Source organism: Cricetulus griseus, assembly GCF_003668045.3.
Source record: "Cricetulus griseus strain 17A/GY chromosome 1 unlocalized genomic scaffold, alternate assembly CriGri-PICRH-1.0 chr1_0, whole genome shotgun sequence".
NCBI classification, from domain to species: domain Eukaryota; kingdom Metazoa; phylum Chordata; class Mammalia; order Rodentia; family Cricetidae; genus Cricetulus; species Cricetulus griseus.
Window position 1 is genome coordinate 64,766,520 of NW_023276806.1, and position 142,281 is coordinate 64,908,800.

The 142,281-nt window shown below is 47.1% G+C and overlaps 4 protein-coding genes across 7 annotated transcripts in view; 1 reads left to right on the plus strand and 3 right to left on the minus strand.

The window, feature by feature from the left end:
- Positions 1–9,842: 9,842 nt before the first annotated feature.
- Positions 9,843–19,136, minus strand: Ube2q1 (ubiquitin conjugating enzyme E2 Q1). 3 transcript variants are annotated; one of them, XM_027393270.2, is made up of 14 exons: positions 18,679–18,816; positions 17,356–17,466; positions 16,506–16,610; positions 16,084–16,188; positions 15,396–15,446; positions 13,009–13,149; positions 12,740–12,824; positions 12,084–12,144; positions 11,812–11,902; positions 11,621–11,679; positions 11,472–11,520; positions 11,110–11,205; positions 10,765–10,831; positions 9,843–10,335 (listed from the first exon to the last, which is right to left on the minus strand). In XM_027393270.2, exons 4-14 carry the CDS (start codon positions 16,111–16,113, stop codon positions 10,304–10,306), a joined length of 762 nt encoding a protein of 253 aa, XP_027249071.1. In that variant the 5' UTR covers positions 16,114–16,188; positions 16,506–16,610; positions 17,356–17,466; positions 18,679–18,816; the 3' UTR covers positions 9,843–10,303. The 3 variants fall into 3 exon arrangements, with proteins under 3 accessions (XP_027249071.1, XP_027249070.1, XP_035307389.1); XM_027393269.2 differs by lacking the exon at positions 17,356–17,466 and having other exon boundaries at positions 18,679–19,132; XM_035451498.1 differs by lacking the exons at positions 9,843–10,335; positions 10,765–10,831; positions 11,110–11,205; positions 17,356–17,466 and adding an exon at positions 11,231–11,358 and having other exon boundaries at positions 18,679–19,136.
- A 104-nt stretch (positions 19,137–19,240) lies between these two features.
- Positions 19,241–38,358, plus strand: Chrnb2 (cholinergic receptor nicotinic beta 2 subunit). The gene is made up of 7 exons (XM_027393268.2): positions 19,241–20,036; positions 26,872–27,314; positions 28,305–28,450; positions 28,634–28,678; positions 29,207–29,316; positions 30,037–31,009; positions 34,533–38,358. Exons 2-7 carry the CDS (start codon positions 27,251–27,253, stop codon positions 34,701–34,703), a joined length of 1,509 nt encoding a protein of 502 aa, XP_027249069.1. The 5' UTR covers positions 19,241–20,036; positions 26,872–27,250; the 3' UTR covers positions 34,704–38,358.
- Adar (adenosine deaminase RNA specific) lies at positions 38,344–59,384 on the minus strand. Of its 2 annotated transcripts, none has more exons than XM_027393266.2 (15): positions 59,357–59,384; positions 55,473–56,895; positions 52,924–53,107; positions 51,547–51,692; positions 50,876–51,014; positions 50,572–50,756; positions 45,944–46,169; positions 45,523–45,694; positions 44,849–44,942; positions 44,203–44,325; positions 43,833–43,966; positions 41,991–42,173; positions 41,480–41,592; positions 41,064–41,191; positions 38,344–40,929 (listed from the first exon to the last, which is right to left on the minus strand). In XM_027393266.2, exons 1-15 carry the CDS (start codon positions 59,382–59,384, stop codon positions 40,683–40,685), a joined length of 3,525 nt encoding a protein of 1,174 aa, XP_027249067.1. In that variant the 3' UTR covers positions 38,344–40,682. The 2 variants fall into 2 exon arrangements, with proteins under 2 accessions (XP_027249067.1, XP_027249068.1); XM_027393267.2 differs by having other exon boundaries at positions 40,683–40,929; positions 46,022–46,169.
- Positions 59,385–124,839: 65,455 nt separating this feature from the next.
- Positions 124,840–142,281, minus strand: part of Kcnn3 (potassium calcium-activated channel subfamily N member 3) — a 22,171-nt gene continuing 4,729 nt past the window's right edge. The window contains exons 2-5 of the mRNA XM_035451706.1: positions 140,489–140,599; positions 131,500–131,627; positions 130,299–130,368; positions 124,840–125,136 (exon numbers count right to left, since the gene is read on the minus strand). Of these exons, the coding sequence (XP_035307597.1) occupies positions 124,840–125,136; positions 130,299–130,368; positions 131,500–131,627; positions 140,489–140,599 (606 nt within the window). The remainder of the gene's footprint in view (positions 125,137–130,298; positions 130,369–131,499; positions 131,628–140,488; positions 140,600–142,281) is intronic.

Consider the following 142,281-nt stretch of genomic DNA (forward strand, 5'->3'; position numbering starts at 1 on the left):
GTGTATATAGATAAAATTTTTAATGGTTTCCTTATTTTATTTTATGTGTATGAGTGTTTTCCCTGCATGTATGTGTGTACGCCACAGCATGCCTGATGCCTGTGGAGTAGAGAAGAGGGCATTGGAACCCCTGGAACTGGAGTTACAGACAGTGTGAGCCACAGTGAGGGTGCTGGGAACTGAACCCAGGTTGTCTGCAAGAACATCCAGTGCTGTGAACCACTGAGCCACCTTTGTGAATTGAAGATTTTCAGTCAGCCTGTTCTCTCTCTCCCTCTCTCCCTCTCTTTCTCCTTCTCTCTCTCGTATAACTCCTATTATTCTACTTTCTAGTTTCTACTCTTCTGTCTTCCCTCGTCCCATGGTTGAGTGTATCTGCTGAGATTTTTGTTACTGTATTTTTTTTCTATTTTAAAGTGTCTATCTAAAGATATTTGAAATCTGCAGCTCTCTATGCGTCTAGTGAGAGCTCCTTTTCTCATTTGCTTTAAGGATGCTTGCAGTTCACACTTAGGCATTCTCTCATGTCTGCTGAAAAATGTTTGTCAGGTAGTGTGACATCATGCTCTTGGCAGAGCTTGACTATCTTTTTTATTCTGTTTGAAATTTTCTGGGTTCTGGGTCTAATGAGTTTCACTGGAAACCTGGATATGTTGTTGTTGTTGTTCTTTTTTTTTTAATTATGTGACTGGATTTGAATTGAAATCTTTATTAGTTAGTTTGTTTATTTTATGCATGTGGGTGATTGGGCTGCATGTATGTCTGTACATCGCTTGTATTCTTAGCTCCTGCAGAGGCCAGAAGAGGGTGTCAGATCCCCTGGAACTGGAGTTAGGAACAGCTGTGAGCTGCCATGTGTGAGTGCCAGGAGCTGAACCCAGGTCCTCTGCAAGAACAGCCAGTGCCCTTGACACCTGAGCCATCCCTCCAGTCCTGTGACTGGCTCTGTGCTTCCTGCCTTCTTTGACACTGCTGTGGCAGGGGAAGAAGGTGAAAAAACAAATCCAGTTTCTTAAGGTGACAGCAGCTCCTGTGGGCGCTGGCTAATGCTTTCCACTTAGACAAGCACGGATGTTCTAAGGGTCTCCACTGCTGTCCAGGCTGGGCACGGAGTGAGCGACTGCTTTACTTCCTGGAGGATGAAGCAGGCCACCTGCTCTATCTTCTGAGATTCCTTCAGGGGAGGGTACTGAGGTGACTTACCTGGGAGCCTGAGCTATCTGCTCTGCTTTAGTTGGTGTGTGTGTGTGTGTGTGTGTGTGTGTGTGTGTAGAGGATTCACTTCAGTCAGAACAGAAGTTGTCCTTTGAAGGCTTTCTGTCTTGCTAGGCTGCATTCTGGTCCTTTGCCTGGAGGACATAGGTTTAGTGGGGGCGGGTTTGCCTATGTCTGCTGGAATTCCTAGGTTACCAGTCTCTCTGGCTCTGAGTCTGGAATATACACACCACAAAGAAATCCCAGAGAACCCTTCACCATGTACATTGGGCGTCAGCCTGCCGTCTTCTCACCACTTCTGAATCATCTTAGAAACACTTTATATGCAACAGCCAGGTTTCACTTCACTTAGCTCGTAGAATAGGAAGGACCATGCCAATCCCACCCCAGGATGGAGGTTCTTAAAATGGAGCATGCATTTTTAAATGGTTGTGAAAAGTCAAAAGAAAGGATTTCCCCGCACTTTGTCAAGCAGACATGGTGCATGCTTGCGATCCAGCACTTGGGGAAGTGAGACAGGAGGATCATGAGTTCCAAGACGCCACAGAGATGCGGGCAAAGCTTCAAAAGTGGATGCGTATCCAAAGATGTGGGATAGGGTGGTCTCAACGGAGGCAGAATAAAGCCTTTTTCAGAAGTGTACATCTAAAAGGAGTCTATGTCCCCTGACTCGTTCATAGAAAGGTAGAAATGACAGTGGTCCCGTAAGATGCATCTGTAAGCTAGAAAAGCAGGGGAGAGCAGGTGGTGGTGACCCACACCTTTAATCCCAAACTGGGGAGGCAGAGAGAGGCGGATCTCTATGAGTTGGAGGCCAGCCTGGTCTACAGAGTGAGTTCCAGGATAGCCAGAGCTACACAGAGAAACTCCCCGTCTTGAAAAAAAAATAAAAAAAATAAAAAATAAAAACAGGGAAGAGCCAGCTCAAACTCATCAAGTTCATCAAGGGAAGTCCCAGTGCCTCCATGTGAAGCCAGCCGTCCAGGACCAAGGGCAATATCTGAGGATCCAAGGTTGATGTTGGCAGGAAAAGAAGTGGAAAACCGAGCAAGATAAATGGATCAAAAGCCAGGTGTGGTGATGCACACCTGCAAGCCCAGCAGAGCAGAAGGGTCAGGAGTTCAGCGTCTTGAGACCCACATGGTGGAAGGAGAGAACTGAGTCCTGCAAGTTCTCCTGTGACCTACATATGCATGTTCCCACCACACACACAATAATTCAGTGTAAAACATTCAAAACTCATGATCTGTCTGAACACTGGTTCTTAGGGTCACTGTTTAGAACCACCTTAGGGAATTTTAAATAGAAAGGACTGTATGTGCTTGGCTAGAAGAGGCAACCTTTAGGACAGGCCCTGCTCTGGCATGGGGGAGCAGGCAAGGCAGAATGTGGTGTCAAATAGCTGTTTGGACACAGCAGTTCCTCTCACTGATGCTCTTGCTCATGGCTTCACTGTGGGACACATCTGATGGCCATGGTAAGTACTAGATAGATGCTCACAGCTAGTGGCACCCAAAGCCAATCAGTTAGGTGACTGGGGCCAGGATTCAAGCCCAGATGGACTCTAGACCCACATTGTGGACAGCCATGCTGCTTCTATTTGTTTATTTATTTATTTTTAGAGGTGGGGTTTCTCTGTGGCTTTGGAGGCTGTCCTGGAACTAGCTCTTGTAGACCAGGCTGGCCTCGAACTCACAGAGATCCGCCTGCCTCTGCCTCCCGAGTGCTGGGATTAAAGGCGTGCGCCACCACAGCCTGGCTGCTTCTATTTTTAAAGCGCCCATTGAACGCCATGGTCCACTGTGACAGCTCTACTAAACCCCCACATCACAGCAAGTACCATTCATGTTACAGAGGAAAAGTAAGGTTTGCAGAGTGCCATAACACATACCTGAAATCCCGTTACTCAGGAGGCAGATGCAAGAGGATCACCTTGAATTCAAGGCTAGCCTAACAACTTGTGAGATCCTGTCTCAAAATAAGTGAAAAGGGGAAGGGAGAAGAAAACTCAGGCTTAGAGACTTAAGCATAGGAGATGATTCTGTTGGTAAAAGACACCTGCCACCAAGGCTGATGTGGTAGTTTGATTTAATTAGCCCCACCCCATCTCATAGGGAGTGGTGCTATTGGGAGGTGTGGCTTTGTTGGAGGAAGTATGCCAGTGTGGGGGCAGGCTTTGAGGTCTCCTTTGAGGTCTCAGGATACCCACCAGTATTATAGGCAATGGTGCCGCACCTAAGAAGTTTGGTCCATGTAGTGGAAAGAGAGAACAAACTCCCACATGTTGCCCTCTGACCGCCACATACACCCACACGCATACCACACTGACCTGCAAATAAATGCAAAAATAAAATAAGAAACAAGCCAAATCTTAATATTCCGTGGAGCCCGCCAGCCCTTCGTTTTCTTTCCCCAAATGCACGTCACACCTTCTCCTTTAGAACCTTTCCCTCTCTCCTCTTCATCCTGGCTTCCTACCATTCACACTGCCCGCCCTGCTCAGCCAGACTCCCCTCTTCACCTCACCCCTTTAGGCTGCCCCCCTTTTCCCCATCTCTCTTGTGGGGACCTTTCCCACTGGGAAACAAACATGGCTTGGTTCTTATCTGTGTCTGGAAAGACCTGATTTGATCCCTCTTCAACCTCTACTACAGCCCTTCTCTGCTCCAGAGGAAAGTGTTCTCCTGTTCTCTCCACTGTTCTCCTGTTCCCTCCGAACAGGAGCAGCAGTGACCCTCACAGTCCCACAGCCAAGTCTCTGATCTGAATTTACTACCCAGGTCCCATCCATGCCCCCCATTTGCTTGTTTATTTGAGACAAATTCTCTCTCTATAGCTCTGAATGGCCTGGAGCTCCTACGTAGACCAGGTCGACCTCAAACCTCAGCCCACGGAGATCTACCTGCCACTTCTGCCTCCTGGGTGCTGGACTAAAGGCATGCACCCCCACACCTGCTCCACCCCTCTTTTTAGACACACCCCTGGCACATTTCCTCATCACCTGCTTTCCAAGCCTGTCCCCAGTCCCACAGTTTGGGGGCCAACAATGCACCTGGACTCCCAAAGCTGGATCTCTGCCTTAATCACACTCTGGAACTGTGGTTCTCAGCCTGTGGGTTGGGACCCCCTTGGAAGCCGAGTATCAGATACCCTGAATATATGGAAGTCAGAGGGCAGACAACTTGGGGGGAATCAGTTCTCTCCATGAGTTCCAGGTATCAAACTCAGGGTCGTCAGGTGTCTTAGGGTTTTCTTTCTGACCCTTAACTTCTAGCCACAAACTCACTCTATATAGCTCAGGCTAGCTTTGAATTCATTGCAATCTCCCTGCTTCAGCCTCCCATCAGTGCCGGCATGTGCTACCATGCCTAGCTAACAGTGAGTTACTTCAGGAACATTGATTACATTGACGTCCAGGCACAGTCTCAGTTGGAGATAGGGGGCCACTGGAGTGTGTGTGTATACACGAATACATGTGCGTATCTTTGGGTTTAACCAGGCCTGCAATTTCCCTGGTGAAAAAGTGGGGAGACCAGCTTAAGCTGGGTGTGTGTGCAGGGCCGCAGGCAGTGGCTAGCATCCAGGACTTTCTGTTCAAACTCAGAGTTATTCCTACTTCTACCTCTCACTGTCTTCTGAGAAGCACCAGCAGGGAGCGTCCAGGTCTGACATCCCTGGCTAAGCCCTGCTTTGTCTGTAGAGGGCTTGTGAGGACACACACCTGCAGCAGCCTCCCTGGCCCTCCTTTTCTCTTTCTGTGCATCACTTTGGGCTGTTCGGGACTGTGAGAGGAAGCAATTGCTGCTGCCTCTAAACCACAGGATGATCCAACATGTAAACCGGTAGCAGTAGTGCAGCCACTGCCACACCCGGATGACACCTCTTCTCTTTCTCCCCAGGCTTTGGAGATTGGCCAGACCAAGGTGAGAGAGCCTTAGCACGTCCACGTAGCTCCTCTACTTCTCTCAGCCCACGCAGGCCACGGCTTCCCCAGCAGCCTCCTTTTTAGCTTCATTTCCCTTTGAGAGCTTAGAAATGTCCCCTTTCCCTTTTCCTTCTGTTGGGGCCCTTTCCTAACCCACACGAGGATGTTGGGGCTGGGAAGTGCAAGGCTGCATCTTCTCAGCCGCCTGGAGGCAACCTTGCTGCAGGCTGAGGCCATTTGGGAAGGGCTGCACTCCTCTCGGGCAGTTCTGACCTCTTTCTACCCTGCACAAGGTTCCTTCCCAGGGGGTCCACTGCCTGCCTCGCCCCCAAATGAGAAAACAGGCAGCCTTTGAAATTCACATGGGATGAGAGAACACAGGAACACGGGTAGAAGGCTCACCAAGGCTAATGGTGATGGCAGGCTTCATTCTACCCAGAGTGTGGGGTAGAAATAACACCGGGCAGGATGAAGATAGAGCCTGGGGCAGACCCTTCTCTGGATTCCAGGTCACCATACATAGAACCTTGGTCTTGGCACAACCTCCTCTGCCTGTGGCAGCTGATCCCACAGCCACTTACCTCCTTTGCCCCATCACTCACCTCTCCAATTCTCCTGGCTAACTCGAATCCAGGGCCTCTGTGGAGTCTAAAGAAGCAAGGAAAGAAAGAAAGGGATGACTCTTTTACTAGCCTCTCCTGAGCCCACATTGCTCTCATATTTGTGTGTGTGTGGGGGGGATCACACCCATTCCAAGTAATACTATAGATGCCCAGATGGAGCTCTGCCAGGCAGAAGCCCCAAGCTGTAGGGCTAAGCCACCCAGGAAGGGTTTCAGGTCCTCCGAATAGAAGAGAAAATGCGTGTACCAGCAGAGCGTCTGCAGGTAAGGTGAATGCAATGGACCAGACCTGTGTCTGCAGATGCATTGCTCCAGTAGCCCTCTTAACCATCCCCAAGAGAACCTAAAGCTCCCTTGGGGGAAGACAAGATTCAAAGCGGGGAATCACATGGTGGTTCTGGGCCTCCACCACAGACTGGGCCCCATTACCACGTTCACCCCAGGAAGAAGGCACCAGAGCCAAGAGGGCCACCAACCCATGTGTACCTCAGTGATGCACATGGCTGAGGGTTGATATAGGGAATAGCAGTGCCATGTTTCTTAGAGTTCTGTCCCATGGCAGAGAGCTGTGTGCATAAGACCAGGTGGCATGACCTGCCTCTCTTTCCTTCCTGTAAGTCAAGTGCTGGGTTAGCTAAAGCAGGCTGCTGGGCGGTTGACCACCAACCCTGTGCAGTCCCTGCACAGTCTAGACAAAGACTGACTGACTTCTGGACCACCACACCTCTGTCTCAGCCTTTCATGTTGTCTCCCACCCTCTCCTGAGGGTCAGGGACAGGAAGTGCCTACATCTGGAACCTCTAGGGAACTGGCCATGTAGGTTTCCTTCAGCCTCTGGCTCTGCCCTCTCCTCTCCTTAGAAGCAGCCGTGCCAGTAGAGTGCCCTTTGAGTTAGGGCTTTCCACCGCTGTTTCTGGAGCCTCAGTATCCCTGAGGAGCAGCAGCAGCTGTTGAGTTCTTAGTTGGTAAGGGAGACTTTCTACCCCTGCTTTCACCACAGTCCCTAAGATGACAGCTATTTCAGGCTTCCGGTTTTGTTTGCAGTTTCTTTGGGGACAGATTCTGCTGTAGAAGAAAATGAAAGTTTGGAAACCAGTATAGAGTTTAAGCACTGGACGTGGTGGTGGTGGGGCATCTTCTGTTGTTTCTTTAGACCCAGGGGCTGAGACATCAGTTTCCATATTCTAGAAACACAGACGACCCTTCTTTCCTTGCCCGCCCTCAAGATTGAGGGAGAGGGTGAACTATTGCTTTAGAGAACTGGAAAAAGTCAAGGTAGACACACACAGCCCATTAAAGTGCCTCCTGAAGTGTCGGGCTCAGGCTACCGGGGAGGTCAGCGGCCTTGTGCCCAGTGGTCAGGGAGCTCCACCCAGAGGGCATCATGGGTCATTGCATGAAAAGGGGCCTGCTGCCATGTCTGGGGAGGAAGAGCAGTCTCTGGTTCTGGATATTGGAAGGTGGCCCAGAGGGGAGCCTAGGCCAAAGAACCTCTGCTGGGAGAGAGAGTGCCAGCCCAGGTGTGTACTACTTCAGTAGACTCTGAGAAAGCCACCCCAGGGGATGACTTTCTTCCTTCTGTGGGTAAGGAAAGGCGGCCTTCCTGTAAGTGAAAGGACCTTCCTGGTATTGCATAGCGCGAAATGACACCTGGGGGAGGTGCCCTAATCAGAACTGGTCTCACTCATACCAACAGCCCCGGAGTTTGGAGGCCGTGGTGGGAGGGAAGACAGAGCTGAATTCTGGAGAAACCTCTTCAAGAAAGGTGAATTTTTGGCTGGTACCATGCTCTCTTACCATGGTAAAAACATCCTTTTATTCCCACAGAATGTCCCACTAGAGAACATAACCCAGGACGCTGTAATTGTTTGAACAGCAATGACAGGGCTGCTTCTTTATACAAGCTGCTACCTTGCCCATCCCCCTGCTTCTGACTGCTTCAGCTTTCATGATCTTCATCCAGGAGCTGGGAGTTAGCAGACACTAGCCGAGACTTGTTGGGGAGCTGGTCTGCTGCCAGAGCCCACTCCCTGTGGCCTCCGCCTTCTGCTTCCCTCCTCTGCCACCACCTGCCCTAAGTTTTGTGGTGTTTTGTTTTGCAGAGATTTTGAATTCACACCAGGTGTCCATTAAATCCCCAGGGAAGAAAAATCACTGGTGCTTCTCAGAGGTGACTGTCCCTTTGCCAAAATTCTGTGGGTCTCCCTGAAATCTTAAACAAGCTGAACATAGGGAGGAAGGAGTTGGGGGACTAGATGGTGGACACCCTGCCATCTCGCCAACTTTCCTTCTAGCCACACATCCTGAAGTTTGAAGTTTAATGGAGCACGCTGGGAACATGCAGCTATTTCTGTCTGCATGCACTGCCCTGAGTGCCATCCATTCTTGGGGCCTCAACATTGAGTTGCTTTTCCATTTTACCTTTCCAAAGGGTGGAGTCTTGTCATGTGTCTTTAGTCTACTAAACTGGCATAAACATTTGAACAACAACAACAAAAAGCAGCCAATCACACTTTCCTCTCTTTGTAAGCCAGGGCAGACTCTTGGTGGTTGGAAGAGCCCCTGTCTAAGTTTCTTGGTGTTGCATGTAGTATCAGGTACAATAGTGAGCCATCACCCTAGCAAATAAAGGTTGTCGTGTCTTACATGTCTGGGGCGAGTGATACGTTCTAGTTACTGCTTGCTGCCCTGTCCTGCCCCTTAAACTGCTGCATGGAGACACGGCCTCATTTTTAAATTAAGCATAACTTTACGAGAAGCTTAAACTTAAGATTTTATCATAAAAGGTTTGAGAAGAAAAATGGAAGATTGTCAGGAGTTAGTGTCACAGTTCACAGAACCTGACATTTTCCTTCATGTCAAGTGGATATGAACCCGTTATGTTTTAATAAGTTTATTAGAGCCAAACTATTTAAATAACTTTATTTGATTCATCCTTTGGTAGATGAGAAAAATACATTACAAAATACATTATACAGAGGACAGCTCACAGTACACATTACTAAAAACACAATCTACATGTCAGCCAGGGCTGGCTTTAAGTTCAGAAGGAAGCCACACAGGCTATGAGATAGATTTCAGTTCCATGGAATGACATTTCCCCTTGTATCCTCTCGTGTCTCAGCCTCACTGTGTATTAGCACCCCTAATCTGGTGGGTGTAGGCAGAATTAGAGCAGCATCAAGTAGGACTGGTGAACTCTCCATCCACCTAAGCAGCAAGACATTCAAATCCCTAAAAGAAAGGAGGAGCAGGGAGGATGGCCAAATTAAAATGCCCATACCAGAGCTGGGTTTTCTAAACCCTGGGACCTTGCTTAGCTGTCCCTCGACTCTGTCACATCAGCTGGCAGGTGGTCTCACAACAAGCTCACTGACAGGGAGATGCAGGCGTTGTGTGCCATGTGGAGAGCAGTCTCACAACAGCAGGTCCATCCAACAGGGTGTGCAGTGCTGATTTCTGGCTCTGCAAACTTCTCTCCTTCGTGCAGTTCCTGGGGCTGAGCTGAGGACCCACCACACAACACAGCCACATTGCTGGTTACAGTAGGACAGCAACTTGGGAAATGGCTAGAAAGAATCCAAAGTTCATGTCTTTTCTTAGATCACCTAATGAAGCAGATGAAAGGTGAGCAGAGGATGGGAAGGCTGGGAACCAAGGTGTACAGCCACTCAGCGGGTTGCTGGGATTAGAGAAAACCTCATGCATCCTGGAGCCTGGGCCCCACCCCACTCAAAAGGAGTTTATGAAGCGGCTACTCAAGTCTCATCTTTTTCTTGGACATTTCAAAATGGAGATTAATACAAAGAAGCCGTTATCAATCAGGTTGTTTCTGGGCCTCTGCACTGTAGTTCAGCAGGCCAGACTGTTCCAAGGAATGTTCCAAGAGGCCTTCAGGAGCAACCTAGGGTCACATCAGGCAAGTGCTTCAGCTTGGCATTTCTCTTGTGCTAGCAGCAAAATGCAGCCTCTCTGTAGCTTCTCCTCGCTACCAAAGCATGGTGGGCCTGGCACCCCTCCCCACCACCCAGCAGTCAGGGGATGTGGGAATAAAAATAAAGATGAGTCAAGACCAGCATCTTCAAATTAACAAACTGTAATTGTTTTCCCAAAGATACATTTTTTTTTCATACACATCCATCATACACTGTAACCAAAAAAAGCAGTGTACATGAAATAAGAGAAAATAAATTAAAAACCCATAGCATAGGTAAGGAGGCTCTAGTCTGGAGCACAGCTGAGTTTCCAGCAATATAAGGAGGCTTGAGAGTTTCTTTATAAGAATGCCTGCTAGCAAGGGTTCCAGCAAGGTGGTTGGTCTGTAGTCAGTCTTGAGTACTTGAAACAGTTCAGTGTGTGTTGTTTGTTGTTGTTTTTCCTTAGCGTTTAGAATAGCCATCATTGTCCTGCAATAGGCAGAGCTATCACGTCCAGGAAAAATGAGGGAGGGAACCAGAGGCAGCGTGAGATCCAAATACAGCATTCAAAGGTAATTGGTCCAGTGGTGCCTGGGGGAGGAGGAAGGGGATGATACTCCAGGGTTAGCCATCCTCCTTTGGGGGTGTGTACCAGCCTGCACAAAAAACACAAACCAGCATGGTGAGGGGCAGGCCCAGGCCACCCCAATTGCCCACCCCAATCCCTGAGGACCCTCCACTGTTCCAGGAAAGCAGATCCTAGGAAGGATGTCTAATCCAGCATAGGGACACAGGCATAAGGAAGCTGAGGATACTCACCTGGAGGTTATTATAAAGGAGGGAGACTGGTGAGCCCACCCAGAAGTAACAGAAATTGGATGATAGTACCCAGTCTACCTTTGACCCCACCCCTGGCACTTCTTGGGGAGAAGAGTGAGGTTAACCACCTCCAGACTTCTAGAGAACTGGGCAGATGCTGATCAATGGACAGTAAGGCTCAGAAACCAAAGGTTCTTGCACTTGGCTGGCGTGGGGCCAGAGGCCTGTACAGGGCTGGCTCTTCTGGGGCCGGGCTCCAGCCTCACCGTTTTTTTCGTGGATCTGCACCAAAGACTTGTAGGACTGCTGTGCTCTTGTTAGGCTGTACTGAGACTGGGGAGAGAAAGTCGCCAGGTCAGGTCATGGCCAGCTGCAGCATACTGCCCCTCACTTGCAGGACGTTACCCAGGGATTCAAGAATCCCAGCTTCCAGCACCAAGCACCTCTGCCTGGGAAGGCCTTGAGGACATACCACACTGCACAGCTTCCCTTTCCAGACCTGTGCCCACCCCAACATCTGAGGATGCCTTCCCTCCACCTCAGAGGCCTTGTCCTCTGTCCCTCAAAGGCAGCTTTAGCTCTGCTTGGCTCCTAGTCCCCGGGGCCCTTACTTTGTTGGCTCCAAACTGCACCCGTGCCTTTCCCTTCACCAACGTGGCGCTGATCTGCATGATCACGGACTCTATGGAATAGGCACTGCTCCAGCCCTGGGGCACAGCAGGGACAAAGCAGGAGTCAGGACACAGCTTCCCGAGATACCTTCAGCACCTTTCCAGGCAAGAGGCTGCCTTCACAGAAAGGTCCCTTTACTCCCAGTACGGTCACCACCTGTCTACTTAGGATGCTGGTACAGGTTATGCCTAGTACAATGAAAGGGCCATATTATGGCTATGATCTTTTCCTCCACCCCAATGGTTAAAACTCAGCCAGCCCCACCCAGGCCAATGGCCAAGAGTGAAACAGGCTCACTCACTTGCTTGGTGAGAAGTTCCATGCAGATGGCACCTCCACCCAGAACATACCTACAGAAGAAGGGTTAGTCAGCTGTGCCTGGCCAGAGGTCCAGTCCCTTCCTCACCTGCTGTATCAGAAATAGCCTATTCCCTCTGCCCAGCCACTTACCCTCCAGAGAGGACTGGAGACACAACCCTGACGAACGGTGGGTCAAAGGGGAAGTTATCCTGAGAGAGAGAGAGAGAGAGAGAGAGAGAGAGGCAGACAGCAGTCAGGGAAGAAAGGCCTGCATTCTCGTAAGATTCAAGGCAGGCAGGGAAAGCTCAGTCAGGGAGGGGGCTGAGAACAGGCCATCTTACTTTAAAGGAGAAGTTAAGTAGGATGAAGTCTGCTCCTTCCTTCTCCTTCAGGATCTGGAGATCGTTGTGCAAAGCGCTGTCCTGGTCAACTCTACAAAGCAACGAGCCTGGGCTTAGACTGATGGGTCCTGACTGAGCAGCTTCCCCGGGCTCCACTGCCTACACCTGCTCCTGGGACCCTGTCACCAACACACTGCATGGGACATGACTCCCCCTGAGGACCACCAGTCACTCCACCCATTTGGCTTTCTCATCCCACCGTTGCCACTCACTTGAGGAGTTTGACATTCCAGTCATAGAGACTGTCATTCACGAGTTCGACTGCATAGTTTCCTGGAAGGAAAGGAGGCATCAGTAAGATGATTTGGATCAACAGGTGGACCCCTCACTCTTTGTAAGAAAAAGACCCAACTTGAGCCATGGTGGCACACACGCCTTTAAAGTCAGCACTCAGGAGGTAGAGGCAGATGTATTTCTCTGAGTTCAAGGCCAGTGTAGTGTACAGAGTGAGTTCCAGAACAGCCAGAGTTACATAGAGAAACCCTGTCTTGAAGGGAAAAAAAAAGCTCAAAGGGTCCAGGTTTGTCTGGATATGCACGAACTCGTCATGCCTTGAGGAGCTCCAATCCCTGTCTGAAAAGTTTATGGGCATCTGTGTGATCTAGAAAGTCTCAGGGCTCCTTCCCAGCACCATAGTGCATCCTTTAAAAAAACAAACAAACAAACAAACAACTACATTAATTTGCTTACTTCATGTGTGTGTGCATGTACCACCCATGCAAGTAGAGGCTCTCTCTGTCATGTGGGTATTGGAGACTGAACTCAGGTCCTGAAACTTGATGGCAAGTGGTTTTATCCACCAAACCATCTTGTGGCCCATACCATGTCTGTTTTGAGGAACTCCTGTGTAGCCCCTGGACAAACTCACCGCCTTTGAAACTCTGTGATCGGTATATATCCCTGAGCTCCTTCATCAGCCGGTCAGTGGCCTGCACCGAGCCAGACACTGCACCCTGGACAGGAGAGAACACACAATTACTCCTTGATCTGGTGGGCAAACCTTAAGGCAGTCTGGCCTAGGGGAAGGATCAGAGAGATCCAACGAAGGAGGCAGCTTTCCATACTGATGGGCAGTGGCCTGCCGCTCCCAGCCAGCACCCACCAACCCTTTGCCTTGCCTCTCTACAAGGCACGTACATTTAAGTAATCTTGCCTCTGGTTCTTTTTAATTTTCTCTAGGATGGCCAGGTTTTCTTTTCCGATGCCATCGTCTTCAGATTTCTTGCCCTCTGCTGGCTCTTCCTCTTTCATTTCATAGTGATCTAGGTCTTCTGTATCCTGAGGTGGGTATGGGAGTGCAGAGGAACAACACCACAAAGGGAGTGGATAGACTATTCTTTCTGTATAGTCCCACTTGTCCCAGAGCCTCAAGCCTCCGTGGCATTCTTGAAAACAGCTTAGCCTCATTTCCTCCATAGTCTCAAGGCCAAGGCACATAGGGTCTAGTTTTTTGAGACTGAGTTTCAAATAGTCCAGATTGTCCTCAAACTCATTATATATCGAGGATAACCCCTATGTTAAGGATACAGGTGTGCACAGGGCTTTTATTTTGAGATAGGGTCTTGCTATGCAACCTTCCCTGACCTGGAACTCACTATGTAGATCAGGCTAGCTTCAAATTTGCAGGGATCATCCTGCTTCAGCCTCCTGAGTACTGGATTACAGGTATGTGTCAATACATCTGGCCTCCCAAAGCAATTTTCTTCTCTTTCTCTATTCTCAAACCAGAGCAGCAGAGCTACAAAGAGGATTGAGAAAGGGACGGTCTTCTGTTCCCTAGGAAAAATCCTGCTTCAATGTCCCCAAAATTCCCTTGGCAACAGACACTTCTCAATTTCTATAGATGAATGACTTTGTCCTACAGTGATGAAAAAGCCTAGGCCTAACAGAGCAAACTAGGAGCCAGCTAGGTTGCTCAGTGGGTTCAGGTGCTTGCTATTAAGCCTGGCAACGCATGTTCAATCCCTGGAACCTCAGTAGATAGAACTCACTCCTTCAAGTTGTCCTGAGTTCCAACACACATACAACACATCTTAAAAACGTGAAGAGAGCTTGGTGTTGGTGGCATCCGCCTTTAATCCCAACACTCAGGAGGCAGAGGCAGGCGGATCTCTGTGAGTTCGAGACCAGCCTGGTCTACAGAGCAACTTCCAGGACAGCCTCCAATGCAATGTCTCAAAAAACCAAAACCAAAACCAAAAAACCCAAATAAATGTTAAGAGAAAATTAGATCGTTAAGTTTTTCCTCTCTCCCTACAAGAGCAGGATCTGACTTGGGTCCCCAGAAGTACTCATTGCCAAGATGGAAATGAGGTGGTCCAAAGTAGATGGTGAAACTCGACAACATATTTAGCTCCTTATTCACCCAGCTGAGTAAACAAGTGGCTCACCAAGCAGAGGCCACACAGAGGCAGCTTCAACTCCACAGTCAGATACTAGGGACGTGGTAAACAGGGTTGAACACTGCTAGGAAGGACAGTTTCGTGGCGGGTCAGCCAACTGTGGGTGGGTCTGAAGATCAGTACAAGGTCATAGAGTCTGGGTCCAATGCTAAAAAACATGATCAGAACTACTGTGCAACAACAGGACATCTTGTCAAGTTCTGTACTGGGATCAACACAAACTACCTTACTTTATTCCTTTATAACACTTTCTATCATTACCTTCCATTTTATAGAAAAGCTGAGGTCTAGTGAATTAATCCTTACACCCAGTCAAAGCAGATTTCACAGAAATAAGGTAAGTTCTATCTGGCTGTGAGGCTATTTATAAATACATTTCTATTTATATTCTATAGAAGCACCTACATCTAGACATGGTGGCACGTGTCTGTAGTTCTAGTACTTTGGAGGGTCAATTCAAGCCATCCTCGACTATACAAGTGAGTTTGAGGCCAGCCTAGCTTACACAAGACCCTGTCTCAAAAAATAAACAAGAGCTAGAAAGATGGCTCGGCAGTTAAGTGCACTGGCTGCTCTTCTAGAAAACTGTTGCCAGCCCACACATGGTGGCTTACAACCATCTGAAATTCCAGTCCCAGAAGATCTGATGCTTTTTTCTGGCCTCCACAGGCACTGCAGGTATATAGTCAGACATTCATGGAGGGCAAACACCCATGCACATAAAAATGAGAAAAATATAACATCTATATTTTAAAAGATTCTATCAGGTACATTATACGATACTGTTTATTATCTGAAACAACCACCTAATATGTATCATAATCCTATTTTTATGAGAATAAGTGAAAATCCCCAAATAAGACAATCGGTGTCAACTAGGGTCTGTTAAGACTCCTGAAGCCATTTGAGATTAAGTTTGTCCAGTATTGACTTGTTTTAACAGATTTGCACCTAAGTGCTTTCATAGATTGGATAACAGATGGCAATCTCCTTTACTTCATGCCAGTCTTTATTCTATTGATACGTTTCTTTCCCCAGTTCAAAGCTGGAGCTGTTTATATCAAATGACCCATACTAATGACAAACACTTCCCATCAATGCCATCTCAAGTGGTAAGCCTACCTCAGGCATCTCCTCATCTTCATCTTCTGAAGACACTTCTTCCTGCGTGCACTACAGTGGAGAATGGGGCAAAGACAAAGATCAGAGCCCAGTGGGTTGCTAGCATGCAGCCGCAGACCTACCCCCAAGCCCTGAATGTCTGGAAGAAGGGCACTGTGCCCATAAAGATGCCAGTTTCTCCACCAGCCACAACTAAGCGGAAGCATGAGCCCAAGGGATGGATGACTTTGCTACCAGCCAATTATTCTCTTCCTACCACATGCCAAAGAAGAAAAAAAAAAAACAGTCGTTCTTCTCATCTATTCTGCAGATCTCAGCTTCACTTTCCCGAGAACCCTCTTTCATTTGATCTCCTATAGAGTGACCATGTGTTTCTGGCTCTAAACAAAGGGCCTGGGTTTCCAAGAGCCATCAACTGCTATTGCTAAGATAAAGGTAAAAAGGCCTTCCTCATCTCAACCTGAGGGATGCTGGCCCTGGGATGAGTTCTGATAGGACAGAAGCAGTGAGTAGTGTCCCATTTAGCCAGATCCTCATCTGGAGAAGAGTCTGAGAATCACATGTGTGCTTGAGAGCAGTGGGGGTTGGAAGAAGCAACTGTAGTTCCATCTCAATTATCAAGTGTTTATCAAGTACTCTTTGGGAGGACTGAACAACAGGACCCAGAGCCCAACCCTCAACTGCATACCTGCTCTGCAGGCAAGGGCTGATCCAGCATTTCCACATCGGGATGCTGAGGGAGGTTGTAGAGTTTACACAGGTCAGAGATGATCCTCTTCAGATGCTGCAAGAGCTGGGGTGGGGACCACAGACACATCTCATACATCTTCCTTACTACAATCTGGACTGCCAGCTCACATCCCAAAATGGTGGCTAGTTCTCTAACTGGATGGCCCTCAGGGTTATAGGAATGATTTTCCCTAGTAGACCTACCCTGGACCTGCTACAGAGATCTGCCTTCTCTGGCTTCACTAAGCAACTCACCTAAGAAGTCTGCCCCAAGACGTTCCACCCAGGGTACCACCCAATCTCAGATCTAGCTGCCTCTCACAGGTATTTTGATGAAGCCTCGCCAGGAACAAATGCACTCTTCCCTCCTGACCCCCTCACCAAAGTATTCCCTTTCTTTATGTCCACCAGCCTCTCCAAGACAGCAGCCAAGTTAGGGTCATCAGACTCCACCGACCAGATGGGGGGCACAGCAGGGTATGATTCCTGAGGGGGAAAGCAGGGAGAATGATCACAAGGGGAATCAGAGAAACCAGTTTTTACTTAGCCTTCCCTCTTCCCTGAAGACTTCTGGTTCTTTTCCTTCCCACCACCATGCCCTACACTCATAAACAGCAGCTCAGCCTGGGAGGACCTGGACTAAGAAGCAAACTGCAAAGGTACTTTCTCCCAGAGTAAAAGCTAGGGAAGGCTAATGATAGCAAAGGAGGCTCTGGCTCTACTGTCCTGACTGTCACACTCCAAGTTCTCCCACACCCAGGCTAGAGTCCTTCAGTGTTTCCAAACTCCAGAATCATGGGGACGGAAGATCACCTCATAAGTCACACTGATGAGAAAAATGCAGGCTGTAGCCACCAGGGGAGGAGGAACTAAAATAAAACTGTCTCCAAAGCTAATAGTAAAAGGGTATGCGCAAGAAACCCCGCCCCCAAACAGAGCCCCTCAAAGACCCATTCTCCCTACTACTCCCTCAGGAACCTGCCCTCTCCTCAGTCCAGGCAGGCAACGGCTGGGAGAAAGAAGCCTACGCTACAGACATTCCCAGCATTCCTGAGCCACCATGCCAAAGGAGCCTAAACAGACTCCCCCACTCTGCCCAAGGCAAGGGGGCCAGTGTAGGCCAAGTTTCCTTTAGAGGGGCCGTGGGCACTGCAGCTGAGAACCCCCAAAGACAAAGACAGTAGTTGGCCTCTGGAAACTGAAAGGAAGCAGCTGGAGGAAGCAAACCTACCCGTAAGTGAATCCACTTAGCAAAATCCAATCTTTGATGTTTCAACACATGCCAAGGAAGCCTTACCCACTTCTACTGGGGATCTTAGCGATGCCATAGTTCTAACCAGTGCTGCAGGAAAAACAGTACCAAAGATGCTAAAATCTTTTCTTGACTGAGCCACTCCTGGTGGTCATAGCTTGGTGAGGTAAGCCTCAGCTTGGATAGATGATTCCCCATCAAAACTCAAGTGTCTTGTTACTACTCCACTCCCATACCTCACCAAACCATGACCTGGTTTGGTGGCAGAAAGGGATAGAAAACACCATGAAAAATGTACTTAAGTGTTCAAGTACCACAAAATTCACAAGTCTGTCTTTTCCCAGGCCACTCCCATTTCCAGTGTGGATAAAGGGACTGCCCACTAGCCCTCTAGCTAGTTCCAGGAGGGACAAGACCTTTACAGTCGGTGTTATCAACCAACGTGAACACTATACCACGGAGTACCAGGTGTTACAAAATTACACCCAGCAATTTCCTCAAGGGACACTAGGAGATACAATAAGGTAGGACACTTGTAAGGTGTTTCCTAATCTAGTATAGTTAGGATGGAATGATGCCCACTGGGGAGCAATGGCGCTGTTACTGCTCAAGACACACACATTGCTATCACCACCAGAGAAGGCAACAACCACCTAGGACAAGCAGACATAACCCCAGAAACGGGGAGGTGAGTGGCAAAGTTGCTACCAGCTGAGGCAAAAAGAGTTAAAGGTTAGTTACACCAGAGTAAGAGGAAATCCTAAGTAAACAGCTAACTATCACTTGGTGAAATTCAGGGAACCAAGATGGGTTGCATGAGGGATGCCTGGGCAGGGAACCCACAGGTGGTAACATCTGAGTGAAAAGAACTGCTAAGAAGGGTCACTACCGAACTGGGCCGAGTTCCAGGTTAGGTCCTTCCGGCAGAGACCAGGAATCTTATTAGAGTTGGGGATGGGAAGAAGAAATGGGCATTCCTAAGTGACATGGTAAAGTTGTGGAGGAGTACGCAAAAGGAACCAGAATCATAAAACCTGAGGTGTAGGTGGTTTCATAGGAGAGGGTGGTCGAGGGGCCACATGTCTGGGAGTCTCTCGCTCTCAGGGGTCAACAGTAGAGACTGTGGCTGCACCACAGAACCTCAAGCTGAACCACAGAAACAAGTGTAGTCTGGAGAGAAGGAGCCGAGCCCCAAGAGGGGACTCCGGCCTCCGGGTCCTTCGAGAGCAGGAGGGTTGTATGGTGTGATTTCGAGCACCAGACAAGGGACCCCCAGCGCGGTGCAAACGAGAAGGTCCTCACCGTGATGTTGCAGTGGATGCGGACGGGGTCCCCCGGCACCGACCCCCGTGAGGGGAGATGGGGTCCGGGCGCAGCCCCGGCCCCGGCCCCTCCGGCTCCGGCCAGCAGGAACTCGCAGCTCAGCTCGTCCAGGCAGGCGCTGGCAATGCGGAAGCGCTCGTGGCCGCGGTGGAAGATGGACTCGAGCAGCTTCAGTTCTCGCCTCAGGCAGGGCCCCGGCCCCGGGCCCCCTCCCGGGCCGCCCCCGGCCCCCGGCGCCGCCCCCTGGACCCCCAGCTGCTGCCCCGGCCCCGGCTGCTGCTGCCCCTGCGGCTGCGGCTGCTGCATCCTCCGCTCCGCTCCGCTCCGGGGCCGGCGGGCCGGGAGCCTCCGGCCTCCGCTCCGGGCTCCGCCGCCGCCGCGGTCCGCACTTCCTGATCCCCCTTCGCCAAGATGGCGCCGCCGCCACCTCCGGGACAGGCCCCCTCCGCTAGCCGGCCCACCCCCCCCACGGCCGCCGGAAGCCGCGCGCCCCTCCCCCTCCGCGGCGGCCCCGCCTCCGGCCTCACGTGACCTCTGAGCTCCGGCCCCCGGCACGTGATCCGCGCGTCTTTCCCGCCCCCCGGCCCGCGCCTGTCACCCTCCACATGTGACCCGCGGCCTTCAGCTCGCCGCTCGAAGCGCCTCCGTGCGTGGACGTGCGTCGTGCGTGACGGTGCTCCCCCGTCATGTGGCCGGCGTCTCCCGTCACGTGCTCGGCGTCGGCGTTCCCAAGGGCTCTCGGCGTCGGACTCTTGCTTCCTGCTCGCGCCTCGCGGCCCCGCCCGCGCGCCGGAGTCGCGAGCGCCCGGTGGGCGGCGGCGGCGGCGGCGGGCGCGGGCGGTGTGCGTGCGTCCCGCATCCCCGAGCGAGCCGTCGGGCCGCGTCTCCCGCCTCTGCGCCTGTGGCGGGCCCGGTGTGCGGTCGGGAAGGCGCCCTCCACCGCGGCCCGAGAAGCGGGTCCTCTACGGTGGTGTGACCTTGGGTTATCTGCGCTCCTGCCAAGCCTCGGTTTCTCCATCCGTACAGTGGCTCCGAACCAAATGATAGTGTGTCTCTGGCCTGTCCCAAGGACTGGAGTGCGAGTGTGGTCCCTGTTCAGTTACGTCTCAGGGGAAGGATGGTGCGGCTTCCTCCACAGACTCCCAGGACTGCGTCTCTTATCCAGCCCAAAGTATTAATCTAGCGGTTGGATAGAAGATACTCAAGCCGACCCTCATCCTCCCACCCTGTCGCACTGAGCGCGGCTGGAAACTCCCGGCAGTACCTCTACATTCCCACGAGGTGGCACTATCACAAAGGACAACGCTATCAGAGGTCCCAGAAACCTCTAAAGGCAGGTGGGCAGCCTCTTCCCGCTTGATGCTTTTGGGCCAGTTCAGCTTGTGAGCATTGGCCCTTCCGTCGCCACCTTTCCCTCTGTTGGAAGCTGACTGTACCTTCATTTTGGGCTACTCATTCACTCAGTGATGTTAGCAGAAGGCTTTCCTTGGCCGAGTTCAACTCTGGATGTTTAAAGAAAATCTGTGTTGATATTATTTTTCTGGGGGTGGGAGAGGGACTGGTTTTCTTGTGATGTGAGCAGCCTAAACATTTAGCTACATACCGTCTTTGTGTTCACAAGCCGGAAGCATAAAATGATGGAGTAAGCCAAACCTAGCAGTGGCCCCAACTTACTAGGAGGGTCGAAAGTCTAAGACCTACCTGGGTAACTTAATGAGCTCCTGTCTTGGCCACATAAGCAATAAATAAGAAAGGGGGGGGAGGTTGTGGTAGGCTGCTCGCCTAGTATGTAGAAGCCCTGAATTTGACACACTCATCACCACACACACACAAAAGTAATACTAAGAAGTCTAATTTATCAAGCATTCCCTGAGTCAGGAATATTTTGCAAATATTTCTAACCCTCTCAACAACATTGTAAGGTAAGTGTTTTAATCCTTATTTTGCAGATGGAGGTCAGGATTTATAGTTACTGAGAAGAACTTCTAGGTCTGTCTCCATGCCCTCTACCCTCTATCTGCTTGCCTGCTTGTTTGATTTCTTTTGTTTCTGTCAGGGTTTTGCTATGTAGCCCAGGCTGGCCTGAATCTCATTCTCCTTCCTCAGCTTCCCAATGATGAGCTTATTAGGTCAGATGTGTACCACCTTGCTCAGCTCCCCTATTCTGCCTTCCCACTTGCTTTCTTTAGAACTTTTCATAGGTCACATGATTGCAGCCCTTATCCAAGAAACTGGAACTTGAGACCTTCCTCTCTCAGCCTTCAAGTACTGGGATCACATGTGCTCACACCAGGCCTGACTTGAGCTTTCTATAGAAGTTTTAGGTGTATGCATATTTTGCACGCACATATGTACACGCACTACATATGTGCTGGGTACCCATGGAGCCTGAAAAGGGCATTGGATCCCCTGCACTTAAGTTACAGATGATTGTGAGCTGCTGTGTGGGTACTTGGAACTGAAACCTGGTCCTCAGCAAGAGCAAGGAGTGTTCTTATTTACTGAACCATCATCCCAGTCCCATATACAAGTTTTAAATATATACAATTATTTATTGTCCTGAAGATTGAACCCAGAGTCCCACTCACACTAGGCTTTTCATCGAACTACATCCTGTAAGTATTTATTTGGAAGAAGACATGACAGTGACGAGACAGTCCACAATATAACAGACTGGTAAGCACCCCCCCTCGGAGGAACCCAAAAGTCCTGGTCCCTGGAGCATGAAGTCTCTTCTGTTGCTACTTTGTTAACCATCTCAGCTCTTGGCTGGGAGAGTCTTTTATTGCTGGTAATCCTCATGTGAAGTCACACCTAAAATGATTGGTGTGAGTGTGGTATCCAGCTGAACTGGAAAAGAAATAGTTTTATGTTTGTTTAGTGAATTTTCGGCTGGAAAAACAGTGGTTAAAAACTCCCTGCCTTCCTGGAACTCATATTAAGGAAAAGAAATTATAAAACCATAATCTACAAATGTGGGAGGTGGACACATGCTTATAAGTACCTACTGTGTGTAAGGCACTGAAGAAACCATACAGAATGAAGCAGATCCAGTCGTTTCATCCTCAAATTTATGTTCAGTCTGGCAGATAAGAACTTTGGCCAGCCAGTGCCACACAAGCCTAGTACCTAGAGTCTAATCCTGGGTACCCACAAAGGTAGAAGAGCACAGACTCCACAAAGCTGTTCCCTGATCTTCACACACCATGCCATGGCCTTTGCCTCACCCCCAACAATAATGTAATGCACAGATAGACATGCAAGCACTGAATTGTAGTGAGTGCCTCAAAGGAGAAGACTGGAGATCTGGAAAGGTGTTCGGGAGAAGTGACAGTAACTTCTAGAGAGTGAGTAGTGGGGTGGGGGTGGGGGGCAAGGGCCAACAAGTGCCAAGGCATTACAGGGTTTGAGAACACTGGGAAAAGACCAGAGACTCAATTCAAACTATAATTAGCTAAATTTATTAAAACTGCTAGCAGGGCAACAGCCTTAAGAGCCAAATTGAAGGTGTGCTACCCAGAAGGGGCTTAGGGAAGGGTTTTTAAAGGTGAAGATCACAATTACCCTGTTTCTGTGGAGTTTGCAGCCATGTAAGAAACTACTTCACTCCCCTCAGCTATGTGAGGAGCTGTCTCTGCACCCTGTTCACGGCCATAAAGGAGGTACCTCAGTCCCCTGTATACAGTGGTTTACTGAAGCCAGAGCAAGCTGTTAATCATCTCTTAGTTACCTCATTCTGAGAGGGTGCTGGTTGCTTGTAGCTCATCTTTCAGAAATTTAGGGCAGAGGCTAATGGCTATGAAAGGAGATACTTGGTACAGAATGGAGTTTCCTTAGTCATCACAACGGCACACAAAGGTCTTGAGGAAGGATGTAGCAAGTTGAACAGAAGACTAATAGGTCTAGAATAGAGGAGAATGATGGAGGTAGGACAGGCAAAGGCTGGATCTTGGAGCTGTTTAGGAATTTGAGCTTATTTTGTAAGATCTGGGAACATCAAAAGGTCAACAAGAAACTATGGAAGCAAGTATCAGTAGCAGCAATAACAGAGCTGAACTTTGTGGGAAGCCAAGATTTAGTTCTGAAGGGGAAGGAGGCTGGGGAAAGAGGCCTACGTTCTAAGACAAAGGAGGGGATCCAGCACTCAGGATGCTGGAAGCAGGGGATCATGACTTGATGCCAGTCTGGGCTACACAGACCCTGTCTTAAAGTGAGTTCCAGGGGGTTGGAGAGGTGGCACAGAGGTTAAGAGCACTGGCTGCTCTTCCACGGGTCCTGAGTTCAATTCCCAGCAACCATATGGTGGCTCAGTCATCTATAATGAGATCTGGTGCCCTCTTCTGGCCTGCAGATATACATGGAGGCAGAATGTTGTATACATAAATAAAAAAGTGTTAAAAAAAAAGTAAAGCAAGTTCCAGAACAGGCTCCAACAGGGATTGGAGGGGTATCTCAATAGGACTTGCTTAGCATGTACAACCCCTAGTGTATACCACCAATAAATAATAGAAGCAAAGAATACTTAACCCTATGGAGAGAGGCTTGTGAAACTGAATGAAGAGGGATGACTACAAAGGTATAGCAAGCACACTTGGCTCCTTTGCAAAATAATCAAAATGTATGTCTTATGTATATATTTGTATACCCAAAATACAACATGAATGTCCACAGGTGTTATTTTAATAGCCTTAAATAGGAAACAAATGTCTATCAAAAGTGGAATGGGTAAATGATAGTGTAGTCACACAATGGAACACTGTGCGGTTATGAAGAGTGAAATACACCCAATAATTTATCCCATGATTATCACTAACATAATGTCAATAAAACAGATACAAAAAATTGATTCCACCTATGTGAAGTCTAACAGGCAAAACTGACCTGTGCTACTAGAAGTCAGAATGGTGGCTCTCCCCGCCCACTTTTAGTCATCTAAAAAATTGTGTGTGAGTGCGGTGGCGCATGCCTAGAATCCCAACACTTGGTAGTAGAGTCAGCAGGATCAGGAGTTCAAGGCCAACCTCAGTTCTCTTGTGAGTTTGAGATTAACCTGGGTTTCATGAAACTCAAATGAAAACAAATTATGATAAAATACATATACCACGAAGTTACCATTTGCATTCACACTATTGTATAATAATTCCCAATAACTAGTTCCAGATTTTATTTTATTTTGGTTTGGTTTTTCGAGACAGGGTTTCTCTGTGTAGCTTTGGAGCCTATCCTGGCACTAGCTCTGGAGACCAGGCTGGCCTTGAACTCACAGAGACCCACCTGCCTCTGGCTCCCGAGTACTGGGATTAAAGGCGTGCACCACCAACGCCCGGCCAGATTTTATTTTTTAATATTTATTTTCATTCTATGTGTATGAGTGCTTGTCTGTATGTGGAACCACAGGGGTGTGTGTGTGTGTGTGTGTATACCAATGGGTGCAATGTCTGTGGAGACCAGAAGGCGGCATTGCATCACCTCAGTCTGGAGTTAGAGGTGGTTGTAACCTCATAGAGAGGTCATATGTGTGCTAGGACTCCAACGGGAGACCTGTGGAAGAGCAGCCAGTGCTCCAGCCCCACTCCCAGAGGGTCTCTGACCTGAAAGAGAAGGAATAATGACTGGCAGAAGCACCTGGTTATGGTAATTGTTCCTTAAACAAAATCTGGGTGTTTCTATTGTGATGATGTATCCAGATACATTGACTGTACTTCTCTGTGTGGATATTATACCTAATTAATTGTAGATAAATAGTTTTGCTAAGTGGTTGTCTCTCACTTTAAAGGTATGTTTCTGAATCCTCTTTGTTTTGCTAATTTGTATTTTTTTAAAGCTGGTCTTTATGAACACAAGTATTACTCTGGCAACAAAATTTTAAAATGTAAATCACTTTAAATAAAAGAAGTATATTAACTTTAATCTTCAAAAGAAAATATTCCTTGTAGTCCAGGGCACTAGAACTCTGCTTACTCACCCTGTTGTATCAGGGTTGACATTTCTGTGTTTGCCCCAGCCCTATATGGTTCTGTGTCTTTCCTGTCACCTCTTTTCCTGGGGGGGGGGGTGTATAGAAGGCATGTGGGTACAGATGAAGAGGGAGGGTGTCCCACTCTCCTTGGCCACTGGTTGGTTATCTCAGTGGACTCATCCTTGCCAAACTGGAAGTAAACTTGTAGCAAAACTGAAGATTTGAGAAGATAACCTAAAGATGGAGGTATATAGGCTTCCTGGACTGGCAAGAACAGCCACAGGCTTTAGACAAGTGAGTGCCCCCCCCCCACACACACACATAGGGGCATGTAGAAGGCAGGTGATCCAGAAGTCTCATCTAGAAGGCAATGCATGGTTCCCCTAGTCGGCAATCTAAAAGGCGAATGGCCTTCAGTCTGTCATTAGGAAAAGAGTAAGCGCTCCAGGAAGTTTAGCAACAGAAGTCATTGCAAGCCTTCCTCCACCATGTTGCAGCCACTGGAGCTGCTGTCTCAGGATGTGCTATGATTCATCTCCACTTTCATTTACATCCTATTCAGTCCCTGCAGGCTGTTGCCTTTCCTGCTTCCCAGCTTCCACAGTCCTCCGTGTCTTTCCTAGAGCAGTCATTACAATGGCTAGTAGTAATCTGCTGCCAGTGTGGTCTCTTTAATAGCTGGAGCTTAAGTCATTTTGATATTGCCTCCTCAGCTCCAAACAATTCCAGGCTCACAGGACATACTCAATACATGACCTAAATAGTTGAAGACAAATCTACCCTTGAGCCTTTCCCCAAGTGGTGTGACTGCACACTCTGCTTCTCTAGGCTTCACTTCTTGGGGTTCCGATCTCTTCTTGAAGAAACTATTACACATGCATAGACCCTGCACATGCCCTGCACCCGTAGCATAGATCTAAACCCACTTCCCTGTCATCTTCCTTCTCCTGTGCTTTGTTGACTTTCCCTTCAAATTCTTCCCAATATCCTTTTCTTTCCATGCTGGGGATTGAATTCAAAGCTTTACACACTCTAGGTGACCACTCTGTCACCAAGCTGCATCACTACTCGCTGGACACCCCACGTCCAAGCACTTGTTAATTAATTTGCGTCTGCCTGCACTTACAGAACAGGAATTTACCATGCACACAAAACTGTCTGCCATGCATTACCATTTTTCTGTTAAGCCCTCATCTTAAGCCAGGCCTTATGCTTGTTCATACTCTAGTTGGAAAGGCAGTGACTTTCTGTAGAAGGATTTTATTCTAGAAGAGTGTAGCAAGGTACCTTACTCAATCCTTGGTCAGTCACAGCTTCCTTGAGGAACTGAAATTCCTGCAAACACTCAAGTTTAAGTAGAAGTTAGTTAGGGGCCATGGGGTGATAAAAGAGCTGAAGGGAACTATATGTTTAAAAGGCTGAGGGCCTGGAGGGGTTAAATATCCAAGGATCTTAACAACATTGCCAATAGCTGAATGTGGAGCTGAGGACACCGTGCCCAGATGAGGTTAGAGAAACAGGCACTGATGAAATGAAAGAAGCCTTGCTGTCTCTGAGTCTGCTTCAGACAGGAATCTTTGGTTGAAAGTGACCACTGATCCACTAAGAAAAAAGAGGTCCTTTATGGGTTCAGTAGCTAAAAGTTCAGGGCTTTCAAGATCAAAGATGTCATTGAGTTTTGACACCTCTCTCATCTTTGCTCTCCTTTGTGTTAGCTTCATTCTTTCTCTGTGAAATGGTCCCCTGATCTCCCCAGAACACAGAAGATGACTGGAGTGGAAGGGATCATTGATATTGGCTGCTTATCCATGTCAGAACCTTCAAGGCTACCTTCTTTTCAGGAGGTCTAGACCTTTCTAGCTAGATTCCGCTCCCCCACCCCCCCATCCCCCCGCCCAAGGATGGCAAGATCTTGGCCCTATTGTAGCTTATGAAAGCAGAGAAAGGGACAGGTGAAGAAGGGACTCTATTCCAAAACTCCAAAGTGATTTGCTTTTTAAAAACGAGCCAGCTTCGTGTTCCCTGCTTCTTTGTCCAAGGTCCCAACATGCATATTCTCTGCTGCATCCTTACCTCTCCCGAAAAGCAGAATCATTAGTTTGTGTAAGAACATAAGGGAGGACAGGAACCCCAGAAACGCCCCCCCCAACACACCCCACGTCCTAAGAGAGCCCTGACCTACTTCTCTCCCTCCCACTCTCGCTCCCTTCCAGCCCTGCTCAAACCTCTCCAAGTCCTGCCTCAATTTCGGGGGATTCGAACTCGTTCGCTGAGCAGTGGGTCGCTTTCCTTTCATGCACAACCCACCTAGGCAGGCCCAGCCGAAGAGCATCCTACCCAGGGACCACCTTTTTTCCCTGGGATCCCGCGCTTCCGCCTCCGGGGCGGAGACTCCTCCCATCGCAGTCCCAATTGTGTTCCCTGGAAGAGCAGCCGGGACTGGCAAGAAGCCCCTCCTGGCATTCCAGGAACGGTTCAACCCTGGAGGCCGGGAGCCCTAACCGGGAGAAAGCGGCTGCGAGGCTTCAGCACCACGGACAGCGCCCCACCCGCAGCCCTAGTGTCGGCGAGGCCGCGCGCTATGCTGGCGGCATGGCCCCGCGCTCCAGCTCTATGGCGCTGCTCCTCAGCTTCGGCCTTCTCTGGCTGTGTTCAGGTAAGAACTGGCCGACCAGGATCCCCTGCCTCAGCCAGTGGTTCAGGACGCCAAGTTCTGTCACCCCTGCCAGGACAAAGGCGAAACAAGGGATTCTCTAGAGGTGGAAGAGCGGGCTGGGGGATGGGGAGAGACTCCAGGGTCTGCAGGGAGCGCCTGGAAGACTAATCTGGAAAGAAGACCCGGGCGCAGGCGCAGGCGCAGGCGAGAGGCCAGGGAGAGGTGGAAACCTGACCGTTGCAGGGAAGAAGCAAATGAGCACAAAGAGGAAGGAAGAAAGAAGAGGATCCTAAGATGACAAGAGGCTTGACAGCATTTGACTTTTTGACCCGGGTTAACGCCTTCTTCCCTGCTCCCCTTCGTTTCCCACTTCCCTCATTTGGGTCCTGATTTGGGTCACCCTGCAGGGAGGCACAAGGCTGGAAGGGAGAGCAATGACTTCCCACTTCTCGGAGAATGGGTCAGGAGACTTGGAAGAGTAGACAATGCCAGACTGAGGGCGAGGGAGGCGCTCTGCGGGGTGTTCAGGAGGTGTGCTCTTGGAGAGTCACAGAAGGGGAGGCATGAGGAATGGGCCAGTACAAGGCAATGAGCATTCCACGCCTACATGACAACAAAGGGGGTGGGTGCTTGCACCCACAGGTCAGGGTGGGGACCATTCTGCTCCAACCCATGGAGGCAGAGATCTCAAGCTTCAAGGCTTGTCTCTTTGAGTCCTTTTGGGGGAAAACAAGTCCCCATTAATCTTTGCAGAGTGGTTGGTTAGTCTAAAGGCGTCTATGATGCTGTTTGGACTTGTGGTTTGGTCTCAGAGAGGGACTTACTTAGGAGCTTCTGTGGTCCTGTGGCATAACTGAACATTTTCCAAACTCCTTTAAGCACAGGGCTGTGAGAGGCTATGACTGAGCTAATTGATCAATCACCCCACTCCTTGAGTAGGGGCCTTTGTGAGCCCTTCTGTTCACTCATTTCCTGCCCTGCCTTGCCCAGGGGTTTTGGGTACTGACACAGAGGAGCGACTAGTAGAGCATCTCCTGGATCCCGCCCGCTACAACAAGCTGATCCGTCCAGCCACCAATGGCTCTGAGCTGGTCACTGTACAGCTCATGGTATCACTGGCTCAGCTTATCAGTGTGGTGAGTGTGGGTCTCAAACTCTTTGTCCAGCTACAGAAGTCAGCCCAGCCAGAAAGGGTTAATACCCGAGCTTATTCCTTAGGCGCTTCTAAAGTGGTGGTGGTGGTGGTGGGGATCTTAATAGGGTGGTGAGAGGTCTGAGGACTGGGGGGCCTTCTCAGCAGCTGCCCTGTTTCCCTGCAGCATGAGCGGGAGCAGATCATGACCACCAATGTCTGGCTGACCCAGGTCAGTGCTCTTTCCTACCCAAACCCCCCTCTTCCCCTCTCCCTCCCTTCTCTCTTTCCATCTCCTTCAGAAAGGAGTCCTCAATAGATGGATTTGCATCCTTGTTCGGGCCGCTCACCAGCACTGTAATTATTAATTTAGAGTCTGATCTTGCTGGATTGCCCTGGCTGACCTAGAACTCACTATGTGGATCAGGGTGGTATTAAACTCACAGAGATGTCTGCCTGTCTCTGCCTCACTAGTGCTGGGATTAAAGGTACCTGCTTGACTCTGTGATTTTAAACACATTAAACACTCCCAAAATAATTCATTTTCAAATCTATAAAGTCTAATACCCTGGCTCAGCTGTGTAAATTAAGTGTAAGAAGCATCATCATATGACCTATGTCTGGGCAGAGAAGTGTGGTGTGGAGAGAAAGCTGACTTTTCAAGTTTTCCACAAGCCATATGAGTTCTCTTTTGTCCCCTTGACTCTGGGCCCCCTTTGGGGCTAGAGGTTGGTACTGCCTTGTTCTCTCCTTTTCCCAGGAGTGGGAAGATTATCGCCTCACCTGGAAGCCCGAGGACTTCGACAATATGAAGAAAGTCAGGCTCCCTTCCAAACACATCTGGCTCCCAGATGTAGTCCTATACAACAAGTAGGTGACCCTGGAAGACCAGAGGTGTGCTTGGGAGGGGATGAAAAAATCATGGGGTGGGGATCCAAGAGGAACATGCTGTTGTGAGAAGGAGGGGGCTTTTCCCTGACAAGCTGTAGACAGGCATTTTCCATACAGACAGACCCAACTAGTGGAATGCAGTATGGGGCGCCATGGCGACACTTGGACTTTGATCAGCCCTTCCCAGCTACTTAGATTGCCAGTATTTGGAGCTGGGGTAGAGAGAGTGAAGATTGACAGTTCTCAATGTCTAGACTGATTCAAGAATGGGCATTTCTGGAAGCCTGGGTGGTAACAAAGAACTTATGGTTCCTGTTTCACCTAAGTTCCGTTCTGTTCCCTTCAATGAGTCTTCTTACCTTTCCAACACAAAACCTCCTTAATGGATGGAACCGTCCATACCCCTTCATTGCTTGGGGCTCCTTGCTCTGGCTTCTCTGGCTTCCCCACCTCTTTACCCTCATGAGGTCTAGTCAGCTTACACAATGTGGGAAAAGTAGCAGATTCACCCCCCACCCCCGCCTCCTTTATTCTCCTCTACCACTGAAGGGATATGAATACCTATGCTCAGCTCAATTCCTGCATGGTATCTGTATTAGATGGTCACTCCCAGCCTGGGTCCTCCTTGCTGGGTTGATAAGTGGGATGCAGGGTTGACAAAGCCCTCAAGCCAGGGCTGACTGCTCCATTCCTTGGCAGTGCTGATGGCATGTACGAGGTATCCTTCTATTCCAATGCGGTGGTCTCCTATGATGGCAGCATCTTTTGGCTACCGCCTGCCATCTACAAGAGTGCATGCAAGATTGAAGTGAAGCACTTCCCGTTTGACCAGCAGAATTGCACCATGAAGTTCCGCTCATGGACCTACGACCGCACGGAGATCGACCTGGTTCTCAAAAGTGATGTGGCCAGCCTGGACGACTTCACACCCAGTGGCGAGTGGGACATCATTGCGTTGCCAGGCCGGCGCAATGAGAACCCAGATGACTCCACCTACGTGGACATCACCTATGACTTCATCATTCGTCGCAAGCCACTCTTCTACACCATCAACCTCATCATCCCCTGTGTTCTCATCACCTCGTTGGCCATCCTGGTCTTCTACTTGCCCTCGGACTGTGGTGAGAAGATGACACTTTGCATCTCTGTGCTGCTGGCGCTCACGGTATTCCTGCTGCTCATCTCCAAGATTGTACCTCCCACCTCCCTTGACGTACCGCTGGTGGGAAAATACCTCATGTTCACCATGGTGTTAGTCACCTTCTCCATTGTCACTAGTGTGTGTGTGCTCAACGTGCATCACCGTTCGCCCACCACGCACACCATGGCTCCCTGGGTCAAGGTGGTCTTCTTGGAGAAGCTGCCCACCCTGCTCTTCCTGCAGCAGCCACGCCACCGCTGTGCACGTCAGCGCCTGCGCTTGCGGAGGCGCCAGCAGGAGCGCGAAGGGGCAGGCACGCTCTTCTTCCGTGAGGGCCCTGCAGCTGACCCATGCACCTGCTTTGTCAACCCTGCATCAGTGAAGGGCTTGGCTGGGGCTTTCAGGGCTGAGCCCGCACCCGCAACTGGCCCAGGGCGTTCAGTGGGGCCTTGCAGCTGTGGCCTCCGGGAAGCAGTAGACGGTGTACGCTTTATTGCAGACCATATGCGAAGTGAGGATGACGACCAGAGCGTGAGTATGAAGTGTGAGATAGGCGTGTTAGGAGCAGGTACCCCTGTGTGCCGGGAGTAGGTGTTGCTTAGAGTCACAAAACAAGAGTACAGGGGAGAGGCAACATGAGTGAGGTGGGCTCTGCCGGGTGGGCTGGCAGACTGATTTGCCTGCACTCGAGTCTGTACCTGATGGATGCAGCTCCCTGAGGAATAGTACTCGGGTGAGATGCACCCACTGGGACACCCTCAGTGTTAGGGAGGTAAGCCAGGAACCTTAGGGCAGGGAGGAGTTCTTTTGGGTTTGCGGGTGTCGCTGAGTTTTTCCTTGTGGGTCACGTGACCACATCCAAGCGTTAATGCAAATGGAGATGAATCCTTGTGGACCACAGAGCAGGCAAAATTGAGGACAGCGGTGATGACATATAGGGAAAGGCAAGTTTAGAGGTTCCATGGGGTTGATTCCAGGGGAGAGAACAGAATTTAAAATCAATATCCCATTTCTACTGTCCTAAGCCTTAAAAAGAGTCTAATGAAATATTTATAGAGATGGGGTGGGTAGAGACCCAGGTTCCCTGGAGTCATCTCTCCCTCTTTCTGCACATCCAGCTCCTGGCGCTTTTTTTTTTTTCTTCAGTCTTCCCAGAAGGGGATTCCTTAAGACTAATCCAGGAGTTGGGGGAAGGTGCAATAGGTTGACAGTCTATCCCCCCCCCCCATTTTGGGTACCATCTGGCCTTCCCTGAGATCAGTGTCCAGGTACTTGGCTGGTTCTAGGCCAAGTCTGAGCTGTTGCTATAGTGACTGGCAAGGTTTCCTCTGGGACTCTGCCATTCCTGCTGGGGAAGGAGAAAGGGCTGGCACTGTGGGTTTTGTTGGGAGCCGAGTTCAGACATCTTTACCTCTGGACAGCATGAGACAGGGAGCATTTTGCAGTTCAGAGGAATGCAGATGCGTTGATATTGGAGATGAGGCCGCTGAGGCTAACTGGGAGATACTGGGGTGCAGGGCTCAGCTGCTGCCAGATCACTGGCCTCCACCCCCGCTGCAGTCCATCATCTAGCCTGCATTTCAAGCCAGGTGCTGAGGTGCAGTGACCTACTTGGAAGCCTCAGAGGGACCTAGAACTAACACATTCAAAAATCCAGTGCTTGATCTACACCCCCAACCTGACCCTAACTTGCCCCTAGTTTCTCTATCTTGTAGTAAGTGGCGTTACCATGGGCTAAGTGGTTCACACTGAAGACTGGTGGGGGATTCTTGACTCCCCACTCCTTACTTCCCATCACTGAAGTTATCAAAAGTCCTGTCCTCTGGGTATCACCTTCAAAATGATTCTCCCCTTTGTTATTTTTCTACCACCTTTACACTAACACCCTGGCCCTTCGGCTGCCGTCAACTTCAGCTCTTGTGTGGACAAGGGGAGACTGATTGCCTCCCTGGTTCAGCTTCCTATGCTGCAGTTAAATAACCCATGCCGTAGGCTCCTGACACTGCCCCTTTGCCTGGGTCACTGGCTTATCACTCAGTTGTCTCAAGCAAAGCTAGACTCTCTCCTGCCCTCGAGTCTTTGCATCTGGGTTCCTCCACCTGGAACGACCTGTGTATTAGTTACTTTTCTCATTGCTGTGATAAATTCCAGACAAAAGCAGCTTCCGGAAAGCAAGGTTTGTTTTGGTTTACAGTTTGAGGTTACAGCCCAAGGTGGGGAAGGGAGTAAGGAGCAGGAGCATGGGACATGCAGTCAGGAAGCAGGGAGAGGTGAACGCTCATGCTCAACTAACCTTTTTTTTTTTTTTTCTTCTGTCTGGGACCCTAGCCCATGGGACAGTGCTGCCTGCCTCAGTTAATCTAATCTAGAAAACTCCCCACAGACTTGCCAACCACAGTTCCTCCTCTCTCCTCTCCCTTCCCTCCCTCCTCCCCCTTCCCCCCAAGCCCACTCCTCAGACAAGGTAAGGCCTCCCATGGGGAGTCAGGAAAGTCAGTTGAGGCATGACAAAAACCCATTACTGTATTGACTTTTGCTCTGTTATTTAGGAGTAAACCTATTTATAACCCATTGCCCCAAACACTTCATTATGTTTCTCCTTAAGAACAGGGTACTTTCTTGCATGACCCAGCTTCAGGGCTGGGGATGAGGCTCAGTGGTGGAGGTCATGGTTAGCATGTGAGTTCCAACTGCAACCACCAACCAACCAAAACAGCAATGAAGGGCCAAGGTTCAAAGACTGGATTCTGGAACCAGCATCAATACTTTTACTACTATAAAGTCCACATTCAGGCTTTCCGGGTTGTCCTAGTGCTCTTCTCAAGACTACCATTCCTAGATCTAAGTCCCTGAGTTGCGTTTAGTTGCTAAGCCTCATTAGTGTCCTCCCTCAGATTTGCCTTTCATGGGATTAACAGTACAGAGGAGACTGGCCAGGTGAGTAGGGCTCTGTTGGCTTTGCCTGACCATGTCTTCATTGTGACCTTGACACAGGGCTTCCTTCACGCCCATCTTGCTCTAAGAGCCTGGAAGAGGCATTTCCAGGCCCCACTCTGCCCCATCTTCCTTCTGTTTCTTCTTTCTAGTCTTCCATTCCCACTCAGTGAATAATCTTTATTGTCTCTGTCTCCCTGAAGAGACTGAAAACCTCAGGGTTGTTTATTTCACTTGGTTGTGTCCCAGTACCTCTCAGGATGCTAGGTGTGTGACAGGCCCAAATGTGACTTCAGTGAATGACTGGCTGTCGACTGCATGGAGGTGCACAGTTAGTTGCCTTCTTCCCATCCTGTGATCTGGCTGGACCCAGAGGAACATGTGCAAAGATCAGACTCAGTCTGGAAGAGAGGCTGGCTCTTCCTGAGACCGTGTAGTTGGTTCTCAAACCCCATGGGCCATTATTAGCTTTCTGGATGATTTTCTTTTTCATACCTGGGCTCTGTCCGAACCCCCTGTGTCTCTGTGCAGGAGTGAGGCTGTTGGATGGGGTGTGCCCCAAGCTATCATGAAAGTACAGCTTCAGGGGAAGCAGCTCCAGGTTGCTGAGCACTGTCCCAGATGCCAGCAGGGTTTCTCTGATGTAGGAGTTTGCAGTTTGGTGGATGGCCAGACATACAGATGCAATATGGCATAGTCTAAAAACTATGATGGCAATATATAACCCAGTGCCAAGGGAACAAAAGGATCAGAGAAGCCTTCAAAAGGAGTATACTTGATAAGGACTTTGAAGTATGTGTAGGAGTTGGTCAGTTTTTTTTTTTTTTTTTTTTTTTTTTTGGAAGTAAGAGAAATAGGAAGATATGATGGCGTTTTTACTAAGTATGAAGTTTAGAGTGTGGGAGCCAATAAGAAATAGGCTTCTGTTTGTTATGGGTAGATTTGGATGGGCTCTGGGGGTAGTGGGGACACGAGAGTACTAGAGAGCAGGCAAGAACAGGGCTGTGAATGGTTGTTCTGGGTTTGCTGAGGAAGGGGTGGGGTGGGGTGTGTGCATGTGTGGTAGGGACTTTCCTATCATGAGACTGATATCTGGACTACTTACATTTCCTCCATCCAGGTGAGGGAGGACTGGAAATATGTTGCCATGGTGATCGACCGCCTGTTCCTCTGGATTTTTGTCTTTGTCTGTGTCTTTGGCACCATCGGCATGTTCCTGCAACCTCTCTTCCAGAACTACACCGCTACTACCTTCCTCCACCCTGACCACTCAGCTCCCAGCTCCAAGTGAGGCTTCAGACATCTGCAGCTCTTCACCCTGTGACCCCTGGGGTTCAGTAGTACTGGGTGGAAGACGGGTCTGTCCCCACTCCACGGAAGCCCTATTTCACACCACCATTCTCACATAGCCCTCCAGCCTGGAGGCTGGACCAGCTGCCTTGTGTTCAAGCCTTCTCCTTCCCCTCCTGAGCTAATTCAGGCAACAGTGTTAATGTTGGGAGCCAGGGCTGGTGAGTAGAGGCCAGAGGTCTTAGAGCCAGCCACCTTGAGAAGGGTGCTGGAGAAGGGGCCAAGAAAGGGACAGAGTTATCTGTGGCCTCCAAGTCATGTAGAAGAGGAGGTGGGAAGAGGGGCTCAGATTCTCCAGCCAGGCTGACAGTGGTGACTACTGAGATAGATGCAGAGCAGTGTGGCCAGGAATTGGTACCCACCCTCTTAAGTGGACAGCAGCTGGTCTGGGAGGACTTGCGGTTTTAGGGGGGTCTTCCTAGGAGCTTCAGCTGGTCCTACAGTCTCCCGGGGCACTTCAATTTAGTCTCACAGCCTGTGCTTTGGAGGCCTCCAGAGCCCAGTTCCAGGTTCCCTTCTGCCGGTGCAGAATTCTCTACACCCCTAGATTTCCCTCTCCTTTCTCACTTAGAAAGGTAAGGAGTTAGGGGAACCTCTGAAGGTCATGAGCGAGGTGAGAATTGTAGGCTCACAGTCTCAGAAGAACTCTTACAGTGCTGGATTCCAGCAGGAACCATGTTACAGATCCAGAACAGGCCTGGAAAGTGAGGAAGCCCCTCCCTCTTTGCTCCAAGGCCACAGACTGCTTGAAGGATCCAAGGGAACTGTGAATCTGAACTGTGCCTTAGTGCACTTCTCAGTTGTCAGATGGGGTCGTGGGCATCTCTGCTTGGTGTCAGGAGAGACCTCCTTCTACTAGAACAAGAAATAGCCTGTATTAGGCCTCCCATGCCCCAAGCTTCCAACCCCAGAGAAAGCACCCCAGCATCATGAACAGCAACTAGAAAGGCATTGCCCCTGTGGAGGGCAGCACCTGTGCAGGCCTTCCAGCCTCTGTGAGACCCTATCAGCTGTTGCTGTCACTACCTTTGACTTTACTACCTCTGTAACTGGTTGTTGTACAAATTGGTCACCAGCCTGGGCTGGAAAGGCCAGAGAGCAATTTGTTCCAACTCCTCTCCATGTCCTGTTGAACATGTCAGACAGACAGTGCCCATCTTAGAACCTGCTTTCAGCATTTGTACAGTGGGAACAGAGGTTGGCAGGGCTGTGATGGGTGCGAAGGACCCATTGGTGTAAAGGGTCCTGGTTCAGTGCTATTTCCCATTTTGGGTGCAGCCTTTTGTGGAAGAGTGCCATAGGTGAGGGTGGTGGAGGCTGTCAGGTGTCAGGACAGTGAACCCTGAAGTATACCGGGAGACTTTGGGGAAACTCAGTCCCTGCCACTTTGGGGCCTTCTGTTTCTACCTCTGGTGATGTTGGGAGGTTCCTTGCCCCCTACGTGGAGCTGTCTGTGGAGAGAATTAGGTACCTGGCTTGTTGAACCTGGATGGGAACCTGGGACAGGGTGGCATGGGAGTGGCAGTGAAGAAATGAGTTGGGATTCCCATCAGTGGCCAAGCTCCAGTCATCTGGCAATCACTTTTGCCTGGAAAGATGGCCCACAGGCTCCCTGCCTATGTGGAGACCTACAAGTCTGTAGCAGGTAGTGCCAAGAGTGCAGAAAGCTGAAAGCACGCAGAACACAGGGCCTCCAGACTTTTTTTTTTTTTTTGAGGCTGGGGTGACTAGAGGAAGGGAAGGACTTCCTTGTAAGGAACAAGGACAATGGGGGACTGGCCACTGTGCCTATCTATCCTCTGGGACTCCACCTCCGACAGTCCTGGGGGGAAGAAAGCTCCCCAGAGACCAGGACAAGCAGCAGAACATGTCTTTAGAGTGCCTGGTACCTGTCACTGCCTGTCATCAGGGCCTTTGGGCAGGTGGGAGACCTCCTAGGGAGGAAAGCAAAGGTCTTTAGAGCTTTCCTTGAATTATGCCCCAAGCAAGGTGACATAGTTCCTCTGCTTCCAGGCAGAAGTGGCTGTTGAGCCTCACTTACATTGGCCAGTTTCTCATTCACCAAACTCAACTGGACAGAACAATGCCACTTGTAGTAATTATTCCATCATGTCTGAGAAGTCTGTCAGTGTGCTGGTCACATGCTTCCCAAAGGACTAAAACTTTGGGAACTGGTAGGGCACCCCACCCACACACTTTCAGTACACTCATCTTTACGTGTCCTTGTCTCCACTCCTGGACTATTTGCCATGGTCCACATTTCACCCCCTAAACCTACCACCCCACCCCCACCCCTGTAGCTGAACTCTTAGCTCTTAAAAAATTGTTTCCAAATATGTCTTGTTACTTTGTTTGGTTTGGGGAAGGGGGCTTCCAGACAAGATTGGCACAATCACAAGGGGAGAATGCTAGAGAACCCCTACTCAAGTAAGGGAGGGTAAGGTATTGCACTAGTCAGAACAAAAGGTGAGTGGCAGCGTGTGCTGCCCGGTCAGCATCATCAGCTCCCCTTATCAGATGCAAAAGAAATGGCCAGGAGGCTGGGCCCAGAAGGGACCTTTGGGGAAGACTCTCTGTAAGGAACCAGCAGGGGCAGGGTGGGCTGGGGTGTCCTTCCCAGCCCATGTGGCTTCAGTCAGCTGGCAGGCTTGATCTGTGCCCAGATCCTGGGACCAGAGTGAAGCCGTGGGTGAGCCTCTGAGGCTTCACGTCAGGTTTTAAGAAAACTGTCTACTATCTTCAAATCTGGGAGCCATTTGTGCATACCAAGCGGTACTCTACCCTAGCAACACTTCTAGCCTGCAATGCTGGCTACATCAGAGACTGGAATACTCTGTTTTCGCGCACATGGGCCAGTGGCTGCCTGAGGACAGGGGCATCTGGGACTCCAGGACAGCAGGAGCTGTCACTTTGAGCTGCCTTTAAAACTGCTCAGTTCCCTGAGCACTGCACCTAAACAGGTGGTGAAAATTACCACATAAGGTCTTGGTCTTAAGTGCTGTGACCTGAAACATGTCACTGGGTCTTCTGACCTCAGTGTCCTGAGGTATGATATTCCTGTTGAAAGGCCAAAGTCCAGTCTTCCCGGGAATTCTGGAGGAAGTTACTATGTAGGAAAAGCTAAGTTCCCTTTAAGTTTAAGAAGGAGACTTAGGATACCAGTCACAAAGTTAAAAGATGTACCCAAATCCATCCCGATTCCCAGCTGCAACTCCCTTCCAAAGGCACATACAGGAGTGGTCAAGGCTGAATGCCGTGGGGAGGAAAACATGGGTGAAGCTGGCAGGAGCAGTGGTTTGTGACAGTCTCCAGTGCTGTTTCTTCATTTGGGGCGTTGGAATCCTACATAAACCCCTTCGAACAAGAAAGGAGAGGTGGGCTCAGATGGGGAGGGGTGGTGTGAAGCAGTGAAAAGAGCTGAGGTCATGACTGGAGTTCCCAATTCATTACCTACCTACTCAGGCTGTCGGAGCAGTGGGGACCTCGAAACAGCTGTGGCTGTGGTCAGAGATTTATATGTCACAGGTCTCTGTCTCCAATCTCACCTCCCCCAAGCACCAAGACATGAAACTTTCTAACAGTCCTGTTGCTTCAGTGTTTTTATTTCTGAGAAAGGTATACTGTCATTTAAGGGACACAAGAAGGGACTGCATCCATCACAGCACCAAGGCTATGCCTGGGCTCTTCCCTACTCTTCTCTTGGAGTCATGGTCAGAACCCCAAGGCCAACAAAGACCCCTTCAACTTGAGTACAGGAAATAGTTTCAAGCATTGACAATTCTTACACGTGATTAGTCAAAGAATGCAAGACAGCCACAGTTCAGACAAATCAACCACAGAAATTATTAAACGGTGTGGAGGGAAGGCCTTGCTTCTCAAAAGATCCCACAAACAAGTGAAGAAAACACGGTGGAAGCTCTGCCTCTCTGCTTAGTGGCTCACTTCAGCGGGCCCAGAGAACAGAGGGCTACCTTGCTCTCCTCCATCTGCAGACACCCAGAACCACAAGTTTGTTAGGCAGGATCTCGAGGGTAAAGATGGGGTTCTGGCTGGAGAGCCCGGTGTGCCTGGTTGAGGAAGAGGCTACTGAATCAGCTCTGCCAAATGAATACCCAGGAAGGACCAGAGGGGCCAAAGGAATCAATGGAGAAGAGTCCCTGACCTGCATGGCTCTGCCTCAGAAGCAGGTGCCAGAACGTAACATGCCTCCAGCTGACACCACAAACATGGTGCTACAGCAGACACGAGCAGTTCCCATACGATAATTTGGTGTTGTGCAAAGACATCCCCAGTGTATTAAGACATAGGTTCTCGTGTTGGTCAGGTTTGATCATAGGTTGAGGAGACAGTAGCCATTAGAATCAAAGTGCAAATGATATAGTTGCTGTTGGCAGAGGGCCAGAGAGGGTGGGAGAGTCAGGCAGCACTGAGGGGTGGGTGAGCAAGGGAGTGCAGGAAACCACTGACTTGGCTGTTCCCAGATGGAGCCACACCATTCAGAGGAAAGGCATGGGCTTGGTCCTATGGTGCAGAATGGAGCAGGGTCTAGCTGTCTGATTGACCTGATGCTAGAGCCAGACTCTATACAGAGGCTAAGGCTCCTACATACCCATAATTCAGTGTTAGGGGGAGGAGGAGTCAATGGAGCCCACCCCAGAGTGGGAGGCTAGCCTGTTCTGTCTCCTATAACACTGCTGTACATTATATATATATATATATATATATAGATTCCTGAAGAGGCGGGGCAGGTCAGGAGCTCAAAGTCCCTTTGTGCCTCGCCCATGAACCAGCTTCTGAAGCCATCTGTTAAAATGAAAGTACATTCACTAATGCAAAAATATATTTGTATCTCAAGTCTGTAATGCAGTCCAGAATCAATACCTCTGGCCTTTTAGAAACATTAATTTTACACAAGGCTTTGTCAACTTCTGCTGGTAACAGCGCCATGAGAAGAATCCCACGTGGACCAGTACCTCACCAACATGATGGTTTGCATTTCCCTTTGTTCAGTCTGGACAAAGATGATCTACCCTCCATGACTTGTCCTCAGCTTTTCACAAACAGCTGGTCTGTGCCCCATGCTACACGTGGATAGAGCCAGATTCCAGGAGTGCTTTACAGAAGGGCAGACAGGAATGTGGCTACATCCCAGGGGATGTTGCTGCACCCAGTTAGTGCTCTGTGGGTCCCCACTGGGGACCTTGCTCGGCTTGAGCACTTCCCCAGTTCCACATCTGGTTCTCACCTTCTCTGCTGCCCAGGAAGGGAAGTTCCCTGGCGGGCCAGCACGGCCTGTTTGTTACTGGGCAGGGCTTGCCTGTCCCAACCACATTCTACCACATTCCCACTGCCCTACAACCCCTGACCACAGTTTTCAACTCCTGCCCTTGTAAACATTTCACCAATCCTTTATGTTCACCTCTTCGTCCTCTGGAGTGGGGAAGGAGAAACATCACCACAGAAGGAATCCTAGGAGGGGAGATTAGGGACCCGCAGATCTACAGAGGTGAAATCATAGTCCCTGACATGATTTACAGAGAACTGATGGGAATGCAATCAAATCCACAAGAGGTCAGTGTAGCAAAGGAAAGGAGATGGAAAAACTCCACGAAACTAAACTGGAAGGGACCAGGCTGCAGGGGCTCGGGGACTGGCTATGCTACATGTGGAATGACAGTGCCCCCTCTTCTTTAATCTCTGCCTCTTCATTTGGGAAAGGGGGCGGGGGCTTGGCCAAACCCCCACCTCATAATCCCAAAGCAAGCAGGATAAATAGGAACCCAAGGTCCTGGTACCGTCTACTATGGTTCCTCCATTAAAAAAGGGGGGGAGGGGTCTAAAAAAAGCCCCTGAACTCTGGCCCAATGTGATGAGGAATGCCATGAACTCCCTCTGACCCCATGGGAAACACGCCCCACTGTCAGTCATTGGGTACTGGACAGAGATAAAAGTTCTTTTCCTCCTGGGGTTTGCTGATCCAATTCCCATAGCCCATGTCCCGCAGGCTTTTCTTGAAGTAGTTCTTGGCTAACTCGTAGTCACGGGCAGCTTTCTTGGCCTCACCGTAGGAGAGCTGCAGTAAATCTCTGCGGGCACGGAAGGAGCAGAGCTTCTTAAACTGAAGGAAAATATTCTTCTTGGATACCCGAGACAACTCCTTCCCTGGTCTAGGGAAACAGCATTGGTTATTCATCTGGAAGCAGGTGAGGGGGGCTAAGGTGAATCTTACAGAAGGTGGGTGGCCATTAACTCTGGAGACTAGCAGGCACAGGCCTGCCCTTGTGACTTCCCACCTCCTTACCCATCCACGGTGCCTCTGGTGCCATCCAGGATCTCTAGGTCGTAGCCATCGGCCAAACACCAGTTGACGCTTGTTTCCTTGGTCTTTCCGGATTGCCTTTTGGAATCATACACACTAACTCGGCCGACCTAGGAGCCCATGGAGTGATGGAAGAAAGGGAACACTTTCAGTGCAAAGGTTTGGGAATAGGGATGCAAGACTTCTGTGTTGGGAGTACGATGCCCTGATCTTCCCCTTGAGAGCTGCACTAACTTCACCATGGCTCAGATTTACTTCAGACAGAGCTTAAGCCTAGACACCCAAAAGGTAGAAAAGCTGGCTCTTGGGAGCCCAGCAAAGTCTTCCCTTCCCACAGTACACAGCTTTGTATAAGAAGGAGGTATGTTCCAAAAGCAAACAGAATGGGGTTATTGCACCTTGGGGTGGTTGACGATAAAGGGATAGCGTAGTCCGTCCTCAAATGCATTCCCATCTCTGGTCACGCGGCAGCAAATAGCACGAGTCAGATGCCCTTGGCTGAAAAGGTAACCTGGGTGAAAACAAAAGCAAGTTTGCATCTGGGTCTGCAGCAAGTGCTACCAAGAGGAGAGGCACACAAGGAGATGGAGGATGAGAAAGTCATCAGGACAGAAAAACAGCTCCTTTGATTCGAAGCATCTGTGACCACACAAGACACATGACAGGGAGCAGGTGGGAAGAAAGACAATAAGGCTCTAAGGGTCTTCACTGCACCCCCAGACCCAGCCTGGCGTATCTTTCTTCGATTTACTGACCATGCCCACCTTCCCTGCCACAGCAGACTGGGCAATTAGACCCCATTCCTAAGGTAAAAATCCAGCTCTCTTGCATACAGGACAGCATGGTCTACAGCTTGCTAGGATCTGAGCCAAAGTCAGGTGGGTTCCAGCTCCCAAATTAGTCCCTTACCTAGTGTTACAGATTTCAGGTACACAGGCTGTAGGAAGTGAGTCAGCAGTGCCCCTTGCAGGCCCAGCACATTCCAGCGTAGGATTTTGTCACTACAGGACATGGTACGGAGTCTTTCCCCAAGGCGGATACCATCCCACGTGGGTACAATGTCACTGGACTCCACAGGAATTGTGCCTTCCCCTGCATGAGAGATGAGCTATGGGCCATTGGCTGCTCGAATTTTATAGCACCTACTACATGTCCTACTATGTGCTTGATACTGAGAAACAATGATGAGCAGAACAAGACTTTGCTTCTTGCTATGTTTGTGGGATGAAAGGAAAGAAAGGGAGAGGAAAGACCAGCAAACTGACACACATGCTCATAGTACTCACAAGACTCAAAGGGTGCTCTGATGGGGACAGTGTGGAAATGGTGAGGGCAGAGGAGCCAGGGGAACTAAAGCAAGGGGAAAAGAGCCGCATGAGTGTCACAGACACAGAGAACAGCACAAGCAAAGGTCCCGAGACAGCAAGGGGTCTGGGTCTCAGGGAAGGAAGAGCAGGTGCAGCAGCAGCAGCAGGCTGAGAGGAAGAGTGCAGGTGAGGCTGGAGGCTTCTGCCTTTGCAGAGTCCAGTGGGGAACCACGTTCCCTCAGCTATTAGTCTGTTCTGGCTGGTTCTGTGTGTCAACCTGACACAAGCGAGCATTAACAGAGAGGAAGGAGCCTCAGTTGAGGAAATGCTTTCATGAGATCCAGCTGTAAGGCATTTTCTCAATTAGTGATCAATGGGGGAGGGTCCAGCCCATGGTGGGTGGTGCCATCCCTGGGCTGGTGGTCCTGGGTTCTATAAGAAAGCAGGTTTCGCAAAGCATGAGGAGCAAGTCAGTAAGCAGCTCCCCTCCATGGTCTCTGCATCGGCTCCTGCCTCCAGGTTCCTGCCCTGACTTCCTTCAGTGATGAATAGCAATGCTGAAGTATGAGCCTAACAAACCCTTTCCTACCCAACTTTTTTTTGGCCATGGTGTTTCATCACAGCAATAGAAACCCTAAGACATAGCCCTAGTTTTGTATTACCATTTAGTGCGAAGGTGTAGTAGGGGTGCGTGTTTGTACTCGTTAGTATAATTATTTTTGTGTGCATGCAAGGACATGCGCAGGTGTGTGTAGGCCAGAAGCTGATTTTGGTCGTCTTTCTTTCTCTCATCTCTGAACCTGAAGCTCATTCATTTGGTTAGGTAAGGGTACCTGTGTTCGTTCCACTCTAGCCATTGTGACTTATGTTACCATGAGCATGCCTGTTCGTGTGTTTCTGTGGACACACACCTTCACTCCTTAGGTAATGCTCTAGGAGTAGAGCATGGCTTGTATGGTGACTGTGTTCATACTTTAGGGTATGTAGTAGGGAGAGGAAAGGGCCTGATTAATGTCTGAGGACCATCTGGATGGCACTGAAGGATGAAGGGACAGGAATGAGGTGAGGAGACACTGGAGGACACAAGAGAGGGTTCTGGAGGGCAGGGTACCGCCTCAGCAGGAGCTCAGGATGCTGGCTGTTCAGCAGGATCTGTCAGTTCAGTGGACCCCACCTCCCATCCGTTCTCTTCATTTCTGCACACCCCATTTTCATGACCATGACACAGAGGGTGGCTCTCCTTTTATTTTTAGCTAGACTCTTCTTTGAGCTCCATGGACACCTCTGCCTCCTAAGCAGCCTAGAGATGCCCTGTTCTCCTGGGCTACAGACTTCCCCTTGGAACCTGACCTCCCCCTCATGTCCATGCTGCAGCCTCGATGCCCACTGGCAGTCTTGCAGAACAGAACCTTTGTAAGTAGAAGGGAGGTCACCTGTCACTCACCATTTTCCACCTTGGTGCGAAGCTTGCCTTGCTTGGGATTTTCAAAGACAGGGTAATGGCGGGACTCTGTGCTTTCCACAGCACGGTCACTGCAGGATTTGTCAAAAAGGGCTCCATCTCCACACGGTGCCGTGCTGCCAAGCAATGGCATTAGTTAAGATGACTCCCCCTGCAGACCTCCCTCCAACTCATGGGTCTTGAAACCCATTGTCATCAAAGCCAGGGATGTTTTCTTAAGCCTGTATGGGTACTGGGTGGCAGGAACGCCTTTGCCATCTGGGTATGCACCTCAAACACAGAGCAGACACAGCTGACAGGTCAGGGTTTGGAGCCAGAGGAACATGTGGACATCCAAGCCAGGGGTACAGACCTGATGTAGAGGTGAAAAGAAACCGTCTTTTTTATCTGGAGCTTCTCTCCTCCCCTGGCAAGCTCAAATATGCTGTTCTTGGCAGTGTGTTGGTTATACTTCATTAGTTCACTGTAGAGAAACCTACCAAAAGAAAGCTGGCTGGGAGGCAGCTCCAGTCTGGGCAGAGCAGAACACACCTCCACACTCTGCCCTTGGTTTGAGCCCAGGTAAGGAAGACCTCCATGGTACACAGCTTTCAGCTTCTCAGGTGGAAGAGGGACCGGGAAGATCTCTGCATGTCATAAGAGGTAGCCTTTGGAGAGGCCACACAGGATTCCAGGCAGAGTGCACTGATTCAAGACCTTCCATGGCTAGCTGCTGCTTCTCCCTGACTTGCTCTTCACAAGTTAAATGTGACCCCAAAAAGAAAGCTGGCAGGGACAGAGATTGAGTACAGGTCTCAGCTGGAGGGAGAGGCTGCTTCATTCCTAAGGCCTGAGAACGAAGAGGTCACTTTGGAAAACATGCAGCCAGGTCACAAAAGGAACAGGCTGCAAAAGACAGGACCAACTGACCGCTGCCAATTTGCCTGGGTTTCAATATGAGTGGACTGGTAGCTGGGAGGGCCCCACAACAGCTAAATGCTCTCAGCCATCTTGCTCACCTGATAAAGCCCCTGCGGGAGATGATTTCTGCATGGCAGTCATTGACTGTTTCTCCCTTCAGGCTGAGAGAGTCGCCTTTCACACAGCGATTCCCTGGGAAAACAAAAAACAAAACTGAAACAATCAGGGTGCTGGTGAAGCAGGTGGAGCCTGAGGGGCAGAGATGGCCTTGAGCTGACAGACTTTAGACTCTCTGCCTTTCACCTGGAGAAGAGCCCACCCCTGGCAGCACAGTAATCTTGCTATAACCTCAGCATCTGAAAGGCTGAGGCAGGAGGATGGTGTGTCTGAGGCTAGCCTGGGCCACCCTGCCTCAAAACAAACAAAATCCCCAAGCCAAAACAAATCCCAGTCAAACCCCAAACTCAGTCCAAATCTGCACTGACTATAGGTGAAATGAACAGAAACCGAGTGCTCCTTAACTCAAACGCTGAGGGCCAGAGAGACTGCAAGGACTCTGGGCTATTTATGTAGTGTTTACAGCTAAGCAGTTAACAAAAAAACTTAACAGCTCCAATTCCAAAATGTTTTGAGCATCATGTCACAACTTTGAAGACATTCAGTCCATGTGGAGTCTTTTGGTCCTCACCTTTGGATTTCCTCACAGTGATTCCACAGAGGCTGGGAAAGACCTGCTCCTCACCAAGAGGCCAATGTCTCAGGGTGTACTCACCTGTCCCCAAACTGACAACAACACCCATGTCCTCAGGGTCTCTCTTCATAATAATGGCAGCCAGGATCTTGCGGCCGAGCAGGGAGGGCTGGAAACTGTTGGTGAGAGCATTGAAGCACCGGTGGCTCAGCATAGCTATCTGGTCATGGAAGGTGCTGCCACTGAGAGGAAGCTGTGGGGACAGGAGCAGTGTCGGGACCAGAGACCTCTGCCTGCCTGCCTGCCTCCTGTACATCTGTTGGCAGGGAAGTCATCTTCCCCCATCCCACATCTAGCACCCCAGACATGCACTCTACTGAGACCAAGACTGAAGCCTAGAGATAAATAAGGCAAAGTGAAGAGCCAACGTCTTCTGGGAGGAGCAAGCAGAACCCCACCCTCATCCCCCCAAAAAGAGAGCACCAAAAGCAGATGTCTTAACTGTCTTTGGATGTGCATCTGGGGACCTGGAAAGGAGGAGCATAGTTCTTCTGAGACTGGCCCCTGTCACTGGGGTTACCTCTGCGAAACCCAACTGCTCTGCCTTCTCGCTCTCCCCGATCAAGACACGGAGGGCTGCATCGGCTGCATCTTGCTTGCCTTGTTTCTTGCTGTGTGCACAGACGGCTGGAAACCAGCGGCCCCCAACTTTTGCTTGGTAAACAAACCTTTGGGAAGAGAATGAGAATGAAGCCAAGCAGTGGCAGCCCCTGGTGGCTAGCTGCCTTTGCTTAGAACAAGGCCACTATTGCAAACCAGAGGACTGCTTGTCTCATTTGGAGGCACTCCTCGGATTTTGGTTATTCATGAATTATACGGTTTTTGTTTGTTTGTTTGCTATCCAGATGTCAGTTGCTCTATTTCTTAGTATTTTCCTTTAACCAGACCTATCAGAACTATAAACATATTTTAAAGGTAAATTTTATCTCATTATATAAATGGGAACAGTACTACTTCACATAAACTGGAAGTGACTATAAAATTCATATCATCTTTTAAATTCTGTCTAGACGCTGTAGCGTTACCTGCAAAGGCTCCGAGCTGCTCCTTGTTAAAAGGGAAGATGAGAGAGTACTGGAAAGGGTTTCTTTACGAGCTGGGAAGATGGCTCAGTTGGTAAAGTACTTGCCTTGCAAACACAAGAACCCAAGTTCTCCCCCCCCACCAGAAAAAATGCTTGGCATGGTGGTGCAGCATGCTTGTAACTCCAGCAACATAGGCAAAAAGACAGGTGGATCCTTTGGGCTTGCTGACTAGCTGGCCTAACCTGGTCTGCAAGCTCCAAGCCAAGTGAGGGGCCCTGTCTCCATATTTAAAAACAAAGAAACAAAAGTAGAAAAATAGTTGGTGACTGAGGAATGACATTACACCCCACCCCACAATCATGTACGCACACACAAAACAGGTTTCTTTTCAAGTAGAAATGAAGGATATCTGTCTCTCCACATACTCAGGTATTTAGCACTGTCTGACTCCCCCACTCTAAGAGGCCAACCAAGGGCTCTACCACTGAGCTGTGTTCCCAATACTGAGTTCTAAAGTATCCAATTTTGTTTCCTTGTATACCTCCTGACAACCCCAGAAAGGTGACTGCAACAAGGTCTGCCTTAGGCCAAGGAGCCAAACTTTCACAAGGAATTATTTGTCCATTTCCTGCAAGCTTGTAACTATGGTGGAGTGGGGGGAGGAAGGGAAAAAAAGGACCATGGGCTCTGAAGTAGGGAGGAGTCCCTACTGTAACTGGGGCAGGCTCCCACAAACTCAGAAGGAAGCCAGAGCACAGCAGTTTGGAAATCTACCAGCCTTCTGGAATCCTAGCTTTCAGTCAGATCCTAATGCAAACGTAGCTCTGGACAAGCCAATGGTGCACAAGAGAGAGGCACAGCCCAGTCTTCGCCATCCATACTGAGCTTCCCACTGTCCTTCAGATATGAAGCAGCTGAACGCCTCTGTTCCTTTCTTTGCTTGTGCTGACAGGTCTCTGCCAGCCAGTGGGCAAAATTCAGAATGAAGTGAGGGCAGCGAGAAAAGGTCTGGGTGAGCAGAGAAAACGCCAGGGCCTCTGCCTCTGGAGACCAGGAGGAGCTTGTGGCCATTGTCTTTGGAAAGGATAAGCCCTGTATACATACTTTTGTGTATGCATGACAGAATGTGATTAAGCTTATTAATTATGAAATCAGAATCCTTTAGAGCCATGCTTTCTAATATGGAAGCTACCAAATTTAAGTGAACTAAAGGATTAGGTGAATGATTAATTCAGCCCCTCAGTCATGCTGGCCACATCACAACTGCTTAGTAACTGCATTCAGACAGTGGTTGGGCTTTTTAGCCTAGTAAGTTGAGATTTTACTTTTATTTTCAATTGTGTAGGTGCAGCTATCTGTGCAGTGCCTGTGAAGGCCAGAAGAGGGTGCTGGATGCCCTGGGAGCTGGAGTCAGGTGGTTTTGAGCTGCCATGTGTGGGTGCTGGGAACTGAGCTGGGAACTAGGGTTCTCTGCAGGATCAGACTGCACTCTTAACTGCTGAGCTATCTCTCCAGCCCTCAGAGGGAGTGAAGAAAGTACACAGTGACTATAAACATTCCTTTTGAGGCGTCTGGTATCTAGAGTAGCACAGAAATGGGGTAGAGCCTGGAGAGAAGCAGGTCAAGACATGGTCTCTCAAAAACGGCTAAGAGTTTGCATACATACAGCTGAGGTCAATAGGCCAGGAGAAGAAGGGAGATCAGGAAACAATCAGTCCTTATGCACAGAAGGGGAGGGGACCTAGACTTGATGTAGAAGGAAGGATGCTTCCTTCAAACTTCCTGACAGGGGCAAGGTAGGCAGGTGGCCTGGTTTGGGAAATAAGCTATCAGTTTAGACTGCCAACAGTGATTTAGGTGGGAATCTGAGGCAAAGACCTGGAGGGGTACTCTCAAAGGAGAAAACAAAAATTAGCAGAAAAGTGCTAATAAAGGGACAAGAGACCACGGATGCTCTACTCAAACCTTCAATGACTTCCTACTGTTTTTATGGTAAAGTGACAACCTACAAGGCAGGCCCTGTGGGCAGGCCATGTGCCCTTCAGCAAACAGCTGGTAGAGGCTGGCCTTACCCTCACTCCCTGCTCATCCATCACATCTCTCGGTCCCTTGACTAGGTCTGTCCTCCCACCACAGGAACAGAGATGTACAGTTGTGTCCCTTGGTGTTCATGGGAGGTGCTTCTAGGATTCCCCAAGGACACTGGAATTGCAGAACACTTAAGTTCTTGATGTAAAATGGCATGGTATTTGCAAATAAGCCATGCACATTCTGCTGTGTGCCTACATCATGTCTAGCACACAACGGCGAAAGCACTATATCAGAAGTTGTTAGCCGGGCGGTGGTGGCACAGGCCTGTAATCCCAGAACTCTGTGATTTCGAGGCCAGTACTAGAAATCCTAGTGGCTTGAGGATGGGTAAGCAGTGGTGGTGTTTACTACGACAGGAAAGTCTTGTCTCAGAGCTCCGCTTAGGATATGTCTGATTAGAAGTTAAAGTACGTAACTGGATACAGGAATGTGGAGCTTTGAGAGGTCTGGGTTACAGAGACATGTTCAGCACTTTCCAGCATTTAGACATTAAAACCAACAAGTGAGTTAAGGTCACCAAGAAAGAGAGGGAAAAGTGGATGCAGCATAATACACACAAAGGAAGGACCACATGAGATGGAAATAAAATAGCTACTAAATTGGCATCTGCCTCCCAGGACAAGCCACACGGCAAGTCCAACACTGTTACAGTCCTAAGTCTGCTGCATCTCATGTCTTTAATTCCAGTTCCAAGGTTCTTATGTTCCAAGTGAATTACTGAATTCCCAGAATATTACAGAAGGTGTCACTAAAAGCTCCCACTATCATGTGACCTAGCTTAAAGAGAAGGAGGCTCGCCAGAGGGAGGGGCAGGAGCCCATGTCCTCTTTCCCCCTCTTTCCCAGCAGCTTCCACACTGGACAAAGGCACCCTGAAGTGGGGGTAGTCAGGAGCTCTTCTGGGCCCCGTTAGATTGGGGCATAATCATCACAGGACTAATGTTTTTATTGTTTTAAAAGCTCTAAAAGACTAAAGAGTAACACTCTAAAAGAAAATGGGTTATGTCAAATGAAGTAGTTCATGAGGAAATGCAAATACATGTGGACTTGGAAACATCAATGACTGCATTACTAAAAATAAAGCAATTTTAAAATAGCAAGACATTAGTTTTAATTAAAAGTGCCCCCCCTCCCGGGAAGCGTGTGAGTACTCGCGTGCGCGCACACACACACACACACACACACACACACACACACACACACACACACAGTGAACGTATGGTGCCCAGAGACAATCTGTGAAATCAGCCCTCTCTTTTTCTACTATGGGTCCTAGGGATAGAGTTTAGGTCATCAGAGTTGGTACCCTTATCCAATAAGCCATCTTGCTGATCCAAAAGATAATTTAAAAAATTAAAAATCACATACACACACACACACACACACACACTAAATATTTGCCCACGTGGATGAACGTGTACCATGTACATGTCTGGTGTCCATGGAGACCAGAGGTGGATGCCCTGGAACTGGAGTTACAGATAGCTGTGAGTCACCCTGTGAGTGCTGGGAACCAAACCTGGATTCTCTACAAGAGCCTCCTAGTGCTCCTCACCCTGACTCATCTCCCTAGTGTCCCTGCCCCATGTTGTTTTTATGAAGATTTTTCTCCTTACTTTTTAAAATTAAAAAATTCGATATGGGGGTGAGGGGAGAGATGGTTCCTCCAAAGGATCTCGGTTTGATTCCCAGCACCCATACGGTAGCTCCTAACATCTATAACTTCAGTTCCAAGGAATTTGGCCCTTTTCTAGCCTCCACGGGCACTGCAAACACACGGTACACCGACATACATGCAGGCAAAACATCCGCACACATAGAATAAAAATGTTTACAGAAGGGCAATTGGAAAGGGATGAAGCGGACAGAAGTTAATGTGCACCGTTTCTTACCCTGAGGTTACAGGCCACCCTCACCCGCTGACACGCAGTTGTTGCCAGGACTAAGACACTCACTTGGGTTCATGAGGAGGTCCGGACTGGTCAATCAGCTTGAACTCAGCAGCAAAGCCATGGGAGCGAGCATACTCTAACAGGCCGCCCACGGGGTTGGTGTTCAGGTACCTGACGAGCTCACCAATCCTCCTGATCTTGTTGGGTGCCACAGACTCATCAAGTGATTCCGTGTTCACACCTCCAGACTAAGGGAGAATTAGTCCAAGAGGAACCAGCAACATGTCAGAAAAGTCAGAGGGACACAAAGACTTCTCTGCCCACACTGTAACAAATGGCTTGTGATTTGAGCAGGACAATGCCCTACCTGGTCATCAGCTGAATTGGCTGCCTCCTCCTGCAGAGCCTTCATGGCTTCCTCTGCCGCCATCTGCTTTGCTACTTTCTTGCTGGGGGCACTCACAGTGGGGAAAGTCTGGGCTCCTACTGCTACACAGTATTGGAATCTTAGAGAAAATGATGGGCAAAGGATCACAATGGCTGGGCTGCAGTGATCTGCCTCGCCCCTGTCGGCGGCCACCCTCCATTACTTGTAGCTCTTATTCACATCACCTCTGTGTAGTTATTTTGGCCTTGGACAGCTAGTGCGAACCGCCCATCCACTGCCCCCAGTCTCGTGACCTGGCTAACCACTCAACATGCAAGTGTCACTCCTCACACCCTCTAGGAGTCTTCTTTTGAACAAGTATGTGCACAGAACCCTCAAGCAGGGAGCTGCTAAGGCATGCCCAGATTCTCAACCTTCCTGTCCCAACAGTGACCGTCAAGCTGTCCATGCTGTGACCCTACCTAGTCCTCGGTCCCTTCGAACTCCTAATCCCAGACTCTCTGCTTCATAGCAGCAGCAAGGCCCTGAAGGCCCCTTTCCAGACTGTAACGGGAGAGACCATAAAGAGGAACGACTTCTCATCTCTGAGGTAAGTGTCTTAGCTACTTTGGGGGAGACATCCACAGGAGACACCACACATAAAGACATACTTGGGGTCATGGGCAGGGCCTTCTTTAGACAGGAGGCGAAATTCACAGGAGTTCCCTAGTTTGTGCATACACTCGAGCAGTGTGGTAACTGGGCTCTTCCCAGAGAATAATGTTGCTGAGGAGCTGGAGGTCTGAGACTCTGCTGGCTGGAGAAAAGAAGAAAGCACAAGCCAAAACTCTTATTAGATCACCATAGCAGAGGGCAGTGGGGTGTAGACACTTTATGGTGTTGACACTTTATCTCATTGTTTTTGAAACGATGTCTCCTCCTACAACCCAGGCTGGCCTTGACCTTAAGGTAATCCTCCTGCCTCAGCCTGCCAAATGCTGCAAATACTAGTCACTATGCCCAACTAAGTCGTTCTTTCAAGCAACTAAATGTTAGGAGTGGCCTTCTAAAGGAGAAGAGAGGAGCGTGAATTCAAAGTCTGTGATGGTTGGTTTTTAACTGTCAACTTGACACAGCTAAAACCCAAAGGAAAGGTGTCTCAGTGAGGCGCTGTCTGGATCAGACTAGCCTGTGGGCATGTCTGAGGGATTGTCCTGCTAGCTTAGCTGATATGAGGAGACCACCCTAAATGCTAGTAGCCCAGATAAAAGGACATGGCCTGGAAGGCTTTGGTTGTTTTTTTGGTTTTGGTTTTTGGTTTCTTTCAAGACAGGGTTACTCTGTAGCTTTAGAGCCTGTCCTGGAACTCACTCTGTAGACCAGGCTGGCCTCAAACTGACAGGGATCCACCTCCTCTGCCTCCCTAGGGCTGGTATTAAAGGTGCCTGGCCTTCACTCTTACTGAGGAGTGCATCTGTACTGTTGCTGCTCCCTCCCTCCCTCCCTCTTTCCTTCCCTCCCTCCCTCCCTCCTCCCTCCCTCCCTCCCTCCCTCCCTCCCTCCCTCCCTCCCTCCCTCTCCCTCCCTCCCTGATATTAGAACTGGCTTTTCTGGACATTAGAGCAGCTCTCTGAGAACTGCTCAAGCCTTCAGTGCCAGGTTGGGACTGACAAGGCACTCAGCCTCAGGGGCTCAGTAGCTACCAGTTTGCAGCCTCCTAGCTGGGAGACGGCCCTCATTAGACCACTCTGACCATACCAAGTGTTCATCTAAGAAACCCTTTTAATTATTTGTTATATAAGTTCTGTTCCTCCAGAGAATCCTAACTATTATTGCTTCTTTTGACCCTGACACTCTGCAAATACAATCAGACCAGGAAGGCAGACCAGGAGCTGGCTAAGAGGAAGGGTAGGCAGGGGTGTGAGGAGGGGTAGGATAGGGGTGCTGCCTCAGGATTGTTGACTATTTGAGACAGGACAACTTCCAGAGTCTGTCAGATCCTGACACACAACAGCTGAGGGTTACTGATCCCAGGGAAGAACACCTACCTTCTCTGAGTCTTCGTCCATGGGACAGTTCGATAATTCTTCTGGGTTTCCACTGTCTTTAGCTTTGGCTTCCCGAAGCAGAATGGCCATGGCTTTCATTGCTGCATCCTGCTTGGCCACTTTCTTGCTGCCGGCTTCAGCTGGTGGAAACTCTCGACCATTGATGACAACCTGGAATTTAAATCTTGGTGGAAAGTGATTAGATGTGTGAACACCAGGTTGGGTCATCCCTCTGTTCATTCAAAAGAGATCTCTCTCTACCCCAGGATGCTCTGATATACCAAGTACCTACTAGGGTCTCTATCTCTACACAGCCCTGGCTGTCCTCAAATTCAGAGATCCTCCTGCCTCTGACTCCCAGTACTGGCATTAAACGTGTGTGCCACCACACCCAGTGGTGTCTGTTATTCATTGATTGTGTTAGTTTAGTGTGTGTGTGTGTGTGTGTGTGTGTGTGTGTGTGTGTGTGTGTGTATCACAGACAACATGTGGGAGTCAGTTTTCTCCTTTCGCTACATGAGTTCAGAGGACTGAGCTCAAGCTGTCAAGCTTGTGGCAAGTATTTTTACTTCCTGAGCCATCTTGCTGGCCCACCATGTTTTAGAGACAGGATTTTGCTGGCCTTGTACTACACATTCTCCTGCCTCTGCCTCCCCAGTGCTGGGATTGCAGGTATGCTGGCCCGCTATCATTTCTTTTTTGTTTTTTGTTTTTGTTTTTGTTTTTCGAGACAGGGTTTCTCTTTGTATTGTTTTGGAGCCTGTCCTGGAACTAGCTCTTGTAGACCAGGCTGGTCTGGAACTCACAGAGATCCGCCTGCCTCTGCTTCCCAAGGGCTGGGATTAAAGGCGTGCGCCAATGCCCAGCTTCCGCTATCATTTCTTAACAATAAAAAGTGCACAAAAGAGATAGGTGGACAGTCTTGCTAACAACCCCTGGCCAACTGTGTGGATTGGCCTCCTCCATGGAGGTCCTAAAGGCATTGTGCTCCTTTTCAAAGTCCTCAGACCACAGCAGACACCTGCCCTGTAGCAGGGACCTGCTAGATGGTAAAAAGGGAGGAAGGGGAGCTGGGTATGAGAGGGGAAACAGGAGGCTGGAGGGTGGTTGAGGAGCCACTCTGAAGGTCCTGTAGGTGGGTGATGTGTCTCAGGTCACTATAACAATCTGTCCTTCTTAGATTGCTGTGCAGTGCTATAGCTCTGCCTGTCCCAGGTCTGGGATGAAAATCAAAACACTTGGCCCTAGACTCTGGCCTTAGCCTCAGTCTCCTTGGCTCAACCTTTTAAATGTCTGAGCTTTTTACTCAAGCTGGATTCATTTCATTCATTCAGAGAAGGAGGTAAGGCCTCCTACTTTCTAGGTCTTCAAAACACTCAAGTATAATATAACATTTCTTTTCATTCCCCTCCCCCCCTTTGAGGCAGAGTCTTACTATGTATTAGCCCAGGCTAACCTGGTACTCCCAACACGGAGTCAGTCACTTGAGAGCTGGGATTATGGGTGTGTGCCACCACACCTGGCAGCATTCAAGTTCTTTATATAGTTGAAGTCCAAAGAATGACTAATGGCAAAGCCCCCAGCTTTCCCTTAATTCTTTGGAGGAGTGGTGAGAGAGAGAAAGAATGCTAGCCCCTAGCCCCAAAATGGGTCCTGGCTCTGTAGTTTGGGGATAAACATACCCCCTTTGTTTAGCAGTTCTCCTGAAGTGGTAACTTGGTATCATGAAGGAAGTTAAGGAAGAAACAAGTCACTGTGGGGAACCTACACCCCTGGAAACCAGGGGTCACACATCAAATATCCTGCACATCTGCACTACGATTCATAACAGTAGAAAATTTATAGTTATGAGATAGCAAGGAAATCACTTTATGGTTGGGGGTCACCACAACATGAGGGACTATATTAAGGGCAGAGAATTAGGAAGGTTGAGAACCACTGCCACAGTGCCAAAGTCTGGCCAGCTGCCTGAGCTCGGGAACTTGACTTCTTGGCTTAGCAGCAGCAGCAGCAGCAGCAGCAGCAGCAGCAGCAGCAGCAGCAGCAAGTGCAGTCCATCTACCTGTGCAAGGGAAGTGTGCGAAAGCAGAAGTACCACCTTTGATAAGACTGGCAGGCAGCTTTCTGTGTTTGACACATCCTTTCTTTCCCTTTAAGCGGAGGCTGGGGTGGGAAGTGCACCTGCTTCTGCCTAGCAAGTGCTGTTATTCTGCCTGCTCAGCCGGCCCCAGCCCACCTGCTCAGTTTGGCAGTGATGGCCTAAGAAGGTAGATACGGGCACACAAGAGGTAGTCATCTCTACGCAAGTTCACTTCGGCCAGGAGAGTCAATCTCCCCTTGCTCAGCCAGGATTCTGGCTACCCTGAGGTCTAGCCTCCACGATTAGCATTTAGAGAAGGGACGAATCAAGGATGATTTAGCCAAAAGGTGGAAAAGAGAGAAGGCAAAGACAGGAGCCACCAAGGCCACCACTGACAAATGAGCTGAGACAGTGCAGGAACCAGAGCACCTGACTCAAAGCTAGGCATGATACCTGGGTGGTCTCTTACCGAGGTTCATGGGACGGTCCACTCTGCTCTATCAGGTTGAAATCACAGGTCTGACTAGTGAACTGAGCATACTCTAACAGCCCGCTGACAGGGTTCTTCAGCTGGCACTCGGTCAGCTTCTTGTATGGTGAACACCGTGGCAAGGTAGGGCTGTAGAAGGAGGGCATCTCCATGATGGCTCGAAACTCACCTGGTGCTGTGTGGATACTATTCAAGTTATCTGGGATGTCATCTGTGGCCCACTGGCCATTTTCAGAGTCAGCATACCCTGCTCTAGAGGGGCCATTGTGATAAGCGTGTGCTCGCAGTCTCACTGGCCCTGGTCTGGCCTCATACCTACTTTCATACTTTATCACAGGCTCCTGCCCATTCTCTACTTTTTTGGGGGTTGCCAGGCTGCTTGAGGCACCTGATGGGGGTGAGTGGCAGATGGGGAATGAGGTGCTTCTGGTAGCCTCTGGGACAGCTGCAGGAACACCGTGTGTACTTCTCTTTATCTGCAGCCTCTCCCGCTTCTTATCCGTCAAGCACCAGATGGGAGGCGTGGCCCCTTGCCGGTAGACATCGCCTTGCCTTTCCAAGTCGATCAGCACTGCGTTCACATCTCGGGCCTTGGTGAGGCCAACGTTCTTAGCCAGGTTCAGGGCAGAGGAGTTTGACACATTGAACAGGTAGTCACAGATTTTCTCCTTGATCTCCGCCATGTCAAGAGGCTCAGGAAGTCCTTCTAAGTCAGAGGCGGGGTCTCTGTCTTCACTGTCCAAACCAGGCTCTTCCTGAGGGACTGTCTGGCCACAAGTATCTGGATTCACAGCTCTAGAGGGCTGAGTCCAAGCCTGATGTGGGGGTGCAAGGCTCCACAGAGGAGGAGATCCCCCTCTTCTATGCAGCTTCCCCTTCCTTTCCAGGGAGTACAATATACGATTGATCTCCTTCTTTGGAACCCTGAGCTCTCTGGCTAGTACCTGGGCGCTGGTGGCTTTCCCCTCACCAAGCTCCTCCAGGCGGCCTAGGATCTTTTGCTGCGGATTCTGACTGATGCTCAGCTCCCGGAAGTGTGAACAAAGCCTGTCAGCACCTCTCCATGGCAGACTCCTACTGCTGGGTGGGAGAGGAAGTGGGAGTCCTGTGTGGAACCCCTGAGTTCTGAGAGCCACACTTCTGGGGAAACCCCAGATTTCCAGTTGCTTGCCTTGGGCAGGTTGCCCTGGGAACCTGGGCCAGTGTCCTGGGAGGGATGGCGGCAGTGACTGGGACTGCTGTCCAATCAGGGGTGCTTCTGGGAGCCGCCCTTTGAGAAAGTCTATCTGCTGGAGCTGGAAACTCCCGGGGTAAGACTCAGGCCCATGTGGCTGTGGATGTCTCCACTTGCTATGCTCATAGTTGGGGTCCAAGTAGGAGCGTGCCTGGTGAGGGAACACCCCTGCAGAAGACAACATGGAGGACAGAGCTTGAGTTAGAGTCATATATGAGCCTGTTGCTGTCATCCCTCCAGTTTCTGCCTGGGGAAGCTGTTCCAGATTCTTAGTGGGCAGGGTAGCTGACTGAGCTGTGGCCTATGTCCTCACTAGGTGACTTTAGTCCACTACTGCCTACTGCTTGGGAGCTTATCCGGGACACAGAGAAAGAGGGTGCAAGACACACAGCCCCTTTAGTCTCTAGAGTTTTGTCATGTGGATGATCTTGACAAGTGGAATTTAAGAGTGGATGAAACTTTCTCCCAGCTGAAGGAAGAGTGTAACTAGCAAGAGCCATCTCCATGTGGTAAAGGGCTCTCAGAGATTTACCTGTTAGCCACTCTGGTCCCCGGAGGATCAGAATTTGGTTTTAGGGAAGCTAGGGAGTTGCTGTCTAAAAACAGCAAGTGGTCTTTCTTCCCTCTTCAGTTGGCATCAAGGCTCACCGGGACATGGGAACAGGCAGGGTCTATTCACCACTTCCATCCTATCTCCCCAGCTTCCCATGCACCCTGCTGGAGAGCAGTGGTGATTTGCTCATGGGATGGGAACAGCACTTTGCTTGCCTTCCCCATGCTGGCAAACTTGGAGCAAACATACAGTAATGTTTTTGAGGCATTCATAGCCTTCCCCTGACTCTCTTGAAGGCTACAGGGGAGCTGAGTCACAGACTTCTGTTCTCCACCCTTTCATGACTGGGTATCTTACCCATCCTAATCACGACTGTAGTAACCCACCATGGGGCTCCTTAGCTTCTACATCAGTGACTTACATCATCAACAGTCAGCTACATGTGCACTCTGATCACAGAAAATTTGGGTATATGTTAAAAGTGTAAATGGCAGAGCACATGTATGTTATACTCTCTTCTAGTAAGAAAAAGGGAAAACCCACAAGAGTGTATGTGTGTGTATGTGCCAGTATGAGCAAAAATGAAAAGAAACAGTAATGAATTTACTGAGTTATTTTGGGAAGGTAGAACTAGAGAAGGAATTATTCTGTCTTCTCACCCCTAAACATCCCCTAAAAACCAAGTCTCAGTTGAGAACAGCTGCTAACAGTCACTTACTGGGACTGACTATTCCTCAAAGTCACTATATATAAATAAATGCTTTTCCTTCAAGTCAGATGTCCTCAGTGGTTTTAGGAAAGGGCTTTTTAAAATACAACATTAAGGGCTGGGAAGATGACCCTGGGTAAAAGCACAACTCGAAGGACTTGAGGTTGAATTTCTAGAACCCACAAATAAGCCTGATGTATGGTATAAGCACAGTAATTGCAGGACTTCTGAAAGGTTGAGGGCCAACCCTGGATACAACAAGAGACCCTGTCTCAAACAAGGTAAGGACCAACCCTGGGGGGACTTGGACCTCCACAGAGAGGAATACATGTATGCCTGTACATCCATTAATTAAAAGTTGGCTTTTGGGGTATGTTTCTTGATACAATGCCTCACCATGTACACCAGGCTGGCTTTAACTCACAGAGATCCACCTGCCTCTGCCTCCTAGGTGAGGGGATTAAAGGCATGTGCCACCATGCCCCCCAAAATTAAGTTTTAAATGTACACACACACACACACACACACTTCTATAGCTCAGTGGTAGAACGCTTGCCTACCAAGTGTGAAGCCATGGTTCATCCCGAGTAGCTTTTTAAAACTGGAGGTATAACCCTGAGTGGGGCATGCCTGCAAGGGCACTAAGGAGGAATGAGTTGTGGATGGCTCAAGGGCTGCCAAGGCAACACATAAAAACAGTCTCAAAAAAGAAACCCACTACTATCACCACCACCCAATCAAGATAAAGAACATTTCTACTTCTACTCAAGTTTTCTTCTACCTCTCTGCCTTCAACCTTCTCCTCACTTCTGGCCCTCAGCGCCAAGCATCCGTTTTTCATCCCCACTGCTTTTCAGAATGGCACACAGCACGACACCTCGGAATCCGGATTCTTCAAAACACTGCACGGCAGCACAAGAACAGCACTTCTCACTTGAGCGCTAAGCAGAATTCCACTGCAGCTTACCCCATAAGCTGTGGAAAGACACTCTAACCCTAACCCTAACCCTGTAGGTTACTTGAAAGCAAATTGCAAATTTAAAATTAACAGGAAGTTCAAAGAGAGCAAAGGGGAAGGGCCCTAAGGTAGGAACAGTTGTTCAAGTGGGACTACAGCAGCTCAGCGAGGTGTCAGCGGCCCTAAGCAGAAAGGGGAGGGGAGTCTGCCTTGGCCTGGGTCCTCAGGGTCGGGCACAAGAGACCCAGGTCCACCTTCTCCCACGCCTCCTTCCTGCATTGTTCAACGCTACAACAACTAACTGCATACAAATCCCCAGGAGGCGGATCGGCTTGATGAGGTAGCGCACGACCCACACAACTCACACTCCGCAAACCGGGACGTGGGGACGCAGACCCCGCGGGCTTACCTGCGGGTCCCCTGAGCCCCTGAGCCATAGCGCCGGCCAAACCTGCAGTTGGGCCACAAGATGGCTCCCCAGAGTTCACTTTCGTTTCCTGGAAAAGCCGGCTTCCCCCGCCCGATGGCTGGGCCAGGAGGAGGAGTTTGCTCTCGGCCCCAGAGAAGCATCCCGCCCACCCCAAGGGCTGGACCGCGGCAGTCCCCACTCACGGCCTTCCTCGCCACTCCGCCTTCGCTAGCAATGCACTATTCATATGTTAGCTGAGAGCTGGGGTGCAATTTATGTCACCGACAAGCTTATTTTGGCTCACGGTATTTTGGAAAGCTTCACTTGGGCACTCAACAGCACCCCTCTGCCCAGTGAGGAAGTTCCTTTTCCGTGTTTAATCCCAGTTAAGAGATTTACAAGTCTGTCCCTTTCCAGCGTGACTATCAGGCAGATGCCCTGTCCCCACTAGCCCCGTCCACCCTGTTGGCTGCCTCAAACTTCATACCTTCTTGTGGATATTCATATCTTCTTGCATATTCTGTTACTTGGTCTAGAATGTTCCTCCTTTCCCTTGTTTTTGGTCTTTGAGACAGGGTCTCATTCTGTAACCCAGGCTAGTCTGGAACTCAGTATGTAGCTCAGGCTGGCCTTTACCTCACCATACTTCTCCTGCTTCTGCCTCCTGAGTGCAGGGGATTATAGACGTGCACCACTGGGCCTGGCTTTCCAGCAGGCACTTGCACTAGTACTTTCTGTGAAGCTGTTTTTCTTTTTCTTTTTCCCCCCTGTTTTAAAATATACTTACATTAGTAAATATACATTTCAATAAGATCTACAGTGAATGACAATGCATTCTGGGAAGCTTCACATCTAGGAAGAAGTTAAGAGAATGTACATCCAATCACAGTTTATAGTGTGTTTCTTATTGCCACTCTGCCAGTCACATTGAACATGTCATTACATCATTTGTGTGGGACATCAATTTGGTTGGGGAAAGGGAAGCAAACACTATCCTCAATGGTGTTCATTACAACTTCGGAGAAATTCCTCCGACAGCCTAGACAGTTTCAGTAAACATGTTAGGGGCAGCAGACACAGCCTTTGAGGCCCAGACACACTTTCTTGTATATTGTGTTGTGTTCGCCACCTACAGTGGGTAGTCAGGATGGTCTTCAGGACAGCATGGTCACAGGACTGGGCCAATCCCAAGAGGCTGACAGGTGGTTTGAGGATGGGGAAGGGGCTACCTTGAGTTGTTTCACTTCAGAGACACCTGTGACAAAGTCCCCAGACTTATCTGGCATAGTGTTTGATGTATTCATCCACCTTGTTAAGTGAAATCATCCTTGTCTGGCAAATGATGTTCTGCAGCTCTGTGAAGCTGTTTTTCAAAACCTGACCTGCTTCTCACATTGTGTCCCAGGCAGGTCTTCCCCTCCAGGTAGGGGGACAGCAGTGAGGAAATGGGAGTTTGCATTGCAGATTCTACTTGTCAGCAAGTGGGCACTTACAGCCAACAAGACATTTCACATTCCTGGGCACCCACTGTGTGCAAGTGTTCAGCACCCAGCACATGGTACACATCAGAGCCCAAGCATGCAGAAGTCTGGGCAAGATGGATGGCCCAAAAGTCAGTCCCAATCATGGCCTTCCTGCTGGTAGAGCTGCCTTCAGGGATCTCTGGGGCAGGCCTGTGGGCAGGGCTGTTTAGCTGTATCCCCTGCACAGTGAGTCCACAGAAGGTAGGTGGATGAATAACAGTACATTCAAATAAGCAAAACAATGTGCAAAACAGGAACTTTGCAGGAGGGAATAAAAAATAACAATGAACACATGAAAAGAGCTCAATTGGGTGCCATCCGGGAACCTCAGTAAAGGAGGTCATAGGAATTACAGTGTTACTGTCCACTCACCAGTTAGGCACCATTAACTAGCACAAAGGACCAGGTCTGAGCAGCCCTCAGTCACTGTAGGAAGTCACTACTTATGAAAACACACCCCATGATTTAACCATTCCATGCCTCTAGCAGGATAGCCTCCAAAACACTGGAAACAAAGAACGTATGAGTCTACCCAACAAAAACAAGCAAATGTGCCAACATTAGAATATTATACAGCAACTGAAGTAAAATTGGGAAACAATGCGAAATACTGAGAGAAGACATGCGAAGTCCCTGACCAGGCAACACTAAGCTGTATCATGCACTGCACAGTCAGGTCCATCTCCATGGGGAAGCTGCTCTGAATGGCAAGAATATTCTGGGTGCTAGTTATAGTCCAGTTTTTCACCTGGGTCATGGCTACATATGTTCACTCAACTGAATTGTTATGTACTGGTGATTTATTAATGCTTACATGTAGACGCATGCTATTGCTATATTCCACAACTTTAAAAAGGCAAAGGAACAGAGAGAACCATTTCTCTCTGCAGTAATCCGAGCCCACCTCCCCATGTGCTCCATTTACAGTCTTCACGGTGCCTTACCTCTGCTTTCTTGCCTTGCTGGTAAGTAATCAGGAAGAATCTGGAGGAGCTTTCATGATGTCTCCAGTGCAGGCAGCTGTCCTCCCAGCAATTCTGTCCTCTGTGAAGCAAACACAGGAAGGGAGAGCTCTCAATACAGAACTCTTTCCTACAGGTCATTTTATGCCTTGGAAGAACAACTGTTGTCACAATCTCAGCAACTGAGTACCACACGCAGTATCATTCATAAACCTTTGTCTCCTCTCCTCTGAGAGCTGTCTTTCCTGTCCCAGGCTGTAACAGAGATCTCTGTACTGTTCTGTTTATTATGTTTGTTATGAAAATGTTCAGAAAACACAAACAAGTATACACAATGAAAACCAACTTCCTGCTTCCACTGTCAGTTGGTGGGTGCACCCCTTCTGCAGCTTGAGGGTCCTGGGAACACACCAGGTGGTTGTCCCATCACAAACAGTTCACTTCCCTAGGAATTTAGTTGACTCCTGTCAGGTTCTCAGATAACCTCAGTTCAGCCTTCAGTGTATTTACCTCTAAGGGTTACTCATTATTCACCACCCAAATAATTCAGGGTTATGACTAAAACAAGGTATCACAAAAACACAAACCAACCCTTTAGCGCTGGGAGACGCCTGGCTTCACTGTGACAAGGCTCCAGTTCCACGTGCGCCTTCAGGAGCTGCCACTCCCCAGTCCCCACTAGCCTTGCTTTTAACTGCAGTTACTGTTCCCTGGGTGAGCTGTTGTACATTTTGCTTAACCTCACTCCCGTGGAGAGATGCATGTCTACAACAGTTCTTGACTCTGTAATTTCCCGTAACCAGATTTCAGTACACAGATGGCTGTCTACCTGCAGGTGGAGCATTTGCCTCAACAGTATAGCAGTGTCTGCTCACCTTCAGTGCGGCTCCCACTGGGGCACTGCCCGGGACCGCATGCTACATAAACAACTAGCAATGTGCTATCAGAGGGAGTAGTGAGCTGAGTAGCGCTGAGCTACTAAGTACTAATCGTATTAGTATTATTTTAACTACTCTAAGTTCTGTGTGCTTGTGCACGGGGAATGGGTACATGCACATGAATACAGGTGCCTTAGGAAGTCAAGAGGTCTCCGATCCTCTCGAAGCTGGAGTTTCAGGCAGTTGTGAACCACCTGAACTGCCTGATGTGGGTGCTAGAAATTGAGCCAGGTCCTCTGCAAGAACAGCATATACAATCTCCCCAGCCCCAAGCGCATTGTATTTTTTAAGAGAATATGTATATAAATACCCTCAAGTTCTTATCCTCACTTTTTTTCAATGTAGGAGACTGAACCCAGTGGCCTTGCCTATGCTAAGGTAAGTGCTCTACCACTGAGCCAAATCCCACACCCTATATCCTAGCTCTTAAGAAACATAGTCTGTGGAGATGGTAGGCATAAATTTATTAGTCTCTGTTCTCTCTGGGCTTTTTTTCCTTCATGTTCTCTCCCCTGTCCCGGGGTCTTACTATATATCCCTGGCTGTTCAGAAACTTGCTATGTAGCCCAGGCTAGCCTTGAACTCCTGCTTCAGCTTTCTGAGTGCTGGGATATAGGTTTGTACCATCATGCCCAGCCTCTTCGATATTTATCACTGGGCTTTTCTTTCCAGCAAGACAGCTGCTATCCCTGCAACATTCCTTTTCAGAGCTCATAAGGACCTTCCCCAACAATCTAACTTGCTCAGATAATCTGAGGGGCTTTCAGGAGACAGGAGAATGAGGCATCAGCTAGTTATATTGACCCTGAGAGATATCCTATGGATGCCAATAGCCAGAACCAGCTTTTGGTTTTGTTTTTTTGATTTAGGGTCTCATATAGTCCAGAGTCACCTTGAACTCTACACACAGCTGAGGCTAACTCTGAGCCTCATCATCCTGCCTATACCTTCCAATGGTTGGGAGTACAGACGTATGCCACCAAACCAAACTTCCTATTTTTGAAAATTACAAGAAAGCAAGAACTATTGTGGGTACTCACCCTGCCCCCCAAAAAACAGAGGTCTCCAGAAAAAGGGACATGATTTTATTACTGAGTCAGAGTTCTCCAGGAAATGAAAGGAAAAGCCATCTATGACAGGCATGTATTAATGACAATGCCAAAACAAGTGTAAAAACAATGGGACATATAGCTTCATGAGCAGCCCACAAAGAGACTACACACCTTATGGCTCTGTGTAGTAAATCCTGCCTGGCACTCAAGCTGCCTGTCCTATGCAAGGTCAGTACTGTGAGCAGCACTTGACCAGTTGCTGGGGTGGCTGAGGCCAGTAGAGACTCAGCTACCGCCTACATCTGGGTTCCACTGAGTTAGAATGCAGGTAGGAGATTCTCACCAACTATCCTTTGCCCCTGCCCCCGCCCCAAGTCCCAGCCTGTGAGCTCTGCTCAGTCAGAGCTCCTGCAGAGTAGCAGCCTCATCTCCAGTCTATAAGAAGTGGAGGGGGTAAGTGCTGGATCCTGGGTGGCAGCAGCAGACTGGGCTCAGTGTTACAGTGTTTCTTGGGAAGCAGGTGGATTTCACTAACAGCCAATTCACAGAAAGCCAATTTGCCAGATGGCCAATAAATGGAATAGCCAATTTATGAAACAACCAATATATGGAATCTACTTTTTTCTTAATCAAGCAGTTTTTATTCCATCTTCTTAATAGAAAGGCAATGTAAAATGCTGTCTCCTGCTGTCCTAGAGTAGACACTGAGGAGGAAGCTCCAAGGTCAAGGGGCCAGCTGAGTGCCACTGTGGAACTTCCCTGCAGAGGGAGTTGATAAGGCTCTGCCATTTCTAACTCCTCTTTTCTTTCTTTGAAATACTATTCCACCAATTAGTTCAAGATCCTCCTATTCCAGTATGCTAAGTGCCAGGATTACAGCTGTGTGCTACCATGACAGACTTCCTAACTTGTTATTAAATGTCATTCTTTCACTATTGACAAGTTCACAGAAATCCCTACCTATATGCAGAGAAGGTCCTGTGAAGTTAGAGGAGAGCAATTTGAGATGCTGGCATTAAAGAATACAATGATGCAGTCCCAAGCCAAGCAGTGGCCACCAGGGGCAAGCAAGGCCAGGTACATCCCCTACGGAGGCAACTCAACCCAGCTAACACTTGCTCTGGAGTGCAGTGACACCAGGCAGCCTCCAGAGCTCTGTGTGAGAGAAGCATTAGTATTGCTGAGTCACCTGTCTGCAGTATTAGTTATGCAGTTTGGGGGACCAAAGGCCTCTCTGGGAAAGCACACATACTCAGTTTTCCAATAAATACTGTAAGCAACTGCTAAGCTCTGTGTAAAGTGTCAACAACACCTGTAATGCCAGCCCTCAGGAGGCAGAGACAGGATGCCCCCTGTCTCATAGAGCCAACTGTTCAGTGCCAACCTAGGCTATAGAGTAAGCTCTGTCAACAAACAAAAAAGTCAAAAACAGCACACACACAAAACAAACACAAACGCTTAATGCTGGTTTGGAGACTCCGTGGATACCTTCACAATCTAATTTTGATTCTAGGAAACTACCCTGGCTTCCTCCAAAGTGTCCTCAAATCTGATTGGGTTACTGCTGCCTTTTGGAGGTTACCCATTAATCTTAGGATAAAGGGTTCAGGTCCAAAACAATGTCTGCCACATTATCTACTGTTGGCTTGGCCCACCCTCCATCTTGTTTGCCCAACAATCAAATCACACTCTTGCGGACTTGAAAAAGTCCAGCCCCAGTTTCCTGTTAGTTCTTTTCCATTGAGAGGATAGAGGGCAGATAAAGTTTATAGTAACCCTAGGGCCATCTTTTACTACTAGCTGTATTTACACATTGACATTAATGAAGTCTGCTTGCTTGTGCAATACAAGCTTTCACACTCATGACGACAAAGCACAGAGCCTTGCAGATAGAAAGTATTCAGCAAAATACTCATTCAGTGAATATTCTACTGTGATCAAGTAGAAAGAAGCAGCTAGCATGGTGGCACACGTCTCCAACTCCAACAAGTTGGAGGCTTTGCAAGGCTAACCTGAGCTAAACAGTGAGACCCTATTTCAAAAAACAAATTAAAATAGCTGGGTATGATGACTCAGGCCTTTAAAACCAGCACTCAAGAGGAAGAGGCAGGCAGATCTCTGAGTTTGAGGCCAGCCTGGTCTACAGAGTGAGTTCCAATCCAGCCAGGGCCACTCAGAAAAACCTTGTACAGGTGGGGAAGAGAGAAGAGGATGTAGCACAAATTCTAGTTGTTCTTAATAACAAAAACTCAGAATCAGATATTGGAGTTAATGCTGAAGATCAGAGAAGCAAAGCAGCCAGCCACTAGAGTTCTTACCGTTACCAATGCTCAGACCAAAGGGTGATCCTGTCCTCAGACTGCATCCTCAGACTGCCTAGACTGCATTCTTCTTCACTGCTTCTCCCCCACCCTACCCCACCCCCCCTCTCATTTCCTCCTGCCTTATATTTCTCTCTCTGCCCGATTATATCACTCCTGTCTCCACCTCTTCAGTGCTGGGATTAAAGGTGTATCATTCCAAGTGTATGAGCTCTGGAATTAAAGGTGTGTCATTCCAAGTGTATAAGCTCTGTTTTTCTTTTAGACAGATTCAATTTCCTGTACAGCCCAAATTGGCCTCTTTTGAACTCACAGAGATCCACCTGCCTGTCTCCTGAGTGCTGGGATTAAAGGTGTGTGCCACCACTGTCTGGTCTCTATGGCCAACTAGTGTGGTTAGCTCTGCACTCTGACTTTCAAGCAAACTTTATTTGTTAGATCATAAACAAAATATCACTACAGGAGGAGGGGCTGGAGCAATAGCTCAGGAGTTAAAAGTATTGTTGCTCTGAGTTCGGATCCCAGTCCTCTTATGGCCTCCATAGGTGCCAGGCACCCCAATATACACACAGACAAAACATCCATACACATAGAATAAAACTTTTTTTTTTTTTTAAAAAGAAAGGACAATCAAGGAACCATCTTCTAAAGTTAAACTGACAAACCCAACTGTTTTCCAAAGCAACTGGACATTGAGCCTTAGGTGTGTGTCTAATTTCATTTAATGGTGATTATAAGGTGACTATATTACTAAGAATTAACTAAACAATGATACAACTGATAATCAACCTGGAAAGCTGGTCACGCAGGCCTATATACTCTAGAATTATGTCCTTAAAAATGGCTTACAATGGTAAATTTTGTGTTGTTTTTTAAACCACAATAGAAAATGGAGGGGGGTTACAGAACTTATTCTTTTTTAGTGTGCACATGGATATGAGTGTCCTTGAGTGTGTGTGTGTGTGTGTGTGTGTGTGTGTGTGTGTGTGTGTGTGTGCAGCTGTGTGTGTGTGAAGGCCAGAAACAACCTTAGGAACACAGCCCATATTCTTTGAGACAGGGTCTTTCATTGGCCTGAAGCTTACCAATTAAGTGAGGCTGGCTGACCACCATGCCACAGGGATCTTCCTGCCTCCATCTCCCCAGCACAGGGATAACAAGTGCATGACACTGTGCAGGCATGGTTTGGTTTATTGTCTTAAACTTGGGTTTAAGGTCCTTTGCAAGCATTTTACCTACTGAACCACCCCTTCTCCCCAATGCCTACAACTTTATTTTGAAACAGGATCTCACTCTGTAGACCAGGTTGGCTTGGAACACATAGATCTACCTGCTTCTGCCTCCAAAGTGCTGAGATTAACACACCACGACACTTGGCCTTAGAACTTTAGTCTTTAGAACCCCAACTGGAACCTGCCAAATGCACTTTAAGTGCTGAACAAACACCTCAGTGCTATTCCAAGTAGCACTGAAGACCGCTCAGGTGCTACCGTGCCTGTTACACAAGTAAAGACCTCAATTTGGATCCCCAGCACTCACATAAAAAGCTGGACACAGCAGCTCGAGGGCGCCTGAAATCCCAGCACTTCGGAGGGTGGGATGGGGATCCTGAGCTCAGTGAAGCTTAGTTCAGAAAACAAGATGGAGAGAAATGGAGGAAGGAAGACACTAGGTGTTCAACTCTGGTCTCCGAATGCATGCGCACGTGTGCACAGACAGACAGACAGACAGACAGACAGACAGACAGACAGACACACACACACACACACACACACACACACACACACACACACGGATACATATACAGCACACACAATGTAAACTGGGTATGGTGGGAAGGGGGTCTATAATCCCACCACCTGTGAGGTAGAGACAGGAGAGTCAGGTGTTCAAGATCACCCTCAGCTACATAACAAATTTGAGGTCAGTCTGGGATATGTCAGACTGTCTTAAAAAAAAAAAAAACAAGCAAATAAACAAACACAAAAGTACATACTGTATAATTGCATTTACATGAAATTTTAGAATGAGTCTGTGGTGAAGGACCTGAGAACAGCACTTGTCTTCAGGAATAGTAGTGACTAGAAACAGGCCCCAACGGTTTTCTAGTAGAAATGTTTTATTTCTTGATTTAGCTACTAATTAAATGGGTGTATTTTCTGTTAAGATACATGATGAGTCACATAAAATCTGTATACACAGCACATAGATCAACTCGCTTAACACAGAAAGGCTCTGTGTTGTGTGCCTAGTTAAGCACCATAAAGAGAACTTCCTGCAGCATTTCTGACATTCTAAGAACACTAAAACATCACTGATGAAAAGGAACACAAGGAGAGAATTTAAGTGCTACACTGTGTGCTAACACCACAGCTTGGCAGAGTAGCTGTGTAAAGCAAGCCCTTGGTGTCCCTCGGACAGTGTGGCTGGGACTCCCAGAGTATGGAACTGCACATGGCTGGCCTAGGGAAAGGTCAAACTGTGAAGTATGTTCCTACTGTTGTGTATGCTCTTTGCATGCATAAAGGAGTTAAAAAGGCACAAGCCAGACCAGCATATAAAATTCTTTACAAGTTATTTATTCTATTCAGTGTGTGTGTGTGGGTGGGGGGGTAACATACAGCCAGACACACAAGTAGACGTGTACACACACACACACACACACACACACACACACACAGAGACACACACACACACACACACACACACACACACACACAGACACACACACACACACACAGACACACACACACACACACACAGACAGAGAGAGAGAGAGAGAGAGAGAGAGAGAGAGAGAACACCAGTGCTTGCAGAGGCCACATGAGGACATTGGATCCCCTGACGCTGGTGGTCATGAGCCGCCTAACATGTGTGCTGCTATATGAACTCAGGTCCTCTGGAAGAGCGGTAAATGCTCTCAATCACTGAGCCATTTCTCCAGACCTTAGCTAGTTAATTTTATTTATTTAAAATATTACACAAGGGACTAGAGAGATGGCTCAGCCTTTGAGAGCACTAGCTACTCTTCCAGAGGGCCCAGGTTCAATTCCCAGCACCTACATGGCAGCTCAAAGCCACCTGTAACTGTAGATCCAGAGGGGTCCAATGCCCTCTTCTGGTCTCCCTGGGCATGTGATGTACAGATATGTGCAGGCAAAGTAACCATACATTCATTTTTATTTACAAAAAAATTCATCAAATTTCTTTTAAGAGCTGAAATAAAACAGAAAATTGCTTTTTAAAATTATGTAAATCTAGAATACAAAACCAAGGAGGTGGGGGGACATGTTTAAGCTTACAGACAGAGGAAAGATCCAAAAGGATAGAATCTGCTTCAGAAGAATGAGAGGTGTGACCTTCTGGTGCTGGAACGGAAGCTGTACCTCGTACACACCAGGCCAGCGCTCCGCTGAGCTACACCCCCAATCCCACACAGAGTCTGTACGCTTAACTCCAAAGCCTAGAGCACACACACACAATACTCTGCAACAAAGTCCACAGTAAATTACTTTTTTTTTTCTTTTTTCTTTTTGGTTTTTCGAGACAGGGTTTCCCTGTGGCTTTGGAGGCTGTCCTGGAACTTGCTCTTGTAGACCAGGCTGGTCTTGAACTCACAGAGATCTGCCTGCCTCTGCCTCCTGAGTGCTGGGACTAAAGGTGTGTGCCAACACCGCCGGCGGTTTTTTCTTTTATAACAATTACATTCATGCTTTTAGAGCAATGGCTTCCAACCTTCCTAGTGTTTCAACCCTTTAATACAACTCCTCATGTACAGAACCACAGGTTGAGAAATGCTGCTTTACAGTGTCTGTGCAAATGACTTTTGCACACTCCAAATAAAAAATTAAATGCAAAATCACTTAATCTCAACAAGCAGACAAATATCTACTAAGGGTTTTGAATATGAAAAGGTGGTTAACAGGATATGAGAAAAGTTCCACACAGTGAGATGCCTTAGGAGACTAAACACAAAATGTCATTATGTTTTCACAGATGCCTTATATACAGCCTGAATGCAGAATCATACAGTAGTTTTTAGTTTTGTTCGTGAAGCAGTTTCATGGTGTAGAATTTGATGCCTGTGCACCTCATCAGAGCTTAAATGGCTTCCAGCTGCAGCATTTGTCCCTCAGATGTTGGGATGTTCAGCTCCCACTACCTTTGGCAGTGTTGAAACATGCCTCATGTGGATTTGTCCCTGCCCTACAGAATGAAGTGTTTAACACTAAAAATGGGAAAACATAAGAGCAATCTTTAAAATATCTGCTTTTAATTTATATTTTATTTACGATTAAGAGTTGATTTGTATGAGAAGCACCCTCTCTCTCTCTCTCTCTCTCTCTCTCTCTCTCTGTACTGAGAATGAGCCTAGGCCTCCTACATGCTAAGCTAGTGCAGTGCTTGTGCCACTGAGCTGTATCCCTAAGCCCACCTCACCCCAGTGTTCCTTGTTTTATTTAAAGATTAGGGTCTTGCCAGGTTACCCAGGCAGGCCTTGAACACAGTCTGAGTAGCTAGGGTTACAGCCCTGCACTACCAGGTCAGGCTCAGACTTACTTTTTGTTTCTATTATTAAAAGAAAAAGGCATTTTCTCCTGTTGGGCTGTTTTTGGGCGAGGTGGCTTGTGGTCAAGTGCACAAAGCTAGGAAGACGGACGCCATCTGGAGAGGCCTAAGGGTGTGGGAGTTAAATGGTGAGCAGGCCCCAGGGAAGCTCAGCTTGTCTGGCACATAGCTCTGACACACACACACCCCAGAAGGGCGGCTCTGCCCTGGAGAGAGCAGTGGTGCAACGAAGGCCCCCTTGAGGATGGCTGGAAAAAAGGTTAGATGCGATCCACCTGCACAGCTTAGTTACAGTTAGATGAAAAGCAAACCTTCAAGGACAACGTCTACACTAGCTGAGTAAAAACCCAAAGAAGAGGAAGGCAGGAGTGGTACACAGGCTACTACTAGAAGCTGTTTCTGTAGTATGACATGAACTAGATAAAGTCTCTTTTGTTTTATCATTTTCTAAATGTATCTGAGTATCTAGTCTGCACTGTGACCATGCAGTGCCTGCAGAGGCCAGAAGGGGGCGTCAGGTCTCCTGGAACTGGAATTACACAGGGTTGTGAGTAGATCTGTGGCTGCTGGGAACTGAACCCCAGTCCTCAGGAAGATTAGCAGCACACTGAACCATCTCCCCAGCCTCCAAATTTATGTTTTTCTGATGGAGAACTTTCTTTCCTCTTCTTTGAAAGTATTTTCCTGTGCATTTTGGTATTTAAAAAGATAAGACACTTTCAAGTTTACAACATTGATCACCAAAACCCAGTCTGAGGATTTGATCCAGTTTGAGAATGAATTGGTATGGATTATTATTATTATTATTTATTATTATTATTATTATTATTATTATTGGGCTATAACAGCACCTGACACATTTTAGACATTGGAGGAAATATTTAAAATAAATATCCCAAGAGGGAAAAACACCTCAAGATAAAAACAAAGCCTTAACACACCTTATCAAAGTATACAAGGAGCTAGGTGAGGTACTATAACCCATGGTTCCAGTTACTTGAAAGGCTGAGGCAGGAGAATTGAGTTCAAGGCCAGCCTGGGCAACATGGCAAGACAGATTCCTTCTCAACAAATAAATCAGTAAGTTCTGAAAGGCTCTCTCTCAGGGTGGAACTCCTAGCTGGCTTCTCTGTAGGCCTGACCTCTTCAGGAACAAAGCCACACAAGGGCAGACGTCCTGCCTTCCCCAGATATCTGGTAGAAAAGGAGTTTCAGACCTTAACACTGGCTCCTCATCAACACCATAGCAGCATTTTCTGACTTAATAGACATTTGCTGAGTACCTGCTATTTGCCAACTACTTCCCTAGCCCCAGAGAAAACAAGAAGCTCCTTTCCCTATGGCTCTCACTAAGCTGATATGTTAATAAGACTAGAGAAAAACAAGTAAAAATGCAACTCTGGTTGGTTTTCAGTCAGTCTACAAGAAGAACAATGGTTGCTACGGGAAGAAACATTAGGCACTCCCACCCTTCTTCCAGTGCAGAAGCAAGGTGAGCAGACAGCTCCCAAGCACAAGTGAGCACGGGGCATGGTGGTGCACCTGCAATCCCAGCACTCAGGAGACAGAGACAGGAGGATCTCTGTAAATTCCAGGACAGCCTGGTCTACCCTGAATTCCAGGTTAGCCCGTAGTACATCTTAAGACCCTGTCTCAAAACACAAAAACCAACCAACAAACCCCGAAATACAACCTACTGTGTTCTAGCTTCACTTCTGTTGTGATAAAAATAGTGTGACCTAAAGCCACTTAGGGGAGGTTTATTGGCTTAAAATTCCAGGTCTCAGTCCATTATTCTGGGGCAGGCAAGGCAGTAACTTCAAACAGTCATATCACACCCATAGTCAGGAGCACAGAGAAATTATACACACACCATCATTTGCTAGTGCAAAGCCTGATCTACTCAGTTCAAGAACCCCTGACTCAGGAATGTGCTGCCCACAGTAGGCTGGGTCTTCCCACATCAACAAGTTTAAGACAATCCCCCTCAGATACATCCACAGGCCAGCCCAGTGTAGACTCTCTTTAATAGCCCCTCATTAAGACTCTCTTCCAGTTGATTCTAGGTTGTGTTACGTCAACAATTAAAGCTAACTATTGCAGTTGTGTTTTTGTTTGTTTAGTCTTTTGGGGGGCCCTGCCACCCAGCTCCCAAATAAACCACATGGAATCTTATTATTTCTTACAAATGCCTGGCATTAGCTTGGCTTATTTATAGCCAGCTTTTCTTAAATTATCCCGTCTACTTTTTCCCTCTGGGCTTTAATCTGTCTCTGTTTCTGTATACCTTTCTTTACTTCTTACTCTATGGTGTGCTGTGTAGCTGGGTGGCTGGCCCCTAATGTACTCCTCCTTCTCTTGCCTCTCAATCTTCTCTTCCCAGATTTCTCCTATTTATATTCTCTCTGCCTGCCAGCCCCACCTATCCTTTCTCCTGCCTTGCTGTTAGCCATTCAGCTCTTTATTAGACCAATTAGGTGTTTTAGATAGGCAAAGTAACACAGTTTCACAAAGTTAAACAAATGCAACAGAAAAGAATGCAACACATCTTTGCATCATTAAACAAATCTTTAACTAGTATTCTACAACAAACCATCACACTTAAATACAAAGGATTAGTCAAAGGGAGCTGTTAGGAAGACCCCACCAACCAGCAGATGTGAAAGCATGGACTGTAAGAGAAACACATGACAGTTGCTGCCAGTGAAAAACATCATATTGAAAAACAAACAAATAAAAAAAAAAAAAACCCCAGGTATATTCCTTTCAAGTCAAAGGCTCCTGTAGTTAAGCAGAAGTAGTGTGCATTTCCATCCCAGGATGCAGACCTGTCCAACCACAGAATCACACACACACATGGAATTTCCCCCTCTTGTCAGCCATAAAGTCATGACTCAGGGCAGTCAGTGGTCTCAGCTTTTTCAGTGTGTAGGAAAACAAAACAAACAAACAAGAAACAAAAACAAAAAGCCAGTAAACTAAAAAGAGTAGAGAAAGACAGGGCCCAGAAGGTCTTTATGACATCATTTCAGCCCCAAGAGCTTGCCATATTGGAAGCTCACCTTTGGACTTGCAATTGAAACAACCAAAGAGGAAAATCCTTTTTCTTAAGTAGCATACATTGGGTTCCTGAAATTTGCAACTAGTTTAGTATGTCCTCTTTCAGAGAGAGAACTTCACTTTCTGTGCAAGGAAGGGTATAGACAGACAGGAGGACAGATGTCAGATCTCTCCCAGTGTCTAATAAAGTTTGTGAAACAGGCAGGTTTTAGGCATCTGAGAAAGTATAGAAAAGTCATTTCTGCTCCTTGGGCTCAGGAGCGAGGGATATGTGCTTGGGGCACAATGAATGAGCTATATGAACCTAACAGCCTACTATATAGACCTATAGTTTAAAGACAGAAGAGGCACACAATAGTTGCTTTAAAACATCAGAAAGCTGGGCCTGGTAGCATAGACCTGAGATCCCAGTTACTCAGGAGAACTAAAGCAAGAGGTTGTGAGTTCAAGGCCAGCAGGAGCAAATTAGAGACCCCTTCTCAGAATAAAAAGTAAAGAAGCAAGGGATACAGGTCAGTGACAGAGTGGGCACTTGCCTAGTATGTGTGAGCATCCAGGTTCAATCTCCAGTACCACAAATAATAAATTAGTATTAAAGACCAAGAATAGTTTAAAACTAGTTCCATTCCCACATTAATGATCATCTGTCTTAGTTAGGGTTACTAATGCTGTGATGAAACACTATCACCAAAGGCCACTTGGGGAGGAAAGGGTTTATTTTGCTTTCATTGCCACATCACAGTTCATTGGTGAAGGAAGTCAGGACAGTAACTCAGGCAGTAACCTAGAAGGCAGGAGCTGATTACTGGCTAGCTCCTTATGGCTCACTCAGCTTTCTTCCTCATAGAACCCAGGACCAACACCACCCATACTAGGCTGGGCCCTCCCCCATCAATCACCGATTAAGAAAATGCTCTACAGGTTTGCCTACAGCCTGATCTTATGGAGGCATTTTCTCAATTGAGGTTCTCTCCTCCCAGATGACTCCGGCTTGTGTGGGGTTGACAAAGCATCAGTCACAGATCTTTCCTAAACACTTAAATTTTAGAGAAACTTAATATTGAACTCTTTATTCTCGATGCCAAACGATCATCTGGTGCTTTCGAGAAAATGTAAAAGCTTTCAAACAGCTGTGCCCATTAAGGTCACGTCTACCAGATGTCATAGCAAAACAAATCTCTGGAGCTCAAGAGATCACTGCAAAAGCCCCAAAGCTCAGATTCTGCTGTTCGCATACTTCAGAACTCTAATCAGTTTGTCACAGATAATAATGCCAACCTTGGTCTAAACGAGAGCTTCAAGTATTTAAGTCTGTGAATCAGTAAAATGCTTGTGTGGCAGTGTGCTGGAGAATAAAAATAGCAGCTCAAGGATAAGCAGTAGGTCTCCTGCTGGCAAGAATAACGGTGCCTCCGTATTTTTTTTTCCTTCTTCTTTTTAAAAGCAATCACCAAATACCTACTGTTTGCCCAGTATTACGGGTCTGCATGCCCAAGCCCAGGAGTCTTCCCTTCCACCCCAGCCCCCACCAAAGCCAAATCTTAGTTCACATTTGGGCAATACTGGGTAGGATGTAAAATAAACGATGATGTATCACTGCAGCAATTAGATGCTATTCTCATAGGAAATGATGCTGCCCCCAGCTTATACCTCCCTTCTCTGACCAAGTCATCTTCGTATTGCCAGGCCCCTAGTCACTGAGAAAGATTAAGATCCAAACCACCTAACATGGTGGCTTGGCTTCAAGCTCTAGTCCTACAACAGTATTAGATCCTGGCTGAGACTTACCTTCTGCCATCTGTAAAATGGGAACAGTACTTACTACACTAGGTGTTGGCAGGATTAAATAAATTAGTGTACTTGAAGTCCCTGACACAGTATCAGGTGCAAATGCTCAAAAAAGAGAATGTATAATCTCTTATTCTCTTAATCTCTTTTCAGCTCTAGAATTTTACGCAGTCTTCAGTAGGGAAACAATGCAGGATAGCAAATACACAAAATAACACAAAGATCTCCAGCCTCTGAAACTACAGCACCGAAGAGAAATCAGCTGAGGCAGTACAAATGCCGGCATGCCAGCCCCTAATCATGAGGTAGCCACTTTAAATTCTGACAACTGGTCAAGGGAAGCATAGTTATCTTTTTGTAGATAAGGCCAAGAAGGAGACTGGAGAGGTTAAATACTCAATGTCACACCGCTGAGAAGCCGTGGACCTGATTCTACCGTTCATGCCCGCTTCAGTGTCTTTCTCCGTCTCCCATACAGCAAGCACTCAACTGTGAATAACATTCATGTTTTCCAGGATCTTTAAAACGATGGGAACAAGACCGCTTTCTTAGAGAAATAAGTTGGCATCGTCACTCAACTGCCCACAAATTGACGCTCCTGCATTCTCCGTCGCTAATGACCTCCTCTAGCAACCTGTCCTCCCTCTCCAGCAGCCAGCCTGGAGGCCTCGGTGCGCCGGTGTGCGGCGTCCTCCCGCAGCCGCGTAGACACAGCCCTCCTCGGCTGACTGCACGCTTGCGTTCTCCCCCAACGCGTTACGAAAGCCCACCGCAAGTTTCCCGGACTCTGGTACCGACGAGGAACACCTCGGGCCGGCTTACCCTCTGGCAGGGCCCAAGAACCGAGCCAAACAGACGAAGGAAAGGCAGGTGACGCAACAAGGCCTCCGGATTCAGGGCCAGCCCCAGGCTGAGCGCCACGACCGCGACCCCCGCGTGGGATCCCACGGTGGGCACCTCCGTGCCCCAGTGCCAGCCACGCCAGGGCGCCGGGTAGGCTCCCGGGGCCAGGCGCCCGTGCCCCGCATCCGCGGGCAAGGATTCTCTGCGCGGGAGGGCCTCGGGTACCCAGCGGCTCCCGCCCGCAAGAGCTCCCGAGCATCCGCGCAGCCCCGCCGCGCCCTCCGCCTCCACCGCCGCGCCTCTTTCCCTGGCGCCGCAGGTTGCAGAGGCGGCGGCCTGCGGGAGCCGAGGAGCCTCTTACCGGCGCGCGACTCCGCCGACGCTGCCCACTCGTGAGCCTGCCGTTGCGCTGGACCTTCCCGGCTGATCCCAACGCGTAGCCCTCCACCTTCAGTCAGGAATCAATGGCCAGGGCGCAGATTGGTGACATCACTGGCGCGCCGGCGTGGGAGGGAGGCCCATGTGATGCATCCCTCTTTTGTTTGAGCCCTTGGAAAATGATGTTTTCTGTGGCTCCGTCTTTCTTAATATTTCACCATCTGAGGAGGGCATTTTTGTGAGCATGGTGGGAACCAGGTGCCTGGTGTCGGGATACTGAGGTTTTGCTCAGGGCCTTGATTCTGCTCCCCAGTCCTCCCTCCATAATGTGGTCTGGTTGGCAGACCCGAGAATATAGATAGAATCTTCTTTTTCAAGGGACCTGAAGACCACAGAACTGGTTGTCACTGTGCTATAACCAGTAGACTTCGGATGCTTTGTTTAAGTTAAATCAGTGCAGGAAAGAGCAACGTAATGGGCTCAGGGGCTAAGAGCACCAGAGGCTCTTCCAGGAGACTCACTGTTAGATTCCCAGCACCTACAAGGTGGCTCACAACCATCTGTAACTCCAATTCCAGGCAATCTTATGCGCCCTCTTCTGGCCTCCACTGCCACTGCACACGTGTGGTACACAGACATACTGCATGTAAAACACTCATACACATCAAACAAACCAATATAATGAGCACACCTTCAACTTGACACCACCACAAAAACTAGAATATTTCCAATCAACATTCATCACTTTGCTATTGGTCCCAATCTTCTACTGTTGCCTTCCCCTAAGTAGTAACTCCCACCTTGAATTTGCATTTACACAGCTACTAACATTGCTTTAATGTCTTTTCACATGTTATTACTAAGCAACACATTTTTATTAGTTGTGTGTATATTTCCTGGGGCTTTTATCTTCACAAACTTGTTAAGCATCACCTCTCATATGTAAGTTGCATGTTGTACATTTTCACTGCTAGAGAACAATTTATTGTGTAGCACAATCCATGTATTCCTTCTCTAACTATTTAAACACAATTTTCAGTCTTCTATTTCCAAATGTGACTGTGATCGCTATCTTCTGTTGCCACTGTATAAAATTTCTTGGATATTTTTATTATAGACGAAAAACAGATGGGTCTTTGTTCTGTTGATGGTCCATTTTTTTTATAGAAAGTGGTTTCTTCCTCTTGTTAAGACTCAGGGACAAAAAACAAAAACAAAAACAAAAAGCTCAAGGACTAAGCCCAGTGTGGTAAGGTGCACCTTTAACCCCAGCGCTTGAGGCAGAGGCAGGCAGATCTCAGTTCAAGGCCAGCCTGGTCTACAAAGTGAGTTCCAGGATGGCCAGGGCTACACATAGAAACCTGGCTCAAAAATCCAAAAGCAAAAACAAAACAAAACTCTCCCCAAATCAGGGAATTTATAAAATGTGTAAGGCTCGGGAAGCTCCTGAAACTTACAAGATTCATAAGCCCTCCCCCCACCCCATTACATAAGCAGTAGCAGATTCCTGGGGAAAGGAGACACAACTGGCTGCTCTGCCTTCCTTATGTGTAGAGCTTCAAGGATATAGCTTTTGTGACTTGTCACCTATGCTGGGTGAGCTTTTGAGTGATTTGTGCTCCTATAAGTAACCACAGTAAACTTGTTGGTTTGTCAAGTTGGACTTTGGTAACCTGAGTCATTACTTTGGCCTGCCATTCATTCCCCTATCTCAAGTGAGTAGATGTTTGAATCTCCACAGGAAAAGTCACTGAATACATACCAACTAGTATTTATGTCTTTCCTAATATCTCAGATCTTAAGTTTTTTTTTTTTTTTTTTGTGTGTGTGTGTGTGTGAAATAGTAAGGTGGTTGGCAAAGAACATTTTCTGTTTCCAGCCAGGCTCTTGTCATACCCTCCTCCAAGAATGGAGTGGGGAGTGTACAAATAGGAGGTACTTTCTCTTGATTCAGGGTCAACTACCTTAAGTGTAATTAAACAACTTTAAACAAATTGCCACATGGGACTCTAGGACCCCTGGGGTGCTAGCAAAGAGGCATTATAGTCCTGAGAAGCTTTCAGCGAGCTTTGGGGTTCCAATCAACAGCAGTGCCTTGCAGAATATGTCTTCAGGTCACCAAGAGGAGTAACTGCAATAGAGGCATGTCTCCAGTATCTTCCAGGTCTTAGGGGCTGGCAGCAGTGGCAGAGGCAAACTCCCTTTTGCAGCTGAACTGTGGTGTCTTGGAGTTGGAGATAGAAATGGGTGAGACTGGCTTGAGCAAATACCCTGCCCAGAGCAGAAGCTCCAGGTGGTAGAAGCCTTAGACACAGGCACGTGGAGCCTTGGGCAAGTCCATAGGGGTGAGTCTTGAAGACAGACTTCCTTCTCTGAAGAGTGAGCCAGCTAAGAGCCAGACCCTGAAGTCTTTAGGCTTCTTCCTCTGACGAAGCACCTGGAGATCAGTGCACACACACACACACACACACACACACACACACACACACACACACACACACACACCTGCCTCTCCCAAGCCTAAGCTAAAAGCTGGACCCTGAACCTTTCCTTGCCTTCTTCCTCCAGCAATTCTATGATTCTGCCTGTGTGTATGAATGAACATATAGGGTGCCAGCTGGGCCCTGTGTGACTGATTGTGGGTATGCAAAGAAGATGAAAAAAAAAAAAAGATCAATTAGAAAAGAACTGTCAATCATGGTGGGGAAGAGGGAAGAATCATAAGCCTGCTGAAAGTTACCAAAAGTTAATGTGAAGGTAGGTAGGGCTCTGTCTCTACATGGTACAAAAACAGACTCTAGTAAGAAAGTTGTTCTTTCCCTGGTTGCTATAGTGATCTTGCAGGCTATTACCAGCTTCCCTCTTGCAGCCACTGGAGCTGCTGCGACAGCTATTAACATTCTGGATCCTGCCTGATATCATAAATTTCCACGTTGGGGTTAAGGGAGGGCACCTACTAACAATAGGTGTTAGGTGGAATCCAATCCTGGCCTTATTGGTCTACCTTTAAACATCTCTTCTACTTAGGATAGGTGGTCTGCAGTCCTCTGCTGTGAAATGGATTTCAGGGCTGAGCAAGGAGACAGATGTTGGTTCTAGGAGAGAGGACGCTCATCCCCAATTTTTTTGTTGTTTTGGTTTTTCAAAACAGGATTTCTCTGTGTAGCTTTGGAGTCTATCCTGAGACCAGCTCTGTAATCCAGGCTGGCCTTGAAACTCACAGAGATCCACCTGCCTCTTCTTCCCAAGTGCTAGGATTAAAGGTGTACACCACCAGCACCCAGCAAACCGTCCATGTGTTAAGGAAAGCAGGGAAACTTCCAGAGGAGAGAGTGGCTACCATCACAGTATCCAGCAGTCTACCAGCGAATGGTCTGGGTATAACGGGGCACTGAAACTGATTGTCTTTTGGGTAAGAGATTTATTAGAAGAGTTATTAATGTTGTGGACAGACAGACAGAGAGCAACAAGGGTGGGGCTCTGATGAGAGTTCAGGATCCCATGGCAGAGTGGTGAGATGCTTCTGATATGACTCCAACAAAGACAGAGGCATGTTTCATATAGTCAGGTTGTCTCTCACTCCTGTTCATTGGGGGAAGGGAGGAACTTCCTGGGTGATGTCACTCTGAGGGTGTGGGAAGGAGGGGCACATTTAGTTAAGGTGTACCCATTATACAGGTGGAAGATGTGTTGCCACCAGCTGCCCTCTGATGTCCCAGAAGTCTGAAGGATAAAGGCACCTGTCAGTCTCCAGACACCTGAGAATCTGTTTCTAAAAGACTCGGACAGGTTCTCTGTAGAGTGTAGGTCTCTCCCTGTATTGGAAAGGACCCCTGGAATCAACTATAAGGATGGAGAGGCCTGAAGATGAGCACAACTTGAGCAGTGTCTGGTCTGGGATTTAGCATTTCTTTCCTTGTGTTTTGCTGTTAGACCTGGGGGTGGGGGGACATTTTGATGACTGATTAAGGAAGCTTTATTTAGATTGGCCAGTCAGCTGCCTCATCCTAAATCTGGGATTTCAGAGAGCAGCCTCTCAATGGCTTTAAGGTCCCTTTCATGGGGAAGGATTAGGGTTGATAGAAAACAATGGCAATAATTGGCTGTTAGCACCTCAAGGCTGCCCGTTTGCGGGGGTGGGGGTGGGGGGGTGCGGGGTGTCAGTGGAGATAAGCACAAAAATGCATCATGTGGAAGGGGAGACATCACCGGGAGTTTAGCAAGGCAAAAGGGTATGTATACACCATGGGGTTACAAGTTCAGTGGAGGTTGAAGCACATGGTTTGCAAAATACATTAGGTTTGGGAAATAGAAACTTGTAAGGTATGGAAACTTAGTAACAATGTATAACAATGTGGCTCCTGTTTTGGTTTTCACACTATTACCAGGAAGGGGACAGGCTACAGATTTACAGAGAGTCTCTTCATGGGGGAAGGAGGTGGGAGGGAGTGGATGAGAGGGTGGGGGTGTTTGCCAGTAGCTGAGGAGTTAGGGAGACTGGGGATAGAAGGAAAGACTACCGTCGGTATCTGTGGTTTGATTAGCTTGCACCCTAGAATCTTATAGTAGGGAGTTTGTGATCGAGGAACTGCCCAGCTGCAGAACTTAACCTCACCTGTAACTAGCGGGTTTTGTCACAGGTTCATAGGCTCCAGGCAAACATGGCCAAGTAGCTAAAGATCTGCTTACTTTGGCAATGTTTAAAACACTTAGATGGGTCTAGAGGTGGGGCTCGGTGTTTCTGAAGCAAGGAGCTCCCTGGAACCTAGGAACTCAAAACCAGCCTGGGCAGCATAGCAAGAGCTCATCTATGGCAAAACAAAATCCTTCTTTTTGGGGGCAGGGGTTGAGACAGGGTTTCTCTGTGGCTTTGGAGGCTGCCCTGGAACTAGCTCTTATAGACCAGGCTGGTCTTAAACTCACAGAGATCTGCCTGCCTCTGCCTCCTGAGTGCTGGGACTAAAGGCGCCCGGCACAAAACCCTTCTTGAACATGCAAACATTTGGGCTTAGTGCTGTTGGCAAACTTTCGAGTTGATATATTTCAGTCTGTTGTGAAGAAATAAACAACCAAGGGGCCAATCAATCAGCCCATCCTAGTTACATTTATGCAGAGGTTATACCTTGTGTTTTGCCCACGGTTTTAGTGGGCATGTAATGTGTAATATGGACACATTCTTTGTCAATTTTATTGCACATTTTCTTCCATTTGTGTCTTTTTATTTTCTACTTTAAAAATAGATATTTAACTTAACTTTGAATTTTTTTGTCCCCCCCTATTTTGGGGGGGTTTCTCTGTGTAGCTTTGGATCCTGTCCTGGAACTCATTTTTTAGACCATGCTGGCCTCAAACTCACAGAAATCCACCTGCCTCTGCCTCCCGAGTGCTGGGATTAAAGGCCATTGCCACCGATGCCTGGCCCAGCCTTATCTTTGTAAATATTTTCCTTCCTACTATTTCTAAAATTCTCTTGATGGTGGCTTTCACAGAGCATACAATTTTAGTGATAGTAAATTTCATCTTATCAATTTTTTCTTCCTTTGGTTGTCACATCTAAAAATTCATCCCCAGACCCTCTCATATCTAAATTTTATCCTAAATTATCTTGAGTTTTATGATTTTGCATTTTACAGTTTTTGAAACAAGGTCTAGCCCAGGCTAGGTTTAAAATAGTAAACTTATAGTGTCAATGTCTTAGGGTTACTATTACTGTAATGAAACGCCATGACCAAAAGCAACTTGGGAAAGAAAGGGTTTATTTGGCTTACTCCTCCATATCACTGTTCATCATTGAAGGAAGTCAGGACAGTAATTCAAACAGGGCAGGAACTTGGAAGCAGGAATGTGATTGTGGATGATAGTTGCACACCTGTGTGTATACATAAAGTAATTATTGAATTGTGGATATTAAACTAGTGGACTTTTATCACATTTCCACAAAGCTTGGAGTTTTGTTTAAAGTTATCTGTTTTATTTTGTTATTTGGGTTGGATTTGTTTTGTTTTGTTTTCATGACAGGATTTCTCTGCATAACAGTCCTGGCTGTCCTGGAACTTGCTCTGTAGTCTAGTATGGCTTCAAAGTCAGAGATCTGCTTGCTGGGATTGAAGGCAATATCGATAGTATCATGAAGGAAAATTAAGACAAGGAAAGTTGGTGTATCAGCTTTCTCTTTAGAAAACCAGCTTTCTATGGGCATGATGGCACAAGCCTGTCATCCCAGCATCTGGGAGCTGGAGTTCAAGGTCATCTTCCCATGCATAGCAACTCTGGGGAAGCTTTAGGCTACATAAGATTCTGCTTAAAAAAAAAAAAAATCCGGCCCAGCAGTGGTGTTACACACCTTTGGATCATTTTTTAAAATCACAACAAACTCCAGACTCACCATCCCAACACACCAATGTTTCTCAGTCTTTTTAAAGAGGCAACTGTAGCTTCTTTTTAAAAACATGATTGTTTATATGAGTGTTTTGCCTGTATTTATGTCTGTGCACCATGTGTTTGCTTGGTGCTCAAGGAGATCAGAAGAGGATGCTGGGAGTTGACTCCTGGTACTGTGGAACAATCCTTTTGTATACTATGAATATGTATTACTCTCATTGGCTAATAAAAGCTGATTGGCCAATAGCTAGGCAAACTGATAGGCAGGGTGATCAAACTGAGGATACAGGGAGAAAGAAGAGCAGAGTCAGAGAGATGCCAGGAGCCACAGAAGGAGTGGGACATGTTGAAGACAGGTAAAGCCATGAGCTACATGGCAGAATGTAGATGAATAGAAATAGGTTAATTTAAGATGTAGGCGCTAGTTAGTAATAGGTCTGAGTTAATGACCAAGCATTTACAATTAATATAAGCTTCAGTGTAGTAATTGGAAGGGGCTCCCAGGATGGGAAAACTCAGCCTACACCCTGGTCCTCTGGAAGAGCAGCCCAGGAGTCTTAACCATTGAACTATGTCCCTAGTCCCTTCCTCCAGTCTTATGCCATGATTAATGTAGTTTCTACTTCTATAGATTTGCCTGTTCTAGATCTTTTATGTTACTGGAATCTTGTTTGTTTTTTAATCAGTCTTGCTAAGCTTTCAAGGCTAGTCTGAAACTAGCAATCCTCATGCCTCAGCATCCTCAGTGTTGGGGTTATTGTTTTGGACTGCCACACCTGGTATCAATGGCTTCTTTGCCTCAGCAGGGTGTCTTTGAGGGCTAGCTACGCTGTAGCATGTACACCAGTAGATACTTTCCTCAGGAGTCCTCCACAGTGTTCCAGTGCTGATGCAACACATTTGTTTATCTGTTTCAAAAATGTTTCATCCTCTCTACTCCTTGGAATTCTGGATAACACCACTATGAATGTTTGTGTGTTTTTGCTTGGAAATATTTTCATATCTTTGTGTAGATGTTTTCATATTTTCTTGGGAGAGGAAACTCGGAGGAGAATTTCCGAGTTAGATGATAATCCTATGTTTAACATTTTGAGGGACTGCCAAAGTACTTCCCGGGTGTTGGGAACACTTTACATCCCCATCTGCAGTGTGCACGGGAACTAGTTTCTCCACATCCCTCCCAACACTTGTTAATGTCTTTTTTAGGATAACCACCTGGTCCAGGCAAATCCACTGCAGATGGCTGAGAACTGATCCTAAGGTACTGTGACACCAGAGGCAGACTGATCCAGGACTATGCAAAATATGATTGATTAGAGACTTGGTCACAAGACCCTGTGATTTGGGTCAGAGAGGCGGGACTAATATCATGACCAGGACAAAGGCAATTTTCATCCATACTGGAATGTGTCTGGTTTATCTTGATCATATGGAAGGCATCAAGCAGGTTCCTGACTGTCACAATACCAGGGTCTGGTCTGAAAACTTGCCACTGTATGGTTTCAGTTTAGTCTGGATCCCTACACTGCGGGTGTGATGTGTTCCTTCAGTCTGCCTTTGGTTGGCATTTCCCTAAGGAGTGCTGCTTTGTAGCCATTTACTATGAATTGATGTAAGATAAGGAAGCTAATACACCTCACAAGGCTTGGATTGCTTAGAAAGTCACATGATTCACAAAACTCCCCCGCAAGGTTATGTAAGCAGCAAGTGATGGCTGGAGGAGACTCTCAGGTGGAGCTGCCTGTAAGTTGCATAGAGCTCAAGGATTCAGCTTTTGTGAGTCATCACCAGTGGTGATGTGGGCTTTTAGTCTCCCACACTCCCTAATAAACTCACTAGTTCATCAAGCAGGGCTTGGGGAGATTGTTGTTTTAGTCTGCTGTTGGTGCTGTCTAAGTGAACAGAAATTTGTTCATAGTTTCCCTGGAAAAGTCACACAACTACTGATAGGGTGCTTGTATATCTCCTTGAAGGATTTGTCTTCCAACCCTCTGTCCATAGTGTTAATGACTGGCTGTCTCCTTGTTAAAGTATGAGTTATTTAATATTACATGGATAGTTATCAGATATGGGATTTGCAAATATTCTCCTCCACCCGAATTTCTCCTCCTTCTTTTTCAGACAGGGTCTTACTCTGTAGCACAGGCTAGCCTCAGACACATGGGAATCCTCCTGCCTCAGCTCTTAGGGATGAATCAGCATGGGCTCTCCACTTTCTTAATGCTTAAGGTTCACTAGATGTCATGCATGCTGGGCAAGCACTCTACCACTGAGTTGGTCCTCCCAGCCACCAAATGTATTCTTTTATTTTTGGTGTGGGTGTGCTGTGTGCATACATGCAGAGGTCAGATCAGAGCAAGACATTTGGTGTCTTCCTCTGTTGCTGTCTGCCTTATTGACTTGAGACAGGATCTCAGTGAATCAGGAGCTTGTCTTCATGGCTGGGTTGGCTGGCCCGCAAGCTCTTGAGATCCATCTGTCTCTCCATCCCTTCTTCAGGGCTGGGCTTGAGGCATGTGGAACCATGGGAGTTTTCATGTGGGTTCTGGATCCTCATGCTTACAGAGCAGGGGATCTTATCCAGGGAGCTATTGCCCAGCTCTGTGTTTGTGTTTTTCGAGTCCAGGCTGACCTGGAAGTCACGATGTAGTTTATGCTGACTTTGAACTTGATGGATTCTTCCTGCCTCAGCCTCCAGAGTGCTGGGATCATACCTCCTACATCAACACACAAATCTAGCCAAGGACTTTTGGCTCCATAACTTATTCTAAGTTTTTTTTTATTAATAGAGTTAACTCTTACATTAGGTCTGTGATAGTTTCTGCATTGGGTGTGAAAAAGCAGATTCAGCTTAATTATTTTGAATGTTGTTATCCAGTTGGCTCAGCACTGTTTGTTGAAATGCTCTGAAGTGTTAATAAAATTAATCTTTTTAAAAATATATTTTAGAAAGACTTTTTATTTATTATGTATACAGTGTTCTGTCTGCATGTAGGCATACAGATCAGAAGAGGGAACCAGATCTCATTACAGATGGTTGTGAGCCACCATGTGGGAATTGAACTCAGAACCTCTGGAAGAAAAGCCAGTGCTCTAAACTGCTGAGTCATCTTTCCAGAACCAATCTAATTAATCTTAATAAATAAAAAACCAGGAGTCAGATATCCATAGACATAAGTTTCTGTCCCACCTGTTCCCACAGCTGTTATTCCCAAATAAACACACAGAGGCTTATATTAATTGTAAACGGTTTTGTCGGTGGCTCAGGCTTCCTATTGGTTAGCTCTCTCTTAATTATTAATCCATTTCTATTAATCTGTGTATCTTCACATGATCTTGGTTTACCAGTGATGCCCAGACATCTTGCTTCCTCAGCAGCTACATGGCATCTCCCTGACTCCACTAACTACCTTTTCTCTATCCCTGTTTGCATTTCCTGCCTGGCTAAATTCTGCCTGTCCATTGGTAGAAACAGCTTTATTCATCAACCAATATGAGAAACATATTCATAGCATACAGAAGGACACCCCCATCAGATATTGGGGTAAAAACCTGGAAGATGGAAGAACCAGGAGCAGCCATCGGTTGCTTCCTACCTGTCTCCTTTCTCCATCCAAAAGGGCTGAGACCTTGTGTCCCTCCACTCAGCCTTATCGCTTCCTGTTTCCCTATTTACAGTCCTCCAAACCCCTACGATTAACTAGTGGCTAGCTCCATCCTCTGATCTCCAGGCGAGCTTTATTTGCCAGGACACAAACAAAGTATCACACGGCAATGCTCCTTCTTTATTCACTTGTCTTGATAACCTTGTCAAAAGTACTTTGGGTTAGGAAAGCATTGGAATGCTTTAAGCTCTGCTTAATGGGGCATACCAGTAGAAGCATGGAAGACAATGGTGCTTATAATGATTTGAAACATCAGGAGCTGGCTCAAGAGGTTTCAGAGAATTTTAGTATGTTACCTAGAAATCATTCTTGTGATGTTTTGGTGAAGCAAGTGGCTACATTTTGCCATTGTCCAAAGATTCTTCGTGAGACTAAAGTGAAGCGTTTTAGATGAATTCTGTTGGCAGAAGAAATCTCAAAACATCTTAGCATAGACTCTGTCATGTGGATATTATTGGTTACTCTAATGATTTATAATGAAAGGAGCAAGCTGAGCAAGGAAAAATATTTGAGGAGAAAAAGGGCACCATAAGGTGGGATGGAGCTAAATCCTCTGTTCTAGGAGATAAATGGATTAAGAACTGGAATAAAGGGAGTGGTGATCTCAGGTGATGGTGGCACAGGCCTTAAATTCCAGCACTCAGGAGGCAGAGGCAGGCAGATCTCTGTGAGTTCAAGGCCAGCCTGGTCTACAGAGGAAGTTTCAGGACAGCCAGACTTAGACAGTGAAAGACAGAAAGCTGTTGAAGATGTAATTGAATGAGGGGACCATGTTGCAGCCCCAGCAAGCAACAGAACTAGGCAGCTTTGGCCACCTGGTTCTGGCTTTAGAGTTAAGGATAGAAGAAAGGAGTTAAGATCCCATGGTTCTGGTTGGCTGGGGCTGAAGAATCAGCTGTAATGAACTAGATACAAGAACTACTAAAGCAAAAGTTTGCTTTTCTGGGATACTTGCTGGTGGCTGGACTTAAGAAATTAGCGGTGATTAAGAAGACACCAGCATCTCTGAGGTGAAACCTTCTGGGAAGTGTTTCCTGAGAGCACAGAGGAGCTGTGTTCCAGAGATGGCCAAGTTTGTACCTCATGCTGGCAGTCAGACTTGGTAATGTGTAGGCATCACCCAGGTGGTACTGGTTTTGAAGGCATGAAGAGGTCATGGAGAGCAGCTGAGGCTTGGCACTGTGAGAGGCCAGGAAAGACCATTGCTGAAGGTGCAATTCAAAGTGACAGTTGAAGGTCCAGGACTGAAGGGGTTATGCAAAGAATCTGAGGCTTGGCACCATGAGGAGAGCCCATGAGAGGCCATTGATGAAAATGCATCCCAGTTGCAGCAGAAGACCTCAGTGTTTTTGAGATGCCAGTACCATGGGATGGCCACCAAGAATAGCAGTAACAGTAGAATGGAGCCAGCAGGAGCCTAGAAGACAAGTTGTGTGTGCTGCAGAAGGCAGAGCCGAAGAAGCGACCCAAGCCCTTTGGAGGCGTTCAGAAGATAGTGAGTGGTTCCTAGGTATTGGACACTTGGAATTTTGTAATTACCCAAGATGTTAGAGATGCCAGATTTGTGGGATACCTGCCAAGGCGAGCTGCTAACAGGGAGTGGAACCAGCCCCAGAAGAAAAAAAATGTGTGTTGAAGTCAACAAAGCAGAATGGAGTTGGAGATGTGGACAGCATTTTGACTTCAGACATGGAGATGTGGGTTTGAAGTTTGCCCAGTTGGTCTAGAATTTCCTCATTATGCTCCCTTCCCTGTGTTTTGGAATGGTAATGTATGTCCTGTGCCATTATATGTTGGAAGTATGTGATATGATTTTTATTTTTTATTTTTATTTTTTACAGGTGATTACAGCTAAGAGATTGCCATGCATCACGGGAGAGACTTTGAACTTTTAAACAATGTTGAAACTGTGATAGACTATGGGAACTTTAGAAGTTGAACTAAATGCGTTTTTCATTATGATATTGTTACAGGCTTATGGGGGCCAGTGAGTGGAATTTTGTAGTTTGAATGTAATTGGCTCCATAATCTCATAGGGAGTGGCACTATTAGAAGGTGTGGCTTTGTTGGAGTGGGTGTGGCCTTGTTGGAGGAAATGTGTCACCGTGGGGGTGGGCTTTGGGGTTTCATATATTCAGAACACCACCCAGTTGTGTCAGGTGATTTCCTGTTGCCTTCAAGATGTAGCAGTCTGGGCTCCAGCACTACCTCTGCCTGCATGCCGCCATGCTCCCTGCCATGACGAACTGAACCTCTGAATGGTCAGCCACCACAATTAAATGTTTCCTTTATAAGAGTTGCCATGGTCATGGTGTCTCTTCACAGCCGTAGAAACCCTAACTAAGACACTTAGATTACATAGCAAGTTCTAGACTGGTTTGAGCTTCAGAGGGAAACCTTGTTTCAAAATGCTAGTGCAAAAACAAAACTTAGGGGCTGGAGAGATCTCAGTGGTTAAGAACACTGACTGCTCTTTCAGAGGACCTGGGTTCAGTTCCCAGCACCCACATGGCAGCTCACAACTGTCTCTAACTAAAGTTCCAGGGCTTCTGACACACACACACACACACACACACACACACACACACACACACACACACACACACACACGCAGGCAAACACCAAAGCACATAAACTAAAAATAAATTGCATATTAAAGAAACAAAATTAAACCAATAAACATAAAGCTTAAGGTTATTTTATGTCTTGACTTTTAGTTGTTTTGGACAATGTAGCAGGTGGGAATTTTAGCAAAGGTGCTTTGAGGAGCCAACTTGACATCTAGGGCTTATTTCAGGAAATTTTATTTCATTCTTCAAAACTAAGTTCTTTTATGAGACAGGTTTTTCTTTCTAGTTTGTTCTTTCACCAACCCCTGGGCAGATGTCAATCCTAATTGAAGGCTTAACAGCCACTTCTATAGCTAATAAAGGCACTAAAGCAGACTGGAGGTTTAGCCTGACAGTGAAACTAAGAAAGTGAATGGGTTCAGCCTCTATGTCTGTACTTTCCCCCTTTTAAAACGTGTGTGTGTGTGTGTGTGTGTGTGTGTGTGTGTGTGTGTATTTGTGGTTATTTGTGTGTGTGTGAGGGTTGTGGGTGGGTGTGTGAGTGTGTGTATGTGCCACTGAGTGTGGAGGTTTGAGGACAGCTCTAGTGTCGGTCCTCACCTGTTACCTTGTTTGAGTCAGGGCCTCTGTTGTACACCAGGCTAGCTGACCTGAAAACTTACTAGGTTCTACTGTCTGCACTTCCCATCTCCCCAGAGGAGCACTGGGATTACAGATGCACACTGCAGTGCCCAGCTTCTACTTGGACTCTGGGGATTTGAACCCAGATCCTCACACTTGCTCAGCAAGTGTTTTACTCACTGAGCCATCTCCACACTCTGACGTTGTGTTTTTTGTTTTTTGTTTTTTGTTTTATCTTAGTCAGAGTTTCTATTGCTTCAAAGAGACACCATGACCACGGCAACTCTTATAAAGGAAAACATTTAATTATGGTGGTTTGCTTACAGTTCAGAGGTTTCGTCCATTATCACGGGGTGTCAGGGTGGCATGCAGGCAGACATGGTGCTGGAGAAGGAGCTGAGAGCTCTACATCTTGATCCACAGGCAACAGGAAGTGAACTGAGTGTCACACTGAGCTTAGTTGGAGAAAAGGAGAAAAGGCGACCTCAAAGCCCACCCCCACACTGATCCACTTCCTCCAACAAGGCCACACCTACTTCAACAAAGCCACACCTCCTAATAGTACCACTCCATATGCACTTATGGAGGCTAATTACGTTCAAACTACCATAGATTTATTTTGGCCTTGGAGAGATAGCCTTTCTTTCTTGGCAGATCAGCTACACATATCTAGGTATTTTAAATTTTTTACTCAGTATTTAAAGAAATTTCTTAGCATGAGTGTTTTTATTTTTGCTTTGTTATTCTTATTGATAACTTGTGTGGCATGTTGCCAGAATGAAGCCCCATTCATTGTTCAACCCAGGCCAGTTACAATCCTCTCTTGGCCCCGACACTTCCTGCTTGTTTCACTACAAGCAAAATGATCTCATCTTCTACAAAGAGAGGCCTGAGGACTTGAGACCAAAACATGTTTGATTCCTAGATGGCAAAAGAAGCAACATTTTAAAATGATCTCTACATATGTGGAATTTTCAATTAAAACATGTATTGTTTTTATACAGATGAAATGATCATCAATGTAAATTATCTTTCAAAAAGCTCTTTGTAGTAGAGATTTGATATATTCACAGTTCTGTGAACCTAGAAAAGGTCAGTCCCAACCCAAATGGCTGTTCCTGGCTTGGTAAGGAGAGCTGAGTCCTTGTTCACTGGTGATTAGAGATGCTGGGTCAGGAAACCTTCTGTCATGCCTATAAGACTGGGGAGATTGGCTGTTCTGAGAGCCTCTTTCATCATATATACCAAGGCTTTATAATAAATGGATAAAATATAAATGGATTATATTAACATAAATGGGACTGCTATATCTCAGTCTGTCTTTTGGCTTATTTCCTGTCCTCCCCTAGTCTGTCCTACCCTGCTAAATATATTCAGTCTTTTTCTGATATAGGGTCTCAATGTAGACCAGGCTGGCCTTGAACTACCTCTATATCCTCAGTGTTGGGGTTACAGGTATGCACCACAACACCCAGCTTTATATTTAGTTTTCAGGCTGATGAGAGACCTTGAAGAATTGAGAACAGACATCTAAAATGGCAAGCAAAACAAAGGGGGAAGCATGATGCTGCCAAGGTCCTGGTAGCTCCTGATTGGAAGCTCCCTGATCCTCCTTTGCCAAGTTCCTGAACCATCCAAGCATCAGCTTCTGCATTTTTAAAACCAGGCCAATAGTATTCTTCTTGCTTATTTCATATAACTGTGAAGACCAAATGAAACGGAGGCAGGAAAGGAAGACAGGAAAATTCTGGGGCATGGTGTTATCATCAGTTGGTGTCTGAACCGAATGAATGTCTCCAGATCTTAGCATCTTGTTCATGAATGAAATCACGGCTAAGGCTCACACAGATTCGAAGTAATGAGGCCACTTCACTCAAAGCAAAGTGATGGCACTGACCAGAAAGAAAATGTGCTGCCAAGACCAACAGTGGGCAGTGTGAGTGGGAGCCAGCCTGGAGCTTCTCTTATGTGGTCTAAAGGATGGAGGTGCTGGCTACTGTGGAAAGTTCTCTATGTTGATCAACAGGTTTAAGTTATATAGCCTTTTCTCTACTGCACATGTTCCTTCCCATAATGCACCTGATTGAAATCATATGCACTCATCAATTACATAATTATAAGATGACAAATAAGGGGCTCCTAAAAGTTCACATAAATGGCACTACCCTTGTACGTGACTATGATAAGTGTGATTGAGTAAAAGCTATCTGAGCTTGATAGCTGTTAGGAAGGGAGAAAAAGACTTCATTGTTTGGAGTATGGGAGGGCACAGCTCAATGCAGATGGAGTCCTATGTTACTTCCAGGTTGCTAGGTGTATTATTTGGACAGGGCTGTGTGTTCATAATATGTGTGCATAAGACTCTCAAGCTTCGGGTATATTATTAGAAGTGTTCACACAGCTCAGACTAGGTGGAGTCCCAAATTGATAAATTATTCCCAATGTTTTCCTGCCCCAGTGACAAAAGACAGAAGGCTGGAATCTGCTGGGATCAAGTATTTCTCATCCCTGGGTCTAAATAGTGCACTATCTGGCTTTACCTGGGTGGTGGTCACTAAAGGGGACTCCTTGGGATACTAGCGGCAGTACTGGGCTGTGTTGCCCCTCTACCACTGAGAAAATGGATAGAAAAGGCTGTTGTTGGAGATTTTAGGGTGAAAGCCCAGGTCCCGGCAGTCCTAACATGTGAGGCTCAGTTACCTGTCCCCAACCTACTAATTAAAGAGACAGGAGAGAGTGAACAGTGAAGGAGACACCTTCAATGGAGCTATATTGAGAAGGCAGGGCAAATAAAGTGGCCCGGTGACCCCCAAGCCCTTTGTTGGGGCACTGACATGAGGTTTAAGTTAAAATAGAGGGTCATTAATATGGATAATTAAGCAGTCTGGGTCATCTACCCATCATTATTTGCGCTCAGTTCTGTACAGTAAGGTGGTTTCTAAGTTATTGAGTGTCTTATCTGAAGAATGCAAGCACAAAGCCTTTCTGAAGGTTGCAGCTGATGCTGAGTTACATTGTAACAATCAGAGCTCAGCATCTGGCAGATTCTCCCAGGGTTTTTGGTTTCCTCAGTCCGCCTTGGAAGGTGTGACTAGGGCGCCCCCTGCAGACAGTCACAGCTTCCACAACTTTGGGGTTCTAGCTGCCCTGTCTTTGAAGAAAGGTGTTCCGACAGGCTTAGTTTGCTGTACACTCATACAGTCAACTGCTGGATGGTAATCTTTAAAAAAAGAAATCTCTGGAGCATTTGGCCCAGTGACAAAATGGCATTTTGCTGATAGTTTTTTTTTTTTTTTTTTTTTTTTTTTTTTTTTTTTTTTTTTTTTTTTTTTGCCCATCAGCTCTGGGAGGAAAACCAGCGTTAAGTTATCAAGGCTTTAACATGATGATAAATCATTATTAACTATACATAGGAATAAATAAACCTCAGCTCTCTGCAAAGAACATTAGGAAACTTTATTGAGTGACAAAAAGTAGAACTAAGAACAACAAAGGAAAGATGCTATGTGTTCACAAATGTGACACTCACTCCCGAGTCAGTTGCCATTCCAGCAAAAGTCCCATCTCCCTGTCTGTGGTAGTTATTCTTGACTGTCAACTCGACAGGATCTGCAATCAATTGCATGGCGTGCCTCTGGGTGGGAAGGTGTCTTCAGGGTCATTTCTAGCAATGATGAATCCAGGAGAGACCTTTGCCCACGGTGGGCAGTGCCATAAAAGGGAGGGAAAAGGTGTGCTGCTTGCCTGTCCAGCTCCACTTCTTGTGTGTAAGTGTATCTGTCACTGCTGCTGTGACTGCCACATCTGTCACTGACAGGCTCCAGCTTCTTCAACCTGAATGGACAACCAGAGACTTTCCAAGAATCTTCCAGGGCTTCAGAGCAAGCCTGGCATTGCTGAGGCTTTGTGGACTGAGTAATTACAGGTTCTCTGCCTCCTCAGAGGAGATGGCCATTGTTGGAGTACACAGACCCTATTGTGTAAACCACTCTAGTAAGCTCCCTTACACACACACACACACACACACACACACACACACACACACACACACACCACATGTATTTATATACTCCCCATCAGTTCTGTTCATCTAGACAATCCTGCTTAACATACTTTCTTTGACCCCTGTGGTGGTTTGAATGAGAATGGCCCCCATAGGCTCATATATTTGAATGCTTGGTCCCCAGTTGGTGGAACTGTTTGGGAAGGATTAGGAGGTGTGGCTTTGTTGGAGGAGGTGTATTGCTGGGGGTGGTGGGCTTTGAGTTCTCAAAAGCTTATACCATTCCCAGTTAGCTCTTTCTCTCTCTGCCTGGTTGTTGTGTCTCAAGATGTAAGCTCTGGGCTACTGCCCCAGTACCATGCCTGCCTGCCTGCCTGCCTGCCTGCCTGCCTGCCTGCCTGCCTGCTGCTGTGCTCCTCACCATGATGGCCATGGACTCATCCTTTGGAACCATGAGCCCCAATAAACTCTTTCTTCTGTAAGTTTTCTTGGTATGGTGTGTTATAGAACATATGTTTAACTATGTAAGGATGTGTTGATGCTTTATCTTGCCTGCCTAAGGCATCTGATTGGTCTCATAAAAAGCTGAATGGCCAATAGGGAGGGAGGAGGTTCAGGAGGGACTTCCAAGCAGGGGGAGTAAGGAGGAGGAGGAATTTAGGCTGGGGGTGGGGCGTGGGGAGAAAAGGAGATGACAGGAGACACCAGGGGCCAGCCAACCAGACACGGAGGAAGACGAAAGTAGGACATACAGAATGAAAGAAAGGTAAAAAGCCCCAAGGCAAAACATAGATGAACAGAAACAGGTTAAATTAAGTTAAAAGAGCTAGTGGGAACAGCATAAACTAAGGCTGAGCATTCATAATTAATAAGTCTCTGTGCCTTTATTTGGGAACTGGTCGGTGACCCGAAGAAAATTCCAACTACAACAGTGCTTGGTCAAAGCAATAGAAAATAACTAAAGTGGCTTTATACATCTTATTTGAGCCCCAGTCCTATTTGTTTTGCTTTCATCTCTTCCCACTTAACAAATGGTTGTTTACTCCCTAAGGCAGGCTTCAAAACCTTCACTTCCCTGTATCCAGGCACAGTTTTACTATGTGGTCCTGGCTAGCCTCAAATTCATGTCATTCCCTGTCAGCCTCCCAAGTGCTAGAATGACAAGCATGACTGGTCTATTGCAGACATTTGCAAAATCCTAACTCTCAGACCCCTGCATTGAAAACACAACCTAAGTCAGAGTTTCAAGACCTTGTTCATGTCCCACCTTGAGACCGGGGTACAGCTGCAAAACTAAGGCTCCCAAAATGACAACCTTCTATCTATCTCCAAGGATGATCCTAATTCCAAAGAGAACCTTGGGATTAATTTCCATCTTTTGGATATTCCATTCTTTTAATCTTTGACCCACCAGAGTTGTTGACATTCTCCCCCTGTATTCTTCTGTAAAGAAAAGGGAGCTCTGGAGATGGAGAGATGAAGGCTCTTGCAGAGGACCCAGGTTCGGTTCCCATTGCCCAAAAGGTGGCACATGACCACTTGTAATTCCATTTCCAGGGCATCAGACACCCTCCTCTGGCCACTGTGGCTCATGCACACACATGGTGCACAGACACTCTTGCAGCCACACACACATACATACACACAAAAAAATCTTTAAAAATCCAAAATGAATAAATACAATCATTTGGGGGGAACCATTCTGGATGCTATTGGACTAGTGGGTGATCACACTCCTGTGATTTTCTCCCCTTTGAATATTTTAAAAAGTTGTACACCTCTCTTATTTAATCTGTTGATGGTCAGTTGATTTCAGCAAACCTCCAGTGAGTGGATGGGAAATTCACTTTGTCTCTATGCTACCATTGTCAGATATGAACCTTAAGGCACAGAGCCCAAGACTACACAACTTCTCCTAGGATGTTCCTCAAGGGAAGAAACTGATACTGGATTCTAATCCAAGATGATACTCTTTAAAATAGTTTATTGTTATTGTGTATGTGTGTAGCTCTCTCTCTCTCTCTCTCTCTCTCTCTCTCTCTCTCTCTCTCTCTCTCTGTGTGTGTGTGTGTGTGTGTGTGGTGATGGGGAGCAGGTCTAGGGCATTTCATATCTTAGACAAGCAAGCTACACCAAGATTCAAGCTTCAGCCTTCTTGAATCTGAGAATGAAGGCATAGGAGCAAAGAGGAAGTATGGGTCTGGATTGCATGCTCTGAGGTGCCTGGGCTCACAGGTCATCCTACCTCCACCAAGGCTCCAGCTGGTACCACAGACATCTTATCCCTGGGATGTGGCTTCTGAGGAGGGTGCTACAGACGGGACTTGCCAATCACTTGCTCACATCCATGCTGTGTTGGCTCTTCCTTGGGAAGTCACCCATCTCTGTGTGCCTTTGCCTACATTGGGAACTGAGGGGTCTGTGAGGTGTGTGCTGTGACCTCTGCAAAAGCATCTTGCCCACAGTAAGCCTCTGTAAAACCTTGTGCATGAGTGTTGTCCAACTACTCCATGGGTTGGACATCACACCCAGCTAGGGAGTGTCTGGGCATCTCACAGGAGCCAGCTGCCCTGTACATCCACACCACACTAGAAAACACACATGTCCAACAATGTTCTGGAAGGTAACTTGCTAAGTCAGGGTGCTGTGGCCTAAATATCATGACTTGGTCTTCTTGCATAAGACACTTGAGATAATAACCAACTTTCCTTGGCTCACACAGGGACATGAGCTTAAGGTGATGGTGACAATATACTGGCATGGCAAAAGGTTCTATGGAAACATGATGCTCCAGATGCAGGTAGGATGGAGTTTTGTCAGCCCCTCATCTGCTGCTTGCTTCCTGTGCTCCTCTGTGGTACCTGACTAGCACCTGACCCAGAGCCTCTCCAACTAGGCCCTACTCAAAGCCTCAAGCCAGAAGGGAAACACGAGCCCTTGTTGCCTTCTGGATTTTTTTTTCCCCCACTGGGATTGGAGACTCCTGCCACACAGTCTGAGTGTCTGAAGTCAAAAGTGGGAAACTCCAACCAGTTCCTCCTTCCCATTCTTCTTCCCATCTGCAGCTTGAGTTTGTATCCCTGTCAGAGTAAAGCATATAGCTGCATTTCTGGGTTCCCCAGGTTTCCGTTTTTGGTGCCAAGCAAATGAAACTCAAGTGACTCTGTTATGAAAAGCTGCTGATGCAAAGAAGCCCTTTTCAGTCAGGTTTGCTGAGCTGGAGGGTTTGGCATCACAGTCAAGCATACCTCATCAACGGGCATCAAACGGAGGTGCCTGACCATGGACAGGGTGACCTACTTGCTGGGATCCCCCATGGTTACCAGAGAGCCAAAGCTAAGTGGTTCCTGACAGTTTAACTAAGAGAGAAGTCCCAAGAGAAGCCTTTGCCTCCCCATCTCCTGGGTTGGACAGGCAGCATGTGGCAGCAGACTCTGCCCTTCCATGCCGTGCTCGTGCGCGCGTGCGCACACACACACACACACACACACACACACACACACACACACACACACACACAGAGTGCACAGACACTTCACTGTGGGAGTCTCCTGAAAAGTCTTCACTCATCATTAGATGTCTGTTACTCCCCTCCCTCTCCTTCCTCCTCCTTCACATTCCTCCTCCCCATTCTTGTTTCTGGCTTCATGGCTCAGGTTACCCTAAAGCTCATGATCATCAGGCCTCAGCTTCCAAGTGTTGGAGTACAGGTATGCCCCACCAAACTTGCTATTATCATCCTTTTCTTAAAAAACAATTTATGTAGGCAGACTTTCTCTGTCCCCGAGTCAGCTCTGTTCCACCAGCTGACTCCCCAAATAACCACACAGAGACTTATTATTAATTATAAATGCTCAGCAATGGGGCTCGTGGGTGGCTCAGTGGTAAAGAGCACAGACTGCTCTTCCCAAGGTCCTGAGTTCAATTCCCAGGTACCACATGGTGGCTCCCAAACATCTGTAATGAGATTTGGTGCCCTTTTCTGGTCTGCAGGCATAAATGCAGGCAGAACACTGCATACATAATAAAAACATAAATCTTTTAAAAAATAAATAAATGCTTGGTACAGGCTTAGGCTTGTCACTAACTAGTTCTTATAACTTAAATTAACCATATTCCTTATCTGCACTATACCACATGGCAGTTCCTTTTTTTGCACGGCACGTTCATCTCCTGCTTTCTCTGCATCTGGCTGGGGACTCTGCCCTCCTCCTTCTCCACACTTTATTTTTGTCCAGTAAGTCCTGCCTAGCTATTGGCCAGTTAGCTCTTTATTAAACCAACGAGAACAACAAATATTCACAGTGTACAAAAAGATTGTTCCATAGCAGATTTATTTTTTGTGTGTGCACTTATGTACAGGGGCACATAGAAGCCAGAAGAGAACATCAGATCTCTTGGAGCTGGAATTGCCAGTGGTTGTGAGATGCCTGATGTGGGTGCTGAGATTTGAACCTGGGTCCTCTGCAAGAGCAGCAAGAACCTTTGAGCATCAAACCTCTCAGAGCCATCCCTCCAACCCCTGCTTCTCTCTGTGTGTGAGTATGTGTGTGTGCATAAGTATGTGTGTGTGAGCATTTATGCATAAGTGTGTATGCATGTGTGTGTATGTTTTAATACCCATACTTCAATGTATATTAAAAAAACACATTTGGGGGTTGGAGAGATGACTCATCATTTAAGAGCACTGACTGCTCTTACAAGAGAACCCCGGCTCCATTCCCAGCACCCACATATTAGCTCACAACTGAAACTCCATTCCACAGATGAAACTCCACATCTGAAGCCATCCTTCGATCTCTGTGGGTACCAGGCACACACATGGTACACATACATAGATATAGGCAAAACATTCATATGTATAACACAAACATGTTAAAAATATAATAAACAAAAAAAACTCCAACTTTGCCTCACACTGACTTGTCCTGAAATTCTTTTCTGTAGCCTAAGTCAAAATCACAGCTTCAACTGAGAAGAGGCCTCTGAGTAGAACCCAAGCTTCCCAGCTGGTAACACTGAGCTGTATTTCATTTGCTGGGTACATTCATCCAAACACGGACATAATATAGCTGCTAACATCAGGAAGTTTGTATGGACGTGTAACCACCATCTAGCCCTTATCCTCACATGCCAGGTGTCCTGACAGTGGTGTCTTTGGCAGAACCCACTCCATCACGGTGGCCCACACTTCAGTCCAGTGCAGGCCCTCGAGCCTTCTTGACCTTTATGATTTTGGCAGCTTTGAAGAGAGCAGGTTGTGTGTTGTACAGTGTGTATGTGTGTGATAGGATTCAGCTCACTCACCTCTGGGAGGAGTGTCACAGCCGTGATGCTGGGGACCCATGGCACCCATCATCAGGCAGGACAAGATCTGACTTACTATTGATGTTTGCTTTGAACACTTGTTTCAGGTGGTTTGGCAGGCCTTTCCCCTATAATGATTCTTTTTCCCTTTATAATTAGTATTTTATACAGCAGTATCTTAGAGCTATGCAAGCCATTACAGTCTTCTTTCTTTCTTTCTTTCTTTCTTTCTTCCTTTCTTCCTTCCTTCCTTCCTTTTTTTTTTTTTTTTTTTTGAGATAGGGTCTTGCAATGTAATTCAGACTGGCCTTGAACTCACTATGTAATACAGGCTAGCCTAGAACTGTGGCAGTTCTCTTGCCTCAGCCTCTCAGGTGCTGGTATCATAGGTATGTACCACCACACTTAGCATTATTGTCCTTTTCTTATGCACAATTGAGTGTGTGTGTGTGTGTGTGTGTGTGTGTGTGTGTGTGTGTGTGTGTCTTTATGCCCACCATACTCTTTTTTTCTTCATGGGCTGGAGATATAGCACAATTGGTAGAGCATTTGCTTATCATGCATGAAGTCCTAGGTTTGATTGCATAATCTGGGTGTGGTGGCACTCACTTGTACCTACCACTGTGAAAATGAAAGTAGAAAGATCAAGGTTCAGGGGCAGACCCAAAAGATGACTCAGTGGGTAAAGGGGCTTGCTGCCAAGTCTGATGACCTGAGTTCAATTCCTGGAACCCACTTGGTGAAAGGAGAGAAGTGATTCTTAACACACACACACACACACACACACACACACACACACACACACACACACACACACACACGATGGTTTGAATGAGAATGGCTACTATAGGCTCATATATTTGAATACTTAGTTCCCAGGTGGTGGAACTGTTTGGGAGGGATTAGGAGGTGTGGGCTTGTTGGAGGAGGTGTGTCACTGAGAGCTGGCTTTCAGGTTCCTAGTGCTCTTGTGGATCAAGATGTGAGCTCTCAGCTGTTCCTTGTTCTGCCATCATGGATTTTAACCTTCTGAAACTGCAAGTCAAATTGAATGTTTTCTTTTATAAGTCGACTTGGTCATGATGTTTTATCACAGAAATAGAAAAGTAACTAAGACACACACATGCAAAATAAATAAATTGAAAACAGCAACAGGCATATGCCTCCATGCCCAGTTGTTTATGTTTGTTTGTTTAGTTAGTGTGTGTGTGTGTGTGTGTGTGTGTGTGTGTGTGTGTGTGTGTATGTGTAGTATGTGTAATATAGATAAATTTCACATCTGTAGGCCAGTTTGCTCACAATAATGGCCAGAGGTTAACATCTGGATATTTTCTTCAGTCGTTTTTCTGCTTTCATTTGTTTATTCTGAGACAATCTCTCACTGAGTTTTGACACCTTAGATAGACTAGCTGGCCATTGACGCCCCCAGGATCTACCTGTCTCCCACCACAGCTCTACACCACAGGCAGCATGAGCACACCTGGCTTTTATGGGGATGCTGGGGATTTGAACTCAAGCTTGTACAACAAACACTTCACCCACTGAGCCATCTCCCCAGCCCCCGGCTTAAGAACATCCTACTCTCCATCCAGATTTCTGTTCAATTTCATCAACATCTATTTAGGTTCACATTCCTTGTTTTATTCAGTGAGTTTTTTTTTCCATGAGACAAGGTTTCTCTGTGTAGCTTTGTAGACCAGGCTGGCCTCAAACTCACAGAGATCCACCAGCTCTGACTCCCGAGTGCTGGGATTAAAGGTGTGCACCACCACAGCCCTGCTCAGTAAGTTTTATGTTACTGTGTTATTTATTTTGGTGTTTTAATTGAAAATTTGACCTTGAGAAAGCCTCCATCTTTCTCTCTCTCTACTCCCCCACACACCCCTTCAGTTATACAAAAAGACAATTTTATTCTACAAGTTACAAGTATTCCCTATATCTTTTTGACATGCTCCAGTGTTAATCAATTTCTTGTTTCTGTAGATGGGCACTTTAAAAAAAAAAAAAAAAAAAGGCCTTCTCTGAAAGGCTGAGTTAGCTGTATATAGAATTTGCCTAATTGCATTTGCTCACAGTGGTATTTTCTGTTAAAGCGAAGAATCCTGCTAGAATGTTAAATCACATGGCAGGAGCAGATATAAATGAGGACACTGATTTATCAATGGGAGCTCTCTCAGTGTGTCTGGTCTATCAGGAGACATGAAGCCATCTCATGCTTTCTCCTCTAGGAGATTATAATTAGAAGCTGAGTGTTCTCGCAGAATTTTTAAGTTACTCTTAATTTTCAGCTTCTCATTAAAAATGTATATTTGTTGTCTGGGAAGGTTTATTAATAGTTCTGCTGCTCGTTGGGAACAGATTGCATATTTAAATAGTCTTTTCAGGCACTGGAGAGCAAGCACCACCCTCCTCGGGGCTATGCACTTGGAGAATACTAACCAGGTAGCATCGTGCAGCACCAGTCTCTCCGGTTTCCAGCACCTCACGGCAGCACCTTCACTTCAGCGGGGGCACTTCTGGGTCTCACAGACCCCATCAGGGGCTACAGCTCTTTACAAACCCAGGAAATTCTGGCTTGGGTGGAGCCGGTGGTCAGGCCCACATCTCCCTTCTGTCCACAGGATGGCAGCATTGAGTCAAGGCCCTGCTCTGGGAACTGGAAGGACTCCGGTTTCTTCCTTGAGGAAGAATGGTTTTGGTCTCCTCCAAGGCAACCCTCCTAAAGCCATGCAGAGTGCGGTCTGCCCACACCAACTTCGCTGCCTCTGGTGGACAAAGACAGCATTATGGTGTATTAGGTGATGCTTTGTTTTGAGACTATGAGCATGCATCTTGTTTGGATCGGTTTTCTAGGTAGGTGCAATTGAGAAAGCAGGCTGAATTCCACAGCTCATTTCATGCACAAGCCATTCAATGTAAAGGATTATTGGTGTTATTTAAAGCGGGACTGGGGGCACTTCTCAGTGATAGAGTACCTGCCCAGCATTGCAAAAACAAGACCTGTCTTAAAACATGTAAAGAGAAGAAACTGTTGAGTGTCTGATTTACCCTATGCTTCCAATGACAGCCAGTGTCATAATCTTAGGGAGAAATTGGATAAAGCATGGATTGCTGGATCCTTTCCCCAAAACTCTTCACTCAGCAGACTTAGGCTAGGGTAGACTTATCTGCATTTTAACAAGTTTTCCAGTGATGCTGAAGCCTCTGGACCAGGGAATTGGTGCTTTAGACACTCACATTTAATCCTTAGCAGCCCTCTGATGTAAGTAACATTCCCCACTTCCCACATAAGAAAACCTAGGTTCAGAAACATAAATACTTGCGGCTGTGGATGTAGTCTAATGGAAGAGCACTTACTTAGATGTGTTGTCTGGTGACATGCACTAGTGGTGGTGGGCTGTAATATATGCCTTGTCAGCTGTCCCCCAAACCCTCTCTCCACCTACTGCACCTGTACTTTGGTGGTCCCTCTGAGTGCCATGGATTCCGAACACAAACTTGGACTGATAGCAGTGTAACATTTTGAGACTTTAAGAGTTTAGCAATACCACTTCATCTTTGTAGTTACTCGGGGTGAAAGCAAAGAAGTAATAAAAATAAAATTGTAAAGTGTAAAACATAAGTAAGTTTACTAGTGTCTTTTTCATAGGACTCTGGGGACAGAGGCATTAGAGTGGTTCATGGGACAAGTGTAGGTCCAGGTATAATAAACAGGAGAAGGAAGGCAGAGACGGCATCAAGTAACATCGCTCCAAGGTTCGGTGAGCTGCTTCTAGTTCAGACAATTTCTTACTGAGGGTCCACTAGATGATGCTTATTGGTGTTCAGGGCACAAAGATGTCCAAGACATGGATCCTACCTTTCATGGGGTATTAACTGGCCTGCCCAAAAGATAAGGCTATTTCAGTATGATTCAACACAATTACAGACCCAGCATGGTTTATTAGAATGGGTATAGGCTATGGGGTTGGGTTGCTGTCAACCCCAATTTGCTATATTCCTTGTGTGAAATATGATTAATTGTGACACACTTGTGGTACATAGATGTCCTTTCTTCTATGTGGGAGGAGAAGCAGGGTTGCTTTAGCCCGGGAATATAAGGCCTGACTAACATTGTAAGACCCTGTCCCCCGCCTACCTCTGTGGATTTTTTTTTTTTTTTGTGTGTGTGTGTGTGTGTGTGTGTGTGTTACTATGCATTGAATCTGGGACCTTCACACTAGGCTACCACTGAGCCTACATCTCCATTCTTTTGTAACTTAATTTTGAGATAGAGCCTCTCTACTCCAGGCTTCTCTCTCTCTCTCTCTCTCTCTCTCTCTCTCTCTGTGTGTGTGTGTGTGTGTGTGTGTGTGTGTGTGTGTGTGTATAAGTATGCATGCATATTCATGTGTGTGTAGGTACATGTGTGAAAGCCAGACAAACCTCAGGTGTTGTTCTTCGGGAGATGTCCCCCTGGTGTTTTGAAACAGAGTCTCACTGAGACCTGTGGCTCACTGATTAAGTAGGCTGCCTGAGCACTGAGCCAGGGCTCTCCTGTCTCTATTTCCCCAGTGCTGGGATTACAGATGAGCATCACCATAGCCAGCTTATGTGATTTCTGAGACTTGAACTCTAGTCCCAAGGCTTGTATGGCAGGTACTTCACTGACTGAGCCATCTCTCCAACTCTGTTCTGGAATGATTATTATTTTTTTTAAGACAGTTTCTCTGTAGCTTTGGAGCCTGTCCTGGAACTTGATCTGTGGACCAGGCTGGTCTCGAACTCACAGAGATCCACCTGCCTCTGCCTCCAGAGTGCTGGAATTAAAGGCATGCACCACCAACGCCCGGCCTCTGTTCTGGAATTTTTGATCCTCCTGCCTCATCTCCCAAACAGCTGGCATTCCAGGTCTGTAGCACCAGGCCCAATTTGAAAAGAATGATATTGACACACAGTAACCTGTGCCCAGCATTTTCCCATTGCTTTATACATGACTAGGAAACCTAGCAAAGCTAGGTTTCAGACCCAGAGTGTCTGGACACAAGCCTGTGGTCTCAGTGGCCATGCCCAGCAGAGCACTTGAGCTACAGCCATGCATGTCTCTTTGGAGTTCCTTGATTGCTTCAGCTTATCCTGGGAGTTTCCAAGGAGGGGGAAGGACTTTTGAGAAGTGGGTCTGAAGGACAAGGTCGTAGTTTTTAGTAAATGTCGACAAAAGTGACCCAGGTGGAGGGGCTATACACTGTAGCCTAAGAGCACAGGAAACAGCTTTAGAACTTGAGTTCATTGCGTACCTGTGGCTCTAGGAGGCCGGATGAGGGCAGGAAAACCGGAAGAAGGAAAAAAAGGAGGAGCCTCACCGCTGGGGTGGGACCACCCTGTGTCGGGCTTAGACCTTGGACAGCAGAGCCTCTAAAGAATTCAAGGTTAAATAACCGTTTTCTTTATTCCGGAAACGTAGAAGTATTGAAGGAGAATTAGCATAAGCAGGAAAACAGGAAGATGACAATTTATAATGAATCTAGCCAGAAGCATTGCAGAGCTTCTGCTAAGAGTCAAGGGTTGGCTGCTGGAAATTGGATGCACTGTGAAGTGGTTCTTGTTCCTCCCATTTACTTTACTTGGGGCTGAGAAGAAAGGCACAAGTCCCAGCCCTGGATGGAGAGACCCACTGGGAGGCTAGGTCTCTGAGCTGCCAGGCAGCCCGGTCACCTAGGTGACCGGTGGGACCGAGGACTGCAGGTGCAGGAGCTGAGTAGCTGCTAGGGCGAGGACCCCAGGCAGTTTCCAGGGATGCCGCCTCTTAGGCCGCCTTCTCTGCTGGTGGCAGGGGCCCTTCCCGACAAGGTTTCCCCAGTGCCCCGCCTTCTCTTTTAAATGTTCTTTGAGAAATGCAGATCTCTGTGAAATTAGATGGGGAGGAAACATTTGTCAGTCCTAACGACTTTCTGATTACTGGGAGGATTGTCAGGACGGAGCTTTGGAGGCAGAGAAGCCTCTTTTAATCGAGGGATGTGCTAGACTCCTGGGATGCAATGTGAGCCAAAGAGGACAGCTTGCTGAGCATCCCTTGGGATGCTGTGGGGACTTCCTGCTTTCTTGGTGCGGACAATCAGTAGCAGCAGATGTGGCAAGTACTAGATGCACCAGTTGGTAAAAGTAAAGAGGCAGGGGTCGGGGAAGCAATAGAAACGCCAACAGGCACAAGCCAGGGGGCCCTGGGAGCGGGACCTCAGCTGCTGCATTTAATCTTGATGGCAAAAGAGCTAAGATTATTTTTGTTTGGCAGGTGGGAAGACTGAGTTCGGAGATGTTGCCAGCTATTTCCTACCCTTGTCAGATCCAGCCGACTGTCACTGTGCTCTGCTCCTCTAGGACACTTTCTCCCTTGTTGCCAGTTTTCAGGACCTTGACAAATGCTCAAGGTCAGAGTTCTTGGCCTAAACCCCTGTGCTTACCTCAAAATGTGTCATTTGGGGGGATGGCTCTTGTTTCTAGGGTGCAAACAGCAATCAAAGGCCTCCAGGAGTGATCTTCGGACTTCACCCTGCTTCCCTGCTTGTCCAGAACACCTTTCCCGAGCCCCTTAGATGTCCTTGTATCCCCTGGTGCCCTGCTGCACTACGCCAAAGGTCGTTTCAACACCAAATATAGCCGGCATAGAAAAGAGTGCCAAAGAACAGTCTGTGGTTTAGTGTGAGGTGCTCCCTAAAGGCTTCGTTTCCAGTGCTGCCGCGTCAGAGACTAGTGGGTTATGGGAAGCAGGACCTGGTCAAAGAACGGATGGACTGGAGGCACAGTGAATTGCAAGGACCAGCAGGAAGCAAGGTGCAGGCCGGCGTATTTGCAGTGTTGTGCTCTGGTTTATTTTGTTTTAGGTTTTTGTTTGTTTGTTTTTAAGTAACCGCCGTGGCTGTCCTCTTGTAGACCAGGCTGACCCTAAACTCACAGAGATCCACCTGCCTCTGTCTCCCAAAGCTGGAATTAAAGACGTGTGCCACCACCGCCTATTTTGTTTTAGTTTTTTAAAGGTTCCATGAGGCTGGCATGGAACCCCTGATCCTCCTTCCTCAGCCTCCCAAATGTTGAGCCTCTCAACACACTTGGCTTTGAGGGTATTTTGTTCCCAGAGCCCCCTTCCCATTTTATCTCTTACTCTTTTGTTTGTTTGTTTGTTTCCAATTCATTATTAGTCTTTTCAAAGGATCAACATCAGACTTTTTAAGGTATTATATAATAGTTTAAAAATTATCTTTGTTCTTGTCTCTATTTGTTCATTTTACTTGTTCCCCAGATTGACCTTGAACTTGCTTTGAAGCCCAGGTTGTTTTCAAACTCACTGTAATCCTCTTTCCTCATCTGCTGAATGCCGGATGGTAAATGTGAGCCATATGCCTGGCTCCTTCTACTTTATTTGGAATTATTATGTTATTCTTTTTAATTCCTTATGTTATAAGAAACTCATTTGAAATGTAGCGTTTCATTCATGTTTGTTTTTCACATTTAAAATGTCCATTATGATTTATTCTTTGATTCAATAATCATTGATATTTCTTAATTTCTGAGAGAATTCTTTCAGTTATAATTTTTGTTTTGCTCAGATTGAGTATATATCATAATGTGGTCAGAAATTTTTGTTTTCATATTCCCATTCCATTAAAATGGTGTGAACTGGATCATAGTGAATGAATTGGCAATTCATATACTCCCCTTTCTTGCTCTCATTGCCCCCCCCAAACAAGTTGATTTATTAAGGGCTGAGGTTATGGCCTTTGATTCTTAATTTTTTGAAAAAAAATTGGCATAGTATAAAAAGGTTATTTGATCCCCCCTGGATGCTCACATGCCTTAATTGTCGGAGTGGTATTGTTAGTCCTTATTCTCTTTACATGTCTCCTGCAGCATATTCAACAGCAGTGGGCAGTGACTGAGGTGATTCTTCAGGTGTTAATGGCTCTTAGGCGTCCCTCTCACAGTCCTCCACAGGAGGTTATGCTTGACTGGTTATCTGAAATTCAAAAGGCTACTGCCTAGTCTTCCAGGACAGGTAGTCAATAAAGTAAGAGCTTGTTTGGCAGGCCACCCAAAGACAGGCACAGTCCAGTTGCTAAGTCCTCCTGAGGCCGGGTCAGCAGGCCTGGGCAAAAAACTCTGGCTCCCATTGAGCACCCATGTAATAATAATAATAATAATAATAATAATAATAATGATAATGATAATGATGATGATAATGATGATGATGATGGTGATATGATGATGATGGGTGGATATGTAGGAAGTTAAGGCCTACCAAGCCGAGAGATGAGCCAAGCTGGAGTTTGACGGTTGCTGTCGGTGGTCCTGATCCTGCCCAGGCAATCAGGGTTGGTCATGCAATGTCAATGGATCGGACTGCCTGAGTACTGGGAGGGTGTATAAGTTTCCCCCATTGCTAAATAAACCAGTCTGCTATTTGTCCTTTCACCTGACTCCTGGGGTCTGTGTTGTTAACTCTGAGCCTTCTCACACCCTTCCCCGAGGGAGCCATTAGGACCCAGCAACAAGTAATCATTGGTATTTCTTAATTCCTGAGGGAGTTCTTTTGGTTATAATTTTTGTTTTGTCCAGATTGAGTAGATATCACATTGTGGTCAGAAATTTTTGTTTGCATGTTCCCATTCCTTCTTATTGGGTAAGAAGAAACCTAACTCCTCAGTTCTCTTCAGAAGCCTTACAATGTGGGTTTCTGTTTGCCAGGAAATCCACCACTTCCCTTCTCTACACCTTATGGTCACCTGAGATGGAGAAAAAGCATCTAGCTCCCAGTTAACCCCAACAGCCCTTTTCCTCTCAAGGATCCCATCCTGCTGTCATATAAAATCCACCCACTGTCCCTTGGGTTGTGGCTGTCTCTACTCTGGGGAGACAGCCTGGCAGTTTGTCTCCCAATAAACTGTTTTTCTACCTGATGGGGTGGTCTAATTGTTTTTGCTGTGCTTGTTTACAGTGTGTAAATGCAAACACACACACACACAGAGGCAACTACTCAGGCACAGCATGCACTCACATATGTGTACACACATACTAATAGTGTATTTAGAATTGTTATACTTTTGTTGTGAACCCAGTGCTTTTTACATTAAAAATTTTCCCTACCTGCTATTTATGGAAACATGCTCACTTTCTTTAGATTAACATATTCTTGCATCTTTAAAAGTACTTTATGTGTCTGGAGAGATGGCTCAGCAATGAAGAGCACTGACTGCTCTTCCTGAGGACCTGGGACTGGCTCTCCTAACCCAAGTGGCAGTTCACAATCACCTGTAACTTCAGTTGCTCTGGTGATGAAAGACCCTTGGAGGCTCAGGCCCCCAGGATCTCTGCCTAGGACTGTGGCTACCCCAATCACCAGGCAGAGTCGAAAACTTGATGCAAACAGCACAAGGCTTTATTGCAGTTGTTTAACGAGCTAACCCCATGTTAGCTCGTGCCTTTCATCCACCCACCATGGCGGATGGCTGGGGAAAGATGCCGAGAAACCACAGGATAGAGATCTTATAAGGCAGCGTAAGGGGAGTGTCTAGGGGAACGCACAGGCTCGGGATTGGTGTGCCTCCAGGCTTGGAGGGCTTGCCCTGTGCAACTGGTTGTTATGGCCCATAGGCCCTCCCAGGGTGGTTGCTATGCTCTGCACGTCATTGGCACTTGTCTGTAAAGCACACCCAGAGCCGTAAAGCATTGCACCACCAGCTAACTTCTGATTGATTCCTTGCCATGAGGCAGGCATCTGATCTCTCAGTGACCAAGGCAAGGTCAGGCAAGCACGTGTTAGGTTATTATGGCTGCCAAAATGGGAGCTGGTCCCTTTATTGACACTAAGTACTCAGGCCATGTACAGATATGCATGTAGGCAAAACACTCATACACATAAAATAAGAACAAAAACAACTTTAGACACATCCCTTGGGAACCATAGTTAATGTGAAACTGTGGGTCTGATGGCCCTTGCTTGTGGGGGCTCAGAGCCAGATCTTTCATCGTTGTTATGGAAATATTTGGATCCACTTGCTGTTTTTCCTTTTCTGAGGCAGAAACTTGCTACCTAGTCAAGGCTGGCCTTGAACTTACAATCCTCTGACTTTAGCTTCTGGGGTGGTAGGATTGCAGACATGTACCGCCACGCCTGCCATGTGCTGTTTCACTTAAAAAGCAATGTCCCACACCTTCTCTTTTTCTTCCTTTTCTTTATTTCTTTCATCCTTCTCTTTTTTTTTTCTATTTCTTTCTTTGAGGCAGGGGTCTCACTATGTATCCTAAGTTGACCTTAACTTGCAATCCTTCTGTCTTGGGTTCTTAAATATTGAAATTACATCCATCACCTGGCTTCCCATTTCTTTGATTTTTTTTTTTTACATTTTTTTAAAACCAGTTTGGAAACTATAAGACTCTTATTTCACTTATTAATTAGCAATCTTTGAATTTATCAGTGGTCACCTTCCTTCCCAACAGCAGTAAAGCTGTGAGAATACATTTCACAAAAAGCAGCTATTGGAAAAAAAAAAAAAACTTAATGGACAGTGCGATGGCATTAAGAGCAGGAAGGTGCTGAGGTCCTGAGGTTCCTGCCTTGTACTGGCCCCTTGTTCCTCTGCCTTCAACACCAGAAACCACGGCCAAAAGGATACAGCCAGATGCCTGTGGCTTGGTTTGGGAGTCCTTAGCCTCTAGCCTGTCACCATGAGTGGCCTGGCCTCTGGTGCTTTGTAAGGGCAGCACAAAAGGATCCTCCCCTCATCACTCCCCTTCTGATAGACATGGTATTTTAGGCGTTAGTCTTTCCCTTTTCTAAAGCAAGTCAGTTCAGTTCACAGACTGTCATTTAATGTTTTTTTTTTTTTTTTCTCCCTCCATCACCCTTCCACCCCATGGTCAATTTTCTAGAGGGAATTCAGTTGCCCCATTTCTTTTCTTTCTTTCGTTTTTCAAGACAAGATTTCTCTGTGTAACCCTGGATCTCCTAGAACTCACTCTGTAGACCAGGATGGCCTCGGACTCACAGAGATCCACCTGCCTCTGCTTCTCGAGTGCTGAAATTGAAAGCGTGTGCCATCATGGCCTGGCGTTTTTTTTTTTGTTTGTTTGTTTTTGTTTTTTTTTTTGGAAACTAACTCTGATTTATTGTCAACAATCAGTTTGCTTCTAACTAGGGGTAGGATTGCAGATGTGTGCTGCCATGCCCAGATGTGTTTGCACCCCAGGGAGACCAGCCCTCTGCCTAGAAAGCTGGTTCTCCAACAGCATGCTTCATGCCGCATGAGACTGAAAGCCATCTTTAACTGGCTCAGTATAAAGGAAAATTCCTTCAGAATGGCTCAAAAGCTTTGCTTTCTAATACCAACAACCAACTCCGTTTCTCCAGCCATCAGCTTTATGCTCTCATTTCTAGTACAGGCTGGCTTACAGCCACTCTGTAGCCCAGGCTGAGCTCGGTCAGCCTGGATGATTCTTCCTGCTCAGCCTCCCAAGCACACTTGGCAGGCTGTATTGCCCAGGCTCATCTTGAGCACTTCTGTGCTCAAGCAAGCCGCCTTGCCTCTGCTTGCTGGACAGCTGGGACTACAAACGTATGGTACGGTTCCTAGCTTTCAATACTTTCCAGAATAGCTCACAGGATTCGGGACGGCATGGACTTAAGTTTACTGTGAAGGATGTAGAGGATACAGGTGAGCACGCAGGTAAGTCCCAGGGCTTCTGAGGGAAGGAGTTTCTGTGCACCATCCCAGCATATGGAGATGTTCACCAGCCAGGAAGCTTGTCAGGGCCCTTCACATAGAGGTTTCCACTGATGCTCCCTCATCTAGGCATGGTGGATTACTCATGCAGTCTCCAGCCCTCCTCCTTTTCTCAGAGAGGGAGTAGGTTGCTGATTGAGGTACGGCCTTTCTGGTGAGCAGCCCCCATCCTGAAGCTATCCAGGTGTTCAGCACGATACACCTCATTAGAATAAAAGAAACTCATTGCTCAGGAAATTCTCTGGAATTTAGGGGTCTTGAGTCAGGGACCAGGATCAAAGACAAACTAGCAGAAAAGAAGGCTACTGTAGGGGAAAGTACAGCGTTTAGGATCTCTGTCAGGAACCAGGGACAAGGACCCAGTAAGCATTTCTTCTTATGTTACGTAGTGTCCCTACATCTCTCCTTACTCCTTTGGTCTTTGATGGTTTGGGCTTCATCCAGCATAAGCTTTGAGTCTAGGATCAGTTTGCTTGGATAGGTGATGAGGCACCCTGATGGCCAACCACATAGATCAGGGAGCAGTGTTCAGTGGGGGAGGGAGGAGGGTGAATTCACCAAAGAAAATTATTGTTGTCCGGAGGGTTTCGAGTAGGGGCTGTGGAGGCAGTGAGTGTCCTCTGACTTTCTCAATCAAATGTTCAAAAACAGAACTGAAGATATTAGTTCCTCTTGTCTATGTTTTGATCATGGGTGGTGAGTGTTTTCTTTTTTCTTTTTTTTTTCTTTTTTTGGACTGAAATCAAACAGGGTCCTCTGTTGTCAAATTTGTGAGCCAAGTAAACATTTCATTGCTATTCTTAGAAAAAAAAATCACTAAGAAATCAATTGAAAATCAATTTGCTGGGACTTCTAAATGCCAGAGTTCAGACTAATCTGTGAATCTATTTTCTCTTTCCAAAAGGTGGGAAATGAGGAGGATATTTCCAGAAAAGCCACTAAAGTCACAGCTTGCAGGCACCTCCCGAAGGCATGACACTTCCCCAGATGAGTGCCTGGGGCGTGGGTGCCCAGTGTTCTTTAGTGTGTGTGTGTGTGTGTGTGTGTGTGTGTGTGTGTGTGTGTGTGTGTGTGTGTGTGTGTTTGACTGCTTTTAAGTGGTACCCAGGGCCTGAAAGTAGGAGGCAGGACAGATTTGGAAGGCAGCCTTACTTCAGTAAAGAGGAAATTGCCTATAGGCAGTGGTAACATAGTATGTGCACGGCCCCTCCCCCACCCCCACCTTTGGGCTTCTAGGGGACAGAACTGCACTTAAAAGATGCGATTAATGGTAAAAAAAAAAAAGTGTAAATTTCAAATTCAAGCTGCAAAGAGATAAAGTTAATTGAGCTAATCTTCTCATTCTATTTGCAGTAGTGCTGACTACAAAGAAGGCTAATAACCTTGACTACCGTTAGCCTAATCCACTGTGGTGCTGGATATAAATCTGCATCATTTTAATATGTAATTTGGTGTCCCCTAACTGGCAGGAACTCTTGGAACTTAATGAGTGTTAACTCTAGACTCATTTAACTAACAGCCCAAACGGATCAGCACCTCTGAAATATAAAGTACATGGCCAATGAGTGAAGTAGCCACAACAAGCACACCTTAGCTCAGACCCAGACTTGTGTGTCGGAAAGCCGGGCCCCTTGTCTTTAATAATACCGGTAAATCGCCAACTATTGGATGAGGATGAAATTAAGGAAAATGTGGTGAGGTTCTAGGTGGGCTTGGGTTTGCTGCAGCAGCACAGAAGGCATCCTTAGAGCCAGGTGTGCTGGCATACACCCCTGTAATCCCAGAATGTGAAAGATAGGGCCAGGTGGATCATGAACTAAGTCCAATGTCTGCTACATGGTCAACCCTCACGTCCTCCAGTCTCAAGATGATATAGCATGGCTTTGCTCTTGTTTATTTCCCAATGATTTTAGGAAAGTTCTCCTTCTTAAGCTTCCACTTCCTATGTGAAAGGTGGTATGATGGGGAATTTTTATTGTCAACTTGATGAAATTTAGAATTACCTAGGTTACAAACTTTCGGGATGTCTGTTGAGGGTGTTTCTAAAGAGGGAATCTACTGAAGAGCGGGGAGAGCCGTCCTAAATGTCCATCATTCCGTAGGCTGGGCACCTGGACTGAATAGAAGGTGGAAAGTGATCTGAGCACCAGCTTACGTCACCTTCTCCTTCCTGACTGTGTGCAATGTAACCAGCCACCTGCCTTTCCCACCTTGATGGGAGGTACTCTCAAACTATGAGCCAAAAAAAAAAAAAAAAAAAAACCTTCCTTCCCCAAGTTTGTCAAGTATGTTGTCATAGTAACGAGACAAGAAACCAATACTCACAGAAAGGGCTGTGAGATGGATAGATGGACAACCTTTTCTCATCAGCACCCGAATTTCAGGGCCAGCATCTTGTTGCTTATTTTATTTATGGGTATGAATGCTTTGCCTGTGTCTATGTGTGTGCACCATGTGTGTGCCTGCTGCCCATAGACCAGAGGAGGGTGTCGGATCCCCTGGGACTGGAGCTGCAGATGGTTGGTTGTGAGCCGTCATGTAGATGCTAGGGACTCTGGTGGGGTCCTTAGCAAGAGCAGCCTGTGCTCCCCCTTTGCTGAGCCATCTCTCTGGCCCTTGCTCCCCTTGTTGCTTCTGACAGACATATAAATGGGCCCTTTCCTGGGTCTTGGGGCCATGATTCTCCTCTCTTGAACTGTCCTATTCCTATTGACTTGCAGGAGTCACTCTTACTCGTGACGCCCCCTGCCCAATCTATTTTGAAGAATTGGGGCTACCTTTACTTTCCAATGTTATGTTTTTCTAGCACTCAGTTATATATAATGTAATAACGGCTTGATTTTTTAAAGGTAAGGGAGAATTTTATTTATGGTTGGACATAGTTTTGAAAAGATAAATGAATGGGTTTAACAGCAGCTACACTTTTTTTCTGTTAAATTCAGCGACATACCTGTCAGCAAGGACAGTGTGTTATTTTTAACTGTTTTCTCCCTAAAGAAAGATGCCAGTCTGGTCCTCCCCCACTTCTCACCCAGAGGTAAGGCCAAAGAAAGATATGATGTCCAGACTGGCTGTGCCTGCAGAAGCCTAGCAGCTAGACAGAGAGCCGCTGAGCTGGAATAACCTGGTGGCATTGTTTGCCTATGCAAACAGCACTTGAATGCAAATTAGTGCAGTTTTAAGGGCTGAGGATTGAAAAGAAAGGGATAAAGTTGTATACCCCCATCATTGTAGCAACCTTGCCCCCTTCATAGCCTCTCCTTCTAGTCTCTCGGGTGGATGAAAGCAAAGTTGGGGTCCTTGGGGCCAGGCTGGGACAAGCAGGTACCTTCACCAGCATTGTTCCCACACAGCCAATCTCAAGCCAGCTGACCCTTGGAAGCACCCGCAGGACCCAGAACCCTAAATGTCCTGTTGGATCTGCAGAACTAATGGGCCCAGTGTGTTTTCTAAAGCTGCAGAGGGTGTTGCCCTGTGCACAAAGAAGCCTGTCTCTGCTCTGATGGATGGAGTCACTGCCTGGGGCTTTATCTGAACATAGCTAAAGGATTGCCCCTGGTGGGCAGCTGGGCTAAACTGAAGCCCTTTCCCATGTTGTGTTGGAGGGGGTGATCTGGGTCAACATTGCCGTTAGTCAAGGCAGCCTTGGTCTTGCTGTAAAAAAGCACCCTTTTCCAGGGGTCATTTTCTTTCTTTCTTTCTTTCTTTCCTTCCTTCCTTCCTTCCTTCCTTCCTTCCTTCCTTCCTTCCTTCCTTCCTTCTTTCCCTCCTTCCTTCCCCTCAATTGAAAATTCCTGCTTTAAAAGTTCCCATTTAAGAGGCTGGGGAGACGCCTCAGTGGTTCAAGTGCTTGCCAGACAAGTGACGAGCAGGGCGCAGTTACCCAGAACACACATACATGCTGGGTGGGCTTGGCACCCACTTATAATCCCAGTGCTCTTGGAAGCTGCAGACAGGGGAACCTTCGAGAAAGCCGACTAGCTAGACTAACTGAAACGGCAAGTTCTGGGTTCAGTTGAGAGACCCTGCGTTCTCAGTGAATAGACAGTGTGGAGAGACTGAGAGGTCTGTAGACATCAGCCCCAAACCTCCATGCACCCATGTGCACATCTTCCACCCACCCGTGTGTGTCCACACACTTACGAGCATACGTGTATACATGCACACGCATCACACCCACATCCAAATGATTTTAAAATACCCCGTTTAATGCTGAACATGGTGGCTCGAACCTGTAATTCTAGCACTCTGGAGGCTGAGTGAAGTTTGAGTGATCTATCTTAAGAAAAAAAAAGGGTAAGAAAAAAACAGGGAAGGAAAGAGATGAAAGGAAAAGAGCTGCTCAGTTTTTAGGGGTTTGTGTGTGTTGCTTCCCTCTGGTTTATTTAATGTTGTCATACCATACCAGCACACGCTATAGCATGTGTACACACACGTTCTTCAGTTTCCATTCAGGAGTGAGGAATGCCACAGACTGAACTCTCCCGATGTCACAATCCCATCCCCTTTGCACAGAGAAGAAAATGCAACCTTTCCCAGATCCTCCAACCTACTAACCAACCCCTCCTTGAAGTCTGATGCCCTTGGCTGGTTAACTGGAATCCCGGGGCTCACTGGCCGCTAGCCATGCAGAACCAGGTGCCAAGGTTACCCAGTCCATTTAACTCCTCACCTCAATGAGTCACTTGCTGCCCAATTCTCTGTGGCCTCATTTTCCCACTGGGATAATGGCTGTAATATCTGATACCCTCTCTCCCAGGGTAACAGCTTTCTGACTTTTGAGGTCCTTGGATGGAAGTGCTACTGACTCTAAGCATAAATGATGACTGTTGAGTGATCACAGAGTCAGAAAATACATTTGTTCAAAAGGAGTTTTTAGAAGAGACCTCTTGGGAATGAGCAGCAATAGAAACAGAGCTAAATGAGTTTTTGAAAAACTTTTTGGTCTGAAACGTAGAAAAAAATCCCAAATATTAAGTCCTCTGCATGAAAGCACCTAAGTCACATGATGATGCTAAGTTTCCATCTAGAAAAATTCATAGGAAGGAAACTGAGATTCAGGGTATCAGCTCGGGGACTTTGCTTCCAGTTCATTTCCACTGCCCAGATCCATCTACTGGCAATCTTCTGTGTGTGCCTGCAGCCTGGAGCTGCTGGACATGGTTGTCATTTTGGTTCCCAGATGCACAGCAGGGTCTTCCTATTAATGCCATGTGCAAATGGCTGCCTATGACCACAGATGGAATGTTAAAGAGACACTTCACCCATGCGACTGCAGGACCTGGACTCTGACGTGCTCCTGGCTGTTGCCTGGGTGTCGCCACAGGCTGCTAGACAGATTTAATTGGTTTGAAGAAGTGCATAATGCACCCTTCAGCTTTCGAGCATCGCCCTGGGAACCAGAAAATCCCTCTGGAGCTTTTGATTCCATCATTCAAAAAGGGGGCTTTGGCTCAGGCTGGGAGGCTGGGTGCATCTCTGTAGCAATGAGGGCCCAGGGAGCTCCAGAGGGCTTGTTAGGTCCCTTCTGCCAGCTGCTCAAGACAGAGGTGTCCAAATGGGCTAGGAGGAGGGGCTCCCCACCAACCTTCACCCATGGTGCCACTGCATAGGCCTACAGCTGCCATGGATCTGAGTCCCGCCCCCTATAGGAGAGTCTGCCTCTTCTCAGAAGAGACACAAATGGCAATGGTCCTTCTGACTCAGATGTGTGAAAAGGTAAGTACCCAACTGAACAAAAAACTTTGAGTTGCCTTGTGGTGACCACAGACATTGATTCTAATGGGCATCACCAAGTCACTTAGCCCTTTCTTATTTCTCTCAAGGAAAACAAAGTCACTGAAACAGAAAAATGTTTCTCAAATATAAATTAGTTTCTTCTTTGGTGACTTGTGAAAGTTTACCACAACTCCATTCAAAACTTTCAGGCACTTTGCTTTTTTTTTTTTGTCTTTTAATATCCTTTACCTTTTTAATAAAAAGTAAAAAACAAACAAAAAAATACATCCATGTCCTGAATAGAACCTTTCTATGTAAAGATCTCACTAAACAAATAAACATAAGACCAAACAAAATATGAAGCTGTGAATAGCAATATGATATATTATGAAGCATTTATATATGTATGTATATATTATATATGAATGTGCAGGTATATGTGTGTGCACCTATGTATGTATAAATATGTAAATATTTGCCTACATACACATCACACACACATACATATTTATACTGACCTCTTTTAGATTGAAGTCCAAGGCACTTTTTACAATGAACAGGTTAAAGCCATTAATTTAGAACATAACTGTTTCTGAGTACAAATCAATTTAGGGTGCCAAATGTCAGAGCTCACATCTTTCCTTGCTTGATGTGACGAACAGGAGAATAGCCTCAGGAGATTAGGAGTGTGTCAGAATGACGGAACTGGGTTCTTTTTCTAGTCCCCAAGAGGAGGGCCCTCATTGGGAATGCTGGCTTCTTCGTGGAGGGACAAAAGAACAAAGATGCCCAGTTTCTGCACTATGCTGAGACCTGGGGACTTGCCTATGGCTCCACCTTATACCCTGATGGTCCACTACCATAAGCTAAAAAGGGGTTTTGAGGTGGCCCAAAGCTGTGACTTGAGTGTTTTTCACATCAGACTAGAGAAAGGCTACCTCCCACTAACATCGCAGTTCATGTATATCCTTTAAACTGTGCAACATCAAATGGGATTTTGAGATGCACGCATTTTCATCCTTGCAATCATGTAAGACCTGTTCATTCTCAAACAATTTGGTAACTGAGGCCTGAGGAAGAAATAGCTTAATTTTTGAGTTATTAGTTACCGTTGGGTTGTGGTGAGGCCAGCGCTTCCCAGTGTTGATTGCATACGGATCGCCAGCAGCTTGGTTTAAAATGCCAAACGTGATTGGGTGAGCTTGGGGTGGGGCCTGGGAATCGTTTCTAACAGGCTTAAGGGGATGTGAATGCTGCCAGTCTGTGGCTCTCACCTGGAGTAGCAAGGATCAGCATATGGCTACACACATGGATTATTGCCCAGAGCCTCCTGCTTCCTCTAACTCTGGAATTTGGGTTCATTTCCTTGGCTGTGGATGAGTTACAGCTTTGATGGAAAAGGTCAGAAGAATATATGTGTTCTCTATACATGTAAACATCGTAACCGGTCTACAAAGTGCTACACGGAAAAGCCGGAATAGACAGCTCCATTTTTTTGAGCAGGAGATGTAAAAAAGAAACAAATCAATGTCTCTCAGTCAATTACCAAATTGAGAGTTAGCTCATTTCCATTACCCAGTGAGTAAGTAATGTACTAGAAACAGGTGCCCTGGAGTTCTGATGGCTTTAATAGAGCTCAGCCTAGCATGTAACTGAGGAGTAATGCGGATGCTGAGAGAAACAAACACGATTTGCACACACAGATAGCCTAGATACTCCAGCAGACTGAAGCTGGACACTTAGATACCTGGCTGTCATCGGGCATGACTAACAGGTGCCACGGAGGCCCAAGCCTTACCTAGGCTGAAACTCAGTGAGACTTAGAGACTTCTAGTCTCTTGTCCAGGACAGCACCTGTGGTTTTGCATGGATCAGTGTGCATTTCCAGAGTTTGTGAAGGGAGGAGGCAGGCAGGTAACTCTCTCCTGACCCTACTTGGTCTGCACCTGTCCAGTGTTATGTAGAAGTGATGCCAGGAAGCAAGATCCTCACAAGGAGATGTGTGGACTTACGGAAAACTTTCTTCATCTACTTTGGTACAGGATGGGACCCTGGCAATTCAAAGCAAGGAACTCTGAAACTTGACATGTGTCTTAGGTGCTATAGCAAGGAGGAGGGAATGGGTTTCATGAGCCGCTGAACTTTGCCATAAGGAGAAATGTGGTGATCAGAACCACCTCCTCCCAGGGAGAGTAAACAGCAGATGCCGAAGCCAGCTCTCTGCTGTGTCATTGCTGGGTCTCACTGTGCACATCCTGTCCCCTCCTTGGGTACCAATGATACACTGTAGAAACCTTGATTCCCCCAGAGAGATTGCCAACTCAGAGAAGTGCACCTCCAGTTCTCACTGGTCCCTGCCTGCAGAGAAATCTAATCTCAGTTGTCCCCTTATACAGGAAACCCAATGCTTAGAATTTTGAGTCCTTTGAGGCAAAGTAAACAAGACTCTTTTTAATGCCTGATTCTGATTCTGCCAGAGGAAAGCTGGTCGGCTGTGCCTGAGGCAATAATTTACAGAATGGGTCCTTTGCATTTACATAGAAAGCGTCTATGCTTTTACTAAACTGGCTGACGGCTACTAAAGGAGTGATGGCTTTAAAAATTACTTCTGAAATGGCTTGATAGAATTTAGGGTAGAATTATTCTTCTAAGCTCATGCCAGGACTATTTTTGTCTCTACTACTCACTCAGTCTTGGAGAATGAGAATATGGCCATCCAGCATGCTGTGGAACCAGGACCCTGGGCCTGGGGGTCAGGCAACCACTAACAGTGATGTGTACTCAGAAACAGTCGTTAGGAAAGCAGGCTGTCACTCAACCTGCTAAAGACTAGCTCGATACAAAATGTTAATCGAAAGTTACAATATATTTTATAATATAGCAATATATTTCATATTTAAAATAAACTGTTATGCTTTCTCCTATCATTAAAAAATAGCAAGCAGTACAGAGGCAAGATGCAAATTCATACTGAAGCCCGTCTGGTTCAGAATAGAAACACTTCCATTTCTGAGTTAGCTATGAAAATGGTTCCTCCATCAACATCCTATCACTCGTGTTTGTTGTCCTCTTGTGGCCAGCACAGAATGGAGAGTCTGGGACTAAATCCATCGCATCATTGCGCCATTAAACACCATGTATGATGAAGGTGGATCGACTCTGGTCGGGATCCAAAAACTGACACAGCTGGAGAATTGTCATTTAGCCCGTCCTCCCTCTGGGAAGCTGGATGTCGGCTGTTCCATCAGATTGTTTTTTATTTGCCACTGTTCCTATTTGTTATTTTATTTATTTATTTATTTATTTATTTATTTATTTATTTTACCAGAAATGTCAGCATCTCTTTGGGATCTTAACTAGAGGTTGGTATTGAATTTTGTGCTTTTCCTCCACCAGCTTGATTGGTCACAAGGTCCCTCGTCAGTCCAGGCCCGAGGTTACAGCTTCCAGAATACGTTTCTCGGTGTGTAAACAACTGTTGCAGGGCACGTGGCACCTGGTTTGGAGGTGGTCTGTTGAAGATTTGACAATGTTGTTCAGAGGGAACTCCAGTTCATGTTTGAGTGTTTCCAGTAATGGCGTGAGACAAAAGAATCACAGTTACTTCTCCTCTGTGGTTGTCCTTGGACCACTGCACAGGGCACTTGTTCATAAGCTGTGGCCTATTTCAACACAAGTCTACATATTCCTTGTCTGGCAGGAGTTAACTGTCAATGACTATTTATGCAGCCTGGTGCAAGCTTCCTACTACCACAGGCAGCCACTACTGCTGCCCCTCCATTCCCCTGTCTTAGGGCTAGCTATGATCCCATTCCCCAAATGTTTGCTTTGGCAGTAGTGGAGAAGAAAGGGATACTGTTCAAGGTGTGGACTACAGGGTGGAGAAGGGACTGTTCATGCCTGCCATGAAGCCTCCAGATAGCTGTCTAAGCGGCTGAAACCAAAGACTACAAAGTCAACAGGGACAGCAAAATGACCACTAATGGATCCTTAATCTGCCAGAAGCTTTGGGGGAAGTAGAGTGACTGTATGAAATGGGACTTGTTTGAACATTTCAAAGCAGTAGCTTAGGAAGCAGTAACCTGCTGGCAGCGCAATGGTGTCACAGTGTCCCAGCGGGCTTCTCTAGCAGTAATGACGCTGTCTGTTTTGAGATGAAACACTGACTCTTAATTTTGTGTACACTGTTTGTCACATGCCAGAGGAGGGGGGCTTCCAGAACTATTCAAAACCCCATATTTCTCCCCGATATCTCTCCTATATCTCTCAGATAGAGATATTACTCTCTATCTGATGACTTTTTGATAACTATCACTACATTCAAATGTAACATCTAAGTGTAGGCTGCCATACAGACAATAGTGATTACATTTTGTCCTCTACTGAATACTTTGAACTTAACATTAACTCATCTTCACCTTTAAATATACACACATCAAGATATGTTGGCCAGATATGCAACTCCAGTCCCAGACTTTAATCTATTCTAATTTTGTATCACTAGGTTTTGTTTTTTTCTTTCCATGACTTCTTTGCAAGGAAATTGCTGCAAAGTGAAGAGGGAAATCTCTAAATATATTAAAGTCATTATTTTTCAGTGTCTTTTTTCTTGGCCTTTAATAACCTGCTCAGCACTTGAGACCTGTTTCATGTACAGCTTCTACGGCTTCTAATTTACAAGGTTGTTGTTACATACAGGACTGGACCCATCTGGGGTCACAGTCACCGATGACTCACGGCTACACCCCTCTCATTCTTTTGGATTATATCTAGAGACATGATGTCATGGAGTTATATATTATGAAGATGGTAAGAATGGCTCACAGACACTTCATGACAATTTATTCATGATGATCACATACGTGGCCTTTGAGCCAAAGGTGCAGATTTTTATTTGAACTTCAATCTAAGGAAGAATGGGCTTCTAGCCAGGTGTAAATTACCAACTGATGCTATCTATGTCCTGAAATCCCACTGAGCTCAGTGGTCTTGGAGTATCACAGTACATCCCTGACTTCACAGTACATGAAGCTATAATATGGCTTAAGCAATGACAGGGTAGCTCTATATTTTTAATTCAAGTGTCCAGATATTTGGGGAACTATTGGAGTGCTTCTGTCTGCTAATGCATCCCTGGAAAGATGGTAGGAGGGCCTCTGCCATGGGTCAGCCTTCTAGGAGTGGGTGGAATTCGGCCAGTTCAGGGCTAAAGTGACATTACAGTAATTCATGGTTTAAATATGCAGCCCACTCTTGAGAGTCAAACTTGTCTCACTACCACACAGCCATAGGATCCATTAGTCTCCTTCCTCACCATCTGAGATGCTCAGGTGATGTGAGATTGGCCAAAAGACTCAGGAATACATCTGGGTGAGCTATAACCAGGATCCCTAATACCCAGGTCATCGAGGAGTGATTGTATTTGCAAGGGAAGTGTCACTTCCCACATCAAGCTGAAATACTAGGACAGAGAAGCAGCAGTTCATTTGCCATTGCAGAACCAACCTTCAGATCCTGGCACTTTTTACGAGGTATATTCTTTTGCTAGACACAAAACCACACACAGTTATCACACTAACAATGATCCAGGCCACCCTACAAATGCCCACATCTCTCCAATGATAGTGGTATCCTCCTGGAAACAACTCTAGCCATTTTCTCAACTAGCACTGCTAACTTAGTCTCCAGGGTTTTCTTAGCAAGAAAATCAACAAAAAAAGACAGTTTTTAGACTATGTCCAGACCAGGATGGATATAAGGCAGGAGAAGCAGTGGGGCGTTGCACGTCATTTGTGTGAAATGGAGACTAAACCCCTAGCCGTGCCACGCTTACCACCACACAGCACAGGATCACAGCAGGATGCAAGGAGAGAGCAGGAAAAAACAGCTGAGGCTACAGTCCAAATGACCAGGAAATGGGCCCATCAGTAGCCTTCATTTTGTGAAATGCAATCAAGGGCACAAAGAAGACACAAGGCTATTTAATCTGTTGTATATGTGCCTGTAGGTTTGGTTAGACTGAAAACAGGAACCATGCTTGGGATAAAAATAATCTTTCAGATAATTAATAATTAAAAGAACAAGTAAAAAGAATTAAGCACTAACGACAAATGTGGCCTCTCTGATGTGTGAAAAGCAGCTAATGAAAATGCTCAAGGGACTGATCAAGATAGGCCATTAAGAGGAGAGGCCGTTAAGACAGCTGCAGCAGGCTGGGTGGGGTGAGTGGGACAGCGTTGTCTAGCATGCATGAGGCCGCAGGTCTGGTCTCCAGCATTGCAGAACTAAACACAAGACAGCAATAGCAGACGGAACGACAAACAAGAGACTTATCAAAAGACCCAAGAGTGACCTCCATGCCACGGATGTCTATCTCACTATCTAGCAATTCCCTATGCTAAGAGGACCAGGCCTAGCACTGCACAAGAAAAATCCACACAGTAAGGCAGTGCCTCCAGGGTGGGGGTGGCCATGACAGCCGGCCACAGGGCTACTCTCAAGATAGCAACCAAACACAGATAACACCCTTTCGCTCTACTAAAGACAGATGACTATTCCATATGTAATTTCTTACAAGCAGAAATCAAAGACCCCTGAATGGGAAAAGTGATAAATGACATGACAGTTTTCACATCGCGCCTGCTGAGTATGGTCAGATCATGGAGCAATGAAAAAAAAAAAAAACAAAAAAAAACAAAGATCAAGTGCCTGTCCTGGGTGTAGATGCTTCTGGAGTGTCTTGGAGTTTGAGATTCAGTGGAGTGTATTTTGTTCCGAGATGAACATGGCACAATAGGAATAGGCTTCTAACAAGTGACCCTCTCATTTTACACACACGTGTCCTGGGGCTCCCTGTGTTCTCACAGTGTTTCATTTTGAGGTGACCTCAGGTAAGGTAGAAGGGACCGCAGGAGCTACTCTGCATCCTTCTCCCAACCCAGCAGGGAGGCACTGACCCTTTCACGCTCCTACATCTCGGGCTGGAACCTGCTGCTGGATGAAGATGCCCCAACAAAGCCCAGACAATAGTTCTGTTCACTTGGTGGTTTTGGGCACATATGCCCCCATCTCCCATATACAGATATCTGAGGATGCAGGGTTCGTCGGCACACAACTTATTTGGCTGGAAGAAAACTCTTCAAAAGCTGTTATTTTTAGACATCTGCTTATTCCTCCAGAATGCCAACAGCTTGGGGTTGACATAAGCTGGATCAGGCAGGGTGTGTGCCCAGGACATTGTGAAGGAGGCACCTGCATCTTCAGTGATGCAGAATGTGGCCAGTACCTGCTAACTTTCTCAACCAAACACACCTCACACTTGTCTCAATGCAGATTTAGAGCTCGCTCACTGTGTGCACAGCAAGGTACTAGGTCTCTTTCATTCAGGCTCAACTCAAACAAAAAAGGACCTGGATTGACAGCTGTGTGTGTATGGGTTCGATATTATTATTGGATGGAAAAATCTGGCTTTTTATTTGTCTATGTCACCCCCCACCCCCATCTAATTTTGGTATGTCCATCTTGGAAATTTCTGGGTAGCTCTCTTTTTACTTTTACCACCCAGGGGCTTCCTTGGACAAAAGAATGGGAGAGAGGTGTGCTGAGGTCCCAAGGCAGCCGGGGGTGCATTTCCCAAACCTGATACCACCCTTGCCCGATGCACACCACTTTAGCTGGCTTCACTCTCAGCTGCTCCAGAGTGGCTGCCCCTCCCCACCTCCCCATGAAAACCTGAGATTGAGCAAGGATTTCTGTCCTCCGCCAACTCTGCAGCAAGGGCCCTGACAGGGGCGTTGCTTCCAGTCACCTCGTCTTCCAGCTCCCAAGTAGAGGCACCTAAACAGAGATTAGATTTCTGGTTTCAAGGCATATCGAACAAAGCACGCTGAAAGAACATGAGTTAGCTCATCAGCTCCATCTCTCTTCATTCTGTTCCCTGGTCTGAAACTTCCTTGATAGCAAAGCGACCAGGAGAGAGTTGATTTGCATCTTAAGACCTATGGGTAATGCTTCTGGAGCGGGGAGTTTTATTTAGCAACTGCTTGAACTTGTGTATGGGGTTGGGAAGGAGGTGGAGCTGATCCCGATCGGGCTGTCAGAGGGAAGTGTGTGGCTAGTTCCCACTGCCACACTGATGCCTCGGGCCTCCACGAAGGCAGTGAGCAGCTGCTGCTGCTGCTGACGCAGGGTATCTGCGATGAGCAGGGGCAGGGAATTGAAGCTGGCTGTGAGGTGCTCCAGCTTGGATTCTAGGCTGCCGATCTGCTTCTCCAGGTCTTCACTCCGATCATTGAGCTCCGTGATTAAGTCATACATGACATTCTGCATCTGGGGGAGACAGGAAGGAGACCATCACCACAGATGAATCCACCACAGAAAGATGAAATGCTCTTCACCTTGCAGCATGAGCCACCTCTGCCCAGCTGTGTCTCATGTCACCAAAGGAAAACTCTAGGACTTTCCAGGTAGTGGACAAGCTGAGTTGGGTACTCTATTTTCCTTATTCTTAAAGGAGTAGGTATCAATGATCAATTTTATAATTTGCTTTGTTCTTTTGATTCAGGGTCTAACTATGTAACCCTTGGTGGCCTGGAACTCAGTATGTAGACTCGGCTGACCTTGAACTCACAGAGAGCTGCCTGTTTCTGGTTCCTGAGTGCTGGGATTAAAGGCATGTGCCTCCATGCCTAACTCAATTATCAATTTTACACAGTAAATATGCACGGAAGAGAAGAAACATTCCTCTTTTTCTTGAATGGAATACGGCTCTAAATGGCTCTCAGATTCATGCAGAGGGCTGGCATCATCTACTGATTCAAGAGAAGGCGCTGAGGTGGTGACGGCCAGTGCCACAGACTCAAAATTAACAAGTCAAGGTTGAAGCGCAAGCCTTCAGCTCACTAGCAGGTTCCTTAACCTCTCTTACCATGACCTCCTTATAAAATTAAAGTTAATAACTACCCATAGTTACAAGATTGCACCCCCAACCCACCCCCTTTTCTATCCTGCAGCCAGAATATAAGCTGCAATAATGCACTGGGCATGATCCTGGACCAGAAGGGGCTATCCTGCTGAGGAGCCACTCTTGTTCCTTGGCCTAAGAGGCAGTATAAGGCCTGGGACCGATTGCCTCTTTTAAGGGTCATCCCACCCAGCTGAGGTCTTGGTTTATTAGATTACACTTTACTCCTCGGGGCAGTCATGCCTTCCACACTGCCTGGAAGATGCTGCCTTGAGGATACTCCTGATGGCATCCTATCCCCAACACTGTCATACAGCATTCTTGGATCCCACTTGTTACCAGAACTCCCTACACAGACACCCTGTGGCCCCTGTGCCAGTTGCAGAATTCTAGACTATGCAGCACCCAGCCAACAAGCACCAGGGGTGCTGGCTGTTACTTGGGAGGAAGATTTAGGAGTCTCACACTCCCAGAGTGAGAAAAGGGGGTTCCAATGGCAGCACCCCTGGGAGAGAGAGGGCTTGTGGAACTGTGTCTCTGTGGGATTCTGGGATCTGCCAGTGACACCTGAATCTCATTTCACCCGTCATTACTCTAGGACAGCTGTTCTCAACATGTGGGTTGCGATCTCAGATGTTCACACTATGATTCATAACAGTAGCAAAACTATAGTTATGGAGTAGCAAAGAAACAATTTTGTGATTGGGGTCACCACTACATGAGGAACTGAATTAAGGGTCGCAACATTAGGAAGGTTGAGAACCACTGCTCTAGAAGGATGTGGAAGCCATAGTGACCCCAGAGGCAAGGGGAGCAGGAAGTAAGAAACAGGCAGCAAGAAGCAGGATGAGAGAGAAACAGAAGATAAAGGCAGAGCGCACAGGCGGCAGCAGAGGAGCAGAAGGGGCGATGGTGAAATTGTAGGAGCACCTCCACCTCTCGCAGTTGGAATATTGGAGGAGTGGTATGAAGACAGTTCCTCTCTAGTCAGCTCTGCCCTCCTGGGGAAAGGGAGACATCCTCAGGAAAAGAGTGACACCCTCAGAGAAAGGGTGGCCTGAGTAGTTAGTCATGTGCCTCCTCACAGGGCATGCCCCTAGGACGGATGAACCACAGGGGCACCTTGATGAACTGCAGTGTGTGACTGGGTGGTGGCCATCTTGCTCCTTGGGTCTGGTTTCCTCACCTATGCTCATAATCAGCACTGTCACTTTTGAGTCCTCCACAGCTCACAAAGAAGCTTTACAGTTCCTATCTCATCTGCTCCCCAAGCTTTAGACGGTGGGCGTGGTTTTTACATCCCCGTTGAAGAAACTGAAGGAATCAGGCCAGGGCTCCAAGCCCTCCCAGTTCTGACACTAAACATGGGGCCCTTTGATACAGAAAATGCCACTGGGAGGCCACATGCTTAACCTAGGGAGCAGCAAAGTGCAGAGGTGGGAGGCAGGGAGGCAGGAGGTGAAGCACAAAGGGTAAGGGAGCAAGCGTGATGTTTTCCTGCCCTTGCCAGGATGCTGAGCTAATGGAGACCAACACGAAACACACACAACTGGTCACATGGGAGGAAAAGACAAAGACTAGAGGGATGGATATCAGAGTCTGCCTCCTCCTCAAGTCTTATGCACGTCCCTTACTACGTTTGTTCCCATATACCTCACTCCCCTGTTACTTATGGCTTAATTTCCCAACACAATGCAAGAGCATGTCTTCCTAACTCTCTCTCTCTCTCTCTCTCTCTCTCTCTCTCTCTCTCTCTCTCTGTCTTCTGTCTGTCTCTCTCTCTCTCTCTCTCTCTCTCTCTCTCTCTCTCTCTCTCTCTCTCTCTCTCTCTCTGTGTGTGTGTGTGTGTGTGTGTGTGTGTGTGTTGCATGCATGAGACTCTGTGGGTACCAGTGCATGAGTGCAAGCATGAGGAAGCCAGAGGAGGACATAGAGTATCTTCCTCTAATGTTCTCTGCCTCATTCCCCTGAAACAGTGCCTCTCACCAAACCAGAAACTGCTGTCTTGGCTAAACTAGGTCTGGCCATCAAACTTCACTTTCTCTGCCCACCAATGGTGAAGTTCTGGGCACACGCAGCTCTGCCTGGCTCTCGGTGTGGGTGTTGGGCATTCAAACCCAGATCCTCATGCTTGCACGTAAGTGTTCTCATCTCCAAGCCATCTCTTTCACCCCAACAATGAGACAGTGTCCCTCTGAGAGACTGGGTAGCACTGCAGCAAGATGAGCTCAAAACCTGGGGGAATATCAGCCACACCGTGTCCTGTTGCTGAGAGGAAGGATGGCAAACATTGCTAGCATTTGAAGAAATATCTTGGGGCATCTCACTGAGTCACATCCAAAGCCCCACAGAATGGGGGGGGGGCTTCCCAGTCACAGCTGATTTGTCTAAAGGCAGGCACATGACTCAAACTGGCCAATCAAACCACCTCTCTTGAAAATTTAGAATTAAGAAAAAAAGAAAGTCAACTAAGCTCCAGGTGACCTGAGTTGCGGGGAGGGGAGGAAGAGGTGGCTCTTTGAACAAGCACCTGAACAGCAGAGAGGAGATGGTGTGAGAATGTCCTCTGATAATCCCTTATCTCCTTGGAATAAATGGCTCCATTTACAATGTTCTTCTACTAGGTACTGGAAACTGGAACTCTATTAACCAACATGCCCAAGACTCCGGGAGTCCATTCACTTCCTCCTACACTGGGCTCTGGGAAACCCCACACTCCACCTGAATGCCCCTTTCATGGGCACATGGGTCTGTGGGTGTCTCCCCGGCTGTGATGGAAGCCCTCACAGGCATAGAAGGCCCTTTCTTTGCCTTGATCCCTCTATTGAACAAGGCGCCTGCACGTGGCCCAGCAACCAATAATTTCTGCTTGCAGGCTCTTTTCAAAGGGTGCCTAATTGGCCTGAGGGAGTTCCCTTTGCTTTCCTAGGGAATGAGGTTCCATTACAATTGACATCTGCTGGAATGTTCTGCCAACCTGACCCTAGGCTACACACTTGCTATATAATTTCTATCAGAAGGCAGTGGGGATGGGGGTGGGAGACCTCCTGGTCAGATTGCCCACGCTTAGCTCTGCCTACAGTGCTGATTTTCAAGAAGAGAGTCTCTTTATGGTGTTTATGGCAGTAAAGGCATGAAACACTGAATGACAGTGTCATATTGGGCCTTAAGACGTTATGCTCTCAGGACCTCAATGTTCACTGTCAGCTGTCTATCTGTTGTGAAATATACACACAGACACCGATACACATAGACACAGATACACACAGACACACACACAGACACAGGCACAGACACATAGATACAGACACACAGACACATAGAGACACACAGAGACATACATACATAATACACAGATACAGATACACAGATACAGACACACACACACACACACACACAGAGACACACAGATGCACAGACACAGACACACACACAAACAGACACAGACACACACAGACAGACATAGATACAGACACACAGACACATAGAGACACACAGAGACATACATAATACATACACAGATACAGATACACAGATAAAGACACACACACACACACACACAGAGACACACAGATGCACAGACACAGACACACACACAAACAGACACAGACACACACAGACAGACATAGATACAGACACACAGACACATAGAGACACACAGAGACATACATAATACATACACAGACACACACAGAGACACACAGATGCACAGACACAGACACACACACACACAGACACATAGACACACAGAGACACACATAGATACACACACACAGAGACAGACACACAGATACACACAGACACACATAAATACAGACACACACACACACACACACACACACACACACACACACACACCATTACCACCATCAATTTGAGGTCAGGAAAACCTGGGCTGTAAGGTTCAGAAGACACAGGAAAATGAATTTCTATTATAACAACAAAGTGAAAAGAACCATCTGAAGTATACATAATCCAGGCCATCTGCAGGGCCCTTCCCTTCCCAGTGCTTGTTGACAGGATGCTGAATAAATGGAGACCAACATTTGGTCCTCACTAAAGTGCTTCCTGTGTGACTTCAGTCATCTTTAGGAGCCCCTGGATGCACAGCTAATAAACAATGGATTAGTAAGAACTGGGTTTGCTAGCCCAAGCGTTGGTGGTGTATGCCTTTAATCCCAGAACTCGGGAGGCAGAGGCAGTCGGATCTCTGTGAGTTCAAGGCCAGCCTGGTCTCCAGAGCAAGTTCTAGGACAGGCTCTAAAGCAATATAGAGAAACCCTGTCTCGAAAACAAACAAACAAAAAAAGAACTGGGTTAGCTAATTAGTTATGAGCAAAGACAAATCTGAATTACATAACTTAAGAAACAAATGCCAAGTGTTAAAAGACAGGACACAGTGGTAGGTTACAAATGTAAAAGAAACATGAACGGAGACATTTGTTAATCAAAGAGAGATGTCTTTGCCTTCCTGGTCCTGCACTATGCTCTGAGGATGTGGGCCAGGTCTGTCCTGGATGCCACTCACCTTAGAAAGGTCCACCAGGGTGTTGGCTTGGTCACTCAGCTTCCTTTGCTCCATCTTGACACCCCTTAGTCTGTGGGGGAAGATGTGGAACAAGGGGTTCAAGTCCACATTAAGTGTTAGTCCCTCATTGCACCTGAGCGTGGAGCTTAGCACTGGGACCTTGAACACGGGCAGAAGCCGACACAATTAGACTTTTTAGGGCCCAAGAAAGCAAACCCTGTTGTCTCAATTGCCTGTGTCACTTTCTCTTCCTTGCTAGTCTCACCATTCCAACGGTCCCACTGCCTTTGTTTGTGGTGTTTACCACCTCTAATGTCTGCTTCCTGACTGTCCAGGCTTCTTAAACCTTTGGATCAGAATAAATTTTTCCCTTTGCTTTTCTGCCCTATTTATGTATTTACTGATGTACTTATTTGAGGGGGGCAGGGTCTTAATTTGTAGCCCAGACTGGCCTCAAACTGAATTTGTAGTTGAGGGTGGCTTTCAACTCAGGGAGATCCTCCTGCCTCGGCCTCTTGAGTTTGGGGATTACTACCGTAAACTACCATACCCAGGTTCCTACTATACTTAAAAAAAACAAACTTATTCCTGTATTACAAAAGGAACCACTGAGTTGCAGTGTGTGTGTGTGTGTGTGTGTGTGTGTGTGTGTGTGTGTGTGTGTGTGAACACACACATGTGTGAAGGCACACAGCTCTGTATTATGTTTGTTTCTGTGCATGTGTGTATATGTCTATGTGTATGTGTGTCTATACATGTATCTGTCTGTGTATGTGTGTGTCCATATATGTGTGACTGTGCATATGTGTGTGTCTTTGTGTGTGTCCATGTGTGTCTTGCATATGTGTGTCTGTGTATGTGTGTCCATGTGTGTCTTGCATATATGTCTTTGAGTGTGTGTGTCCATGTGTGTCTGTGCATATGTGTGTGTCTTTGTGTGTATCCATGTGAGTCTGTGTATAGGTGTACATGTGTGTCTGGGTGGCATGAGAGCCTTCAGACCCTTGCTCTGATCTTTACCCCTCACAGCAGCCTGCCTACTGCCTCCCAGGAGCAGTGAGGGAAAAGACAGTGTGGACTGGGTGCCTTTTGAGTAGAACAGAGTGGATTTCTTCCGTGTCTCCCTGGTTTGACAGTTTGCAGCGGAGCTGTGGTATCTTGTGTTGGGTTTGGCTACCTGGAACGTGGCCCTGGTACTCACTGGTGGATAGCTTGGAGGAACTTCCTCTGGTGCTTCCTGACTTTGGCGTGGTCAATTTTCTTTAGCAGCTTTGTGTGTTTGTAGATTAACCACGTCTCCCGGAGGACATTGGCCGCCGCATTCTTGATCTACGGAACAGGAAATAAGCTGCTGTCAGGTTAAAACATACTGTTAAACCCAGTATGTTTTCCTTGCATGTGTGGCTACCATCTCCCTCCTGAGAAAGTGCTTCCTCAAAGAGCTATCTTCTTAATCAAGAATGTGAAACTCTGAGGCTTAAAAAACATCTCTTATTAATCTTGTATGGGATTCGGAAAACTGGAGCTTGGAGTTGTGAGGCATTTCTCGTCCTTTTTTTTTGTTTTTGTTTTTGTTTTTGTTTTTTTTTTTTGAGACAGGGTTTCTCTGTGTAGCTTTGGAGCCTATCCTGGCACTCACTCTGGAGACCAGGCTGGCCTGAAACTCGCAGAGATCCGCCTGCCTCTGCCTCCCGAGTGCTAGGATTAAGGCGTGCGCAACCAATGCCCGGCTTCTCTTCCTTCTTAACGGTTTCACTGCTGCCTCTTGGCCGCCGTTGCTGATGCTATATTTAGACAGGCTGCTTAGCAAGTCCTTGAAGTCTGGGGTACAGTTTGGATCAATAAATACATGCCATTGGTGCACTCATATTTAGGTTACCACACTTATTTGAGAGTAATAGGGTCCCTACCAAGTGGAGATTTAAATGGTGTCTCTGAGGAGATGTCTTTCCTTTAAATCTCAGTAACAGGTACCAACAAGGCCACTGTTCCTTTCCTAAACGACCTAAGATTATGCACTGCAATTTCACATGTAAATTTAATTGGAACAAAACAGAAATCAACCCAGGGATGTCTGAGAATCGTGGAAAATGCTTAGGTGTAAGAGCACAGCTGTTTCCCTGAGACTGGTTACCCAAGGCACCATAAGTCACACAGTTCCACATACAACTCTGTCATCTGTTGACATGGAAACCACTGATATCATCCAGCTCACGACTGAGCTGAGACATATCAATGGCATCCAGATGGCAGGGGACAAAGTTTTAATCCAAACACAGACATCTTCAGCACGTAGTGGCAAGAACAAGAGAAAACCCTCCGTTCAGCGCAAGCCGAACATAGTTTTGATTAACCATCTCCATTTTTGTCAGCAATGCACACTGGCATAGGACCACAGGCCGAGGGCCCGGAAGTGAGGAGGCCAGCCTAGAAAAGATCAGGTGACTTGCCAGATAGGATTTTAATAAAATCAGAGAGTATAGACTGGCTTCTTCAGACCAACACCAACAGATGGGGCGTAGCTGCCATGCTGAGATGTGTGGGAAGTCTGGGAAATGTTGCTTTGCAGGCTGATAATGTGTGTGTGTGTGTGTGTGTGTGTGTGTGTGTGTGTGTGTGTGTTTCAAAAATCTATTACTAAGGATAGGTTATAGTCTTCATTGGCGCTGACGTGATGTTTTTAAAAGAACATCTAAGTCTTCTCAGGAATGTCTAAGTGACATAAATATTGCTTTTGTTGTTGTTGTTCAGGAAAAAAAATCTACTGCGAAGATGGTTTTAAGTGTTTGATTGGTTGTCTCTGGAACTTTCTTGTTTGACAGACAGTAAGCAGGTAGCAGTGAGCTGAGGCTGGAGACGGCCAGGGTCTGGGTAGCAAGGAGGGGTAAGTGGATGATGGGCGCTGGGCCTTGGTTCTGGTTGGCTAAAGAGGTGGGGTAGGGAGGGCTTTCTCTCAGCAGAGAAGATGCTGCCGCTGTCCCTTAAAGGGATGGGCAATTTGCTATAGCATCTTTACAGTTTCCGTGGGCGCTCGGCCTCCAGGGAAGCCTTAAAGATAAGTAGGAGGGAAAAAGCCTGCCTAAGCCTTTACAAGAATGGGCTGGGCCCTGGTTACACAGTCCCTTTTTAGGAATGCTCATAGAGCCACAGAAAAACAAAACCGACAAGCTTTTGACAACAGTCTCTGTGTCCTGCCAATGAACATTTGAAAAGGGAAAGCCTGTAGGCTTTCCCATTTAAGTAGTTTAGGAGCAAATGCTTAAGTATCTATAAGATGAGGGGAAGCTATCTCGGGCTAACACACACACACACACACACACACACACACACACACACACACACACACACACACACGCCTCAGTCCATCAGCTTAACAATGGTAATGTGGGTTTGAGTACTATATAAATCTCAAGGTGTCAGACAGATATTGGTTATTATTATACAACTCAAGCTCCCCACTTAAAACAGAAGGAAACAGTTTCAGAGATGGGATGAAAGGCCAGGTGCACACAGAGAGCTAATGGCCAAGTCCAATCAGGAGTCAGGTCCAAGAGGGGCATATGGTTCTTGTAAGGTCTGAAGGGAGACAGATCTGGACTTCATCTGAATTCAAATGGGACCATTTCCTCTTTCCCAGCATCCAAGAATTGGGAAGGATGTTAGTTTGGTTTTTGTCTTGCTTTTTAAAGTCTTTCTGGCCACCATTCAGCAACATGACAGAACACAGACTTCAACTCTTGCCTTTAACACTAGCCTAAATGGAAGATCCTGAAGTCACAGTTTGGCCAGGTGGCAGAAAAGCATCATATCATCTTTGTGGGTTTGAGAGCGAGGCCCCAGAGCATTCAAAAAGTAATGTGAAGTGCAAGCCCTTGCACTGACTGAAATTAATTGCTAGCAAACAGCCTGGCACAAAGCTAAGTAGATCAATATCTGTAAGAGAAAAGGAATAGGCTTTTAACCACACTTGGCTCTCCTGAGTCTCCCTCCGTTTCACCTAGCACCTGGCTCTAAGCATGGTTGAGAAGATAGCACCATTTCAGCTCCTCTTGGAGCCTGCTCAGCCTCCACAGTATGTAGACACCTTTCCTTGATGAAGACTTAGGTACCCTCTGAGCTCTCCAATGAACTAGGGTACCCAACCTAAAAGATGTTCCCAGGATGAAGGGTTTGGAGGGTCAGGCTTGAGAGGGAGCAGTGAACTGGTGAGGACCGTTCAAGGCTGGCTCTGATAGGCTGAGTTGCGTTGTCATACAGGATAACTAAGTAAGGATCTTTGGTGTGTGAAAGGCCAGTTCTCCAGCTTCCAGACCCATAGCTCGTAGGCTGATTGTGCTCAGTCTATAAGCTCTCTATCTCCCACATTGCTGTTCATGCTGATTAGGGTCTATATACTAACTACAGGAAGGACTTCGTTGCTGTTGTTTTGTTTTGAGACAGGGTCTCATTATACAGTCCCAGAAATCCTGGAACTTACTCTATAGACCAACCTGGCCTTGAGCTCACAGAGCTCCATCTGCCTTTGCTTTCTGAGTGCTGAGATTAAAGGAATATACCACCATCCCTGGATAGGAAGAACTCTTCACATTAGTGGGCCTGACTCACAAATAACTGTGAGTTAACGGGCACCAAGCCCTGTGCCAGGCTTTGGAGAACACTAACACCTGCATTATTTCACATATTAACCTCCAGATAAATGTGTAAGAGGGTGGGTTGTTGCTGACTTCTCTGAGATTTATTTAAAGGACAATTAATGAATATTAATGTGTACCTATGATGAGCAAGACACTGTTCTGGAAAGTGAGAGTATAAAGACCAGCAAATCATTAACATTCTCTTTTTTTAAAAAAAAAAAAAAATAGGTCTCATGATGTAGCCTAGACCAACCTTGAACTCACTACTATCCCAGACTGACTTCATACTTAAAATCCTTCTGCAGCAGCTTCTTGGGATTACAAATGTGCACTATCACTCCTGGTGAACTGATAGTGTTCTTGCTGTCCTGGAATTTGTCATCTCTGAGTGAGGAAGTATACAGTTAAAAATACAGTATCAGATACTATGTGCTTTAAAGAAAATCAAAGCACGAGTCGGAGCTAGAGTCTTGCAAGTGCTATTTATCTGCTTGCTGGACTCCTATGCTGATTAACTGAGACTATGAGTAGAACATTTAGCATAAAGCCTGGCCCTGGTGTGTTTCGATGCACTTTGTTTTCTTGTATCTTTCATTGCATTTATCTGTTGATTGCAGGGATGGGGTATGCACCACTGTGTACATATAGAGGTCAAAGGAAAACTTTTGGGAGCCGTCTCTTTTCTTCTTCCATGGAGTCAACCTTAGGTCAACAGGCTTGGCGGCAAGTGCCTTTTTTCATTGAGTCATCTCATAAGCCTATTGTCACTTTATTGACAGTACTTTTCCAATATGTGTCAGCTTCTTCTCATGGACCCAGCCTCCAAGAAAAGAAAACACTCAAGAGGACACATGTCTCTGCACTCATGCCCACAGCATCCCATGCTACAGCTGCTCTGGCCACCTCTCTGCTAGGGTAGCTGCCACAAGACGTCACAGAAAGTCTGTGAGTTGCAGGGAGAGTGGCCAGGGATGCCAGAAGGATGAGAAGAGCTCCTCCCTTGGGTACCCATGCCCTCAGTGGCCATAGGAAGCCAACAGAGCAATTCACCCACTAGTGAACTCCCAGATATGCTGCCAGGAGCCCTACCCAGGGACCAGTGTCCCTCTTGGTTGGAGAGGGCAAAGGGGAAATCCAGATCAGCCTGGCAGCTATGACTTTATTACCTCAAAGAGTCAATGGGTGGACTCTAACCAACATAGACGAGAGACACAACACCGAGAGACTGATGTCTCCAGAGGTTGGTTAGAAGTGTCCATTATAACCAGAACTGGGGAGAAGGCTGCTCTCTTCAACCTGCCAGCACATTCTTCCCTAGCTTCCTCCACTGACTTCTTGCTGACTTCCGGAGACTACCCTCTCGCACCACCCTGCTTATGCCTCCTCTCTTTTCCTCTCCATCCTGGTCCATATTCCCTGCCTCGCCTGGAAAGGGCTCCACCCCCATTTTTGGCAGGAATTTGGAATGGGGAGAGGAGATGTATTCTGTTGGAGTCTGAGCTCTACCTGAAATGACTTGTGATAAATGGCAGATCACTCATAGTGATATTAATATGACACCCAGCTAATATGGAGTCAAACTGGTTCTTCTTCCTAGCAGGCCAGGGACCCTGGTCACCATGTAAAGCTCAAGAAATTAATCACATTGTGTGGTGGCTGGAGGGCTGCTGATTCCTGAAGACACATCTAGCTGTGCACGCTGGGCACCCACTCCCTTTCCCCTTTCTGGACCTGAGTGTTCACATCTGGTTTGGACCAGCTTATCCCCAGGATCTGTCCTGTTCCAGCACACTGCTTTCCTATTGTTAGTAAAGAAACACCATGCCCAGTCACTCTGGGTCACAGCCTTTGTGGGAATGTCATTTGTAATCCTTTTCTGGGAGAATTAGCATTCCTGGTAATGGCATGATTGATTACCTAATGAACTCTACAGAGAAAAGCTTGTTCTGGGGACCAACTCATGAGCCAGACCAGCTGTGGGTCATCCATCTAGAGTTCCTTAGCCAGTCTTCCATGTCTGCAGAACAGCGACTGCCATTATGTTTCCCTATAAAACACCCCTGCTAAGAGTGTTTGACTAAGCCTGCTGGAAACATTGCCCCCCCCCTCCAGCCTTTGACATTTTCTCAGAGTTCAATTTTTATTGATTTCTGTTCGGTAGGTTCTGGATCTGCCCGAGGTTTTTGAGTGTGGTAGTGATATGTTCAGGGTGAAATTAGATCTAAAGAGATCCAAGGGGAAACAAAGTACAGGATGACTGCACTTTGGGAAGGCTGATGAGTGGATGCAGGATAATCAGATCTTATGGCAGCGGAAACTAGGAAGAGGGTGCCTTACAGATGGGGCAAGAGGAGCCTTGGAGGGATCATCATGTGTAAAAGATACGTGAGCGGGGCCCTGTGGGCTGCAAGGTACAGACCTGTCAGAATTGGCACTGTCTTTGGGCCTGGACACCAGAGGGACAGTGATGTTTGTTTAGCAGCCCTGTAATGTCAGGAGCTGGAAGTAGTTCAGGGTTGCTGGGTTTGGCTTTTCTCAATGATTTCATGGGAAATATAGTTTGATGAGATTAGGAGCAAGGGACCCTTCTGCAAGAAGGGGGCACCTCAGGCCAGCGGCACATCTGATTAGAGACCCTGCCACAGGTCTGAGTGGGGCGTCAGTGAGACGCGTGGGTCATTTCCCATCCACACACAGTATTGCTGTGGGTCACTTCCTTAGACATTATTGAATAGCCCAGGGATTGGCGATAAGTTATAATTATAGATTGACAGCGGCAGTGACTGAAGAGTCAGTGTGGGAAGATGCAACCCTACAGAGACAGAAGGGACATTGCCACCAAGGTTGACAAGTTATTCTGGTGAATGGAGACATGCTACTGGGTTTGTCAGAAGTTAAGTCGGTCCTTCATGCCACCAGCTCCAGTTCTGGTTATAGCGGACACCTCCAATCAAGCTCTGGAGACAGGTTGCCTGGCAGTCTCTCACTGTGATGTTTCTCATCTGTTAGGCAGGGTCCACCCATTGACTTGTAACCAAATACCAACAGCCTGGTGGTACCCAGAGAGGCTGGCTGAAGTTACACAGGCTAGAAAAATTAACATCAGAATGACTCGTGTTTTTGTGATTCACACGCTGTGATTCATGCTTTCTTTCTGCTTAGATGTTTGAGGGGTTAGTACTGCATATACTTGCAAGAGGTTGCTTTTATCCGGTAATCCTACTAACTGTCCACTGCCGAAAAGCAACAGGCCATGGTAACTCCTTCCACACTGGATCTTTCTCTGAGAATTCACTGGAGTTTTGGGGAACAGACTTGAGCTTTGCATCTCATTGGCCCTTGAATCACTGTGGTTGGACACATGGCCATTGGGAAAGGGCAAAGGGCAGCTCAGGACCCTCTAGGGCTTCCCTAGAGGTCAGAAGTCAGGGCCAGCCTCAGTTTGGTCAAGGAGGACCTTTGTGAAGCCTCAGTAGTGAGGCTTTGAAAGTCTCCCCCTGTAAAAGTCATCCCTTTTGTGTTTATTTCTCTGGGAAAAGATGTAACATATTAAAGGGACATTTCAGCAGATTTAAATGTCTGAGAAAAGTGAGATGTTATTCAATTAAGAAGGCACCTTGTACTCATGGGTGAGCAATAAATATCCATGGATTTGATTTTCAGCCCTATTCTCCAAAAGTAAGTGGACTTGAAGAGGGTTTTAGTGAATTATTTTTGAAAGATTGAAATTAGCAGCCACAACCTCATCTCCTTGTACAATTATAGTGCAGAAAAAAAATGTGCTTATTTTCCTGGCCCATGAGAGAGCTGGCTTCCCTTGGTTTTATTTTCCTCTAGTGTCTGATTTACTGGGTGAAAAATGGAAAGGACAAAGGAATAGCACGAAAATACAAAGTGTAGTCTTGGCTTTAAAAAGCCACCAGAGTAAACAGAATGCTAATGTTTCTGCTCTTGGCAAACAACCTCTGAGAACAGCCAGGAGGCAAAGACCCCTCTCTCCTGCTTGAGGCTCGCTGGCTTCCAAGCAGGGAACTGAGTTGACTCATGGTGACACTTGCATTTGGTCAGTTCATACCCCAGCCTTCCCCCTGGCGCTGAGCATGGAGAGAGGGCTGAGGATAAGGGTCCTTGCAGCATTTGATATGAGCGCTGAGGGTGATAGTATCACACACTGTCATGTTGGAGCGCCATGTTTCCTTTCGTCTGGCTGGTGGCTCGGGGCCATGCGCCTCATGGTCTGTGTGCCAGTGATATGGGAAGATTTGCTTGTACAGGTTCATATCTGTGCAGCTCTTTAAAGACCCAACAATCAAACGCTGTAAATAATTCTGCTGAGAAGCTGAGGCCTTGGCAACTGCACACTCGGCACTGGCTTCCCTGAGGGCCCGCCCGCTCGTTCTCAGGTCTCTTTTTGTTCTGTCTTCCTGTCTGTCACTATTTCTAACACATTTTTACTGCTTTGAAACATTAATCACAGAAGATTTCTCTAGCATTCAAATCCGCAACTAAGACTGTGGGGTTGCTGGTGGATTCGTGTTCCCTTGAAGCATTTCCCTGGGGCCCAGGACCTGCGGAGGGCCCAGGGTCATGGTCCGTTGTCTTGAGAAGAGCAGTCTCTCACAAGGTCATGCAGATGACTGTCCTTCAGACTGCCATTTGTTTCAAGATTGCATGAAAGCTGTCATTGTAGAAACAGCTCCTACCAAGTTTGATGGCTCTGCTGTTGTACCCGAAGCCTTATTCTTGTTCTGTTCTAAAGGAGCCTCATTAATTTTTGCTTGTCTCTTATTTTGTTTTAAGGCAGGGTTTGCTAGGTGGCCCAGGGTGGCCTCAAACTTATGGCAGTCCTCCTGCCTCAGCCTCTTGTGTCTTGGGATCACTGTGCCTGGCTTAAATGGGCTTCTTTTCCCTGACAACCCAGTAGGGATGTCTGAGCAGCAGCTAATCACTCAATTCCTGTATTTTCAGCTTCCTAAACCTCGTTCATAAGGGTGCAAGTGAGAGCCATTACCCAGAAAGCCCAAAAGGGAAAAACCAGATGATGACATGTTGATGAGCAACACTATTTGGGAATGTGGGCTCTACTGGAATAATCTCTTTAAATGGCTTTTTAAAAGGGGCTGGATTTAGACACATCTCTAGTATAATTTTAAGCCTTTCTACAGCCCTTCTTAATGTGAATCATGAAAATATTTGAGCATAGACAAAAACTGCATTATACTGGGTGATTGCTTTGACCCCATCAAGCAGGGAGGTGGCTTCTATTGCCACGCTATTGATCTAATGATCAGGAAAATTATTTGGTTGCGTGAAGCGTGTGGTGACTTAATGGTGGGCTCACCTGGTTTGATGGGATTCACTCGTTGAATAGGAGCCCAATGCCTGAGCTTGGGGCTCCCTTAACTGCACTCAGAGGGACACTGCTGAGCACACCTGGTGCCTGATCTCTTTCTGAGCAGCTCCCACTTCAGCTGTGAACCTACATGGGAGCATGGGGGTGAGGCATCTTACCCGTTTGGTGAGCTGAGTGTCCAGCATGGGGGTGAGGCATCTTACCCGTTTGGTGAGCTGAGTGTCCATCATGAAGTTGTGAACATGCTTCTCTGCTTTGGTGAGCTCAAGCTTCCGGGCAACCACAGCTACCACAAGGGCAGTGCAGCCTGCACCCTGCCGGAGGACATCCAAGGGCCCCGGGAGAGAGAACACACAGTTAGGAGGCAAAGACACAAGAAGCAGTGTGCCCCATGCCCAGTGTGGGCATTTCAGGGGACCAGTATAAGACTCGGGGGTCTCTCACTGGTCAAGACATGCCATAAAGCCTGTGACCTGATATCCCCACCCAAGAAAGGGTCTACGGTGCTTCTTGTCTTATGACCCTGGCTGACATTGGGGATGGTTCTTAATAGAGCTGGCCAGTTCTCAGCACTGTGTGGCTAGGGTGAGTCTTAATTAAACCCATGGGCAGTCAGGCTCCTGGGCAGTACAGCCAGTGACAGAGGGTCCAGCACATGGAAGCCTATCTGTCTGTCTCATGCTGTCCTGAGCTCACACCAGCTCCAGCCCAGCAGGCCCAGGGGGAAAGACACCCGTGTGACTGCATTGTGCAGGCCACTCCTGGCAGTTGAGGAAGTCCTGAGAAGAGCCAAATGGAGAGGCAATGCATTCTTCTCAAAGATGAGAATGGCCTCCCGAAAGGGAAGCTTCCATGGGCACTGACTATAGTGCCTGCCCCTTGTGTGGGTCTTTCTCCTTAAGGCTCCAGGCTGTGACTCAGCACAAGGAATCGGCTCTCAGAAGGAGCCTAGTGCATTCACTAACACGTTAAAGGTGGCAACGCTGCTGCCTGCAGTCAGGATTTAAGAGACCCATAAGAGCACCCTCAGCCTCTGTAGAATAATGTTTCTAGTCTGCTCAGGTAGTCCCCACCCCCATCCCAACCCCCAAACCCCCACAGGAAAGCACAGCAGAGGAGAACAAAGTGGCAGGCCTGAGCTGAGCCACAGAACAGCGGGACTACTTTTCCTGCCTTGTCCTTTAGCTATGCACTTGACTGAGCAATGAGCAGGAACAGTGTTTAGAGACACTTCTCTCTGTGTGGCTTGGTGGCTGGTGAGTTCTGAGGGAGGGAGACAGAGTCCCTTTGCTTGGTTCTCTGGTGGCCAGTGGAAGCCATCCCTGGGCTCTCCTCACAGACCACTGCCCTCTCCCTGAACTTGGGTACCACTCTGACCACCACACATGGAAAGAAGTGTCGGACTTAGGAATGCCAGCAGTGAGTCTCCCATGCCACAAAGCAAAGCACAGAGCCGAGGTTTAGCAATTTGAGATGTTGGGGGTGAAGGAATCCACTAGTAACACTTTTGGCTTAATAGGTTTTATAATATGTGTGAGAAGTGAAGAGAATATTTCTCAGAAACACTACAGTCTACAGTAGAGTTGGGACAAATGCATTTCCTGCAACACTTGCTCTTCTCCCCATCACTGATGAAGGCCATCCTGTGTGAGATGCTACTGTGGAAAGTGACAGTGCTATCTCCTAACTCTCTACAAGGGTCCCATTAACACAGCCAAATGGCACTCCATCCATTCCGCCACCCTGTCCAAGCATAGCGCCCAGTCTGTGAACTGTTCTTTTTACTTCATTTCCCCCATTTGTTTGTGGATAGCTATGTTTTCTTGGCATCTGTGACTTGCTGGAGACTCTGTGCCCAATTTTCAGAGGATATGGACAAGTGGACAGCCCAGTCTATAGCTGCAATCAATTTAGCCTGGCTGCCAAAAGCAAAAATAGCTTAAAAGAAACTGTCCTGGAGGGAGGATGCATGCTCCCTCTCCTCCTAAGCAAAGCC

Excerpts from the sequence above, each read along its gene's own strand:
- Ube2q1 (XM_027393269.2), bottom strand. The coding sequence starts at position 19,005 with ATGCAGCAGCCGCAGCCGCAGGGGCAGCAGCAGCCGGGGCCGGGGCAG. Across the intron at positions 11,521-11,620 it reads TCTCCAGTCCTCTCTGGAGG|GTATGTTCTGGGTGGAGGTG; the intron begins GTAAGTGGCTGG and ends CTTCTTCTGTAG. Across the intron at positions 10,336-10,764 it reads GCAGATCCACGAAAAAAACG|GCTGGTACACACCCCCAAAG; the intron begins GTGAGGCTGGAG and ends TTTTTTGTGCAG.
- Chrnb2 (XM_027393268.2), top strand. The coding sequence starts at position 27,251 with ATGGCCCCGCGCTCCAGCTCTATGGCGCTGCTCCTCAGCTTCGGCCTT. Across the intron at positions 28,451-28,633 it reads TGGCTCAGCTTATCAGTGTG|CATGAGCGGGAGCAGATCAT; the intron begins GTGAGTGTGGGT and ends GTTTCCCTGCAG. Across the intron at positions 29,317-30,036 it reads GATGTAGTCCTATACAACAA|TGCTGATGGCATGTACGAGG; the intron begins GTAGGTGACCCT and ends ATTCCTTGGCAG.
- Adar (XM_027393266.2), bottom strand. The coding sequence starts at position 59,384 with ATGGCTCAGGGGCTCAGGGGACCCGCAG. Across the intron at positions 51,015-51,546 it reads GGCCCTGCCCATGACCCCAA|ATTCCAATACTGTGTAGCAG; the intron begins GTATGTCTTTAT and ends ATTTTCTCTAAG. Across the intron at positions 41,192-41,479 it reads TTATCGTCAACCACCCCAAG|GTCGGCCGAGTTAGTGTGTA; the intron begins GTGCAATAACCC and ends ATGGGCTCCTAG.